Source organism: Rhinolophus sinicus, linkage group LG09, assembly GCF_036562045.2.
Source record: "Rhinolophus sinicus isolate RSC01 linkage group LG09, ASM3656204v1, whole genome shotgun sequence".
NCBI lineage: Eukaryota > Metazoa > Chordata > Mammalia > Chiroptera > Rhinolophidae > Rhinolophus > Rhinolophus sinicus.
In genome coordinates this window covers 108471283-108601766 of record NC_133758.1, presented here as the reverse complement: position 1 = coordinate 108601766, position 130484 = coordinate 108471283, and the positions used below count along the sequence as shown (strand labels likewise).

General features: G+C 40.8%; 1 protein-coding gene and 1 long non-coding RNA gene across 2 annotated transcripts; both read left to right on the top strand.

Annotated features, from left to right (window-relative positions):
* Positions 1 to 27447: 27447 nt before the first annotated feature.
* LOC141573098 (uncharacterized) lies at positions 27448 to 59125 on the top strand. Its single transcript, XR_012498660.1, has 3 exons — positions 27448 to 27509; positions 52637 to 52769; positions 58843 to 59125. It is a non-coding gene; the product is annotated as an uncharacterized LOC141573098 (long non-coding RNA).
* Positions 59126 to 70882: 11757 nt separating this feature from the next.
* Positions 70883 to 121781, top strand: TBX20 (T-box transcription factor 20). The gene is made up of 8 exons (XM_019726310.2): positions 70883 to 71503; positions 74778 to 75033; positions 75863 to 76027; positions 79917 to 80025; positions 83621 to 83779; positions 92219 to 92295; positions 118806 to 118918; positions 120138 to 121781. Exons 1-8 carry the CDS (start codon positions 71377 to 71379, stop codon positions 120476 to 120478), a joined length of 1347 nt encoding a protein of 448 aa, XP_019581869.1. The 5' UTR covers positions 70883 to 71376; the 3' UTR covers positions 120479 to 121781.
* The last annotated feature ends 8703 nt before the right edge of the window (positions 121782 to 130484 follow it).

Below are 130484 nucleotides of genomic sequence, written 5' to 3'. Positions count from 1 at the left end.
GGGATCAAGGTAGAGGTTTGACATTGAGCCGTTGGGCTGCTTTCTAATCCCCCTCAGCCCTGGCTGCCTGGAGGCGGCTGCCCTGTGCCTGGGAGTGTCCAGGCAGAGGCTGGAAAGTGAGAGGAGGGGAACAGTGACCACACGATCCCTTTTGACACCAGGATATTCAGAGTCCCATTCAGGTGGCCTGTTCATAATTTTAAAAAGACTAGACAGAACGTGCTGGGAAAGCTTTTCAGTGCCTTTTGTACTGTAACCTTGCTACCCATAGTATGATTCCTGGACCAGGAGCAGTGGCACCACCTGGGAGCTTGTTAGACGGGCAGCATCTCAAGCCCAAGCCGGGACCTAGCAAAGCAGAATCTGGCTTTTGACAAGATCCTAGATAACTCCTATGCACTTTGCAGTCTGAGAAGCACTGGTTTGTATAACAAAAATGTCGTTCATGCCCTCTGCCTGGACGGTCATTGTGGGGTCTCCACATCATACCTCTTTTCTCTCTCTCAACTTTCCTAAGTGTTCTCTGTAATTAGTCCCTACCCTTCATTTCTAGGTTTGCACCCCCATGCATGCCCTCTTATCCCACTCTGCTAGCCTGTTTCTTTGGCATCAGGGCGAGCCCTGCATTGCCACAGCCAAGTGGATGCCATCAGCCATGGCTTAGAGACGGGAAGACACTGCATCTACCCTGCTGTGTTATCCATGTCCAGGGGATTCCATCCCCTTTACATTCTCTCTGTAGGTTTTCTACAAGAAAGGAGATAAAGCGAAATCCATTCTATCATGGGAAAGTGAGAGGTGAGAGAGAGGGAGAGGGAAGCGTCATGAAGAACATGATGGGAGGGGACGGGCCAGGCAAGAGCCAGGAAAGCTACAGAGAGAAGGTGGGATTGACCTGGATCTTGATGAATAAGCAGCAGTTATAGTTGAACCATAGGATTACAGTTTTGCTCCCTCATTGTTTTTCTGTTTTCTACCATTCATTCTTTGAATCACTCATTCAGCAGATACTCATTGAGCTGCTAGTTCTGTGCCAGGTCCTGTTCCAGGTGCTGAGGATACTGAGGAAAGTGACCCATAGCTGAAGCATAAGTTGACTGGGGAAGACATTCACTGATAAGCAGCTGCAAGGGCCCCAGCCATACATCCACTGGTGTGGCAGGTATGCCATATGCTGTCTGGACTGGGCCTCCTTCCCCCCATTACTGTGGTATCTGAACTCTAAGGCAACCTAATGCATAAAAGCACTCTGTATGAGGCAGATAAAGTGACCAAAGAGTCCTCTGCTTTACCAGTTACTTTCCTTAGGGTTAATTTAATGAGGTGCTTGCATTCCTGGATGTTCCACATCCAATCTCCTTTAACCATCAAAACCTGGTGAAATTGGTAGCAGAATGAGGAGCAAACCGGGGCTTAGAGAACTGACATAGCATGTAAGCTGCTGAGCCAGCCTCTGACCTCAGATCTTTCAGGCCAAGCCTGTGTACCTGACCACTTAATGCACAGAGAACTAAAGAGTGGCTGATGGCTAGAGGGATACTGATTTCTGCTTTGAGTTATATTTTTGGAACTGGACTGAATTCCTTTGAAGTGAAAATATTGTGCTGGCCTCTAAAGACGGAAACCATGTGGACCCCCTTCCCTCAGTAGGCACTCCACAAACATTGGCTGAAATGAATGCTGAGCTTGGAGACGGCCAGGATGCTGAAGGGCTTGTCCAAGCCTGGGGGCCCCAAGAGCAGCCAACTCCGCACTTGAGACTATCAGGGAACACTCTGCTGGGGGCTTGGCTTTATTTGTCCCTCCCCCTCGGAGAAATCCTGGGGAATGTCAAATAAATGACAAGACTCATTTTACAAGTAGACCAGAAGTCTGCAGTGGCGAGTCTGAGCTGATTGCCTATCTTATCTGGAGGCATCGGTCTCTCATTCAGGCTTCCACAAACAACTCAGTCCTGCGCCCTGGGAGCAAGGGCCTGATGGGGTGGGCATTTCCCAGGGCTCTGTTCTTTCCTGAGCCACTGCTGAGGGGGACGTAGCTAAGCTGAGGCCGTGTGGCCGGAGCAGCGAGAAGATGCAAGACTTGAAGTTCTAGGGGTGGTCTCTAGGTTTTGAGAATGATGGTCACATGATCACAATGCCAATGATGATGATAGATAAGACACAATTTGGGCTAAATTCTGTGTCATACGCTATTCATGCATGACCTCATTTCACCTGGACAATTCTTTCTGGTAATAAAGAAACTGTGGTCCAGAGAACTGAATAACTTTCCCGAGGTCATATATCTGCTAAGTGGACAAGACGAGACTTGAACCTCAGTGTGTTGGATTCTAAAGTTTCTTTTTTAAAGATTTTTATTAACATAGATCTAACATACAATATTATATTAGTTTCAGGTGTACACAATAGTTATTCAACATTTATACACCTAAAGAAGTGATCACCACTAGTCCAGCGACCATCAGACACCGTACCACGCTGTCACAATATTACTGACTATATTCCCCATGCTGTATGTTACATCCCCATGACTTATTTATTTTATACCTAGAAATTAGAATCTCTTATTCACCTTAAACTTTTTCCTCCTCTTTTTAATTTTTCAATTATACTTGACAGTCAGTATTATTTTATATTAATTTCAAGTGTTTAGCATAGTGGTTAGGCATTTATATAGTTTAAGAAGTGATCCCCCTGACTAGCCTAGTACCCACCTGGCACTATATATAATTATTACCATATTATTGATTATATTCCCTATGCTTTACTTTATGTCACTGTGACTATGTTGTAACTACCAATTTGTACTTCTTAATCCCTTCCCCCTTTTCACCCACTTCCAACTCTCCTCCCATCTGGCAAGCATCAAAATGTTCTCTGTATCTATGAGTTTGTTTCTTTTTTTGTTTGTTAGTTTACTTTGTTTTATAGTTTCCACATACAAGCAAAATCACATTGCATCTGTCTTTTGCTGTCTGACATACTTGACTCAGTACAATACCCCTTCAGATCCATCTATGCTGCCACAGAAGGGGAGAACACATTCCTTTCCATGGCCCACCAATATTCTACTGTATACACATACCACCTCTTTATCCATTCTTTAATCAAGGGACACCCAGGCCTCCACATCTCGGCCATTGTAAACACTGCTATAATGAATGTATGGATACGCAGGTCCCCTTGAAGTAGCGTTTTGCGTTTCTTCAGATAAATACCCAGAATTAGGATTACTGGGTCCTTCCTTGTCTCTTGTTATAGCCTTTATTTTAAGGTCCATTTTGTCTGGTTTAAGTATTGCTACCATAGCTTTTCATTGTTTGTTTTTTTTTCTTTTTTCTTCATGAACTGTCTTTTCCCCATCCCTTTCAGTCTGTTTGTGTCTTTTGATCTGGTGAGTCTCTTGTAGATGGTATATATAAGGGTCTTCTTTTCTTATCCATTCAGCCACCCTATCTTTTGATTGGAGCATTTAATCTATTTACATTTAAATTGTTGATAGATATGTATTATTGCCGTTTTATTATTCATATTTTTAAAATCTTTTTTTTTGTCTTAAAGAAGTCCCTCTAACATTCCTTGTAATACTGATTCCGTGGTGAGGAACTCCTTTAGCTTTTTATTATCTGGGAAGCTCTTTATCTGTCCTTTGATTCTAAATGACAGCTTTGCTGGGTAGAGTACTCTTGGTTGTAGGTCCTCACTTTCCATCACTTTCAATGTTTTGTGCCAATCCCTTCTGGCCTGCAAAGTGTTTGTTGAGAAATCAGCTGACAATCTTTTATGGGAGCTCTCCTGTAGGTAACTAACTGCTTTTCTCTTACAGCTGCTAGCCAGAGGTCCAAAACATGCCTAAGCCACATGCTGCTTGTTTGGGTTTTGTGAACCTTTGAGAGATTTTAGGAATGTTTGCAGTGTGAGCCGAGGCAGGCCATTTATATGGAAAAGCCACTGGAAGAGGCTTGGGTGTGCCTAAAGTTGGGTGGGGCGTGGTCTGAGGGAGTCAGTAGGGCGCGGCAGACGAAAGGTCATAGCTGGTTTGATGGAGACTCAGATTTGATGCCTGTGTGCATCTCAACAAAGAAATAATGGCTTCCTCCCACGCCTCCGACCTGGAAAAAGCTCCCCCTCCAGCCGTCACCCTGAAGCTAGACAACTCAGTTCCTCCTCCTATGTTACTGGCACCTGTCAAGCTGCTGCCCCAGCACTGGAGCGCAGAGTGAGACCCAGTGAATCCGTCAACAAGTAAGTCCATGCGTCCATTTACGATCCCTTTAAGAGGAGCACCTGGGAGTGCAGGTGCCCTCCATCTCACTGAGCCACAATCTGTACTACTGGTTTTCACAGCCAGAAATTATGGGGACTTCTCTCCCCAGCACTGAAACTTTGGGCTGAGGAGGGGCTGGGACCCTTTGCTCCTCAGCGGGAGACCTTCACGCCCATGGTATCCCTCCCAATTTTTAATTGTCACACATGGTGTGGGGCCAGCCTGGTCTGTGTCTGTGCCCCTCCTACCAGTCTTGAGGTAGCTTGTTTTGTATGTCGATGGTTGTAGGGCTTTGATTCAGCTAGACTTCAGGTGATTCTCTGTAATGGTTGTTCTGTGGTTTGGTTATAATTGGTGTGGTTCTGAGAAGAGGTGAGCATAGCGTTTACCTACTCTATCGCCATCTTGACTAGAAATCCATGTTCTAGAGTATCTTACCCCATGGTCAGGACAGGAAATCACTTTTTTTTTACAAAACCAAACACAAAGCCTTCCAAGATTAGCTCCAGAAGCAGTCCCTGTGGGGGGACTTTATCTCTGGCTCATGTTTCCCTTGAGATCCTCTCACCTGTTTCTTTCTGCAACCTTATCCTGCTTAGCACCAAAGACACTGACTATAACTTTTTAAAAAGTAGATGATGGCAGAACAGAATGTAAGAAACATAGAATTGGCCAAATTGGTATAGAGCTGTACAGCTTTCTGACCTTAGCAGAACTAGTTCTTCTTTCCTAAGGAGCAAGGGAGTGTCAAGGGGCAGGTCTCCAGGATGCCACCCCACTTAAAGGAGGGACGTTTTACAGTACAACAAAGATCCCAGGTTCTGGGGCCAGACATTCCTGGGCTTCAAACCTGACTCCACGTCTTCCTGGTTCTCTGATCCTGAACAAAGAAGCTCAACCTTCCATGGTGTTCTCACATGTATAACAAGAACTGTGGTGATCCTTGCTTTGCTGGGTTATTGGAAGATTAACCGAGACAATGTGCATGAAGTGCTTTGTGGGGCGTCTGGCACAAATACGTGCTTGATGAATGGCATCTGTTATCTCTTTGTGCAACACATATTAGCATCTATTTTATATATTGGGCTTCAGCCGGAGATTTTATTTTAACCATCTTCTGTTAAGCTCCTCAGTAGGTGTTCTGGCTTTCTTCATAGACGTCTCACACGTTTCTTATAAAGTTTGTCACTAGCTTTTGAAGTTTTCTATTTTATCTTATTTAAAATAAGATATTATTTTAAATTGAAGATTTACTCTTATGTTGTGAGACATTTCAAATGTACTGAAAAACTTGAAAAGTCAGCAGTTTAGCCCAGACTAAATTGGTTAGCTCCAGCCCTTTCTCCGTGCAGAGTACATTTACTAGGCAAAAGGACCCCTCTGTCAAACCAAGGGAGCCTTCTCCCTGTGCATTTGATCGAGTGGCACCACCACTTCCTTGTCTGGGTGACATGGGCCCCCCTTCACAGTGCTGACCAGGGTTGTTGCGTTTGTCACCCTAAAGTTCCTCTTCCTCCAGGGCAGACCTATCCTCCACACACACAAACACAGGCATCTACCATTAGTACCCCAACTGGTCATGTATTGATTACTGCCTTGTATGCTTCCTTTTAATAAATAGAAATAAATGTATTGATAGAAATAAATATCAATACTGAATAGCTCTCCATTTTAGGGGCACGAATATTTATTTAGATAAAAATGCACTAACACTTTTAAGTTGTTTCTGATTTGTTTGCATTAAAAACTGCACGGTAATTATGAACATGCATGATTTGCATCTTCGAGTTATTTTCTGATTATTTTAAGAGATAGTCATATTGCAGGACCAAAGGTTTGCACAATTTAAAAGCTTTTTTTTTTTTTTAAGATTTTATTGGGGAAGGGGAACAGGACTTTTATTGGGGAACAGTGAGTCCTTCCAGGCCTTTTTTCCAAGTCAAGTTGTTGTCCTTTCAGTCTTAGCTGTGGAGGGCGCAGCTCAGCTCCAGATCCAGTTGCCATTGCTAGTTGCAGGGGGAGCAGCCCACCATCCCTTGTGGGACTCAGAGGAGTTGAACTGGCAACCTTGTGGTTGAGAGCCCACTGGCCCATGTGGGAATCGAACTGGCAGCCTTCAGAGTTAGGAGCACGGAGCTCCAACCACCTGAGCCACCGGGCCGGCCTAAAAGTTTTTAATACTAACAAATTGTCCTTGAAATAAGTCAAACCAATTTATGCTCTCACGCCTCCACCAACATTGATTAATATCTGATCTTTACGAAGTTGAGATTTTAAATCTTTTTGGTTTCTCATGATATGAGTTTGCATTTTTGTTTTCCTAGTGACAATGAATACTTTTTATTTCATATATTTGTTATTTGCTTTTCTTCTTGAAAAGCGCTATTGTGACTTTTCCCTTTTGTATAGAAGTACAGAGGGTGCCAAAAAACTGTATACACATTTTAAGAAAGAAAAAAACTGTATTAAAATTGTAATACTCAATATATACTGATAACAAAAAATGAATACAAGTCATGTGTATACATTTTGTTGGCACCCCGGTATTTACCTTTTTCTTGTTGTTCACATGGGCTCTTCATTAAAAAAAAAAAAAAAAGAATTAAACCCCCTCTGCTGTCATATTTCCCATATATTTTTTCTTAGTTTGTCAATTTTATTTTGTTTTAAAATTTTGTTTAAAAGTATTTTTTGGATGTGAATGAGTTTTTAATTTTACTTATTTCAATCCCTATTTATTTGAGATGCTACCAGTTCATCATTTTTCTGCTGTAGAGTTTTCCATAGTGTTAATACATTTTAATGTATTTATTCATTTTCTTACCAATGAGTATTGATGAATATTCAGTATTTCATTATTGCAATGTTTCATCCCTTTATATAATGTCTGGTGTACTTCTGTGAGAGTGTCTATAGAAATAGAATTGCTATGCTATGGCAATAAGGTGGATTAGTTTGCTAGGGCTGTCACGACTAAGTACCACAAACTGAGTGGCTTACACAACACATTTATTGTCACAGTTCTGGAAGCTAGAAGTCCAAAATCAAGGTTCTGGCAGGGCTGGTTCCTTCTGAGGGCTGTGAGGGAAGGATCTGTTCCAGTTCTTTCTCCTTAGCTTGTAGATGGCTATCTTCTCACTGTGTCTCTTCATGTTATTTTCCCTGTATTCATTACTTCGCTCATGCTCCCTTTTACTCTCCATCTATTGTCCTTCAAGGCTGTTAAAACCCCCAAGAAACCTTCCTTGACTGTCGCCGACCCTGGTGAGCCTGGATGTTTTTCTTGTGCTTTCCTCTGTAAGAGCATTAATCAGTTTGCATAGAAAGGTCCTGTTTCTCCCATTAAATTGAGTCCTCATCCAGGGCGAGGAAATCATATTCATCATTGGCTCTCCTGAGGCAAGCAGATGCCTTGCACATAACAAGCACTCAACAAATAGTTTTTTAAGAAGCTGTAAATAGAGCAGTGTGGCCTACATCAGGAAGAGTAAACTGAGACCAGCGGTGCTCCAGAATGTGCCATTCTCAAACCATAAAAGTACACCAGTTACCCACTTGGCTAGGCAATATTCCCTCTGCCTGTCTCTTGCCTCTTTGTGTATCAGGCTGGTGTTAGGGACATCGCAGAATGTCTCATGGCAACAAGTCCTTGGCTGGCACAGCTGCCACATCCTTCTTTTTACTCCAGTTCCTACACCACACACTCCCTTCCCGCTTCTCCTACCTACCTACACCCCTGCCAAGAGGCAGAGAATTCATGGAAACAGTGGAAAAGGCTGGGCTTTGGAGACAAAGAGTCCTTAGTGTAAGTATTGCTTTTATCCCTTCCAGGCCCTGGAATCTGAGGCAATGTGCTTCTCCTCTTTGCACCTCGGGTTTCCTTCTTTATAATCATCATACTCAGCTCCCAGATTTGTGAAATTCCTATCTTATAGTAAGTGCTCAACAAATTTACTATGCAAGCCCTTCTGATATTCTAAACTAAAAGTATGTCCTCTTCTGTTCCCCAACCCATCCCAAGATTTGGACATCTGAGTACCCAAGAAGCTGCATGCCCCCATTCCTGAGTCCCCTGGAATTGACAATACTGTATTTAGCAGTGGGATGTGGGTCTCTGTCATTCAGGCCTAATTATCCTTTCTGATCTTTGCATTGCTCTCCACAATCTTATCTGCTTTCCTCCCTCTCCCTTCCTTCCTTCCTTCCTCCCTTCCTTCCTTCCTTCCTTCCTTCCTTCCTTCCTTCCTTCTCTCTCTCTCTCTCTCTCTCTCTCTCTCTCTCTCTCTCTGGAGGAGGCCCCTGGTGAGAAACACCCCAGAAGCAATTTCATGGAACACTTAATCCTCTCCCTGTTTTCTAGTCCTTAGAGGACAGAAAGCCAGGTGCTCTCCTCGCTCTTCACAGGTAACTCAATTATAAGAATTAAAAGGCTTTGGTTACATTATTAATGTGGAAGCTGTGTGGCTCTCACCCAGTGAGAATCTGGGAGCGCCTCTGATGCAGATGGTCTGCAGACACTCTGCCTCCTGGACCATCACACATCAGATAATCCTTAGAACCCATCCCCCCATTTGTTTGATATGGTGCAGGACCTGAGAGGACATGCATGTGTCTTTCACAACAACCCTGGGAAACGGGAGGGGCAGGTTCCTTTTCTGTTTCAGGTGCTCTCCGATGGCACCAGGGTCTCAGAGGTTCAGAGAGGTAAGCAACTTGCCCCAGCCACAGCCAGGTAGTTCAGTGATGCAGCAGAAACCAGAACGCAGCTTGGGCTCCGCAGCTGGGGGTTCCCTCTCGGCTGGACAAAGATGGTGCCCATCTGCAATGAGATCACATAAGTCATACAACTAGGCCCGGAGCCCATTTCAGGATGCTTCCCATTGGGTGGCAGGCTCTGAGGTACACACTTTAATGAAATAAATATCTATGTTTTTATCCGTTTTCCTCCGGAATCAAACGTATTTGCTCACATCAGATTGTCACCCATTTTTCTCACAGACTGCTCTTGTTTTCCCTTCTTCGAGTACTTCATTATTATTTTTCATTGTCCAAGATTGGTGCCCTTAAAATGGCAGTGCTATCTATCACCTGAAGATAATGATAAATAATTGGTTACCAGATCAATCTTTGACTGGCAAATTATGTTTTACAACACACACACATACACATACACACACACACACACACACACACACACACACAGAGTTATGGCTTTAGCCAGCCTTATTCCATGGCAGCAGGTCTCAAATTGTTTTGTTAAACAGAAAATCCATGGATATTAATAAATGTTATACAAAGAGTCCCCGAACAATCAAATTTGGAAAACACTGGGTTAAGCAAAGTTAAATAAATGTACTTTAGGACTTTCCCAAGCCTTTAACATGCTAATGAATAAAAAGAATAGGATAGGATTCAGTGTTTCCAAAACTCTTTTGCCTGCAGAACCTTTTTTGCCATGGCGGAGCACTTGAAAGCACTAGTGTCTTGGAGAACAGTGTTTCTCAAACTTTAATGTGCACACAAATCAGCAGGGGGCCTTGTTCAAATGCAGATTCTGACTCAGGTCTGGGGTGGGGCCTGGGATTCTGCGTTTGTGACGAGCTCCCCGGGAACCCCTAAGTTACTGATTTGCAGACCAGACCTGGAGAAGTAAGACTCTGACGGGCTATCACCTGACATATAACTTGGGGGATGGGGGGCAATTCTCTTTATTAGGGAATTCAGCAGAAGAACGTGGCCTCAAATCAAACTGTGTTTTGGAGCAGCAGGACACACATTAACTGGCAGTCAGAATATCCAGTTCTAGGGGAAACAGGAGAGCGGGTCCCAGCTGGTTGAATTTGGAGATGACATTTCACATCTCAATCCTCTCATCTGTAAAAGTCATCTAGCTTGCACTATCCCCACAGAGTTGATATGAGGATGAAATTAAATTTTGTGCAAGAGCACTTTGTAAAAATCCGCTCGCTGTACCAACATTGGTCAGAAGGTGAAAGTCCTCCTGGGAATAAGAATGCAGAGGAAGCCAATCTTTAGATACAAGAGGATGAAGAAGACGAGGGAAATAAGAGAAGCAGGGAGACAAAAAGCACTGGCTCTAATTTCTTCTGAGCCCCAGCTCCCTGCTCTGGGTTCAGCTGGGGACCACTGTACCCTGATGATAAAACCCCTGTTCTTAAATCAGCACCTGGCTGTTTCTAATATAAGTAAAAGAATTCTAACCAGGGGATCCTGCCAATTCTTTCCTAGCAACGTGTCAAACCTGAGCGTTGATTTCCATCTGAATGCATCCCACCCAGAATATCTCCTCTCCACACTTAGATAATAGCAACAGTCGCCTAGCTGGTATTCATCCAGTTTGTCACTTTTATAAGATTGTTGTTTTTCTAAAGTAAATATAAAGAAAACAAACACAAGACTCTAATGTCATTCTCCTACTCAAAGAGAGTCCTCCTTCCCTACAGTTAAACTCTGAACTCCTTTACCACATATTCAGGCTCTTCAAGATTTTAAAAAATGATCAATACTCACTACTCGACGCACAAGTTTCAAGTGACATAAAACCCAATGTAAACGGGCTTCAAAGTAACAAAGGTAATATAGCGGATGCTGCCAGTTGGCTCACTTGCGACTCACTCCCACCCCTTCCTTGGATCTTCCAATACTGAAGAGGCTAGGAAGTCCCAGACAGAGTTCCCCGGTGCTCCCAGTGCTGGAAGAAAAGCATGGTCTTTCTGGAGGCCCCTTGTGCCTCTATCCTTCTCTCTACCTCATGATTCCCTCCCTCGCCCCCCCAACCCCCCATCACACATATCTACCTTGGGCATCATTGCTAAGGCCGCATGGCCAAAGCCATAAATCTGTGCCCTTGTTTAGTGTGGCATGTCCTCTACCTCTAATCCAATCTCCCCTCCGTGTGTTCTCGGGGCTCGCTCATTCCATTTGACAGCTATTTAATAAACCTATTTGCTTTCCTTTGACATGAGGCAGAAGTGGAGGGTGCTGAAGAGCCATGAGGCCCTCGTGGGCAATGAAACCCTTTCCCACTCAACACTCTTCCAGCTCAGGACAGATAAATTGTGGAGAACTTGAAATTAACCCAAGCTATCTTCTTTTCTTAAGGAAAAAAAAATCACTGGAGACCCAAGAAGCAGAGCAAGTATAGTAAGTGAAAGGGATGGCAGGAGAAATCACATTTCCTGGCTCCAAGGTCAGGGGTGAGCCCAGATCAGGGGCCTGTGAGCCTTCCCTCAATCTAGCTTTTATCACTTCAAAGCAGAAGATCTTAAAGGAATGCCCTTTATGACTGATTCTGTCTTCAGAAACATGAAAGAAAAAGCATATTTTCTTAAGCCCACTTGCTGGAAGCCAAGCGATTTCTCTAGGATGCTTAGGGCACAAGCCTCTGTAACCGGGATACAATTTGGTGTGACAGAAACAGCTCTGGTCCCGCGGTCATGAGACCGCGCTGGAATTTTGACTCCACCTCTCACAAGGTTTATGACTTTAGGCCATTTATTGCAGCTCTCTGAGCCTCAGTTTCTTTCTCTATGAAATGGACATGCTGTTCACCTCACAGGGTTGTCATTAGGGTCAAATGTGGCAGACGTGGACATACTTCGTGCATAGCAGTTACTCAACAAATTGTAGCTAATGTTATTTATTGTGAGTAGTACTCACAAGCAATTGTGCTATCCATTCCATCTTCAAATAACCGTAACCCCCTGTTTTTTATTGATGTATTACATAGGATGTGTTCATTTGGTTTTCACTTGTCTTGGTGAATGCATGTGGGCAGCAATAGCCACTCAACCCTACAACCCTCATGGTTACTACGTCCCTCGTCCACTCAGTGTGCTGCCCAACACATCCCCTTCCACTGATATCGCCACCGTGTCCACCACCAGGATAAGTTTTCATAATCTCTCCATGCAGCACGATGAGAATGCTTCATGCTCCGCTTACCTCTAGTAATAAAGAGGTTCTCGTTGTCAGCTGCTTGCCCATTTATTAGGCTCCCAAATCCCGTGTTAGAGTCCATTCCTAGGACTGTGTATGGCTCAGTTTGCTGGAATCCGATGCTGACATGGAACATTTGGTGCAGGAAGTTTACTGGTACATAAACTTGTAAAGAAGTGAGGAAGGCAGGGCTGGGCAGAGCGAGAGGCTGCCCCACATTGTTACAACGGAGGCCATGGCCATCCCATGGGGAGTTCCCCAAGTGAGGCAATGGGGTCAGTCATTTGAACCCCTGCATGGATAGTCATTAGTCACTGCCACCTCCTGCAAGGGAGATAACTGGACAAGGCAGTACCCTGCAGCCAAGGGCAATGCCCAGCAAGGAATGCAGATGGTGGGTTATCCTGGCTGATGTTCCCAGAAGCTGGGGCTAAAGAAGCACAGATCAGAGTCCCGAAGAAGGCGCCTGGGCAGAGCACCACAGCGGGCCCTACATCATGCCACCAATACCCCCTTTAAGAGAGAAAATATTTACATCACCCCAGAAAGTTCCTCGCACCTGTTCTAGTCAGCCTCTGCCCCTTCACTTCACCTCCCCCAACCAAGAGAAAAACATTGCTCTTGTATGTGTCACCCTAGATTATTTTTACGAGTTCTAAAAGAAAGTTCATATACATGGAATCATGAAGAAAATAGTCTGCAGTGTCTGGCATTCCTAACGGCTTTTAGATTCTTGAACAAGTCTTGGTGTGGACATACACTTCCATTTCTTTCAGATAAATACTTAGAAACGGACCCACCAGGGTCATGCGGTAGGTGTATTCGTAACGGTTACAGAAGAAGTGCTAAGCAGTTGCCCAGAGTGCTCTAACTATTTTGCCCTTCTATGCGGGAGTTCCATTTTTCCACATCCAGTCGCTGTACTTTTGGCATTGTCAGCTATGAGTGGTTGTGATTGATGACACCTTGTGGTTTCTAATTGGCGTGTTCTCATGAGTAATGACACTGAGCACTCGGCAAGTGTTTATACACCATTTATATATTTCGAAAGTTCAAGGCTTTAACTTATTTTTTATTGGGTTGTTTATCTTTTCATTACTGATTTGTAGGTGTGCTTTATATATTCTGGATGCAAGTAAGACATACATGTTGTGAATATTTCTTTCAGACTTTTGCTTTCTTCTATTTTCTTGATGGTGTATTTTGATGAGCAGAAATTTTTAATTTTGATGAAGTCTAATTTTTTTTTTTTTTTTATGGTTAGTGCTTTCAGAATCCTAAGACATCGCTTACCTATCCCTAGGTCTGAAGGTATGAGGGTTTTTCTTTATTTTCTTCCAGAAGCTTTATTGCATTACCTTTAAAGTAAAGTCACTTTTGATGCCACATTGTGCTACTGAAACCTAAGAAATCTTTTGTAAAAGCGAATAGTAGAGAATATGGGAAAGAGGTGGCCAGGCTGAAGCCAGCAGATGCAAAGTGGATGCCTCACCCAGACAATCAACGTCTCCCAGGTGCCAGCTAGGCCTCCTCTTCTCTGATTGTAATGTGGAGGCTGCTCTCCTCCACTAGAGCCAGGGAGGCCAGCTCTGCCTTTTAAAAAGGAGACCTGCAAATGGAATTCACACAGATTCACACAGAGCCACGACCCCTGATTCGCACCCACGTGCACAGCACAGATTCACAGCTGAGAGCTGGCCTCTCCCGCTCTGTGACACCCACCCCTTCCCACAGCCTGCTCCACCTGATAATGTTTTTGTTTATTTGTTTGTTTGTTTGTTTGTTTTTTAAAGATTTTATTGGGGAAGGGGAACAGGACTTTATTGGGGAACAGTGTGTACTTCCAGGACTTTTTCCAAGTCAAGTTGTTGTCTTTTCAGTCTTAGTTGTGGAGGGCGCAGCTCAGCTCCAGGTCCAGTTGCCATTGCTAGTTGCAGGGGGCACAGCCCACCATCCCTTGCGGGACTCAAGGAATCGAACTGGCAACCTTGTGGTTGAGAGCCCACTGGCCCATGTGGGAATCGAACTGGCAGCCTTCGGAGTTAGGAGCACAGAGCTCTAACTGCCTGAGCCACCGGGCCGGCCCCCTGATAATGTTTTAATATGTTGAGCTAAGACTCTGCAGCAGCAGCAGCAGCTCACTTTGGGTTCCTGAACACACTTATTTGGTGTTTTCAAGGTCAGTTTCAATTCTCCATGACTTTGGCTTCACCCCTTGTCACCCTTGAAGGCTGAAACTAGGAGCAGGCTGGTACTTATGGTACAGCTGTGGCCTTCCCAGTCCCTTGAATCTACACACTGGCCTTTTTTAATCTAAATCGCTTTCAGAGTCAGATGAGGGCAGCATATGCCCTAGAAACTGGGTCAGTGCCAGCCCTGCCCAAACCCACCTCACAGCGCATATGCCCAACCTCAGCCCTTTGCTACCTGGAACACATTTTGTGCCCTGTGATACCTGAGCCACCCCGATTGGATCAAGGTGAGTCACATGACCCAGACACATGACCTGGGAGCACCAATCAGAGGCTGGCCAGCATTGTTCCAGTGGCCCTATGAAAAGATAGGGTTTTCCTATGATCGGCTTCTTCCTCTTGAGAATTTGAACTGCATGCAACACATGGGAAGAATGTGCAAATATGCATTCAGCGGTGAAGCAAGATGTAGCAAGGAAAGGTTAGGGGGCTGAAAAGGGCCATGTGTAAGCTTCAGTGATGGAGAAGCAGAAACCCTGGGCAGAGAGGAGCATGGAGCAGGTGTGCAGACAGAAGGGAGGTCCCAGGTTAGGACAGGTGTCCTAGACGTGCCTCTGTTCCAGATGCCACAGACAGATTCCTGCCCAGGAACCGAGCACCGTGCCATCAACCCCGACAGCAGTGAGGTAGCTCGTAAGGGTCTGTGTTCAGCACCAAACACGTTTGACCAAAACAGTGGAAGGAAGAAAGGAGAGCTGTGGGAGCAAGGAAAAGCCAATGAGTCAAAATAAAGTAAGGACGGTGGTGACCGTTGCACCCTCCGGTATAAATACTTACCCTACACATTGTTTGGGGACATGTTTAACGTGACATCACTCCATTTCCAGCGACACCCTCCCATTCCGACTCTCCTGTGAAGGTCGGTGAGGAGATATCCGCTAGACCTGTGAGGAAGGTAAATGCATCTTCAATGAGCTGGAGAATCTGTGTCACTGAGCAGCAGCTCCCAGGTTATCAGTTGTGTGTGTGTGTGTTTAAGCCAAATCTTTTAAGTGCTTACTTCTAGAAGTGTGGTCTGGCAATAAGAACTCAGACGAACTGAGATGGGACTCTTGAAGAGGGTTATCCTGCTGGGACACTCATATGGCAAAATTCTGTAGTGTCAAACCTGGGAGTAAAGTGCTTTTTGTAAAAACCACTTATTAAAGGAGTGACATTCTGATAAAGGCGGCGGTCCTTTCATGCCCACAGAGCAATACCCACAGAGAATAGGTATTTTTCAGATTGTGCTAAGGGGACACAGATCACAGTTAGTCAGACTGTGGTTAGTAAGACTTCACACTCAGTTATGTGCACAAGCTGGCCACAGGAATGTGGTCAGTGAGGTTTACTCACACACACACACCACAGACACACACACCACAGACACACACACACCACACACACACCACATACACCACAGACACACACACACCACAGACACACACACAGGCTCAGCGACAGCTGGCTCACGGGAATTAGCTCTTCAGAAGAGAGTTCACAGCTCACTGGAAGTGCCTCAGTTGATGAATGAGAGAACTCCCAGCAGCAAGGAGCCAAGGAGTGTTTTATCATTTTCCCTCATATCGCAGAAAATCAAGACCTGTTGTGCCCTTGGCATAGGGCAAAATGAGGAGAAAGGCCTCAAGCTGGGAGTAGTTATTCAGTGATGGTGTTTGAAGGCAAAGGTACACACTGGGACCCCACGGAGTCTTCTTTACGTGCGTGTGGAATGCATCCCACACTCGGAGAAAGTTTGGGTTAGAAGAAACTTGAGTAACCCTTGCCCAAGTCCCTTGTCTCACAGGTGTGGAAGATGAAACCCGGAGACCTCCATGCCAAACTAATTATTGGTTCTATGTTTACTGAGCAGAGACCATGAATAATGACATTCTGTGTATAGCACTGAACATAGTAGGATAACTACTGTGATCAAAAACACATAATATAGGTAATACCGGAGCACGAGGAAGCCTAGGTAAAGACTGAATACTGGCCATTGGCTCCCCTCAGAGCGCAGTTACCATGCTTATTTACCTACTGCTATTTGAAAGTCAATATCCTAAACTAGTTTTGGTGGTTTCAAAGTGTTCCAGGCAGACAGAACCGTCTGTGTCACAAGAAGTGGCGTGGCAATCTCTAGCTCCAGTCTTACAGCTGTGTCCCCGCCTGCCCCATGACAGGGTCTCCAGGTGGTGTGTGTGTGCGCACGTGGTGACGGTGCAAAAGCACTGCTTCGACATGTCACTGGCATGGCTCTTGCTCAGGAAAAGGAAGTATGAGTTCTACAAGCTACATGCCGCAGGGAGGGAGATGCTGCTGCTGGCTTTAGGCTCTGACGTTTGTATCGGTTTCCTGGAGCTGCTGTAACAAATTACCACAAATGGAATGGCTTCAAGCAATAGGAGCTTATTCTCATATTCTCATAAACCATAGGAGCTTATTCTGGAGACCAGAAACCAAATCAAGGTGCCAGCAGCGCTGTACTCCCTCCAAAGGCTCTAGAGCAGGGGTGTCCAAACTTTTTTCAACGTTTTTTACCAAGGGCCATATGCGGTAAAATACACAAACAGCCAGGCCACTCACTCGAGGTGAAGTACGTATTGCCTCACCTGGTTTATTTAAGTAAACATATATATTTTTGGAATTTGCTGCAGGCCAATTAACAATGGATCGCGGGCCGCAGTTGGCCTGTGGGCCACAGTTTGGACACCCCTGCTCTAGAGAGAATTCTTCCTTGCTTCTTCTAGATTCTGGTGGCTCCAGCAGTTCCTTGGTTTGTAGCTCCATCCCTCCATTCTCTGTCTCTCTCTTCTCTGTGTCTCAAATCATCCTCTGCTTTCTCTTATGTGGACACTTGTCATTGGATTTATGGCCTATCTGGATGATCCAGGATGATCTTATCTCGAGATCCTTAATTATAGCTGCAAAGACCTTTTTCCAAATAAGGTGAAATTCACAGTTTTGGGTGAACATATGCTTGGGGGGCCACTGTTCACCTCACTAGCATTTTATGGGGTGGGAGTGGGGGTGCTCAGTGAGGGAAATAGTCTCCAAGATTTGAGAGCCTGTCACAAGGGAAGAGAAAGGGCTAGGTGCCAAATTACTGGAAATGACTTTCAGCTCTTAGGGTCCCACAATTTGCTATAAATCATTCAGCAAAGGTCCTCATGTGCTGTCACTATCAGAGAGAAGCAGAGAGAGAAGTGAGAGAGGCATACTTTTGCAGTCTCCCTGGGTCCTCACTGGAGGAACAGCACAGAGGACACTAAATTAATTCAGGTTATCCCGAAAGCCCTGGGCTCTGGCAATGAAATTAAGCCATCACTGGCATTAGAAGTCAGTCTAAAATCTATCTCTTTTCTGTCAGCAATACATTCCCCTCTTGCCCTCTCTTTCTAGTCCTCCCCCTCCCTCCCAGCCCTCCCTCCTGACAGTGGGTGCTCAGCCACTCCTGGCCAGCTCCAGCTCCAGCTCCAGCTCTGGAGCAGACCCTGCAGACCGCCCCCCTCTGTCTCCCTCCCTGTCCGGCCAAGGACCCGGCCTGTCAGGCTGTCCACACGCAGGTCTCCGTGCTAATTAGGAGCATTATCACTTTGCCAAGAAGGAACACGGACCCAGGAAAAGGCCTCTGTGAAGTGTCCTGCACATCAGGCATCCTGACAGCAGGCAGCTGAACTCTGGCATCTGCTTGACAGCAGTGAAAGCTACAAGCTGCCCCCATCCTGTGGCAAGAGCTATGTCCCCATTCTCCATTCAAAATCCTAGAACAGAGTCAGGGGGTACCACACACCCACACGACAGAGCTTCTAAAAATGGTGGGAACATGTACATAACATAAAACATACCAGTTTAACCATTTTCTTAAGTAGCAAGAAGCACATTCACGTTGTTTTGTAACCATCATCATCCTCCATCTCCAGAACGCTTTTCATTTTGTGAAACTGTAACTATGTCCCCATTAAACAACAAGTCTTCATCTCCCCAGGCCCTGGCAACCACCATTCTGCTTCCTGTCTCTATGAATCTGACTACTCTACCTCATATAAGTGGAATCCCATTGTCATATTTGTCTTTTTCTGTCCAGCGTTTTTCATTTAGCATAGTGTCCTCAAGTTTCATCCATGTTGTAGCATGTGTCAGACTCTCCTCCGCCAAACAATATTCCATTGTGTGTGAATACCACATTTTATTTATCCATTCATCCATCAATGACCTTTGGGGTTGCTTAGGGCACAGATTTTGAAAAAGTAAACATTTACTTTAAATTTGAAAGTCACTTCAGCAGGAGGAAGAAAAACACTAAATAGACTGAAACTGAATAGTGAACAAAATTAAGACCATATTTGTCACCCACTGAAAGCAACTCAGCACATTTGGAAAAGAAAAAACAAATTGCCTTCTTTTTTACGTATGCAAAAAACTCCCAACTTTTCCAGAATGAGAGAAAATGGGAGCGCTCTGGGAACCCAATAGCTCTGCCAATAGTTGGCTGAGTTATGCCGTTTGCACCGAAGAACTAAGTAATTCTGAAAGAGCCAAAGGGCAATAAAATTCTATTTCCCATACAAATGACACTGAATGATTTGGAAGGAGCTTTGAGAATTATCAATCAGGCCTCAAGATTTTGGTACAGGTGTGCAGATGTGGGTGGGGGCAGGCAGTGGTTTCCCAGAGTTTCTGAGATTCAGAGAAGGAGTGGGGAGGTCTCCCTGCAGGGGTGTCTGAAACCTGGTTATCCCAAAGCACATCCTTTGAGAGATACTGATTTTGGGTATTAAATGGAAAGTACACTATCCTAGTCTTGTATTCTCTGAAAATTGCTTTTAAACAATTTTTTCTAATGGAGGCATGTTTACTTTATTATTTGTCTTACTTTTATTAGAACAAGAGGTATGTTTTGAAAATCTTGAGTTACTAAATTTCTAGTTGATTAGATGATGGATAAAAGGGACTTCATTATAGAAAGGGAACAAGAGATGCTTTTCATTTAAAGAGAAAAATACCGGTTCCATGGTATTTATTTTTCTAATGGATAATTTCTGTCTCTCAATTTTACCAGTAAAAATATGTGAGAAGGAAGACTCATAAATGCTGGGACATGTAGTAACTCAAGTAATGGGAATTCTCTAGGGTGTGATTTGCTGCATTCTATCTTGGAAAGAGACCTCTGAGGTAATGTTGCACCATAAGCAAGAGAGGTGTGACGTCCATGTGGTCAGCATTAGTGGTCATGGGAGAATATTGAGTCATGGACTCTTGGGCCCTGAGAATACTAAAACCAGCTCTTTAGTGTCCCCATAACACATCCTACCCTGACTAGAATGCGGCCTCTGCTAGCACTCCATCATGACATGTTAAATACACTATTAGACAAACCCAGTCAGTGAGCTCTCCGGGATCCAGAATCTTCCAGCGTTTAGATTCCCAGAGTTCAGTGTAACTTTCTCTCTGTTTCTATTTCTTCACCTATAAAACAGACATACATGTGTTTACCACCCACCCTGTCTTGGGCTTGTTATTATTCCAGACGAATCCAGACTTGCCAAGGTCTTGGTACTTTCCCCAAACACCAAAGTTCCTAATATTTCTCTACACACTGTATTAAAGAGAAAAACCACTGATGTAGTGAAATCATTCCTGAGGCACCTTTAATAGCAGAGTCTGTCCCCGGAGTTCAAAGGGTAAGAGTGCATGGGGTCTTTAGGTGACATTATGACCATTTCAGCTGGATCCAAATTATTTGTTTAGAAGAGAGCTGCCTGGGACCGAGCAGCCCCCAAGGGCCCCCCTTGCTAACACACTTTCTCTTTCAAAATAAATCCCCCAAACCAAGTTCCCTCATGGAATTTTACCTAGAGGGTGAGTAGTTGGTGGTCTTTGCTGGTGGTTGCCTTAAGTATCAAGTTCCAGAGTAAAGGAAGCTAGGTAGGAAGGTCAGCATTAGGCCTGGGAGTCTCCTCTGCAGACTGCTAATTAGTTCTTTCTTCCAAAGGATCCGAAAAGGCATTTCCACTTACATCTTTCTCCCCAAAGCTCAGGTTCCTTGGGATAAATAGAAACCAGAAAGAAGAGAGTCCAAGCTTTCACCATGGAGGAATGGGACAGCTACCCTGAAGTTGCAGTCTTACAAAGTAGTCTCCTTTCTCTGTGACTCACTGGGAGCCTTCAACAAAGTCCCGTCATTGGCATTTTCCACTTTTTCTCTGTTTATGCATTTCTCTTTCTAGTAAAGGACCCCGCCCACAATCACACCATTGCTACTTGCTAGGAACAGGAATGACAATGATGATGATGACAGTTATGGCCACTACTTCCTGTCCATCACGTGCCCATCACTGTGCAGACGTCATCTCACCCAAAAACAGCAGGCTAGACCCAAACTGCCAGCTCCACACTGCAGTATCTGAGACACAATAGCGAGATTATGACGTGAGTCGACAGTGGGAAAAACGTAACAGTGTGTTTAAAAGCATTGATAATGGTCTGGTTGTTATCACTTGGGAAACTTGAATTAAGCAAGGAGACATCCTTTGGATGGCATGCTGTGAAATAGCTCTACTGCAGAGTGGCCAAGCAGACTTACTGCCACCCCTCTGCTACGCCCCCGCCGGCCAACACACACGGTGTTGTATTAATACGGGACCTCAGGCTTTACTCCCAAATTGACCCTTGGAGGCTATCTTCTGTCTGTATCTGCCCTTTAGGGGAATGCCCAAAACAAAACTAGCAGTTGAAAAAAACGAAAGCAGTGTGAAATGGAGCAGAGTGATGACTCGTTGGCATCCTACTCTGTGCCCACTACTTGTGTGACGCTGGGCATGTGGCTGAACTCCCTGCTCCTCAGTTCTTCGTTGGAAACAGGGATAAGAACAATTATGTGAGACAATGCAGTGGATAGGCACCAAACAAATGACTTGAAACATTACATTGTAAAACATGGACTGTACTTCGGCTCTTTGTAAAGCCTAGGACACATATTTACTTGTCCACACAAAACAAGATGGTGCATTTTCCAAACACAACTTGAAGCCCTCATTTAGCATGGAATGTAAATCAGCCATACACCTCTGTCACTCATTTCCATCTCTGAAAACTTCTCAAAGAGAAGACAGGTTTTCTGGGTCCCAGGAATACCAACTATCTTTTGCTAACCGGGCAAGCAGTGACCAGTCTCTTTGTGCTTTCCTCTGGCCTTGCCCAAACACTTGGCAAGGAGATTCTGCCAAGAGGTTGGTCTGCAGTAGATTTTATAAACACATTTCCTATAACTGACTGGTCTGACACTGGGCTTCACACTGGGCTTTTCTGTGGCAGCCCTGCTGCCCCTTGTCGCCACAGCCTCCCTGTCTGGCAGCTGCACACAGAACATTCTCCAGCATTAAGGCCCAGCCAGTTTCAACTCTTTTACCATGAGGCTCTGGGCCTACCCTGTCTGGTGGCTTTGGAGCCAGCTGCACAACGTTTGCGTGGCTGGCTAAGGAGGGGATTTTACAATTAAAAAGAAAAAAACAAAACAAAAATAAGTTGTCAAAGACCAAGTCTAGGGTCCTGAGGGATTCCCAAGGGTAGCTAATTGGAAAAACCATTTGCCCCCTTTAGTGTCCCTCCCCCCACGGCTGCCCCCAGCCTTATCCGAGAGCAGCCACCCTATCTGTAAATGGCGGCCATGGAAAATGTACCCTGGCGACTTTGTGGGAAAGATAGGCAAGGCTCCTAAAAAATCTTCTCGGAGGCTTATCACCTTCTTCTGGCTCCACAGCGGGCTCGGGCTCTGGGGCTGGAGGAAACGGCCTGTCTGTGGGCCTAGACAGGGTCTCATCAACAACTGATAAGGCCCTCTGCGAACAAGCAGGCGCTCTGGGGCTTACTCGCCTCTCAAATGCCAGAGACGTTTGTAGAAAACACACAGGGTCCAATGACCTCCCTGAAGGAGGCCGGGCAAGCCCGCAGTGTCAGTCGTGAAGCAGGGCAGCCCTACCCCCACCTGGGAAAGGAGAAAACTTAGAGGTCGCACCACAGGCCGGGGGACAAGTGTCTGATGGTCAGCTGGGACACGCCTGTGCTGGCAACGTGGTATGCCCGATGAATTAATCACAAAATGAGCTCCAATCTATTCCGATTCTAAACAACCCACAAGTTCTTGCAATCATAATTTCTGCAAACTGCACAAAGACAACGGATATTAAAATGATGGCCTCTCATATTGCAATATTTTGAGGTTCCTTCCAAATCGAGCCACTTAGTTCAATAAGGCATGACATTAGGAAGGAAGAAATTAGAGTTTAGATCCCAACTCTTTCGCTGTCCGTGTAACATTAGATAAATCTATTTCCCCAGGAAAATGCAAATATTTGCACAGACTGGCTCATGTTATGGGAAAGAGATGTATAAATAAATGATAGAACACCATATAAATAAAGCGTTATTCCATGAAAACATACACTGTTCAGACTATCTTCAGTGGCAAGTGCTCTTATACACTCTAATCCTTTGAAAATTGCTGATTCCTACTTAGCATGGTGAATTCAGCTGAGTACCTGCATACTGAGTCCCTTGTGTGGTGCAACATAAAGAAAAGACACAGCTCTCATACAAAGAACTGTGATGTCACACGTGCGCTGTAATAAAGATGCAACCGTACCATAATGGGGAAAACTGGCAGGAAGATTGATGAAAAAAGTCTTCCGAAGAAAGCTCATCTGAGGATGCTGTGTTGTCCAGAATCCTCTTGTCTCTGCTGTGCTGAGTGAGAGTGAGCCAAAAGAGGAACACAGACAACGTGTGGACGTGGAAGTGAAGTAACAGCCATGATTCTCTGAAGGTTGTCATAGTGAGCTGCAGTTCCAGGCAGGTACAGGATCACCCCGAGCCCCAAAGCCCACAGACACTTAGCAGTGGAGGCCAAGAGGTGGTAGCTCCTCAATGCTTTTCACAGACATCCCTGTGCTTCACTTTGGTGGCTGGACGTGCTCAGCCTCTCAGAGGGACTGGCTGGTGACTCTTTCTTTGATCCTTTAACTTCCCTTCTGAACTCTCACTTCCCCAGTCTTTCCACAGTTGTGTAAGGTCTAATTACTACCGTTAATCTCTTCCATAACTCAGTGGTTCTGCTTTCCTGATTGAATCCTGACTGATATACCATAAAAATAATCTTGACATGTTAGAACTAATAGGGATTTTACGGTAGGATTGCCAGACAGACTACAGGACACCCACTTATATTTGAATTTCAGAGAAATAACAGATAACTTTTTAGCTTAAGTATGTCCCAAATATCGAATGGGATATACTTCTATTAAAAAATTATTTGTGGCTTCTCTGAAATTCAAATTTAACTGGAATATTTACAGGTTCCCCCCTTAAATTTGTCACTCCAACCTTAGTTTACCTGGTTCAGCCTCCTGGATTTCACAGAGCACAAATTTTCAACCCAAGACTGGTGAAGGGACTTGACTAAGGTCACCCATCCTGGTAATGGCAGAAACTTGGGAAGAGCCCAAGAGGCCTGCCCTCCAGGTCAGGGTGTTTGTCTCCCTACTGCGTTGCTGAGAAAGCCAGAGTCAGGCCTAGAGATTTGCTGCCCTCATCACAATTGTCCAGGTAATAGTGAATTAATTTAGTGGATTGAATAGCATATTTGGAGGTGATTCTGAGATAGGCATCCTGTGTGGCAATCCAAAGTAACTTTCTTGGACAAAGATTTTGAAATTTGGGTAGTATATGTGTATCAATGATACTATGTGTAACAATATGTGTATCACTGATACTATGTGTAACAATAATTACATATTGTGTAACAATGTGTAACAATGATTTGCTAGGGACCACAATTGCCAGAATCTCTGATTAAGACTAGAAGTTTTGCCCCTACCTCCTTATCTTAGTAAGGGGTCACTGAAGGGAACAGTGACAGGGCAGACCAGCCTGCCTTTTGAAGGCTTCAGTATTTTTTTTTAATCAGTTTCAGGTGTACGAAACAATGTACTAGTTAGACATACGGCGCACTATATGATAACTCCCCTCCTCCAATCTATTACCCCTCTGACATCGTATGTAGCTGTTACAATTCCACTGACTCTATTCCTTATGCTGTGCTCCACATCCTGTATTTTGAATGGCACCCTGTGGTCTTGCGTTGCATTACTGCTAGCCCTGGTTACCTCCAGGGGAGCAAGCCTCCAGAAGGAAGGAAGGAAAGGGGCGGGGAAGGGAAAAATGGGTTACTAAATGGGACAAAAGATGAAGAGCTGAATTTACTAAGATGCAAATAACACATATAAGATTCTTTTTCTGAATCTTATAAGTGGGGGTTGAAGGAGTCAGGGAGTAGGGGCAACTAAAGCTAAGGGTTCTGGTGTCAAGACCTTCCTTGAAGTGTTTAGGCCGAGTAGGTCACTTTGCATGCTTCCCTCCTACACAGACACACACACATCCCTCCTTTACATAGTTGAAACTTTTAAAATAGTAAGTGTAATCATGAAGGGGAAGTATGCATCTTAAGCTGTATATGGACAGGAGGGTGTCTGTCTCATTCTCCACTTGGTGAAATACCAAGAATAATAACAGCAATAATTACTAATTATTAAAGATGCATCAGGAACTCTGATCTACATCAATCCAGATATGAAACATTACATTTGTTCCTTAATTTCTCCCAAATGACACTTACAATGGGACATTGTGTAAAGTATTTACTAACATTTTGGGGTTCCCAATGAGGAAAGATTACATGAAAGTAAAGTCTATCTTCAGCGTTCATGGATTCCATATTTGTGAGTTCATGTACTCACCCTAATTTATTTGTAACCCCCAATCCATACCTGCAGTGCTTTCTTTCATGGTTATTTATGGACATGTGCAGAGTAGCAAAATATTCAAGTCACCTGACATACACATTCCCAGCTAAGGCCAAGCAAAGCTGTCTTCTTGTTTCAGCTCTCATGCTGTAAACAAGAGTTCTTTTTGAAGTCTAGTTAGTGCCATGGTTTTTACATTGCTGTGCCATTTGTTGGTGGCTTCACTGATTACAATGGCTCCCAAGCATCGTTCTGACGTGCTGTCCAGTTCTCCTAAGTATAAGAAACTGTGCCATGCCTTGCAGAGCAAATACGTGCAGATAAGCTTTTTCGATCATGAGTTATAGAGCTGCTGGCCATAAGTTCAATGTTAATGAATCAACTGTATATTAAATAAGGTGTCTTTAACAGAAACACACATAAAACAAGGTAATATGTTGATTAGTTGATGAAAATGTTATGACCAAAGGCTCATGGGAACCTGATGCTGTACTTCTCCTAGGAGTGACGGTGCAGAATTCACTAATTCAGGGATCACAGCTTTATAGAATGTAACTAAGACCAATCAGGGGAATCGATGGTCTAACACAACAAAGAACTTAAGTGTAGACGTTAGACAACTCAGTTATTTAAAGGATCTACGTAATACCTACCATGGGGAACTTTGGGGGAACTGTCTTATCTCTTCAGCTTTCAACCTCCAGCTATTTTCCTGGGCTGTCTTTTTGCAGCTCTGTCATCCTAGCCCCCCTTTTCCTTATTCTGAGACTTGCTATCCTTCTGGAGATTGTTCTGGAAATGCAAGCCCGGATTTGTGAGGCAGAGCAGCTTATTTCCCTCTATGTCACTTGTACTTCAGGCCATGCTCTACAGGAGCTTTTTACAACAAAATCGTCCTTTAAGGCATTGCACAAAACAAAGATTTCCCCTGACGAATTCGGACAATTTTGAAATTAAGCATTTTATGCCCAACACACACGTACACACATATTTTCTGAGGCTTATTCGATGAGCCAATTGATGGTACTGTAGGCACAACTGGGTTTAGCTGGGAAATAAACTTTCAAGAAACACATTCGGCCAAGTTCATACTTCTGTCAGTGAGAAGAGGAAAGGCAGACCTGGTGGCAAGAACTAGAGAGTCCTAATTTTCACATCAACACCTATTTTTAAAGGAGGCAGATGGAGGTGGTTTAGACAAGGTGATTTGCCCTGGGCAAGCCAGGAAAAGAGCTGATTGGATATTTTTTTTGTTTTTGTTTTTCTGAACTAGTCTTGTCACCTACGAAAAAGTTGACAGTCCCCTATTAGGGCCCCTTTATGTCATCACCAAATCACTCCTGTCTCCGTAAGAAAACCTTAAGCAGGACTCCAATCTGCTGTACAGACATGACCTCACAGGGTCTCAGATACAGGGCTTCATTTTATGTTAAACGATATATGTTTTTTCTTTCTTGTCTTGCCACATGAGAAATGTGCTTTCAGAATGCATGGGAGAGGACTGTCTGCTACTTCTTATTAGTATAACTTCTAAGGGACCTGAGAAAACATGATTACAGCCATTGTTGAAACAAAGAAAAACATCGGATTTGAAAACAGTAAATGCAATGGTTTAGACCATGTGAACAGCTTTTTAAAAAAGTAAAAAGAGGGTGAAGAGAATTGATCAGTAAGATGGCAGCTAATTATTGTTAATAAAAAAACATATATATATATATATATATATAGCCTATGGCTTCCTCATTTTTTTTTTTTTTTTTCAATTGAGCATTTTTCTGCCTTTGGTTCTATAGCCAGTGGCTTGTCCCCAACTCTGCTTTTTCAATTATGAAGAGAAGCACTTTGGGATTGTTGAGGTCAGTGAGTAAAACAGGATTATAGTAGATGATGGATCAGAAGTGTATGAGTTTTTCTGACAGTTTTCAGTAATCTTTCTTGGGAGGAAAATACACATTTTTGTACCATTGTTTATCAGCTTTTATTTTGAAAATAAATTCTTTGACATTCAAGAATTGGAAAAAATTCCAAGGGGAGGAACCACAGACTAGAAATAGACTGTGCTGGACTCGGACCTCAGCCAGCCCCGTGAAAGATTGTGTAACAGGACACAGACGGCTTTGCTAGTTGGACTGGGAATTCATGAAGGGGAGGAGCTGATAACTCTGAAATGATTTGGGAGAGAGTAACATGTTAGCGTTAGAATAAAATGAAAACATGAGTCAGCATAGAAGGATGTTAGAGCTCATCAAATGTGAGTATCCTCAGGCAGGATGCTGTTTTTGGCATCAGCTGCTATTATTTTACTTTAATAAATATTTATAAATTGTTCCAAAATCATTTACCAACTGTAGTGAGGGCACAGGGTATGTAGTTTGGGCATATCCATGTATAAGAAGGTGTAGGATGAAGTATATATGACAAAAAAAACAGCAATGTGTCCTCATTCAAAATAAATGCCGTAGATTCTGGCTGGATTTTAAAATAAAATTCTAATACTTCAAAAATATACTAGAAATGGAATTCTAGCTCAAAATGGTGTTGGTCGGTAACTCTGTATTTAGCACTGTCTAGCTTTCATTTGAGCATTGAACATGAGGTCGGTAACCACCGTGAGAAACCGTTACAGATATGCACAGACATAGGAAGGAAGTTGATAGCCATGGGAATTCTGTTTGTTCATGCATTTCAATAAGTTGAGGGTACTAGACAGGTAGATACTAGACATAAGGAGAAATGTCATCTTAGTAGAAAAGAGACACATGAATTGAAAGTTTTGGAATTAGAAACTATGCACATCAATTAGCTTGCACCTGTAGATCTGGAAAGGGAATTAGGCCATCACATAAGCGGGGTAAAGCAGGGCCAAGGACAATTCACACACCCACTGTCTAGAAAGATTTCAAGTTCCTCACGATTCGTTCATTAAACAAATGTCCATTGAACCCCTATAGTATGCCAGGCCCTGTTCTAGGCAGTGACTGAGTCAAGAGAAGAAAACCAACATAAGGTTATTTTTTTTAAAAGCACTGTAAAACAAAGGGGAAAGAACAATGTAATAAAGACTCAGAGGAAAAGCATAACTCTAGGACACATCTACTGTAAGATTCAGAAGAAAATTTCAGAAAACTAATTGGCACATTCAGAAGAAGACAAGGGGAGATTACTTCAATAAATAGAAGCAAATTCTATTTCAAAAAAACCTAAAATCAAGAAAATAAGATGAGATTTTTAAAAAGTAATGAAATAAGGTATTACAGACTGCAGAGAAATAAAGAAAAAAAACAAAGAAAACCATTGAAAGTCAATAGATATTCAGAATAGTGAATGTCAAGCCCCCAACGCCCCTCCCATCTGGTAACTAGCAGTTTGTTCTCTGTAGCTATGAGTCTGTTTCTGTTTGTTGTTGTTGTTTATTTTGTTCTTTAGATTTCATATATAAGTGAAATCATATGGTATTTGTCTTTCTCTATTTGACTTATTTCACTTAGCATAATACCCCCTAGGTCCATCAATGTTGTTGCAAGTCCTATATCTCTTAAAGAAATTGAAAATTTAGTTTAAACCCTTCCCAAAAAGAAAGGTCCAGCCCACACGTTTTCATTGGTATATTCTAACAAAGATTGAAAGAAGTAATAGTAGAAATTCTGCACACTATCTTCCACAAGAAAAAGAGGAGAAAACACGTCCCAAGTCATTTCATACAGCCAGCATTACTCTTGATACCAAATAAGATTAAGATAGCCTGGGAAAAGAAAACTAAGGACATATGCCCCTTATGAATACAGACATAAAAATCCTTAAGAAAACATCAAATCAATTCCAGCACCATATAAAAGGACTAACAGGCCACAAGAAATGTGTTTTATTACAGAAATAGAAGGCTGGTTCAATAATCAGAAATCAATCATTATAATCTATCGTATTAACTGACTAAAGAATAAAAATCACACACTGTAGAAAAAGCATTTGACAAAATCCAACACAAAAAAGATTCCAGGACTAATAAGTGAGTTTAGCAAGATTACGGGCTACAAGGTCAGCAAGCAAAAATCAATTGTATGTCTATATTGGTAATCAACAACTGGAAACTGAAAATTTTAAATAGCATTTAAATAGCTTGAGAAAAAGAGAAACACTTAGGTATAAAACTAACAAAACATGTGTAGGATCTGTGTCTTATAAACTACAAAGTCCTGATGAAATACCAAGGAAGACATAAGATAAAGAATTTTATAGTACACATTTTATCTAACAGTCAACAAGAAACATTTCTTTCATAGTTAGATATAGGACACTAATGCTCATTATTACCATTATTAATGTTATATGCAAAATTATAGCCTCTCAAAGGTTGGGTTCTCTGAAAGCAGATGACAATATACAGATGCCAAGCCGTGGGGTACAGATGTTTATTAGGGGTCATTCTCTCTGTGCTGAGCAGCTTATCCTTCCCCGAAAGGGGCTCTGGATGGTGCATTTCCAAGTCTATAGCAGAGATCATCAAACTTTTTCAGTAAAGAGCCAGATAATAAATATTTTAGGTTTTGCCTGCTAAGAGGCAACATAGAGGATACTATGTAGGCGCTTGTATAACAACTATCTTGAAATGTAAAAAATATGTGGCAGCTGGATTAAGATTGTGAGCCATAGTTTGCCAATCCCTGTTCAACAACATGGCCAATGCAATAAGGGAAGAAAAATAAATAATCACAAAAATTGAAAGGAGGAAGAAAAATTATAATTATTTCTCATGATGTGATTGTCTTTCAGAAAACCCAAGGAGCTAATTATTCAACTTTCAGATTTCAGAAATATGGGTAATTATAATATAAAGTACTCACAAGTTACAAAATACCACTGAAATGGACCTAGATCCATTTTAAAGCCAGTGGATCTCAAATTTTAAAGTATACCTTCTCGGAGCATTTTAAAATGTAAATTCTGGTGCTCCCCCTCTCAGATTTCCTAATTTAAGAATTCTGGGTTGAGGTCTAAGGATCCATATTAACAACCACCCCCACCTCCCCTCACGCTGGATCCTAATATAAATGGTCTATATTCTGTTTTAAATCTTCATAGTAATCTCTTCTAATTTGATGTTTCTCAAACTTTCGGGGGTTTAAAATACCTGTGAGAATTTTATGAAAGTTGTGGACACCCCTACCTCCACCCCAATTCACCCACATACCAAGGGGTGAAAGAAAAGTCTCGTCTTGCAATGGAATTTTTGGAGGATAGATTTTAGCATGACTTCACTTGACTAGAGTACTTGGAGTAAACTACTGGGTTACCATTGCTCAAATTTTGAAAAACTATGAAGAGAAATTTTGGAGTACAGTGAAGTGTAAACATAGAGAAATAGCCCATAGTAGTAGAGTTGAAATCTTTTTGTGTAGACCAATTTGGGTCTTGAGGAGGCAGCTTTCTCTACCTTCTCTCCTCAGCACACAGTCCCCCCGCCCCCACCCACCAGTCACAACCACAGTATCTGTCCATCTTGTATCTTGCAGTTATCTTCTCAAGCTTTATGTACCTGAGGGCATGTGCAGCCTGTGAGTAGAAGGTCCAGGAGGAGGACGTGGCAAATACAACTGGAAATCTTCATTGGGGACCAAAAATCAGGGAAGAGGTTTTGAACTTTATCATAAAAATAAGGTGGGATACTTAATGATGGGGAGATTGAAGAAAGTAGAATGACAAAAGGTGGAGATTTCATGTCAATATAATATCTTTTTAAATGAGTAAAGGGAGATTTGCATACTTTTTATGATTATTACTTGGGACTTCTTCATGTAATCTCACAGCTGACTGAACACTCCCCTCTGACCTCTCCCTCCTCAGGGACCAACTCAGGTTTAATTGAGGCTTTTGTCTCTATCTCTGCCTTTGACAGCTGGGAGATTAGCGGGGACTTGGCTAATTAGTATTTAACTGTTCGCTAATGTTCCAGTGGGTTTGTCGATCACAATCTAGTTTAAAATGGATTCAAAAGTTTTCAGAGTCTTGAAAAAGGATGCTGTGTCAGAACTGATTCAATTTCTTTACAGGATTAAAGCAAGAATCAGATCTACTTTGTAATCTTTGCAGTCACATTCCCTAACAAAATGATATTTTGAACTGGAAATATGCCATAGTCCTCCTTAGATGTAGGGGCCGCAGAATGAGAGTAAAGAGTGAATTGAAAGGTCTCCATGGAGACATGAGATCTATGGTTCCCTGTTTAAAGTTGCTCTCTGATGACATGTCCATATACTTCCCAGGTGGCTTAGGAGACACTTAAAGACATAAGCCTCATTATGTAATATTTAGCCCCTGAAGTTCAGTACAAGGTACCATGCACTGTGATTGCCTGCTTTTATTCATTCAGGCAGTCATTCAATAAAAATTTCCTTTTATTTTTTTTTGTTTTTGTTTTTGTTTTGTTTTTGTGCCAGGCAGTGAACTAGTGCTGCAAATACAGTGGTAGACAGATCTGGCCCCTAAAGAAGCTGACAGTGAGTGTGTGACAGGCATGTAGACAATTCCCGTGCTCTGTGTGACACGGTGTCGTAACAAGGTACAGCACGAAGCAGTAGGAGCACAGAAGGAAGGCCTAGGACATGAAACAGCTGTTGAGGGAAGATCTCAAAGGAGGTAAGACCCTGGGTCTTAAAGGATGAGTAGTGGTTTCCTAGAGGAAAAGTAGGGGCAGAGAATTCCAGGCAAGGCCTTCAGAAAGAAGGTGAAAAAGGCAATAGTTAGATCATGGTTGTTTTATATGCCATGTTAAGAAATTTAGATTTTTATTCTATTAGTGCAACATGTCTAAAGTCAAGACATCCACTTAACTAGCCATGTGATCTTACGTTAATGATGTAAGCTTTCTGAAACCTGGGGTCTTCATCTGAAACAGCGGCAACCAGATGGCCAAGTGGCAGCAGTGTGTCACATATCTGAGGTGCTTGAATCGTGATGCATGTGAAAGTAGTTCAAAGAAAACCCGTTGATATCTCTTCCACGTAAGAGTCCAGAGGCAGGCATTCCAGAACTGATAGGACGGCATGGCAGCCTTCAGGGACCCAGGCTCCTGTACCCGAGAATATGGATCCTGTCTTCAGGATCTCCTCTTTTCTGAGGTGGTTATCAGGGCTCCATGCATGCTCTGAGCAGCAAGAGGAGCAAAAAGGAGGACCTCCCGGCACAATCCACTTTAAGCTAGAAGTAGTCTTCCTAGAAGCCCCACACCAGCCTTCATCCTACCTGCTGTTACATGCCCTTACCTCGCTGCAGGAAGCCCGGGGTATTGCGTCTGGTGGGGGGGACACGTCTTCCTACCAAATAACACCAGGGTTTTTCTATCAAGAAAGAAGGGGAGAATGGGCATCGGGTGGCCACTAACAGTCACTGCCTTAGTGCTCAATCAATGTTGCTTTTATTCCGTCTTTGGCAAGTCCACACAGTTTCAAAGGAAAAAGTCGGTTTTGAAGTCAAACACACTTGGGTTCACACTCCAGATTTGCTGCTCATGCACTTTATAAACGTGGGCACTTTCAGTGCTCTGAGCTTCCGGCTCATCATGTATAAAATGGAGGCAGTCATGCTGACCTTCCAGGTGGCAGGATACGTGACACATGGAGGCTACTCAATAGAAAAAGAGTCTCTCTTTCTCCATTCCTCTCTTACAAACCTGGCAGAAATGTAGCGTATCAGGCCTAAGTCCGGCTTGTCAGTCAGCGGTGACACATACCAATTCACCCACATACCAAGGGGTGAAAGAAAAGTCTCGTCTTGCAATGGAATCTTTGGAGGATAGATTTTAGCATGACTTCACTTGACTAGAGTACTTGGAGTAAACTACTGGGTTACAGTTGCTCAAATTTTGAAAAACTATGAGGAGAAATTTTGGAGTACAGTGAAGTGTAAACATAGAGGCCCCATCACCGCCCCCTCCATAATTACCACCACCACCACTTAGTTACTACCATTACTGCTGCCACTAGCACCACCTCCATCACTACCACCTCACTGTTTCACCCCACCCCACCACAATCACCACCACTGTCACCATTACTACCACCGCTACCACCACCTTCAATGTTATCATCACCACCATCACCACCACTATCTCTACCATCACGCCCACCACCATCACTGCTAACACTACCTGGAAAGACCTAGCCTGGGAAACGAGGATTCTACTGTGGGTAACCTACTCTCAGTGGGGAGAGGAGGTGAAAGGAGGGTTGGCACCTATGAATTTTCCAACTACATCAATGCCCCTGAGTCTCCGTAGTTATCTAGCCCTGAAAACTTATAGTCACCTTGTCCTCCCTACCCCCTCGGTCACTAAGTACGACCGATTCTTATTTCTAATTTGCCTACGTCCCTTCTTACTTTTCCATTCCTGCTGCCCTCACCCCTCATTTGACAAATGGATGATCATGGCTGTTTCCTAACTGGCCTGCTGCCTGCAGTCTATCTCCCTCCAAAGCATATTTTGTCCTGCCAAATGAATTTTTCTAAAATATTGATTTAATTGCTTTTCTACTTGTCCCAAAACAGCCCATTTTTTCCACCCAGAACTAAAAGCTCTAGATACAGATTACTTTTTGTGTCTTGTTTCCTGTGACTGTCTCCCTGGAGCGCTGGGACCCTGCTCAGTTGAGCTGCTCATTGTTTTCCATACAACATGGTCGTGCCATCTCCACACTACTGCTCAAATGCGTTCTTGGGTCTGTCTTCTACAACCCTCTGTCTTTACACAAAGTCTACTTATTTTTCAAAACGGTTTAAATCTAATACTTTCCATGGCATTTAAGGAATTCCTCTTAAGTACATTGAAAGATTCTGCTTCAAGATGACAGACTAAATCCCCATCTTCATCTCCTGAGCCCTCAGAAAAATGATGGCAAAGTAACAAAAAGGCATAAACCTGAACCAACCTTGACTAGCAGTATACTAACCAACAGGCCACAGATTTTAACACATTTCCAGGTGGCAGAAGTAAATGCAGTGGCTTTTGAAGCAGAGGGAATTCAAAAGCGGGGGAACCACAGAAATTCTGGCCTGAGAGTGGCACTAAGAAGCAGGGCTGAGAACCAGGGGGTGAGTTAAAGAGCTATAAGCAAAATAGTAAACACCTCCATCCTTGCACAAAACTCAGGCAGGCAAGCATTTCTCCCAAGCCAAAAAGACAAGGGTCTTCTTGTTTTTCAAAGAAAGAAAGAAGTTGCAGTGTGCTAAGGCAACTACTGATGGTGTTAGTGCTTAAAAGTAAAGCAGCCCCCATCCTGCATTTTGGAAGCTGTCAGCGTACTAATCAGTGAGCTCCCCAACTGCTCACCTTACCGAGCTGCCGGCCAATAACAAGCCCACCTCTTGTGTAGAGAATTCTGATTCACCTTCCTAACCACGCTCTTAAATATCAGCAAAGCCTCGAAGGTATTCAGACATTTTAGGAAAAACTGCAATTTGAAAGAGAATGTCCAAGAGAAACTGAATATGAACATAATGCAAATTCAGTGATTTTTAAATCTAATCAGTAGTTTCAGTGAGATTTGAGGAGTTATTTAATCCACAAATCAAGAACAGGAAACGATGCAAAGGAATGATCAGGGTACCAGAAAGTCATTTTGAAAATTTAAGATATGATTGATGAAATAAAATAGAAGCTTTGGGAGGAAAATCTAGAAAACATCTCAGAACATAAAAGTAAAAAAGCAAAGGGATGAAAAATGTGAGGAAGGTGACAGACAGACATGTAGCATCAAACCAGGAGGTCCATGTCCAACCAAGAGACGTGCAAAACGAAGTACAATAAATAAATGCAGAGGACACAGTTATCAAAGAAATAACCAAGGAAACTTTCCACAGCTAAAGAGAAGTAAATTTCAAATAAAAAAAGTCTATAAAATACAAAATGAAATGAATGAGAAAAACTCACACCTAACATATCATTGTCAAAATAGTTATTTTCATTTATAAAGCCGGACTACATAATTTTTGAAAAAATATATACATGTATAATAGTATTTATACTTATAAATAGCTTTAGTAAAAATGTAAAATACATATAATATATACTTTTAATAAAAAGGAAGTTGGGAAAAAATGGAGTCTTAATGTAATACTCATATTACTTATGATTACAAATAACTCAACACTTTTTTTAAATTTATTGGGGTGACAGTTATTAGTAAAGTTACATAAATTTCAGGTATACACTTCTGTATTACATCCTCTATAAATCACATTGTGTGTTCACCACCCAGAGTCAGTTCTCCTTCCATCACCATATATTTGATCCCCTTTGCCCTCCTCTACCATCCGCCTCCCCCCTTACCCTCTGGTAACCACTAAACTATTGTCTGTGTCTGTGAGTTTTTGTTTCTCATTTGCACTGTTTTGATATTTAGTAGAGTAAGTGCACCAGCTTTGTTATTCTTCAAGATTGTTTTTGCTATCTTTAGTTGTTTGCAGTTTTATGAACTTTAGAACTAGCTTACAATTTAAAAAAAAAAAATTTAAAAACCGGGATTTTGCTTGGGAATGCATTAAATCTATGGAGCAATTGGGTGGGTACTCAGATCTTCTAATAATATTTAGTTTTCCAATCCATTAACATAGTACAGTTTCATTTATTTAGGTCTTCTCTAATTTCTTTCAATATTTTATAGTTTTTTGGTTAATAGCCTTGAATACCTTCCGTTAGATATAATGTTAGCTATTTGATGTTATATTTTATCCTATTGTAAGTGATATATTTCATTTTCTTACAATCTAGTCAATTGATTTTTGTAATATTTTGTACTTTTGACATTGTATACCCCGCCACCTTTCTAAACTCACTGATTAATCCAAATCTATAGATTATTTTGCATTTTTCTATACACAGTAGTACAGCATCTGCTAATAATAGCAGTTTTAAATCATTTCACTTTTTATTTCCTTTTCTTGCTTATTACACTGGCTTGGACCCTTAGAACAATGATGAATAGATGTGAGAATAGTAGTATTTTTTTGTCTGCTTTCCATCTCAAGGGAAAAATTTTTCAACGTTTTACTATTTAAGTATGATTTTGCTGTAATTTTTGGTGCATGTCATTTATCATGTTAAGGTAGTTTATTTCTATTCTTAGATTGCTAAGAGATTTTGTGTGTGTGTGTTTTGTTGTTGCTTATCATGAAAGGGTAGTGAACTTATACAATGTTTTTTTCCCTGTACTTGTTGAAATAATCATATGGTTTCCCTCTTTTATTCTATAATATTAGTTGATTTTGGAGTGCTAAACTAACCTTGCATTCCTGGGGAAAATCCGATTTGGATGGAATGTATTATCCTTTTATTTACTGCCGGATGCAATTTGCTAATATTTAATTAGAATCTATTTCTAATTTTTGCATTCATGTTTTAGAGTGAGATTGACCTATACTTTTTTTTTTTTTTTTGGTCCAATTTTGGTATTGAGATAATGTTAACCTCATAAAATCATTGGGAACTTTGCATCATTCTGTCTTCACCAGAAATGTCTGGGTTGATAGGTCTTATTTCTTCCTTAAATGAATTCTTCAGTTTCATTTGTGGACTATTTTAAATTATAGATTCAATTTCTCTAATAGTTCCCACTCAGCAGCTACACTAGGACTTATCTTTAAAATTTTTAATCTTTAATTTCCTTGTATATATTAGCTTGTTTATCTTAGATATAAATTCTACATCTGATAATTCTATTATCCAGATAACCTGTAGATTTGTTTCTAGTATAGTTATTTCTCTTAGTTTTCACTAGCATTGTTCAGCTATGCCTGGTTGTTTCTTATGGCATGCTGGATGTTATATATGAAAAACTGTAGGGCAAATTTAAAGTCTAAAATGATGCCATCTTCCTCCAGAAAGGATTTTCTGTTTGCTTCCGGTACACAGCTATGCTAGGGAAATTCACACACACCCACCTCCATCACTTTCATCCAAGTACTGAGGCTGTTTGAACCTGAGCTTCAGTGTTCTACTGTCTGTGTGTTCCCTTAAGTTTCCATTTTAAAGCCTTTGTGGTAGATCCTAAACTCTGATTTTGTTTCCTAGCCCCATGACTTGGTCAAAAGTTCTACTGAACATGACAGCTCTAAGCTAGCTCTTCTGAAGCTGCAAAATACTCCTAGTGACTGGCCATCTCTCTGAGTTTCCTTCTTCCAGATCTGTAATTCTTCACTGAAGCCTTCAAATGATTTTTTAAAACATTCTGCCCAGTGACAAAACAGTTGCTCTGAATCTTGTCTGCCGTGAATGTAACCAAAGCACCTCTGTATTATCTCATTTTTACACTATATGCATGCATCTTTTGATTTAAATCAACAACCAACAAAATGAGGACTAGATTTACAGAATCGGAATCCCTGTGGACAAAGGCCTAGAAATTTACCTTTTTAAAACAAACATCCAAAGTGACCTTTGTATACAATAAAATTGAGAAGCACTATCATAAACCATCATTATCCGCCAATGGCTAAACCCTGTGTTTGTTTATCAGACAAATGAGCTGGGAGTAGAGTTTGGAAAGTAGCTCAGGGCACAACAGTTAGTTTGGGGGGGTGGTGGTGAGGGGCCCGAACTCTTCATCAGGGAAAATGGAGATGGGGTGGGGGAGGGATCCCAATGAAAAGCCCTAGTCCGGAGGAAAGATCTGAGTGTCTGGCAAGTGTATGGGTGTGTGTGTGTGTGTGTGTGTGTGTGTGTGTGTGTGTGTGTGTGGAGAGAGAGATGGGAAGAGCTGCGTTTGTGTGGAGATGCCCCAAAAGACCCAAGTCGTGGACTCATGTCCTGTTCCTAGTGAAAAGAAACCTGCTCCCTGCAACGCTCAGTACAAAAGGGTGTTAGCTTATGTTGCAGTCTACATTTATTTAGTCACTGCAATAAAATGCCCATGATGGGTGAACATAAAGTAGGTTCCAGTTAGTGACTGTAACTCACATGTCACAGATGAGACACTACAGCAGTGATGTCTGGGAAGAAGGAGTGGAAGTCACCCCAAAAACAAGACAAAAACAAAGAGTCTAAACCCAAAATAAGTGTTGGAGAAAACTTAGGCCTATGTCTGCAGTAGCAGAGCATAGAGGATAAAAGCAGGCACTTACAGCCCCAGGGAACTGTGGCCCCACTACTTACCAGCTATATGGTGTGGGGACAGATTAAGTGGCTTTATCTTCATAAAGAGCTTAGAACAGGGACCGGGATATATTCGAGTTTAACAAAATAAATTTTGCAATATCCATTTTTGTATTAACCTCGCTTGTTAGCTCTATTGTATGTCCTTATCTTTGTTTTATCTTTTTCCTTTGTCATCTAATTTAACCATTTCAATGGTTTATATGGCATTACAAATACACAGTGACTTTTTAAAATAATTTCTCTATTTTTGGATCTTTAAGTTGTTAGTAATGCTTTCCTATTACATATTGCATTGCAGTTGGTATCTTTGTGCATCATACCTTTATATTTCTGGTAATTTCTTTGGAATAGAATGTTCAGAATTGGGATTACTGATGCATACAAAGGGTAGGCGTATGTCGAAGGCTTTTAGTTGGTATTGCCAAAATGATTTTCAAAGAAGTTGGATCTGTTTAATATTCTCCTATCAGCAATAAATAAAAGTGCTGATTTCATCACATTCCCATCAACATCAAGAATTAGCTTTAAAAAAATATATAAAGTCAGAGTCTATTTTTTAAATGAGACTTTCTTCTAACGTGGTCAGCGTTGGTCCTCAACTTTGGAGATTCCAAGGATTCAAGGGGTTCAGGACCTCCTTTTGCTCATCTAAGCAGATATGTGTGATGCAAGAATTACCTCCAAAGAGATGGAAACTCAAAGACAATGCTATCAATTGACTATTTATATTAACTGTTTATATAATTTTTGTGTGCTGCTATTTTCTGATAACATTAGGATATTAGCATTTCCCAGATTATTATAAGCATTTTGAAGAAAAAAAATTGGTACTAATGGCATAATAGTCCACCTGGTAAATATACCATATTTTACTTAGTCATTCCCATGTTGTTAGTCAGTTTATCCAAATTTTTGCTATTATAAATAATGCTGCAATAGACATCTCTGTGCATAAAGCTCTCCCATAATCTAGATACTTTTCTTAGACTAGATTTCCAAAAATAAAATTATTGGGATAAAACATGAATATTTTCAGGCTCTTGATACATTGTCAAATTGCTCAAAAGTCATTTGAAAAGCATTTTTAGAAACATCCACTAATGTGGTTGGGGGAAGAGAAGGATGTGTTTCTATTTTCTGCAGAGGAAAATATTCCTACAGAGGCAAATCTGCATTGAGGCTGATGAAGCACGAGCTGCAGGCCCCTCACTTGCACAGTCTCCTTGCTAAGCCTTAGACGGTCACCGGTAATGAGCTCACAGGGTCATATGCTGTTTGTTTGTTTCCCAAGTTGCTAAAGAAGACATTTTAACCCAGTTGGCAAGACTGCTCTCTCTTTCCACTCCATCTTCTACTTCACCACACCTCCCATCAGGTTGGTGGTTTTGAAATGTCATGGACATTTTGGGGATATGGCAAAGAGCAAGTTGAGTACCTAATTTTGTTTTTAAAACACTATATAGTTTTTCTTCAAGACAGCCCCTAAAAATTTTACAGAGTTTCAAGTCTCACAAAACCTGCCTATGCTCCTGAATTTCTCCTTAACACAGGCAAGTTGAAAAATGCCAGTATCCATACGCCAAACTCTGGAGTTCATATTCCCAGCCAAGCAGAGTTGGTTTTGAGAAAAGTCAAGAGCTGTGCTGAGGGCCAGCTCTTGGATGCAAGAGCAGGATAAACGCTCTTAAAACTCTATTTGTTGAAAGCTGGCTTTCCTGGACGGATGGAAAAGAAGCCTGCCAGAGGCTGAGCCCTTGAGAGGAAGGGAAAGGCTCCGCCGGCATCTTCGCTCTGGCTTCCAGGAACAGGATCCAAGTTCCTTTCGTCTGGGTGGCTGTGCTCACAGCTCTCGATACCATTCCAATGATAGCCCTGAAGACAGGGCTGCCCAAGGCACCATGCCAGGGCCAGGCTTCAGCGGCAAACAGACACCAGAGAACTGTCCTCGAAGTGGCTGGGATGCTCACGACCCAGGATGTGTCTACTGTTACTCACTGACTCCATCCTTTTGGTCTTGTTAGGGAAAGAGAGTGAAGAAAAGACAAAATTTATATTCTCACACACAACTCTCTCCCCCATCCAAAGTCTTTCGTTTTCTCCTTGCTCTTATAGAAAAGTAGGTATAGAGATACAGACAGATGGAGGAAGAGAAATAAATGATGGAAGGGACCCAAGGCCCTTTAGAAATAGAAGACGGGAGAGAGGCGGTTCAAGCTGGCCAGAAGGCAGGCCTATGTCCCTGATTTGGGGGAACAGTCTGAATTCTTAATGTTCCTTCCTATTGTTTGGACTTGGGGTTCTCTCTCCTTCACAAAGCCCCATCTTTGTTATTGAAAAGAGGGGCCCTAAAAGAGAGAAGATAGGACCTGAGGTTGAGCGGAAAGAATAGTGAGGGGAAGCAAAGGCGACGGAGAGGTTGGGAAAGAGATTACAGTCTTCACAGAGGGCAGTCAGGACGCCACAACTTCTAATTCTTGAATTTTTATTCATACATTAAAGCAAAAAAGAGATGTCTAGTCATTTAAGGTAGAACTTTGCATGTACAATAATTGTCAACAAATAAACAAGCTAAAGCTCTCTGGGGGGTGATTTCAACACCCCATCTGAGAGCAGCCCCATCTCCTGCTCCGCCATGCCTTCAAGAGCTGGACACAACGCTCCAACGCCATGTCTAAGGGAGAATCTAACTCCAGGCTTAAAGGATGCTAGACTTCTCCTAGTCCTCGGATGTAATGGCCATTAAGGTTGAAAAACAAGGGCGATGAACAGTAGTGGCAGGTTTTTTCAAGTTTACATAAACACTGGCTGCAGGGAGATGGCTGGAACATTGAAATCAAAGCATCCTTGTCACATCAGTGCTTTAAATCTCTAAGCAACTCCTTGAAGATCATCTGGCCTCTGTGAACAGAGCAGTTGATAAAAGGCCCCTCTCAGCTCACTTCTTATCTGCTCTCACAACACAGACTGCCCTGCCACAGCATGTGGGGAGCCCAGCCTCTCACTGGCGCATGGGAAGTGCCTTCAAACTGCAGTGGGGCAGGATTCTGGGACAGTCCTGCAGTTGTCCCAGGCTCAGGAAGGACTCCAGACTGTGGCGTTCTCCCAGGGTAAATCACATTGTAATCCCCTCCTGGGCCACATTTGTTATATTGGTCCAATGCACTCCCAAGGCTATGAAAGGGCAGTAGACTGCCTGTGAAGAGTAAGGAGAAAGGGGGAATGGGTCTGTTTCTTGGTTTTAAAGGTCAGGCATCTGTGACGAAAAGAGCCAGACTGGGCCCGAGAGGTCTTCCCCAGGTGTTGCCCACCATGGACTTCTCTGAAGAGCTGTCATTTTTGAACAGTGAATATTGCTGTGAGCCCAGCATCCCCTATGGGTCTTGTTTGTTGGCTTAGCTCTCTGGCACTGTTCTTGAGTACGATGTTAAACCATGAAGACAAACATGAAAGGGTAGGTGGGGTTCCTTAGCCTCAAATCAACAAGCAACCCATGAGCAGTAGTCATGGAGATAGTTTAACTGAGTGATTTCAGCCAGCCGAACCAATTTTCCCTCCACTGGAGGCCTTTGCAGACAGAAACCACCAATGTAAATTGCCTAGGAGAGTGCCGAGCATATCATTGTCCATCAGTAAATGTTGGCTCCTCTTTAACACCTACCCTGCGTTTCTTTAGTGTGGATCACCTATGCTCAAAGGGAGACATGACATAGAGATAAGCTGGGTCAAGCCAAGGTGCAAAATCTTACTCCAGCTATCGAGATGTATCTTGTTAGATCAGTAACTGAAATAATCCTTGGAAAATTTTCTAAAATTGAGAAAAAGTAAAAATCAAAAGTCATCTGTTTACAATAGTATGATGTCTATTATTCCTAATGGGGAAAAAATGTGAAAATTTACTGATGACACTGGTAAGCAAAATACAGATAACATTAGACGTGAAGTAGCATGTCCACAGTGTTACAGATAGTAAGCGTTGGAGCTAGAATTTGAGCAACTTTCGGGAGACCCACCACCATCCTATAAACATTGCAAAAAAGAAATCACCTTGCAAAGTCCACTCCAGCCTTCCCACTCATTGAGTCTGATTTGTCTATAGATGATAAAACTCTGAGATCTCTTTAGACTATCCCACTTTACAAATAATAGAATCATTTGTGGCCCCAACTGGTTTGGCTGCTCAAGTCATTTTATTTGTATTAGTATTTTTCCTTGCCAGGAGGTCCACCTAACAATGATGATCCTTGGCTCCTTTAGTGATGGGACTCTGATAGATATTTAAGGATGCAACAGTCCCATCTGTGAAACATACAATGCCTGTCCCCTTTCTATAAGTGATTCATCACAAGTATTATTATCCCAACAAGCTCATGATCGATAGGAACATCTTCATTTGCGTGTAAATGACACCCGTCTTCTCAAGCCAGTGCTTTCTCTCACTCCTACACCTGCAGAGACTGAAAGAAATTAAGTGGGTCTTCTCAATACATCCCATGAAATATTGATTAAAGGTCTAGTTGCAATAAGTGTATTAATGTACACTTGAAGCACTCAAGTGAGTGAGAACACCCCAAGGGGAAACATTTCTACAGAGCAAGTGAGACAAAAATTGGATAGTTTGGAAATGGTGAGAATGTTTCTGGGTACACAAATCCTTTTTGCAATGTCACACACCAAAGTAGGACTTTTATCAGAGGATCCAGTGATAAAAGCCTGGCTCTTGGAGGGAGGGCTAAGGTGTGGGGCCGGGGAGGGGTGGTAAAAAGGAAATCAACAGGAGACAAGCAATGACATAATAAATTATTTCTCATCAAACTCACTTAAAACCATCAAACTTTTTTCTCTCCCTTTTTATTTGATCTCCTTCCCATTCCCACCCAATACAAGTGAAAATGAGCCACCGTTTTCTGAGAAAAAAAGTAAGAAGGGAAAAAGACTCTCACCTGTTCTGGCAGACCCAAAATGCCTACAATTCACTGCCTATGTTTAGTTTCTTTGAGGAAAATCATCTCAGACTTAGCTTTTTGCTGTGGTTTGGGGGCAAACTCAGTCTCTTTCTTTTAGAATCCAAGAAGGCCCATCATATTACTTTTACTTAGAAATTGTAGATTCAGTGAATGGAAGAGCTGAAAGAGATCTTATAGAACTTCCACTCCTTTTAATTTTCCAGATTAGGAAACAAAGATCTATATAAGTAAAAGACTTGGCCAGGACTCCCAGTATGGTAGCAGCAAAGCTCAGTCTAGATCCAGGATTTCTGGATATCTACCAGTGGCCCTCAATGGAGGACAGTATTATCCCACTAGGGAGCACGTAGAAGTATGTAGGGGCATATTTGATTGTTATACAATGACGGTTGCGGGAGGGAGGTCCTGAGAACTGGACATACTAAATGACCCGTATTATTCAGGACACTCCTCTCTAGAAGGGCTGTGCTCCTAAAGATGAGAACAGGGTTCCCATGGGAAAACACTGCCATTACTAACCTCCCTTCACTGCACCACGCTTATTCCTTGTGACCCTTTCCTCTGGGTACATCCATGGGCACTGCTGTTATCAATATCTTTATCAACCTGCTGCTTCTCTGTAATGCTTTCCTAATAGCTCAAGTGCCCAAGAGCAATTCCCGTTCCTCCTGCATCTCAAGAATGAACCCCCTTCCTTTAACGACCAGAGGAAGACTGACTCCAAAATAGTTCCTGTGGCTCAAATAGCCTCAGATCCATACCAGGCAAACAGGCCTTGGCTACATTCCTGAACTTTATCGAACATATGGTGGTTTCTGTCCTGCCTCCAGTGCCTTGCCTTAGAACGCATAAGGACAGTCCAGATTTATTTTTTTGCTTCAACCATGAAGATGTGACATTAGCATATATTGTACTGTAACTGAGTCCATAACCTCTACCAGCCTCCCATTAACCCAAACTTAGAATGAATCATTTTCTGTACCCAAAACCAGAGCACATCCCAAATGATCACCCATAATCTCATGATTCCCTCAGAGCCTTTAGTTAGAAAGAATTGCTTGTATCCATCAGTTCCCAGAGTCCTTTCCTTTTTCCAAGTGGTTGTCTTCATTCAGGCAGGCCTCAAGGGTTCTTTGATTGTCTGGGTTGACCGGGTACAAGTCTAACTTTAGAATTTAAATGGTTGGAAGGGATGTTGAGTTTCTTTTGTGTTCAAAGCATTGTCAGCCAACCAATATTTGGACAGCTTTCAGTGTTATTATAGATGATATAATCTTGCTTTAAAGTAGTTTACATTTTAAAAGATATTTAGTTCTTATCTGTCAGGAAGAACCAAGCCCCAAGGACTCAAAGTTCTTGGTAACACATTGTTCTGCTAAAATCTAACATATGGAAAGGGTTAGAGTCTAACAGAGACTAACCTGGCAACCGCCATATTGAGTAATTATGACCCCCAACTCCCCTCAGAAGGAACAAACTGGAGAGAATTTTTAATGAAAAATAAGGATTTGCATTATAAACTCAAGACAAAAAAAAGACATCACTTTGAACTTGAAGTTATAAATAATAATTAAGCATGTCTTACTTCTTAATAGCAATACATTTCACACAAAAAAAGACTTGTAAATAGGTGCAAAAGAATGTTTTTTTCTCACTTCACTGAGCTTCTCTAACTTTTCCGTACTTACCAATAAAATAGCTACTATGCAGATTATTTATTCAATTTTTATGTCCCCATCATTTAACAGAATCTTTACTATATGCCAGGATATAAGAGAGGTCAAGGATGAAAAAGAGAGAGGCTTATTTATGGTGCTCAGAGCCCACATGCAAGAGGCAGACACATTAGCAGGTACAGCTGGATAGAAATAGTATAGTCAGGACTGCACAGGGGGCTCTATCAGCCCTAAGTACCAACAGGCTACAAGGGTTACAAAACGAAACACTGGAGTCATACCATCAGATTTTCCAACTTGGGATAGAGGGGGGCAAATGTTGTCATCCTTAAGAAGGAAATTCTCCTTGGATAAACACCAAAAGTAGAACTGCTTCTCTCCCACAGCACAGCCCTATCTCTGTACGAAAGACTGAGAATCTGCATGTAGCCACTTTGCTCCCAGTCACTGGGGATCAGAGAAGGAACAAAACACCCCTCAGGGCATCCTGGATGTCAGGGCAATCTGGCTCTGACATTTGTCGTGTTTAAGGAGCCAGGGTAGGTGGGGCTGAGCTGGCTGACCAGGTGAGTCACCCCCATCTCCCACCACATGTGCTTTGTCAAATAACGTGACTCCCAGAAAAGAAAAAGTCGTGCCTCAGAAGACCCTGTCTGTCTTATGATTTGTTTGGGTATCATCCAGAAACACAAGGAAGGACTTTCCCAGCCAGTAGCTACAAACTAGTCTGTCAACAGCCTCAAAGTCAAAATGCTAAATTAAATCTAAGTTTTTTTCCCTGCAAATTTAGTCATATTACTACTCTATTATAATATCTCTCACTGGATAAATGGGTGAACTACTCCAATGAACAGACAAAGATTGTCAGACTGGGTTTTACAGGGGGAAAAAACTATGTATGGATTATAAGATGTACACCTGAAACATAAAGAACAAGAAAGGTAGGAAGTAGAAAAATAATTATATATATATATATATATATATATATATATATATATATATATATATATATATATGAAAGCAACAACCAAATGAAAGCTGGTGTAGCTATATTAATATTAATCTAGGTAGATTAGAAAGTTACTAGAAATTCAAAATATACAATGTAATGAAAAGTTTGTTTCACCAATGTGTATACACCTAAAAACAAAAATGGCCTCAAAATATATAAAGAGAAATTCTGTCAGAGCTAAAAGGAAAAATAAGAAAATCTATCATTTTTCTCAGAAACTGAGAGTCATGTTGTTGGAATCTTCTGTATCGTTACCAATAGACAAAGATCCAGAAGAACATAGAAAATATTAACAACACAATTATAGACTTTAACCAATTGACATATGTAGAATATTGACAAATAAATACATGCCTTTCAAGTGTAAATGTAATGTTCAAAAAAAGGGACATATACTAGACCATGAAGAAAGTTTCATCAGATTTCAAGTGATTGAAATAATACACAGAATGCACTCTGATCACAATGAAATAAATCTGAAAATTAGAAAATATCCACATGTTTGAAAATTAAGAAATACACTCTTCAATAATCTATGGGTGAAAGAAGAAATCATAATGGAATTAAGAATTAAGTCTGAATGTAATGCTAACCAAAAAAATCTACATTTAAAAACTTTTGGTCTATATAGCCAAAGGAGTTTTTAAGAGGGAAAATCATAGCCTTAAAATGAATATATATGAAAGTAAGAGAGTCCATTCTTGTTTTCCTTGATCAGTTTTGCCAGTTGATTTCTTGATCGATTTTAATAGTCTTTTCAAAGAATAAACTTTTAGTTTTGTTGATCTTCTCTATTGTGTCTGTGTTTTCTATTTTATTAATTTCTGTTCTCATCATTATCTCTTTCCTTCTACTTTATTTGAGTTTATTTTGTTGTTCTTTTTCTAACTTCTTCTAACTTCTTGTAACTTTTTCTGACTTCTAAAATAGATGTTGATTTAGGTCAAACTGCTTCCTAATCCTCCCTGAAAATAATGTGCTGATCTCCAGAGGAAGCCAATTACAATTCATCTATCCGGGAACTGAGAAATATGTCAGTTGGTTCAACTCAAGTTAAAAGTGTTTATCAAGAATTTTGTTCTTAAAAAAAAAAAAAAAAAAAAAAACTTTCTCCAAATAGTTCTATTTTTTTTCTAAGAAAATAGGGCAAAAATAAGTGATAGGAGAAGACTTAAAAAAAAAAAAGAAAGAAAGAAATCAGAAATGCATCTCAGAAAAAAATAACAAGGACAAAAAAAAATCCAACAGGAAACATCACTGAGAGGCTCAATATTCCCAACTAAGAATCAGAATTCACCCGTTTTGGCATAATGTGGTATACAATGAGTCTACCAGTGGCTTGAAGGAGCAAACATTCTTTCTACCTCCCCATGAATATGAAAATGAGATGATTTGGGGGTTCACTTGTCGGGTGGACCCACTGCTCATCCCAGGGCCACAGGTTCCCAAGAGCTGCCCAAGAGACACTGCAGTGCAGGTCTTGGGTTACCGCTCACCAGCAATCATTTCCTGGGCTGCCATGGGCCGTCTGCCAGCTGCAAACAGGCTTCCGCAGCCTGTGTGGAGCCATGTGTCAGGCTCCACACAGGGACAGCAATGCTTCCCATCCCTCTAGCTCCTGCCCTGAAGCCACACAACTCAGTCCTTCCCTGCTTGTCCCTAGGCCTCCCAAGCTGCTGCCCCTCCACCAGAGACCAGGTGAGTGTTTTCAAAAAAGTGAATCTATATGTGGGCTCTATAGGAGGGCATCTGGGTTTCCACCCTCCACCCCACCAGAATGAGCAAACAGAGTCCTTGCTGATCTTTACTGCCAGATACCATGGGAACTCCTCTTCCTGGCACATGACCTCTGGGCTGGTGAGAGCCCAGGTGGGCCTGGCCCCCTCCCTTTTACAGGGGGACCTCTGCCACTGAGATGTCCCTCCTGGCATTTAACCACCATCCGTGGACTTGGGGTCAGCCTGCTTTGTGTCTCCCCACCTCTACCAATCTCAATGCAGCCTCTTCTTCATATCCTTAGTTATAGGGGTTCGGTTAAGCTAGTCTTCAGATGATTCTTGAGGTTGATTTTTCTATAATGTATTTGTAATTTTGGTGTGATCCTGGGATGCAGTAGGCTTAGTGTTTACCTAATCTGCCATCTTGGACCTCTCTTCTTTTATTTCATAATTTGACTTGAAGAAAACAACTCTTCCTACTATATTTGTTGTTCCTACATCTAATGTACTCATATATAAATTTAGGTTTGCATGACAGGATATTCTTTAGAAGACCCTCTCTGTAGCTTGTGTATGTTTCATCACATTCTATGCATGCATTACTGAATATTACAGTAGATTAACCGTTGGCCGATATCACCTTGAACCAGAACTAGGCAGTTTGATTATGTAAGGAAACTATAACACCCTGGCATAGTTTGATGAAATCTTCAATAGCGCAAATCTGTTTTGTTTTAAGTATTTTTGTAATATATGCATCTAATTACAGTCAGCTAAAAGCCAATAATTATATTCAGCTGAAATTCTGAAATAAGGGAACATATCACACTATATCATGAGCAAGTTACCATTATCCTAAGAATGTAAGGTTAATTTTATCAACTAATACAGTTTATTAAATTACTAATTAAAAGCTAAAAGATAATATGATTATCCCCATAGGAGCCAAAAAGAATTTTGTTAAAAGTCAGCAGCCTTTCATGTTAGAAACCCTTAAAAAATGAGAAATAAAAAGGTATTTCCTTAACAAAGGGCAGCTTTCTCAGATCAACAGCCAACATTAAACTATGGTGAAATACTGTCACATTTCTGTTAAAGTCAAAAGGATTCCCACTGTCACCACTATATTTACCATCATCCAGTGGCTTTTTGCTGAAGAAATAGGACAAGAAAAAAAATAGGTTTACATATTAGAAAGAAGGAGAAAAATATCAAACAGGAGAACATAAACCTAACAAATGCCATCTCTTCTGTTTGTCCCTGGTTCAGTGGTTTGTTTAAGTCTCAGAACTAACCCTTAGTCTCTGAAGATTTTATACTTGGGATTTTTGTTTGTGTGTTTAAATCACTAAGAATTGGAGTTGAAAAATAAAGAGATAAGACACTTGGGCCTAAGTCACCCAAAGTGGATTTTTTGGGGCACTACTACTGAGTGTATTGTGGAAATGGAATTTTGTGGCTAAATAAGTTGGGTGAATTCTCCATAAAACAGATATTTTTCTTGCAGGACTTCTCAGAGCCTGCAGTATGCAGCTGTGTGTTATGAATCCCCAAGGAGAATTATAGTGTACAGTGCTCGCAAATGTATCTGACCACAGAGACCACCCCTACTTTCCTTTTTCCTGAGAGGTGTCTCCAGGGAGCAATGTTCCATGAAACATATTTTGGGAAACATTCTTCTAGGCTTATTCCCTCATTTCACAGATGAGAAAACTGATGTCCAGAGAGAGGCAGTGACTCACTGAAGGCTACTCAGTTACTCGATAGCCAGGCAGGAACTATCTTGTAACAGCTTTCATTCCCCACCCCACCCCCAGTATGGTTGGGTTCTGCATTAATCTGCTAGGGTGGCCATAGTAAATTGGTTTTCTCACAGTTCTGGAGGCTAGAAGTCTGAGATCAAGGTGTTGGCAGATTTGATGTCTTCTGAGACCGTTCTCCTTGGTTTGCAAATGGCCACTTTCTCGCTGTGTCCTCACGTGGTCTTTCATCTGTGTGTGCACGTGTCTGTGGCCAGTCTCCTCTTCTTATAAGAACACAAGTTGTATTGGATTAGGACCCAATCATATGAGCTTATTTACCTTAATTACCTCTTCGAAAGCCCTAACTGCAAATATAGTCACCTCAGAGATAGTGGTACTTAGGACTTTAACATACGACTTTTGGGAGGACACAAGTCAGCCCATGACAGGTGCCATTTCTTAGTGTTGAAGGTGCCCTGTGCTTCTGTCAGTCATAGCATGCGCGGCGCTGAGTATACACAAATATGATACGTGTCTTCCTTACCAATTTGTGGGCAATTTGAGCACAAGAACTGTTTGTATTACTGTCCAATAGTACAGCTCCTGGATACTGCAGATGCTCAATGAGTGTTTGTTGAGTTACATGAATTATGACGTCTGAGGACCTGACTCCAAGCCTGTGCTCGCTCTCATTTACTGGCTGTGCGATCACTGAGACAAATGGGCATAATCAGCGTCTCCCTTGGTTTTGGTGCAAATTCAATAAAATATGTCCCTGGCAAAGTGCCAGGGATAGAAGGAGCTCCATGAATGTTAATTGAATCTGAGGTTGTACCTCCTTCCAAGATGTCTATAAAAAACGAATTAATAAGAGTGATTATAAATGCTTAGTAATTAAATTGCTTTATGGAAACAATAATAATGAGGCAGGCTAATCCAGGCCACATATTACGTAAAGGATTTGCCATCAACAACAATAAGTTTGATCTCACAAGTTGAAGCCAATTTCAAATCTAGGTAATTAAAAACCTGTTAGCCAAGGTCTCTGTTTCCTCCTGGCATACCAGGGAGGACAGGGTGACACCTTCTTGGGAAAAATCATGAACAAATACATGTCCTCCAAGGGGTGGCATGTTGGGTCTGTTGCATTCTAAGTCTAGGTGCTGTAGTTGGCAAGGAACATTTGAAAACTTTGATGTTATTCAAGGAAAAGATTCCACTATAGTTTTAATCAAAGAGACATGTTTAGGGTGAAGACATGTCAAGCACAGGACACAACAGAAATCTCTGGAGGCACAGAAACTTGTTTGCCCATATGTATGAGTTATCTGTTGCCCCAATAATGCTGCGTAACAAACCAAACTGTGCCAATTCAGATCTCCTGCTGTGGGGAGTATAATTGATCAATGGCCCCCGCTGCTGCCCTTCTGGATCCATCCCTAAATCAGTGAGGCCACACTTACCATGACTGAGCATATTGGGGATACTCATGCAGGCCTACGTCTGTGATACGTGGGGCTCCTTTCTCAGTGACTTTGGCTCAGACTCCCCGTCGGGCTGGCCAGAGCTTCCTTAGCCCTGTGCTACAGCTTGAGACTCTCCCCTGTCAATCCTTCTTCCTTCTTTCTTCCCCAGGCGTCAGACCTACATCTCAGTCTGAAGGCTCTCCCTCTTTTTCTGTCTCCCTCCTCTTTGTTCTTCAACAGCGTTTCATCCAGTAAATCTCGTGGACATCTAATTTCATCTTGGTATCTGCTTCTCAGAGGACTTGAACTAACACACCCCAAAGTTGAATCACTTAAAATAATGAGCATTTCTTTTTGCTCATAAGTCCAGAGTGGTACTTCTAGCGAGTCAGACTAGGCTGACCTTGGCTGGGCCAGCTCATGCATCACAGTCAGGTGGCGGGTCAGCTGGGCACAGAATGATCTAGGATGGCGTCAACTGAGATGCCTCACCCTTGCTTCATGTGATCTCTCCTCCTTCCACTTGTTCACGTGGCATTCTCTCAAGAGACAGAGTATGCGTGCTCGGACCTCTTGCAATCTGGGCTTGGAACTGACATAAACTCACTTCCGCTGTATTGAATTAGTCAACAACAAGTCACAAGTCCAGCCCATGTTTAAGGGTGGGGAAACAGACCCCCCACCTCTTGATTGGAGGACCACTGCAAAGGGCATGGCTATAGGGAGGGGTGAAGCCATTCTTGTACTCAATTTCTTACACCCCATCTCCCAGCATTACCCCCGCTGGGAGTAACATTGCCATGTCGGTGCCAATAACTGCCTTGGCCTTTGGAGAACTATCCAAGCAGACTTGGCCAATAAGCCTTGCGGATCTCTTCACTTGGGCTTAGCTGCCCATCACAGAGGTTGCGCTGTCCTAGGCAGAACTCCCAGCTGGTGAGAGCCATAGTAATTGATCAACACAACCCTTAGAAGCTGCTCCTAGTGGTTCAGTCTCCCTAGTGGGGAACTTGAAAAGGTTTACTCTGCGTGCAATGAGGGGTCTCTTTCCCGTCTGTTCCCTGTCACCCCGCATCAGTTTCAGGTCAGGAATGCTAAAAGAAAACAGGGCACGTAAGCATTTGAACTCAACCTTACTTTTTGAAGGAGCAAACTGACAATTAGGACCAAGACCTGCATCAAAAAAGAGCAACCCAGCATGAAGTCCGTCTAATTAGTCATATGAACGGAGAGCTTCCCCTGTGCTTCCTCTAGAACATACGCTTGTCAGATCTTATAAGGGACACTTTGCCCCCTGACATGCTATTGTAAGGGGATTGGGTACAGGTAGCTTCACATTAATACCATCAGTGCCCCTCTCCAGGCCCCAAAATGTTCCTCTGAAAACCACTTGCCGGTTTCCCTTTGGCCGCTTGAGCTGCAAATGAAGTTGTGAAGTGAGGCTTTTAATTATGCTGCAAAGACAGACCCATAAAGAAAACAAAACCTGCAGTCTCTCGTTCAAAACCTGACCTTTTTAATACCTTGTCTCATGTTAATGGGAAACTGAACAAGATGAAGGATTCAAGGTGAAAGCTGGACATGGTCTGTTAATCCTGGGAACTGAGTTGTTTAAGTTTCTGCACTTTATAATTTTCTTCACTTATGCCACTGAAGGTCCCCAGGACTGTCACTGGAAAAGATTAGAGAAGACATCACCCAGCACCTTCATCCAGGCATTGGAGAAATGACTGTCCGACTTTGGGAGGGTTGTCCAGAGCCAGACCTTGAGGAAGACAATCTCTGCTGGGTATGATATCTTGTTACTGCCCGGATTCTCACAGGGGGCTGGCCTGGCTTTCCGCTGTGCATCTGCCCTTATTCATTTCAAGTGTTGGCTTTTGGGGAAAGCCACATCTCTCTCTGCAGGCAGCTCCTGGCCTGAGCACATTGTGAGCACATGACTATTAATGTGATTTGAGTCATTCATTTTTCTGTTTGGAATTCATGATCATCTGTATAAAATGACCTCTCGACTGTGTATGTGACCTCTCGACATACACACAAACATGCTTTTATTTTCTCATGAGATGGTTAAGCAAAGAGGTGTCTGGTGTGTCTAATAGCATGGAGAATGTGAGGTGGAACATAAGCACCGCTTCCTCTGGCCACCCTTCACTTTCCCAACTCTCTCTTCCCATCAGAGAAAAAACTCCCGTTTTATCAATTCTATCTGTCTTCGTGACTTAGCTCGTTGTAAACTTCTACTGACTCTTCAAGACCTTCTTTAGAAATCCTTCCCAGGCAACATCCCCACACCGCTCTCTCTATGCCTCTAGTACCTATTAGCTTACGGTGACCATTCCCTTTCATGCCTAACTCACCTGTGTGCCCCGGAGACCAACTGAGGCCACTGTTGAGCCAGCGGTGCATCCAGGACAACTAGCGGTGCTCACGACACCTTTGCACAAGGCAGGGAGAAAGGGAAACTGCTGCACATGGATGATACTAATTATTGCTACAAAGGAACAGAAATCACATACCCTGAAGCTTCTAGTAGCACTGCCCAATATTTAGCAAAAAGTGGGCTGCACGGACCTGCCCAAAGAAGGTGAGTTACCCAACTCCCAGAGGCTCTCATCATAAAGTAGCCCGGCTGCAGGGACCTCACGGGACAGCACTGAAATGCAGCTCCAGGCCGTCAGCATGGCTTTCTCCCTTCAAACCCTGAAGCCTCACCTGCCCTGGAGAATGATCCATGCTGAGGATGGAACTTCTCAAAGAGGCATTTTACACCCACTGCTCCCATTTGCTCGCCAGTCACTCAGGCTGTTCTCACAAACTCTACTCCCAAAGGTCACCAATTACCTCCCTAATCGCCAAATCCAATGACCCTTTTCTCTGACATGTTTGCTGCTGTCAGGGGCCCCCTTTCTGTCTTGAAATGCTCTCATCCCTCTAGTGCCCCTCTCCCTCAGAGGGGGCTGCTCGTGTGGCTTCAGCTTTTGTCTCTTTGGGACTGCCTCTGTGCTGTTATTTACTTTAAAATACTTCTGTATGTAATGTGTGTGATATGTATGTAATGTGTGTGTAAGAGTTAACTTTACACTCCAAGCACTAGTTAGCTAGTAGTAGAAAAGCCCTGGTCAGGAATCCATACCCCTGGGGCGTGTGTGAAGCATTTCTAACATTGTTATTTAAAATCTACATTCGAGTGTTATTTTGCACAAGGGCTGTTAAAAATCACTTTAAATCTGTGTAAGAGGGGCTTACAAGATATGTGGTTGGCTAGAGGGATGGATCTTCTGGGCCCCACTGCCCTTGCAGGAAGAGGTGCAGAGAGCTCTCTGACTGGCCCTCAGCTCACCACTCGGCCCACCCTGTACCCGCCTGCACAAGAAAGTTTATCATCCGCAGACCAGAACTACAAAAGATGCCAAAGCAAGTTCTTCAGACTAAAGGAAAGTAATGTCAGATGAAAGCATAGAACTTCGGGGGAGAAGGAAATGCACTGGGCAAGATAAATGCGTAGGTAAATTTTTAAAATAATAATTGTTTAAAACAGTAATAACAATCAGGTCTTGTGGAGTCTATAAAATATGCAAAGTGTAAAATATATGACAACAATGGCATAAAAGGGTAGAAGTGGGTAGTTAAATAGTTAGGGAATGTTTGCATTGTTCAGGAAGACCTCGCTCCTGGCAGGAAATGGAGCACTGACAATACGTGGCAAGCAGCGGCATCGAGATTGCTTCATATATTATGTGAGCTGCCCAGGATGAACTGCTGGTTGAAAGCGGGGCTTTGAGAAATCAAATGCCCACTGCCTCTGACCCTTATGGAACTGATAAATACAGCAAAGACTGGAATAGGCAGGATATTCTTTATAGTACTGGAGAACTAACAGAAATAAAATGATAAGCTCAGTGATTTAGCCCTCAGCTCTTCTCCTCAAGCTGAACAGTTGACTCAACTGTGTGCTATGATTTGTCAAGGGCGGCACCAACATCAAAACACACTTCATTAGATGAAGTTACTAGCTAATGACATTTTACTTCTCAAATCCTTATCTAAACTAAACTGATGAGTACTGCAATGTGTGTCCAACAGGCTTTCTTGGCCAAGTTCTCTCTAGTTAAAAGGATGACACCTCCCATTTTCTCTGTTAACATCTGTATAAGTTATCTATTACTGCAGAACAAATGACCTCAAACTTAGCATCTTAAAATAACAAACATTTATTATTTCACTCTGTGTCTGAGGATGGGGAATTAGGGAGCAGCTTTCCTGTATACTTCTAGCTCAGGATTTCTCATGAGGTTGTAGTCAACAGTTGGTCAAGATTGGAATCATCCAGAAGCTTGCCTTGGATGAGTCAATCTGATTCTAAGCTTTGCTCTTGGCAGGAGACTTCAATTCCTAGCCAAATGGGCTTCTGTAGAAGGCTGCTCAGAACGTGGCAACTTGCTTCTCCCAGAGAGAGACAGAGATCAGAAAGAGAGAGACAGAGACATGAAAGCTTCAGTATTTTATGACCTAACCTTGAAAGTGATGCACCGTGCCCTCTGTGGCATTCTGTGGGTTGCACAGGCAGACACTGGTGCAATGTAGGAGGGGACTACACAGGGTGTGACAGCAGGAGGTGGGTTCACTGCGGGACCATCTTGGAGGCTGGCGGCCACAGAATCTATGCTCAGCCATCAAGAAAGATCAGCTTCCTTCCCTTTTTGATATTTTATATATTATTTGAAACTCAAGAAAGCTGAGTCTGGTAAAATGGAACATGATTTGATGTTAAAATAGTCATGAAAAATCTTACCATTTCAATAAGCCTATTTAAACTTTCCAAAATATCTTTTCTTAGAATTTGTAATTTTCAAAGGGGAATTTTATATCCTCTATTTCATTTGTGCCTCTCAAAAGTACCACAATTAACTAAAAGAAAAAGAAAAAGTATCTTGAGGAATGCGGGGCAGACTTTTTTTTTTACCTTTCACAGATGAAAAAGTCTGAGGCTCACAGGCCTGCAGAGGTTACTCTGAAGAAGTCGGGAGAATTCAGTTTTCTGACGCCTAGCCTGGAAGGCTCTTTACTATACTTTGCTGCTTTATCTTTGAAATGTAAACAGATTCCAAATTCATTTGGTTTTTGTTTTAAAATAACACCTTGTGAAGGACCCAAGGTGGTTATTTTTGCCAGTGTAAAATCACTAATGTAAAATAGGACTCATAATTGGCCTCATGGATTCTCTTTCCAAGGCAATAGTTAAAGTGGTTATCTCCCTTTTAAGAGGGTCAGTCTGTGTACTTAGCAAATCCACATAATTTATTCTAAGAGGTCTAAGGGGATTTTCATTTTCAGGTTTCTTTTACTCTGGGGCCTTTTAAGCTAGAAGGCTAATCATTCTGCATTATGGTAAGCCTCTGGTCAAGAATAGAAGACTCTCTGTACCCACTGCCCCCAACCCTGACAAGTTAGTTTATTGGGGTGGTTCTTGTGGGTTTTTTATTTTTAAGGAGAATATTTCTTTTCTCTGTTCAAGGTAGCCCTTCTGAAAATCATCATTATTAACTTTCATCTGCGTGTTTCTCTTTTCCTAAGAAACCTTGCTAATTCAAATGAAAATAAAAATATCCATCAGGGTCCAATGTGAAGCAACTAAAACTTAAATTAATAATAGATTAGTTCTTCAAGATGCCCTGGGCGTCTCTGCAGCCTTTAAATGCAATGCTTGCTCCCACACACCTCTTCGTGCCCCAGCGCCCCATCCCTCTCCCAGAAGAAGCAGACAGTACCGGCAGGTCTGGCTTATGTGACCAAGTGCATAGATTGGATTATAAAGCTGGCTTTGAGTCATTAGCAAGCATAAAAAAGAAGAAAACAAGTAGTGCTTTCCCACTCACGTGACCGACAGTGTCTCGAATGCTGTGTCTGACGCATCGCACCTCACAACACAGACTCCCCACTCAATGAGAGGCAAGACTGTTCTGTTTCTATAGCTGTTGGAGCTTCGCCTTTCCTGGTTCTCCGGTTGGCTGCTCCTTGCTGTCCAGCACCTGGGTTTTGATTCACGTTCTGAAAACCCCAAATCCCATGTCTCTGTAAGGCTCTTTAGTCCTCTTTTCTTTCTTGGCTCTAATATTAAAGCGGCATGGTTTGGGACGGTTCATTCTTCAGAAGTTTAAAGTTGGGAAAAAAGATACAAAATTCAAGATGGAGGGCCATCAAGGAAAGGAAAGAATGGAGGGAAGGAGGAAAAAGGAAGTCAACAAAGAAAGGGTTTAATGGGGTTTTACAGGAAGTTTGCCTTGTGACTACATAGACACAAACCCAATCCTTGCTCTTTAAACCTGTCTGTACTTTACTAGAACTAGCAGGTCATAAATGCATAACTGAAATGAGGGAAAGGGAAGGTGGGTGCCAGTTCACTAGCCATCAATCAATATACCTAAATCACTGCCTTCAGGTGAAACAAAGATGCTAGAAAACAGGATTCACTCCCTGGAGATTAACCAACAAATAAACCATCTTTTCACTATAGTAGTTAGATAACTAACAGCATTTAAAAAAATATAGTATTCATACTTTGTTGAACAAAAATCCACCAAATCCCACCAGCTCTGAAGTCAATTGTTTGGCTAACACCCAGTCTTCAATGAATTTGTCAGTGAATCTTTGTTAAAGTGTCAACATCAAGGGTTCTCAAAAAGAATTACAGAGTAAGAATCTGCTTATATGATATGCACATTCCCCTCCCCCTGCAAAAATGATTCCACAAGTGAGGGTGGGGCAAGAGAGGAGTTCCTGAGGTTTTTGATAATGTCCAAAGAACAATGACTGAAAAATCCCCCATATGTGGCCTACCTCAGAAGTTACTGAAATGCAGATTCTCTGGACTGACTCAAGGTTACAGAATCAGAATCTGCATTTTAAAAAGATTCCCCAGTGCTCTGTATGCAAATTAAAGCTTGAGAAGTTCCATTCTAAAGTAAGGGCCAGCACACTTTTTCTGGAAAGGATCAGCTGGTAAGTATTTTTTAGGCCACATGGTCTCTGTCACAGCCACTCAGCTCTGCCTCTGTACTACAAAAGCAGCCAATGAAACTGGGGTTTGCAAAGTATGGCCCGTGGGCCAAATCTAGCCACTTACCTGTTTTTATATGGCTAGCCCGCTAGCCAAGAATGATCTTTACATTTTTAAATGGTTGAAAACAAATCAAAGAATAATATATTGTGACATGTGAAAATTATCTGAAATTCAAATTTCAGTGTCGATAAATAAAATTTGTTTATATGTTGCCCATGGCTGTTTTTATGTTACAATGGTAGACATGAATAATTTTGACAGAGATCATATGCTGTCTGGCCCTTTACAGAAAAAGTTTGCCAACCCCTACAATAAAACTTTATTTGTGGACACTAAAATTTGAATTTCATATAATTTTCACCTGCCACAGAATACTATTCTTTTGATTTCTTTTTCCAACCATTTGAAAATGTAAAAGCTATTCTTAGCTCTCAGAATGTACAAAAATATCAGAATGTACAACATTTGAGCAACCTGTGTTCTGCAAAGCTTCATTTGGGAAACACAATCCAGGTTTCCTGTAAAGAAAAAAAAAAATCTTCTATGCAAAATTTCCCAAGCTTGAGTGTGGCCACTAGTAATCTCATTTCTCCTTAATGAAGTCACCCCTTTCCTGGTCTCAGTCATATGGTTTGGGAGGACTTCCACTACCCCCAAAGTTCAGAGGGGGAGCCCTGGGTTGGTTAAGCCAATCCCTGTACCCCAATCCTTTGATCATGGTTTTAGTTCAAGGCACGTGATCCTAAACCAGAGCCTATGAGATATAAAGACGTTTCCTGGACTCCTTTCTCTGCAGGTGCTGAAGGAGAGAGACTATTTCCTAAGGGCACAAACAAGGAAGGATGAGGCAAGACCTGCTGACAGCCATCTTGTGACCCAGGGGCAAGCCTGCCTAAAAATCAGACCAACAAGAAGCCAGAGGTGAGAAATGGAGATTTCCTTTCCACCTTGGATCACACTTCATCTGAAACTATACCTACACTATTTAAGTAAATGGGCCAACAAATTCCTTTTATTGTTTAAACTAGATTGAAAAGAATTTTCCATTATTCACAGCATAAAATATTAATGGATGCACACATTATCTCAATCCTTCTTCCTTAAAATTTTGTTTCAAATACTTGCATTTTATCGGGTCATATGAAAATCCCCCTCCTCACCCCCGAAAAGAGCAAATTAATCCTGCAGGCCTGTCAACCTTCAGGTCCAGAGATGACTATTGTACAATCCAGATGATGAAGAACTCCTCTGGAAGTCAAATCCTTGATGCCAAGGTCAGGACTCCAAGTTTTCTTCCCTGCTCATGGCTAAATGAGGCCGTGCTGAAGAATACAGGTTGAGTCCTCACAGCAGTTGTGTAGCCTTCGTGATCACCCAAAAGGCCAATACCTGTGGGTCACAACTCAGACAGTGCAGTGGCATAAATCAGGACATCAATGATAGCTAAGGAAAGGCTTTCCTACTCCTAAGGGGAGCGCTTGTCAAAGGGGTCAGTATTAATTCAGTCAGACTAACTGGGTTCAAAAATATGACAGTGGCATGAATTTGGTTATGTCACTTCCGGACCCAGGCTTCAGTGTTCAATTTCCTCATCTACAGAGGGGGCCAAAAAATGTATACATATTTTAAGAAAGGAAAACTGTATTAAAATTGTAATGCTCAGTATATACCAATGGGGCATCCCGATGGCTCAGTTTGTTAGAATGCAAGCTCTGAACAACAGGGCTGCCAGTTCAATTCCCACATGGGCCGGTGAGCTGCACCCTCCACAACTAGATTGAAGGACAACAACTTGGAACTGATGCGCTCTGGAGAAACACACTGTTCCCCAATATTCCCCAATAAATCAGTGCTATATATATATATATATATATATATATATATATATATACACACACATATATATGTATATATATACACATATATATACAAACACATATATATGTATATGTATATATGTATACGTATATGTATGTGTGTGTGTGTGTGTATATATATATATATATACATATATATTGATAAGAAAAGATGAATGCAAGTCACGTTTGACTTCTGCAGTTACAAGAGGTGCTCAAAGTGGTCACCATCAGCGTCCAGACACTTCTGATTACGGTGAACTACTGCTTGAGCAACGTTGACCAAAGTGTCCACTTGTATACATTTTTTTGGCACCCCTGGTATAAGATGTGGAGGGAGGTGAATTTTAGTGACCCTGCTGGTCTTTTCAAACATTTTGAAATGTCTTGGTCCCTGTTGTAGTACTCCAAGCTAAGGACCTCACCTGCAAAAGTGCCCTCTACGTGATGTGTTTGTGTGAGGTGGGGGTGAGGGAGGTGGACTTCCTGGTGGCTTTTCTTGTCTCAGGTTGCACAAGGTCAGTCATGCTCTCCCAGTATCCACCCTTGAAAGAAACAACAGACATATCAGGACCAGAAGCCACCCTTTCCGGTTAAGGGTGCGGTGGGAAACTTTGGAAGTTATAGGTTTCGTTAGGGGACCTTTTGATTAATCTCAGATGGCTTCTCAGAAGAAGTGGGAAGTTCTTGTTTGTCTCCAGCTCTGATCAAATCCAAAGCTGAATGTGCCCAATAGGAAGATTGCGGTACCATAAGGACTAAGAGTTCAGGACTTGCTTGGTTCAAATGCATATGCTTCCCCACCAGCACCACCCAGTTAGGCACCAGGAGCTGAGTCCAGTCACTCTGGGTGGAGCCAAGAAACACACAAAATTCTTAGGTGCTGTGGATTCAGGTAGACTTTGAACCACATATTGAAAAATCACTGTCCAAAGAAATATATATATATTTCACAATGTTTAAATTAAACAATAGTCATTTCTAATAAAGTCTTATTTTTTTAATATTTCCAAATAATTTGGCTCATTGGATCATCACAAAAGCCCTGTGACGTAGGCAATATTTATTATAAAATACAATTTATGAAATGTATGTTACAGTGAAATGATGTACATGAAAGCACCGCCCACACCGGCTTTGACATGTATTAGGCCTCACTAAACGTTAGACATACAGTATAAGAAGCATGCAATCATTTTACAAAGAGTAAATTATGGCACAAAGGAGCAGTGACTGACAAAAAGTCATCCTGAGTTCTAAACGCCCTCAGACCCCTGCCAGGTACTATAGCCTCTATCCCTCGATGCCTCCTTAGAAGCAGAGAACTTTCTGAAGTTTTCTGTTTGTTTGTTTGTTTGTTTGTTTGTTTTCCTCTGGACTCATTGAGTGTATACTATCTGTTTCAAAGTGTTTTTGAGTTGCAGAAGAGTAGGGGCTAAAAGTGCTAAGAGATAGGGGCATAGGAGCCTTGGAGAAAGACAGACATGAACTGAAGCCTATCCTCCACCACCTGTGTGATTTAGCTGTGTGATTTAAAGTAAGTTGCATAACTTCTCTGTGCCTTATTTCCTCATCTGTAAAATGGTAAGGATCAAACAAGATAATACAGGTAAGGTACTTAGGCTATCAGCATGTAGATACAAACCCTGGAAATAAGTTAACCATTATTATGAGCCATGTGCTTGACATGTCAGAGCGAGAAAGTCAGTCTAAAAGCAGGACCAGGCTTTGGGGGAAGATGGAGAGCTGGGGCCAGTGCTGGCTGAAGTGGAAGGCAGTCCTTAAGGATTGGGCTGTGTGCCCAGCACATCCCACTTAAGGACCATTCACAAACATTCACTATTTAGAAGGTCACTTTAATAATTAGTCTTGCTTTGCTAATTACACTTGACTGATTAGAAACTCCCGCTGACAATACTGGGGTTGCTTCAAGCGCTAATCTCTTAGCAGCCCTCTGGAAACAATGGTGACTGATTTTGCTGTTGAGCTTGTATCTGTAAACGGACTGTGTCAATAGGGCATTGTGATGGACATGCAAAGAGGAAACTCTGGAAGCCAAAAGACACTGTTGAGTGATTCACACTCCCTTTTCCCAGCATTCCAGGCCTGACATACAGCTCTAAACCTGCGGCCCCACCCTATAAATATCCCTTTGGAGACAGTTGACTGCTTGTAGGGAGATTTAAAAAAAAAAATCTAAAGTCTGTGGTTTGTGAAAACATTTTGCTAATAATGAATACGATTAACCTGTGCTTAAGGAGAGTCTACTCTGTACTTAGCATTCTATATGCATCATCTCATTTAATGTACATAGCCAGATGAAGTGACATGCCTAAGGTCACACAGGTAGCAAGTGGCAGAGGTGAACTTGAACCCAGTTAGTTGCAAAGAAAACCAACAGGTCTGTAAGCAATCTTTGGACTTCTTTGAAACATTCAACCTTTGTCCCTCTCTTCACCCCTTTTTTAATTAAAAAGAAAAGCCTTTAAAAAGCAGATATAATGCTAATGTAATAATAATAGTAACACCATTTGTGTGTGTCAGGTCATCCGAATAACACTTAATGCACATTATTTTAGTTAATCTTCACGACAACCTTGAGTTAAGTATCTATTCAGACTCATTTCACAGATGAGAAACTGAGGCTCAGAGAAATTCAGAGAGCTAGTCAAGGCCCCAACGCCAGAGAGCTAGTAAAGGTCGAATTGGGAGCCAGGAAATAAAAGTCTAATACACTGTCAGCCTGAGAAAGGCTGTGTTGAAATAGCCCAAGCTGCCACCAAATCCCAGGCCTCTGCCTTTCTCAAAGTGCCCCAGAAGCGCCGCAGCTGCGGCCGGGACAGGCGGCGGTCTGGGGACCCAGCCCCCACCCTGCCCAGCGCTAATGGAGGTAAAGCTCGGACGGCGCCATCCTGCAAGCCGAGTCTGATAATAGCCCTGATTAAATGGCAGGGCAGCCAAGAGAAGGCCCCCGTCGCCGCCAGCGCCACGGTCACCGCGCCGACTAAGTAGAGACCGGCAGTGGCGGGGGCTCTAACTTGGACATCTGCGTCCCAGCCCCAGGGAAGGTAGCGATGGGAGCCAAGGGCAGTCTCTGGCCTCAGGTCCTGGGTGGGAGCCGCGTGTGTCCGAGGGGGGCCCGAGCGCTGGAGCGGAGAAGCGGGTTGGGGTCTGCCTCTCCAACAGTGCAGTCGTTTGCAGGGACCCCGACAGCGTCGCCTTCGGAGGAGTCTTTAGGAGTCAGAGTCTCCCCTCGAGTCACCACGCAGGGGGACTAAGTGCAGCCGAGACTATGGCGCCATTGTCCCCTTTACTCTGGGCTGCCGTGGCCTCGCCAAAGCGAAAGTCTGGGACCAGGACGGCCGCTAAGAATGGGGTGGGTTGATGGGGGAGAACCAGCGGATCCCAGACGGAAGAGGCGTGAGAGCGCCTTGCAATCCCCTGGGCTCGATGCTTCTGTGCCTCTCGGTCTTGGAAAGAATCCGCTTCCTGCCATGGCATTGCTCTAACTGAGGCCGGCGTCAGGCACTGATCGAGCCTCCTTCTTCACAGCCAGGGAAACTAAGGCTCAGAGCAGTCCCAACAGCTCAGGGTCACACGGCCAGCAAAGGACAAATCTGTCTTCGAACCTCGAATCCTTGGTAGTCTACCTCTAAAAGTTGGGGGTACGCGAGCGGTGAGCCATACAGACTCCCGCCAAGGGATGCATGATCCCCCCATCCCCGCCAGCCGGGTCTCCAACTTCCCCGCCTCCTCCGCTGCCTCCGCGGAACCTGCAGATTACTCCGTAATTACACCCAGAAAAGAAAAGAAAAAAATTGCAGAGGCCGCCAGAGGCCGTCCACGTGCGACACCGAAAAACTTTTACTTGGCCGTCCTTTCTGCTTTGTGCGCGGGGAGCGTGGGCAGTGGGCTTGCGAGTGACATCTGGCCACGTTGGAAGCAATAATGTTAACGGATCCCCGTGGGCAGACAACAAACTTGCGCACGTGTTTCTGGGCTCTGAGGCTATTTACAAACGGACCAAGAAAATTCAGCCCTTTCCTCCGAACTGCTGCTGCTTCTCACACAGGAAATCAACCAAGTCAGTGATAGAATTCGATATGGGTGGGGATTAAGATTGAGGAGCGAAAGGACTTGGGTTGCACCGCGCGGTCGCCTCCTGCATCGCCATGGAACTGCCCGTGTGCCTTTGAGCAAGTGAGTTTACTTAGCCTTCCGAGCCTCATTTTCTGCAACTTCAACACGCACATGTAACACTACCCAACTGATACTATTATCAACATTATGTATTTCTTGGAAAGCTTGCGTGCAGCGCCTGACACATACTAAGAGTGCAAGAGATGCTCTTTGTAATACATTGAAAAACTAGCATCCAGAACTTGAAATGTACTAAAAACGCCTTCAAACTGCAGGAGTTAACAGAAGAAAATGCAGCAGAGGCCGACGGTGGGCCTCCTGGAGGCCTTTCCAGCGAGGTGTTCACAGCAGGGACGTCGTGTCTGCGCATCTGCAGGGGCTTGGCCCCTGCCCCACAGCATGAGGGTTTCTCTTCCACCACAGATCCTCTCACAGACCCCGGAGAGAAAGATGTTCCTTACATTCCTTGAGTGCAGGGTGGAAATTGGGGCTCTTGGGCACACTTCTTCATCAGATCACATTTGTATCAGCCTTAAATCAAGGAGGAGGCTTTTCTTCCAAGTTCCGGAGTTGGCCATGAAGACCTTGCCCTCTCGTGGGCATTACTCCATTTAATCTTCAAAACGAACTCTTGATGTAGGTATTCTCATCGGTATCCATATTTTACAGATGTGGAAATGAAGACAGCACAGCTTGCTCCAAACCCGTGTTGATGCCAGACCCCAACCCCTTTTCTCTCTGCAAGGGTTTTATTAAAGTTGTTTGTTCTGCCTTATTTTTATTTATGTTTAACCTTAAGCTATTATAACCCTACATCCTAAGAGTTCTTGTAGCTCAGTATTGAGGAGAATGACATGTATACTTTTCACATCCCTGCTCTTTTACACATCTCGAGCCAGGCTTTGAATCTTTGATGGGCAGGGATTATATGCAAATTATCCAACCACATCCCACCCCAACAAGCCAGTTCCAGAATGAATGAATACCCACAAATACATAGGTTGAGTTTGCTATCTCTGCTCTTTGTTTTCTCAAATCTGTCACAGTTTCTACTTCTTGTGGTTTTTACACGCTTAGCAGTGTCTCTCACCACACTGTGAGTCGCAGGAGGCAGGAATTTTAGGTTTCTGATGGCTGGTCTATTCCTGGAACCTAGCACAGTACCCAGCCCAGAGTAAGTACTAGTGAATACTGGATGAATGAACCCATACTCTGCATTCTTTACCTTTTATTGGATACGTATATCTTTGTTTCCTTACATAATCCATGCTTCAAGTCGTCTGTCTGTCTCAGGCTGACATTTGGGAATAGGCACCCAAACCCTTACTGGGTATATTTTGCCCTTGGTAGGGAATAAGATGAGCTTCCATCGATGGCTTCCTGGGTGACTCACCATGGGAACTGGTGGCAGAGACCTTGGAGGACTACTTCCTGCCTCAGTCTTCCCCATCGTGACCCCCCCAAGCCCCCATACAGACTTGAATAGCTTGTAACCAAACAGCTCGCTCTGGCGCAGGCAGACGTGCCCCAGCCGTCACAGAGAGCACAGGGCGCAGCGGGTTGGTGGAAGACTGGATCATCTTCTGACATGAGGCAATCGCGTTGAATTAGGTGGCATCTCCACAACTGACGCTGCTTTGTGAGAGGAAGAGCACGGCCGACAAGTCAGCTGTGGTTGCTCTTCTACGGAAGTTGTCTCATTTAATTTTGAGTTTTTTAAACATGTAAGAAAATGCAGCTCCGGAAGTGTGCTCAGGCCTGTCTGGCCGCGGCATGCCCTCTCCACTCAGGCCCCACTGGTCCGCGCCTGCAGGCCAGGGCACCTGCCAGCAGGACATTCATCCCGAAGCAGGGGACCTTCCTCTGTCCTCTTTCTTCCTCCAAGTAGGAGTTCCGGCTTAATCAGTCCGGCGCGCGGTGATGGCAGGAGCTACACTTTCAAAGCCAGAGATTTACGTTGGAGTGCCCCCCCCCGCCCCCCACTGCTTATTATCAGCTTAATTTCGATCCAATTCTTAACCTTCTTGACCCGGCCTGGGGTAGGATGAGGACCGACATTTATGGGGGCGCCAAAAAACCTCAGTAATCAATACATATTTTAATGCACCAATTTAAAAAAATCAAAATCCATGCAAGACATTCACAATGGACAAAATATCTACGTTTTAAATAAAGATAGGATCCATCAGCAGCCCGGCAACTGGAAGGGGGAAGGCAGCGACGTCCCGAGAGGAGGGTTGAATCAGGAAGGCGGGAGCACGCGCGAAGGAGGAAGGAGGGCGGCGGGTGGGCGAGAGTGGTCTGGATTCCTCGATCACAGGGGTCGGAAGATATCTTTCTTTGCTGTTCTTGGGATCACGCTGCGAGTTTTGCACAGCTCTAGCGCAGGGGTTCTGCCCGAGACAGGAGGAGGCCCTGCAGGGCCGAGCTCCTGGGGGAAGACGAGGGAATCAAGTGGTCGTGAGGTGGAGCGGGAGGGTCGCAGCCCCGGGAGAGCATCCAGGGAGGAGGCTGCAAGGCCCGGCGCCTGACCTCTGCCCCAGACCGAGGATGTCGCGCGGTGAGAGCCGGAGGAGACCCCTCGCTGGGGAAGGTCCTAGTACCCCGGGCTCCGGCCTCAAATGACCTTTCCCTTCACCAACTAAGGACACCGGCCCTGGAAATGGGCTCACCCTGTCGTCGGCCCACACATCCCTTTTCCCTTTCCTGGGTCCCACAGCTGGGCGCCAGTGTGAGGTCCCGGACCGAAAGCGCGTACACGCACTACCGGGATCGTCAGATGACAACTTCGGGCCGCGTCCCTAGTGGAGCTGATCTTTGCCTTGCTCTTGCAGCCCGCACTGGGCAAAGGCGCCTGGCGGCCGGGCCCGGGGGCCTCCAGGGTGGGCCCGAGGCCTGGGTGTTCTGGGCCGACGCTTGCAGCCTGGGGTGGAGGGGGCGCATCTCAAGGACCACTTGGGGTCAAGAAAACAACCCCGGCCGGGTATGCATCTGAGCCCCGGCCTGGGCTCCCCACATGAAAGGCTGGGACTCGCCCTCTTGCCGCTAGGTGACATCCGAGGCCACGCCGCGCGCTCCCTACCCGGCGCGGGCACGCGCGCTGCTCCCCGCGCGCCGCGAGAAGGTACCGCAGCGGCCTCCCAGGGGCCGCGGCCTCGCTCCCCACGCTGCTTCGGGAGTCAGTCCAGTGCGGTAAACCGAATTTAGAAATCCAAAGGCACAAGGGCCCATTACTGTGCTTTTAAAGCATTTAGTAAAAAAGCGGAAGAGAGGATGGGGACGGGATCTTTGCGCATGTTCGGGAGTAGCTTCCCGCGTGCTGAGAAGCGGGTCTCCTTTCCCACCTTCTTTCCCGCGATCACCCTCGGGTGCCAGACGGCGCTCCTGGTCTATCACCGGGTCCCACCGCCGCGCGCAGAGCTCGCCCCCAGCGTCAGCGGGGTGTCGGCGACACGAGCCAGGGACCAGTCCTTGCCGCAGTCAGCGGAGGGTTCTGCTCTAGCATCAGTTAAGCGAAGGACCATTGGCCAAAGGCGGGAAACCGATTACTTCCTGGGCAGTTCTCCGGGTCAACCAACTTTTGAGTTCCCGAGGCTACAAAGTTGAATTTGAAAGGGTGGCGTGTGTAAGAAGACGTCTTCCAGCCCTCCATATAATCACAGTCCGTATAATAAAACTCAGATGTATAACCCAAATTTTCAATTCCTAGGCTCCAAAGTTCAACAGGATTTAAAATAATGGTCCATTACCACCCGGTGAGCCCAATCCTCCGCGTCCTTTCCAAAACTGTGTAAGCAGTTTACTGACCACGCACGAGATACGTCTCTGCGATCGCGAAATTGCAGTTCAAAACTTAATTAAATTTTGTACTTAGGTTTTACTTATATTGGGGTAACCATTAGGGTTACTTGTGGTTTAGGCGCTTTATGCACCTTACCTCAGTCATCCATAGAACCATGTTCCGGGTAGGAATAAATTATTGTCTGTGTTTTAATGTAGATGATGAAATTGAGCCTTTGAGAGGTTTCGGTAGCCCACACGTCTCAGAGCTAACGCGGGCTAAAGTCCAGATTTAAATCCTTCTGAGTCCAAGGCACTTTCCGGTATCCGAAAGCAGCCCCCGCCCGCCTGTGGGCAGCCTGAGACGAACCTGAAGGGACGTGTCAACGTGGTTGCTTTGTTTCAACTCTCTAGGCAGCGTTACCTGCTAACGGAACCGCCCTCACGCAGGGATTTTGAAGGGCCTTCAGAATTCGGCGCTCTCCGCTGAGGGACCGCGCTGAATCGCCCTTTGACAGGATCTCTTTGCCAAGCACCGGTTCCCGTTTTTATGGCACCATATTGATTTGCAAAGGCAATAAATCTAAGAGAAGGGACAGTGTGCCCCCGATAATTATGTTGTAGTACACATTTTACTGCCTCGGTTTCGACACCAACAAGATGCATAGCTTGGGAGGGATCCCCAAATGGCTCGCCCCTCGCGCCTGGATTTGTTTAAAGTGGTCTTTTCAATTCCTCTGGTTTGGTGCCTGCCTCCGCATGCCAGCTTAAGTTTTTATGCTTCCTATTTTACCTTTAATAGGATGAGTAGTCGGAGTTTCCGGCCCACAAGAGACCCAAAGCTGGGCTAAGGCCAAATGGGCAATTGGAAAAGGAAGGAAACTGATTGGGGGGTGGGTGGGTGGTAAGTCAACTTTCCCCTTGCTCCGCCAATTTTTCTACAAATGCCCCTGTCATGAAATCATTCAAATTCCAGTCTGAACCATTGAGACAATTAAGAAAAGATGTGGCTCTTCCTCTGTGTAGAAATGTAATGACAATATTTTTTTCTTTTTATTGAGGTATAATTCCACAGTAAGTTTTTGAAAACTAAAACCAGCAGACTTGTATTCGACACCCAGTTGAAGCATATATTAAGTTCTAGACTAACCATGACATCACTTCTCTCCCCACCCCCACCCCACCCCCCAAAAAAACCTCTTGACATAAATCTTCCTTCCTGGCCAAACCCTAGCATTTAAGACAGGAAAGGAACTAATGTGCGCCTTGCACTCAAACGAAGGCAATGTCACTGTTGTATTTAAGTGGGGTGGGGGGAGCTCAGAGCTTTAATAACCGAAGGGTCTTGGGTGGATCTGGGTTGTCCAAAAACAGCAAAGGACTAAAGACTCAAGAATGGAAACTGAGAAACTGATCTTTAGGCGCACTAGTGATTTAGCCTCTATTCTTACCGCGGTTTAATCGGAAAGCCTGCGCTAGCTCTGCTGTGGATCTCCCAGGAAGAGCCCAGGCACCGCTGCAGGGCGGCGGGAATCAGGACCGCGGCCTGGAGTGCGGGTCCCGTGCTCTGGTCTGCCTTTAACCAGCTGGGCGGACTGCAGGGGAGACGCGCCTTCCGCCACGCAAGACCCATTTTTTTCTCACGCAAAATCAAATAGAGATGGGCTACACGACCGCATAAACTCCCTCAAGTACAAAAGTCTATAGTTTTACGAATTTCCCCAAACATTTACACATATATACTTTGTACATAGAGGTTGATTACAGAAAACGTTTCTTAGTCACCTTCTTCATGCAGACCTAGTTAGAAACTAGGACAGTCTTAAATAAGGACTTTCCCAGATAACATCGTTTTACTTACATAAATGTTCTCAACTTTTGACTTTTAGTTTTCCCCCCATAAGTGTATTTCAGGAGGGGGGGGTGCAGTGAAGGGAGTAAAAGGCTGGTGGGAAAATGGGGGCTGTTTTCTTTTTTTTTTTTTTTCTCTTTAAGACCCACCAAGTGGCTCCTAATCACCAGACCGACTGGCTGAAAAGGAGCGCAAATATTTACATGTACAGCTTGAGTGTGTGTGTCAGCCTGAGTTTACACGGCTCCGAGTGAAGCGGATTACCCTGCGAATTCGGAGAATTTGAGTTATTCAAGCAGAACAAGGCCAACAGGACGACCCCCACAAGGCCGTGGGAAGTCCTGGTCGCCGCAGAATCTGCGAAGGCAGAAGGTTCGGTGTCCGCCAATCCCCGACTCTGTAAGGCTCGCCCTCTCCCACTGCGCGTTGCGTGTCCCTGCAGGTTGCCGCGCAGCCCGCACCGCGTCCGCCCCTTGCTTTCCCGTCGGTCGAGGCTCTATTTTCCAGAGCCACTCTCGGGAACAGGAGACCCGGGTGAGAGGCAGACCGGCGTGCAGCAGAAACCAGGGTTCCGAATGCAGCACACTTTCCCAAAAGCTCGCTGCACTCCTTTAGCGTACCTTCTGCAGGGGCAGCGCCTCTCAGCCCCACTGTCAAGCAGAATTTGGAGCCCCCCAGTACTGGGACCAAGCCCTGGGGACTAGGAGCCCCGCGCATGGGATCTGGCCCACGGGCACCAGCTCTGCGGCGCCGTTTTCCGCTCTACTTAGCGCTCCCCAACTTTCTTTTGGAACTTTGAATATCAGTTAAGAAAAAGAATGGAAGAAGCAAGAACTCTCGATGTCTTCCTCTCGGGAAGATGTCACCACTCTCGGGATCCCCAGTTTTAGGTCGCGACAAAATGCTCCCTCCCGACAGCGCGTACCACCCTCCCGCCCCGGGACTGCAAGACGACGAGGAGGACGTCCGCAGCGGCTGCGTCAGCCTTGTGATGGCACCCCTTTCCCCCAACCTGTGCCAAGTCCGTGGGCCGCTGCGGTGCGAGGCCACGCGGTGCTGCGCCCAGGGCGCGCCCTTCCAGCCCAGCCCAACGGCCCCGCCCCCGGCGGCGGAATCAGGAAGCGGTGACGTGGGGCGGCGCTGACTGGCTGCCGGCCGCCAGGATCGCCGCCGCCAGCAAATTAAGGCGCAGGGCTACAAGCTCCCAGGCGCAGTGTCTTCCGCGGCTTGCCGCGCTCGGGCTTCCTGGCGTCCGCCCCTTCTCAGTGTCGCTCCACCGGTCCCCAACATCCTGCAGCTTGGGCCGTCCCCAGCGGGGGAAGGGAGGAAGGACGCGGAGGGGGTGCTGCGGGACCTCTGGTCTTTGCGCAGCTGATGCGCGTCACCAGCTTCCAGCAGCGCAGACCGTGGTCCTGCGGGGCGTCCCGGTGCTTGCGCACCCGGTTGAGCCTGCGGTTGGTCTTCTCCCGCCCTCTCCGGCTAGTTCGAAGTCTCTGCGGCTCCAGGGCTTTGCGGTGGGGGAGAGAAAGGAGAGGCCAGTGTGGAGCTCTTAGGAGATTGGGGCTGACTCATCTGGAGTCCCCGGCTGCGCAGTGATTGCACTCGGAAACTTTGCGCTGTGTCTCGGTCTTTGTCTCCTTTGGGGAAGCTGGACAGCAGTTCGGCAGGCCCCGTCCCTAGCCAGGACCCCGTACTGGAGGCCATGGAGTTCACGGCGTCGCCCAAGCCCCAGCTCTCCTCCCGGGCCAACGCCTTCTCCATCGCCGCGCTCATGTCCAGCGGCGGTTCTAAGGAGAAGGAGGCCGCAGAGAATACCATCAAACCCCTGGGTAAGTCGGGCTACTGACTGTCCGCAGTGGGCAGAGGCGGGATGCAGCGCATCTGTCTGTCCCCTGGCTCTGGGAGGCTCATGAGGGTGGCCTTCTTTCCCTGCTCACGCGCGGCGCTTCTGACCCTCGGGCCATAGGCCACACGTCGGGGATGGGAGATTATTTAAGTCCCAAGTTTTCGCCGGGAGTGACACAGTCTGTTAAATACAACTGGTTTCGCATCTTGTATGTGCGCTCTCCTTATTTGTCTAGAATCCCCATGTCAACTTGGACATGTGGGGTGTGGGTGTGTAACTTTGTTGGGATAAAAACATTCAGAGATAAATAATAAAACCACTTTTAAGACCCAACAGGGTTTACAATGCGTGTAACACCTGCTTGTGCGTTTGAAATCAGACTAAGCGATTTCACAAGAAACTAGTTTAATTTTGTTTTCCCTCTGACTTTCTACGCTAAACAGGGTCAATTCCTTAAAATCGCGGTAGACTAAGCCAGCTCTTCCTGCAGGAACCGTTTTCTTCACAGAAGCTCTAGACTTATCAGTAAGACATCATTTTATAACTGTGGTCATTTTCAGTAGAGGTTGGCAAAACATGAGCCAGTAACCGTTTCCCAAATTCCTCAACTTTTAGCTATACTGTTTGTTCAACAACCTTTACCATTTATAGAAGACACCAGGCTGGGAGTGAAGGGAGAAAAGGGATTACGTTCCACTAATCACAAATGAATTGTGTGGGAAAGAAACTGCTGGAGATGGGTCTCAAAGTCCCTTTACAGTAGGGAGTGAGAGAAGTGTTCTCATCATCACCTATTGGGTTCCAGGGAAATAATTATTCCATACCCTGATCATCTGGAAGCCCTAAAGCAGGGAAAAACATCAAATCGCAAAGAGGATAATATTTCTTTTTAACTCTTCCTATTTTTTCCTTCCTCCTCCCTGTCTTTCCCAACACTTTAACATCTCATTTGAAAACAACAACAATATGAAAGGTGAAGCATTAGATAACAAAAACAAGAGGCCTGGGCCGAGAGAGAAGAGCGAATTAAAACCCCTGTAGCAGCTCAGATTGAAGGGGAAAGAAACCAGAAGGTCTCCAGAAAACAATGTCAGAAAGTCTCTCCTCCAAGGCTTTCACTGCCTTCCTCCACCCACCCTCCCATCTAAATCTAAACCTGCCAAAGAAATGGAAACAACTAATCAAACAAACCCAACTGTTTAGAAAAAAAAAGTAACCAATTTCAAAGTTAGGTTTGCTGGACTTCCCAACGTTATCCACTCCTGTTTAGGAGGCTCCCGAATTCTTTATGGATGGCCCCACCATAGTTTGGTAGCTAGCAGGAAAAGAGGATTTCAGGTTAAAATTCCTGACAGAAGTGCAGACAGCAGACTGGAAAACATACCAGCTTCAGCTTTACTGTCATTTCAGCGTTGCTTCCTTGTCTATTTTTCATAGGAGGGAAAAACCTTTTATCTAAATTCTAAACTATAAAGTCCTTCCCAGCTCACAAAATCACCCACCCCCTTACTTTACACACAGGGTCTGTAACACGACTGTCCCTCCCAAGGCTTCTGAAAGAACCAGAGGCATATTCTTGTCCCTTTCAGGGGCCAGTTCAACAGCGCAGTCAGTGACTATAATCCAAGGACTCCGGCAAGAAAAACACTTCAAGGTTCTGTAAAGAGAGAATGTAGTATCTTGAAACCCTAGTGAGATGTTGAAACAACTGTAGGGTGGGGGTCAAAAGCGTCTCCTGATTGCCCACTTAAACACATTAAGTCTGTTGAGAAAAACTGCTTCAGCTCACTAGAGCATTTCTTTCTTTTTTTAAATCAAGATATAATTGACATATAACTTGTGTTGGAGCATTTCTGTATCAGTTTCTTCTTCCTCCACTTCCCAGCCTGACCCACTGCTTAGCCTGGGGCTTAGGGGTTAGCATTTTTCAATGGTCAGAAAAATAAGAAAATGTCTAAGGCTACTTGTTAATTCCCTATTAAGACATTACGTGAATGTGCTTCTGAAAACATTAGTAGAAAATAAGATTTTTGCCATTGTATGGTTCTCATTCTTGGAATTTGAAAATACAAAGATAAGATAATTAATTTGATGATTCTTAATTTAAAATGTTACCCAGAGTTGGATTATTATTGTCCGAGAAGAAAAGATAAAGATTCTCTATTTCCTACTTGCCTGCCCCAAGTCAAGGAGAAATACGGGAAGCAAAACATTTTATATGATATATACATCATGTATGTGTACATACCTACATTTAGAACTTGTTTCAATTCCTTGAGGGCACTTAGAATAGTGTTTGGAGATCAGTTTCACATTGTACGTTCAAGTAGTTTCTTTTTTAAGGGATGCAAGATAATTGGGGTAATTACAAAAGTCCCCCTGTATTCCATCAAAGTGACTGGTGTAGTCCCAGGCCCTTATCAGCTGTGGAGGAGAATGTTTGGTTCATAGGCAGTGGTATTCCAGCCTGCCTGGCGAATGGCAAAGCCTTCTTTCTGCTTTAATACTCCTGCTAGCCTGGGTTTCCGTTTGTTTTCCTCACTTCTAGAACCTTTTTGTCCAGAAATGGCACAGGGAGTACACTCCTATGATTTAGTAAACTAAATGCTGGAGTCTTTCATAAGCTCTCAGGCTGGGAGGGATATTGTAAAAAATGCCCCAATGTAACATCTTAAAGCTCAGGAAACAGAGAGCCAGGCAAAGAAGTTAAGTGAATTAATTTTTTTTAACCACCTCCTCACTCCCATCCACTTTTCATTTTCTTTTATGGAGAGAGGGCTCCAGGAGGGAAGGGAAAGTTCCTCTCGATGTGGGGAGGGTGCTAATCTTGTCACTCCCTGGAGAAAAGCCTCTCCTGCTTGTCAAAGAGGCAGGCCTGGCACCAGGTCCCACAAGCTGCGACGTCTGGAACTTGGGAGGGATAACAATAGGGATACTTGCTTTTTAGCCTCCATGATTACCCCCACCCTGCCCTTTATCCGCTGCTTACATATTTATTCTCTAAAGTGGGTGTCAGTAAAGGTGGTACAAACCATGGTTGTAAAACTCACCCATTTGGTTCAGTAGGCAAGCAATGGACATGTCATTCCCCGGAAATATCACGCTTGATTGATACAGTGATGGGTTCTTGCTGCCTTCGTGGAGTTTCCGAGCTTAGCTTTTTCAAGGTCAAACCCACGTACCTATTTCACTTGTGCTGTTCCCCTCCCTGTGTCTTTGCTTGACAGCATTAGCTGTCATTCTCCACTCTCTTGCAGAACAATTTGTGGAGAAGTCATCCTGCACCCAGCCCCTGGGTGAGCTGACCAGCCTGGATGCTCCCGGGGAGTTCGGTGGCAGCGGAGGCGCCAGCAGCCCAGCCTCCTCCTCGCTGTGCACAGAGCCGCTGATCCCCACCACCCCCATCATTCCCAGCGAGGAAATGGCCAAAATCGCCTGCAGCCTGGAGACCAAGGAGCTCTGGGACAAATTCCACGAGCTGGGCACGGAGATGATCATCACGAAGTCTGGCAGGTAGTGGGGTCTTGGCCGGTGAGGAGCGGGGACAGGGGAATGGCACCCTGGGCGGCTGAAGGCGTTTCCAGGAGGTGGGCGAATCCCCGCTGGTCTTGAGCACAGAAGCAGCTTCGCTCAAGGAGGGCTTCTGTCCACGGGCGGGCCTTTGGAAAGAGCTCCTCAGAGATGTCTGGGCGTTAGCTTTCTCGAGATCTGGCCGTGGGAAGCCCCACCTCGGCCTTGATGACAAGGGCACAGGGTCCTGGGATCTTTGTCCCCTGCAGCCCGAGAGGGCTGGCGGGTGCTGGGTCGGCATCTGGAGGGCAGGGAAACTCCAGCCCAGGGTGTGGGGTTGGTGGCTGGTCTTCCAGGGAGGCAGGTGGCTTTTTTTTTTTTAATCGGCCTCAGTTTGTAGAAGCAGCCAGTTCCCATTAAAACTAAAACTAAAACCTGGACGGAAGCATGAAATTTGAAACGGTCACATTCTGAGTTAGGCTGGAGCTCTGGCGCAGGGGCCCTTTAGCGCCGCAGCTGGGCAGGCAGGAAGCCACGGGTGCCTGCGCTCCCGGGCCTGGGGCAAAGGCTCCGGAGGTCGCTGGCCCTCGGCGCCTGGTCGCTCCCACTCTCAGGACTCTGGGAAATAGCCCCAGAGTCCCCCGAAACCCACACCAAGAGCCCGGCGCTCGCTGTCGATGACAGGAGCCAGTTTTCTCCCAGCAATCCGAGGCAGTTGCGCGACTCGGTCTGCTCCGGAGACCCCGGGACAGGAGCCTAGCGGGCTTGGGAATCGGGTCAGCTCCGCAGGCAGCGTGAGCTCCTGCCCATTCTCTTTGTCTCCCTGTGTCAGGAGGATGTTTCCTACCATCCGAGTGTCATTTTCGGGTGTGGATCCGGAGGCCAAGTACATAGTCCTGATGGACATCGTCCCCGTGGACAACAAGAGGTACCGCTATGCCTACCACCGGTCCTCCTGGCTGGTGGCTGGCAAGGCGGACCCACCGCTGCCAGCCAGGTTTGTGCCTCCAGATTTTTCCCCTGAGCAAAATGCGTGTTAATTCTGCTGACAGAATGTGTCCTGCCCTGGTGCTTTGAATGTTAAGAAGGTCTGTGTTTCCTTAAAGCTGGGAGATCTCCTAGCAGAGCATTCCAAGCCGGGACGCTCACTCCAGGATTGACTATACAAAATATGAGCTAGTCTCTGAGAAAGGCAGAGTTTGTGCGTGCACAGGGCATCGTCTTTAATTTTATCTGTCCTCATATTTCATTTCAAAGTGTTTCTTACATTTCACCTGGAATATTCGTTAGAAATCTGGACCCGTTTCATGTGACGTCTATCATTTCTAGGAGGCTCCTTAACACCTGACTGAATAAACCTCCTGATGAAGTGGTTGCCTTAAAATCCTCTTTAGAAGAGTGCATTTTAGTAAGGTGATTGCTTGTAGTAAATATTTGTTAGCAATGGAGTTATATCTGCACGTAATACCATGTTTCCTCGAAAATAAGACCTAGCCGGACCATCAGCTCTAATGCGCCTTTTGGAGCAAAAATTAATATAAGACTCGGTCTTATATTATTATATAAGACCCGGTCTTATTTTAATATAAGGGTCTTATATTATGTTAAAATAAGACCGGGTCTTGTATTAATTTTTGCTCCAAAAGACGCATTAGAGCTGATGGTCTGGCTAGGTCTTATTTTCGGGGAAACACGGTACATATCAGTTTTGGTAAAACGTGGTTATTTTTGACCAGTAAAGGGCTCAGAGATTTTTAAGAAAAGCAAACTATTTTTTCCCCTCTGCATAAGTTTAGTGGCTGAACGTAATTCTACACCAGGTTAACATTCTTTACATGAAACATTACCCAAGTAGTATATTAGGGATCATATATGTTTATCTTTGGGCTATTCACTGGTAATAATGTTTTTCCCGAGAACCCTGTTTAAGTAGCAGATGTTAAACCTTTACTGTTGCTGCTTTGCCCAACTGAGCATTCTGGAAGAAAAAATAACATGTATTTGCCTATGTGCATAGTAATAGTTGAACTTATAGGAACCTAACTGCATACTTTAATACAAAAAAAAAAGGGGTATTAGCTGGCTTTACATTTAGGGTTCTAAAACCAAGCCTGGTCGCTTTTGTTCTATGACTACCTGGTATCTAATTTTTGGAATTGATTGAAAGTTCATATCAGAGCCAAGAATTTATTTAAATATACAGATTTAGGAACTTTGAATTTTGGTTCTTTGTGAGTATCTGGTCTGGAGTCTTAGTAAAGGCACAGAACAACACAGATGTTGACACATACAGTTCAGGTGGAATATTAAGCTTCCTTAGTGATTGGTCACATTATCCTGCTTACAGTGTGGTAGATACACTAGAGAAGAGATGAAAAGAAGTCTCTCCGGGTTTTCCATTCCCACAAGCGATTAGGAAGGACATCTTCCCAACCCTTCCGAATCAGTAAATTTAAAACATATTAAATAACAGTCAGGACTAAGAAAAAAGTTTTAATTGTGACTAATTTTTTTTAATTGAACAGGATTTACCAGTTTACAATAGATATTAAAATGAATATAATTAGTGTTCTCTACTGTTTACTATTAAATAGCCGATTCACTTTGGAGCTTTTGAGAGACAGAAAGGGGAGGGAAGGATGGAGGGAGAGACAGGAGATTTTCAGCAGATTCCTAACCATTTTTACAAACAAACCCTTTTTTTTTCTGTCTAAATCTTTGCTCTAAGAAGTTAATCACTATCTGAACGTATGGGGAACTGGTGCCGGCCAGCAGGACTCTCGGAATATGACATGCCTTGTTTATGTTACTGATACGTTCTGGTTGGAGAAAGAAAGCACGTCCCAATACGCTATCTTAACTGAAGCATGTTTAAGCTATTGCTGGAATTTTAAGTCCCAGGGGCCTTGAGGGAGGAGGGGCTTCCTCTATGCTTTTCCATTCATCCTAGTTCAGCTTATTTCTATTGATATTAGATAAAAATGTTTAGTGCATTACAGGATAAAAATATTCTAGATAATTTAAGCAACTATTCCTTATTATTATTAAGAAGAAATAGCGCTACATTTTCTAGCTCCATAAAAGGAAGGTGAGGAACTGGGTAGGTGATCATTTTTGTGCTGATGGTGGAAATTCCTTGTGGTGCTAGTTCTTTGAAGTGTTGTATTTCAGACTGAACTTCATCAGCCAGTTGTTCCTCATTAGAAGCAATAATGCTTGGCAATATCATTTGATCATAATAATGGGCAAGACATTATACGTGATCTAAAATATTGCTATGTGTTCATAGAGGACATTTCCTTTTCTTTAAAGTAATGGACATTTAAGTAAGTTAATCTTTATTAACGTGATTACATGTGGTGAATTGCTGCTTAAAGAGAGAACATTTCATTAGCTCCTAGGACTTTAAATATTTCTGAACCATTGTTTGGCAGGGTGGGTAGGACGTGGTGCTGATCCTTAAAACAACTGTACATATAAAGTCATAGCCTTGGAGGAGTGACGCTTGATAAACTCTTATGGTTGTGTCATCAAAAAATACTTCAATTGAAAGGCAATTTGGAGCACTCCTCCTTTAAAAAAAAAGAAAAAAAATCAACAAACAGGCAAACACCTAAAACCTTTTAAGGTTTTGCATGGGCCCAGTAAGACTCTTGAGTTTGTTGTGTTTTGCTTCTGGTGGGCTTTGATTCAGCATGTGCACCCAATTCTTCTAGTCTTAGTGTGACAGACCACGGCACAGACTTCTTGTTCTTTACATGAATATTGCAAGGAAAGGTTTTGTGATTATTTTTCCTTGCCTTTGCCCCAATCATGATATTTATGTTTAATTATAGTTATACGGATCCTATACAAAATTTAGATATAAGTAACCTATTGCATGGATATAGGAATTTGTCATTGAAATTGACAAATATTGTCAACTAATGAATCAAGGATATTTCTTGCCCCTCTTTTTGGTTCTGTAATCTCCCCTGACTTCAGTAAAGCTTGTGTCAAATGGATACGAGGATTGGGATTTATAAAGAATTGTGTTTAGTCTGATACTTGCAGGTAGAACAAATGGCCTGCATTTAACTATGAGTAAAAGATTGCCTTGCACATAACAGCTGATCAATAGATGATAGGTGCTCGATAAATACATATTTTCCCCATCAAAGCTTTTTTATTTTTGCTTAGGCAAAATAAAATTTTTATTTTATTTTTGTTTACAGATAAATACATTGAATAATTTGAAGCTTACCCAACTTGTTTTCACTCTCATTTAGTGAGCAATTATCTTGATGATGACAAAAGGAATAATGTTTAAGATACTGGGAAGATCAACGGATTATAATCTGGGTACTGTTAAAAGATCCCTGGTCGCTGTACTAAAATTACTCTGTCTTGTATTTATAAATACACAAACTTTAAACTCAGTCACCTTCAAGTTTAAATTAATGGATTTTTTAGAATTGTTTCCTCTTTTAAGTTCTCTGTCTTCATTGCTTTTTAGCAGTGCTTATCCTAGGAACTCATTATGCAATTAGTATAACTTAGTCTTCCTTTTGAAAATACATATAACAAGGTTTTATATTTGGCAGAAGTGGCCCAGTAGTCTATTGGATAGAAAACTATCCCACCTTTAAAAAATGGCTAGCTCAGCAGATAATAAAAAATTTGTTCAACATTACCCCTTTTAGGTCATTGGTACACGACAAACACATTTCCATGTTTTTGAAATTATTTTGGTATTGCCATATTATTAAATTTCACATTACATGGGGGACCTAAAGTTCACCATTTATATGAGGTTTTTGTGTTCCTTTAAAATCAGAATATTTTATAGCCCCCAGAGAACAGATTTTAAAACAATGTCTCAGTATAATCTGTCATAATTTTCTTAGGCTGTATGTGCATCCAGACTCTCCTTTCACTGGCGAGCAGCTACTCAAACAGATGGTGTCTTTTGAAAAGGTGAAACTCACCAACAATGAACTAGATCAACATGGCCATGTAAGTACAGTGCCTTGGGCTACCTCGAGTCCCTGAGGTGGAACTGAGAAGTCACACACAACTTCCTCTAAGCTTCTTCCTCCTCTCCCCTGCTCCCCCCTACCCTCTAATGGGTATCATTCTATGAGAACTTGCATGTATTCCACAGGGAACCTTGGCTGCTATGGTCAAGAGGCCATTTACCGAGATGCTGTGTGTCATTTCTGTGCAGGAGGGCTGGGGACCTTCAGTATCATGGATTTCCTAAGACTTCAGCAACTGCTTTCCCACCTGCCCTCACTAAACAAAGGGAATGTGCATTTTGGGGGCTACTACTGTACTCTATTTGGAGTTAAACACCTAAAGTCTGTCAGTGGTGTATCAGACATCACATCCGGGAATGGGGCTGAGACCTGCTGTGGGGTTTTTCCAAAGTGTGTTCTATGCAAAGTATGAGATGCAATGAATGTAAAATGAGGGGGTTTTATGTCCAGATAAATCTGGGGCAGTGCTGTTTACGCATTGCACATCCCCTTTGTAGAGGATCTTATGAATACTAAAGTACAGAGAGGTCTTGCAATTAAAAACAAAGCAATTTGATTTTGTGTCCATAAGGAGTTTATCAAAAAGTGGAAAAAAGAGAAACTGGAATTCTGAGCTCTTATCAAATAGTTACTGGAACAAATAGCCACTGCCGCAAGCCTTTGCACATTTGATAAGAGTGCTTTTTAAGGAACTATCTGTGATGTCATTCCATGCTCTTAAATAAAGATTTACATACAAATTCTGTTTTAGATTTTATGCTAAGAAAACCTTAGACAGACCTGCATACTTCTTTTTGATGAGGAGGATATTGTTGTTGTTTGTTTTTTTTTGGTTATTTTTTTTTTGGCTTTGGTTTGGTTTTCCAGAAAGCATGTTGGTCTTTTTATGGTTGCTTTCCTTGGCTTAGAAATTCTGATATAATTATTCTCTCTCATTCCCTTTATTAAGGCTCTGTTTTACGTAAGGTCTTCATTTTTATTATATCTATGCAATTTAGAAGAGTTTCAAAACTCCTTTCAGAAAAGATGTTTATAAGTAGATGATAAATTAGAGCGTTCTAGACATGGTTTCAAATGGTTGGATTGAACCCGAAACCAAATAAATCACTTCAGGCATTGCTGTCATCCATTTACCCACAGGCGACCTTGTTTATCACGACCAAGGCAGAGTAACCAGGTTAACTCATGACTCTGCTGGTGGCACCATTGAGATGTTCAAAGTAGGTTAACAGGTTTCTGTTATTTTATGTATTGGAAAAGATAACTGACCTTTACGTCTAAGGAGGTTGGCATAATTGTCCTTTAAAAAAAAAAAAAAAAAAAAGTTACCGTTGACAAATTTTTTTTCAGGTTAAAATTTATGAAGTGTCTGAGAGACGTTTTCTGTAGGTCAATGATCATTCTAAATGTCATTTATATTAACATTCTTGGGCTCTACTGAAATATTTGCAGGGAGAAATGAAGTTTTTTAATGATTCTGGTATTTTCCAAGTGTAAAGCTTTTAGAAGAATTGGCTCTTTCCAGAAAGAGTTGAGAGTTCATTCTGCCGTCAGCTGTCCAGAATTTGATATGTTTTCCTTTTAGCGCCAGCATCATGGGTAGGAATAGCACCAGGCTGTATTTCAGAAGCTCTTGGTTTCGAATCTGATTATGCGAAGATTAGACTTTGACAAATTGTTTAGTTTTAGATGTTTGTTAATATCCATTTTAGCTTTATTACTTAATATAACCCTTTGTCACCAGAAATAGTATGTTCTGAAAACTGTAAGGAAAGATTTTTAGATCCTATGTTATTTAGCCAAGTTCTCTGAATTAGTATGGAAGAAGCCCCTCTTACTGATGCAGTTTTAGTGTCGTAACAGGAAAAGTTCTTACTTCCAGGAATTTATTTCTTCGAAGAAGCAGAGTCCACATTTCCATTCGTCTTTCTTAGTGCCGTCATGGCTTGAGCAGAGAGTCAAGGAGCCCTGTGGTCTGATATTCAGTCTGGGGTCTGGGTCTGTCCTGTACCATTTCCCAAAGGAAATTGACGATGGGCGGTGTAAATAGGGGAGAAGGGACCTTATTTAAAGCTTAGGGCTTTTCCCATTTGTGTGTGTGTGAGCGATTTGAAAATTCTTTCTGTCTTCTTAGTAAAACATATAAATGAATGCTTAAATTGTTTCTTATATCAGTATTAGGAGGCAAATGTTTGCTTTTGTCACTTCAAGTTTATCCCGATTTTAAAATTGAGCATAGATATCTTGAATTCCTTAGAATACACACGTTATACAAAGAGATGACTTTTTAAAAAGCTTATTTCAATTCATTTGAAGCTCTCATTTGTTTATTATTCCTGTTCAGATTTGGGATCATAAAAAGATGGCATGTACAGAATTCAGTGCTGGTTAATGGTCTGTAACTTTAACTTGCTTACATCTCAGCACAGAGCGAGATCGATTCTATATCAATTATCACACAGTGACTAGTATTTGACGCTGCTAAACTCAACCAGCAGGAACACTCATCCACCTCACCCATGTTAGCCAAGGGAACCATTCGTTTTCAGTTCAACACTACGTGCACTTGAACTGGTCCTGCCACAGTGTTTATAAAACGCCTCCCCTGAGAGCCAGGCTCTCTGCTAGGCCCTTGGGGAGAAGTGCATACAATGGTAGCCCTATTCTCCCAGAAAAGACATACCCAATGATGCAGATTTAGGTAGCTGTCTGGGTGGCAACGGGGGAAGATGTGGAAAACACTTTATGTCTGAAAGTGAATTTAGTTCCTCAGATTTCCTAATGGCAAATTATTCTATTTTATTTAAAAGATACATGAAAAGGTACCCTTGGCAACCAGGGTATGCTTCACTGTCATACCAGGGTGGCTGTCACTGTCATTCATGTTTAGTTTCCAACTGGAAGTCAGGAGTCAGCGAAGCTGTCAAAGCAGCAACAAAAATAACGCAGCTCATATTTACCAAGCGCTTCCTATTTGCTGTGTGATTGGCAAGTGTTCCATCATCTAATCCTCACCACTACCCTTTGAGGTTAATACTGTGTTTGCATCACTCACCTCAAGATTAAAAGAGCTAGAAAGTAGCCGGTTCAGGATTCTTACTAAGCCTGCCTTTCTAAATTGTTTTAGCCTACCGTAAATAACAATCTGTCCCCCTAGAATATAGAATTGCTTACTTTAGAAAATTTAAACAGACATCCTTTGGTCTAACCAGACTAATAAACAAAAAATGTTTTAAAGACTTGTTTTTAACAAACAAACAAACAAACAAACAAACAAACCAACAAACAAACAAATAAACTTATCCTCCAGATGACTTTCCCCCAGCCCGTTAGAAAGGATGCTTGAAATAGCCGGTATGATTTGCAGGCGTTTTGGTAAAATGTGCTTCACGAGGATGACTCTGCAGTCTCTTGTGCAAATGATTTGCTTTAAGCATGAAAAGCTTAGATCCCAGTCTTGAAACTGAATTGGAAGCTGTAGATTTTGTGGTTCTTTCTTTGCTTCATTGTACTTTGGCCTGTTTAGCAATATAAATACTTAAAATTCAGTGCTCCCCATTTCGTTGTTGTAGATAATATTGAACTCGATGCATAAGTACCAGCCACGAGTGCATATCATTAAGAAGAAAGACCACACGGCCTCATTGCTCAATCTGAAGTCTGAAGAATTCAGAACGTTCATCTTCCCAGAGACAGTTTTTACGGCGGTCACTGCCTATCAGAATCAGCTGGTAAGTGTCCTGTTCACACTTTATTTCTGAAATCAGATAAGGATTTAGGAGGTTCTTTCATTTTCTTGGATAGAAGGACTGTCTCGGTACTTACAAGAAAAGTTCACTTTGGAGAGAGACCCAGGACCTGTACATGTGTTGAGTGACTATGGCTCAAGGTTATGAAGGTCTGTATTACACTATCTTTTCTAGAACCTTTATACCCCGGGTCAGGTTGTTCATAGCCCACTCTCCCACCGAAACCTGCCCCTATCTGGCTTCTCAAATTTTCTTCTCAAGAAAATGACCTGCTTCCTTTTCCTCTTCCTGTTAGAGCCTCATAATATACATAACCATACACTCATGGCTCCATAAAATTTAGTTCAGTTTTTCTGCAAAATTTGCACACAAATTCTAGCCAACTGCCCAAACTACTGACACCATAGATATTTTGTGAAGCATATTTAGCTGTAATTTAGGGTATGATTATTCTAGTAGAATGATTTTAAATGTCTAGTATGTGAACAGTGTGTATTTCATTAACATCAAGGTATCTAATTTATAATATTGAGTTATATATTTTCTACTTTCTGTTGTACATCATGTTTAAAATTTATGTATTTCTTCATCCGTAAGGTTTAGTTCACATCAATGTTTATCAAAGTTTTACGAAGGAGACTGTTAGGTACTTCCTCATGTATTTTCTTCTTTCATGGTCAGACTGGGGATAATAGTAACGTTCTATAGTGAGGAAGCTAAAGCTAAGAGAGGATAAGTACCTCTTCCACACTCAGGAAGGACCAGAAGTAGAATTCCTTTTGATATGTTTCAATAAAAGGAACTCCCATTGTCGGTTGACTTGACAAATTCAGACCCTCTCTAGGTCTTTGTATCTTGCGTTTATTTGATTAGTTATGAGTAGCCAGAAGTATTGCTGTGCTCTTGTCTTGATGTTGTATTTTGGGTTCTGAGTGAATAATTCTTAGGTGCTGCCTGATAGATGGGTCAGGGTCCAGAGTGAGATGGGCAACTGGAGGAGATTGGGTGTTGGGTCTCAGGAAAAGCGACAAGATGAAGCTGAAATCCCAGGTAGCCCTATACAAACAAAGAAGGTGGAGCCCCGAGAAGGGATGCAGGCAACTGGCCGGAGTGGCTGTGTGTCTGTAGGTGTAAGCACCTACAATTTCTATACGATTTGAGTAGATTTCACTTCACCACTGTGGCTGCCATTTTCCCTACCTGTAAACTGGGGCTAAGAACTGCCCAGACCATCTTAGGGAATTCCTGTGAGGCTCAAATGAGATGCCTTTGGAAACTGAAAGGTGCTCTATAAATAAGGTATGTGGTTATTATTGGGCTGTCTCTGGAATGCCCAAAGAGGATCTGTCACCATTGGGATTTTAAAATGTTAGTGACGTATTTTTTAATGAGATACATGAATGCAAAAATGCTATCCTACTAATCATCTTAAAGTATAAAAACAAAGTATTATAACGTTTGAATTATCTCCAAGATAACAACACAAGAGTGGAAACATTCAGAGAACGCCCACGCTAAAAAATCTGGGTATAGATCGAAGCCCACAAAGGCCTAAAACGCTAATGCTGTTTCTCTGAGAATCTGGAACATTCCTACCAAAAATCCCATTTTTAATTTACTTGAGGACACAGGAAATGCAGATATTGTAGATTCAGAAAAGATTCCTGACATTCAATTCATTTTACATGATTGAATTTGTAGCTCTTACATTATAAAACATTAGATTTATACTAATATAAGAAACCCTGTCTATGTTTAAGAATGAAATAAAAACTTGTCATGTGGAAACGTCATTGCTGTTATCAGAATTCTCTATAAAGAGAACCAAAGCAAGAATAGGCTAAATTGGTGTTTTTAGTGAAGAGTGCAGATAGAGCAACATTAAAAGAAGTTTCTAAGTATAATGCCTTCGATTTGGTTTAATAGGTGAAGGAACAATCCTGAATAAAGGTTGGCAGCACCTCCCATATCATGGTGCGCTGGAATAGGAGGTTATTATCTGTGTAATTGTAATAATAGCTAATATTTGGGTGCATACTGTGTTCAAGGCACCATGTAAAGTGCATTGCCTTATTTAATCTTCACAATGATATTGTATGATAGAAACAACAGTATTTTTATGTCACATTTCACAGCTGGGAAAATTAGAGTTAACTCGCTCATCCAAAGTGACCTTGCTGCTCCCATCAAGATTTGAATCTACATGGTTGGTTTCAAAAGTCAGTGTCCGTAACCTCTAAGCTTTAGGTACCTGGTTTCCTCTCAGCATGTGACCCCGATGGACTCTGAGACATCCTTTTTAGAGGATTTCAACAATTTATATTCATTTTTTTCTTCTCAACAAGTGCTCACTGCTCACCTGCTGTGTGCAAGGAGCTGTTCACACTGCAGGAAAACCAGTGCAATGAGGTGGCGCTCGACCTAAAGTGGCAGTCAGAGTATCTGTGAGCACTGGCTGCATCTAATAGGAACCATATGTTTTCATGACGTTATCTCAATTAAGTCTCTTTTCCCCACTCAACTTTTTATTTAGAAAATTTTCAAATATGTAAAAGTTAAACAAATGATAAAATGAATCCCATGTACTCTCCATCCAGATTCAGAAATTAACATTTTGACATATTTGCTTTACCTCCCCTACCCCATTTCTCTATCTTTGTGTGTATCCACACTTTCCCCCTTCCCTTAAACATTGGAAACTAAGTTGCGTGCACCTGTAAATACGTCTTCAAGTATATACTGACAATAAGAATATTATTTTTGTAACCACAATGTCTTTGTCATAGCTAAGAAAATGAATAAGAATTGTTCCTTAATATCACCTAAAATTGAGTTCATATTAAAATTTTCAGGATGGACCAACAAATATCTTTTATAACTATTTTCCCCGTCTGAACTAGACAGGGAAAAGTTCATAGCTTGGATTTATTACTTTTATTTTGGAAAAATCTCTCTACATTTTTTCTCAATATCTCATTTAATTCTGACACTAAACTCCTGAAGAAGGCCCCATAAGCCCCATTTTGCAGATGAAGAAACTGAGGTTCAGCGTAGTTAATACACTTGTCCAAAGTCACAAAACTGGTGAGTGGCAGAGTCATCTTCTGGGTCTTAATTTCTTCTTTTTGGTGGCATGATGCTAGATCACAGGGCCAAGGAATTTACCACTGACAGTGTCAAGTTTTGGGAACCGAATTAGAAAATGTTGCCATATTAAAATAGTTAGTTTATTTCTCTGGATCCATCTTTAAAACTGTAATCCCTAGCACAGTGCCAATGTTAAATTCAACTAATAGTCAATGATTTGATTTGGTATACAAATAAGCCAGTTTTGAAATGGTTTATAAACCTCATAAGACTAATCAAAACTCATGTTCAATAAACATGGAGGGTGACTAAATCCATTTGGGGGTTTAGTATTTTCATTAGTCTTACACAATTTTCTAAAGTTATCCTTGATTATTTCTCGGCCTCCCCACATCTACTGCTTTTTCATTATTATATCGTGTTTGTGTACTGACTTTCCTATAGCAAACATATAATAGAATAAATATATAGGAAATAATTAAGTATGTATTAAGTATAATATTAGAATTTTTCTGTGCACAAAGAACAGAGAGAAGAGGGGAAGAAAATCTAAAAGTCACATTCAGGATCACCTTCATATCTCTGAAACTTTAGATAGGACTGCTATTTTTGTATCTAGTAAAAGCCAAATCAAAGTTTCCAATAGGATTTGTGGAAAAGCTTCTCATTTATTGTGGCTGGTACTTCTATTTATAAGTAATGAAAATGGGACTTTTTTGCTATTTTTTCCCTCTGGTTTTGGCAAGGAAATGATCGCATTTGTCTACATTATTAGATAAAAGCTAAATACATTACACTTTCAACAAACTGTTTTATAATTTAAGATTTAAAGGTCATACATTGTTTTTGAGCAAGCAGTCCACTGATGTAGAGTTGAAGTGTAGGTCAGGTTTCATTTTTAAATGCCTTTGGACAGATATTTCCCTGATAATTGGAGAAATGGTCTCTGAGGGCCAATTTCACCTTGTGGCTGGGAACGCCAGCTACATTCAGAGACCAGTGATGTTAAAGTGGAATAAGAACCACTGGAAGGGTCCCCTTCTCTTTGGTGCAACTGGCAGTGTCAAAAATCTGCCCTCCGGTTATGCATACATTTATCTATAGATAAAGGAGATGTTGGAAGAATGAGTTTTTTGGTGAGGACATGCATTGTGTTCTATATTATTAAGACAACACATGAACAACTTGGTATATTTTGGCTGGAATTAGTCAGTCATTTGCATATATGTAGGTACACACTAAACTACAGAATTTCTTAAGTACATATTGCTGTCCTTACTTGTTAATGCTTTTTTTCTCATGAAATGAAAAACATTGCTGCTTTTAAAATTTGCTTTTGAACTATAAGCCATAGTGGTGGTTTGCCTTATACAACATTCTCTACGAATTGTTTGGTTGTTGACTATGTTTGGATTCTTCTTTTAGTATTACCTTGGATACAAGTGATATTGTTCAACAGTGTTACAAGCTGTAGGCAATCTATATTAGGGAACAAATGAAATGGTGGCCAACTGAAATCATTGTCTATAAGTCAGGTCCCGTCTCTCATAATTCTCAAATGTGCAACTTCTTCAGTTGTCCCAAATTTCATAAAAGGGTGTAAAATTGTATCTTCAGAAATGAATTTCTTTCTATACAACTACTGGTTTTTATTTAAATATCCGTGGAATAAAATCCATGCCTGACCTTTAAAAATTCATGATTACCTAGAATGTTAAAAGTTTTCTACGTAAAAAATTTTTTTTATCTTGAGATAGAAAACAAAATAAAATACTTGTATGTAAACTCAAGAAGTATTTGGTAAGATAATTGGTAAGAAAATGAAATCATATTTCTGACTACTTGCTCTTGAAGCAAAGTTCCACAAAGGTTTCTGGGTGCTTATTGTTGGCACCCCCAGGCGGTTCAGTGGCTGGTGATCTCCCAGGGAGCACAGTGGGCTGCTAATCAATACTTCTAATCAATACTTGAATAGGTTTTATTCAAGATGGTGGTGTTAATCCAGGGCCCCCATACCATTTTAGTAATAAGAGATCCATTCAGCTTTTTTTTCTCTAACTTCTAAAACAAGTTGTTTTCTCTGGAATTAGATAAAATGGTCCATAGAGAAAGTAAATACGTATGTAGCTATTGTATTGAGCTCCTTTTCTAATTCGTGCACTAAAGTTAAATCATTGCTGTAACCCATTGGTTGGTCTAGGTGTATGAGAGCATCTTGTACGATTCTCTAAATTGTCCTGTAGTTTGAAAATCTATCAACATGTAAAAGAAAAAAGTTACCATTGGTACTCCTGGGGCTTCTGAAAGAGAGATTTAAAAGATATGGGAAATAGAAAATTCTAAGAATGAAAGAAAATTCCAAAGAAATCTGAAAATCTGTGTTGAATTTAATTCATTTCCTCATGCAAAGTTATGGCAGTCATGTTAGATACGGTGACACATCAGTTGAACAACACACACACATGTGTTGAGAGTATTTATTCTCTATGACAACTCTACAGCATCAGATTCTGAGTCAACAGTCTTTACCTTTTGGAAATAAGAAGACCAACAAATACAATTTTCATAATCCTTTTTGGGGCCAAGTGGATCGAAAGTCCTTGGATCATTATAACACGTAGATAATACTTCCTATCCTTTTAGTTTATAAATGCTCAATGCTTACTATGGTTCACATTTCAGAAGGATGGCTGTAAAAGGATTTCTTTCAAAGTCCGTAGTTTTTCCAGCAGATATGTTATCTGCCATTGTCTCTAGAGAATTTATTTGTAGGCAAATCCATTTACTTTTTTTTAAAATTAAGGTTTATTGGGGTGACAATTGTCAGTAAAGTTACATAGATTTCAGGTGTACAATTCTGTATTACATCATCTGTATATCACATTGTGTGTTCACCGCCCAGAGTCAGTTCTCCTTCCGTTGCTATATATTTGACACCCTTTACTCTCATCTACCACCCCACTCCCCGCTTACCCTCTGGTAACCACTAAACTATTGTCTGCGTCTGTGAGTTTTTGTTTCTTTATTTGTTTGTCTGGTTCCTTTGCTGCTTTCAGCTTTATATCCCACATTTTAACTATAAACGGGCTTATGGGAACTGAGCTTAAAAGAAGCTCTAACTTTATTGAACTGCCTCACAGTTATGGTTTGAAATTTTCTTCTGGGTTTGGCTCACCCTGAATGCCACTAACACTGCAGTGGGTTTGGTGCCATCCTCTTTAGGGCACTTAAATCACTTCCAGTTCTGGTCAGCTGTGTACCCCCTCTGCCTGCCCCATGGAATCTTAAGCCCCATTAAGGCAGGGACCACATGTTGTTGATCTTTGTACCATCCAACAATTAGCATAGGGCATGATAAGTAATTAATCCTCATTAACTGTTTGTTGATGAATTATTGTGAAAGCAGTTTCATGAACTGTAAAGCACTTTAGAAATATAAAGTATTTTAGCTTATTCAGTAGACAGAGACACAGCTTCTGTCTTTGCGGATTGGAAATCTTGTTGGTGTTTTATAATCTTCAAACATACTGATTGCTTGGGTGTTAGAAGACTTTTACAGTTTATTTCAAAAAATAAAAATTTTCTCCTTCGTTCTGAAAACTGACCTTCAAAATCTAGTCCGAAAGAATAGCCGAAACAGACTTTCACTCTTTAGGGCATCGAAGCAGTGGCTGTGTGGAAGAGAGGGCTCTCTACAAACTCTTGATGACCACACTTCAGGGGCAACTTCAGGGATTCCTGTATATTTCTTTATATCCATTAAGAACAGATTTCTTACTTATCTAGCTTATTTACTTCCCTGTTTTACCATTTTCCGTTAGCTAAGTAGAAAAGGAAATTAGCAATTTTTTTTGATGCTCTAGAATGAATGTTCATGGCTAAAAATGAGCATTTCTCAGACATTGTCAAATGTTCTTAAAAATTAACAGGATCAAAGAATCAATCTCATAACTTGCCAGTGTTACTGATAGAGAGGTACGCTTTCTCTGGTCAGGATAGTGTGGGAAATTCTATGTTAAGCGAGGTAAAGAACGTCTGTGGCTTGTACATTGATTAGATGACTTGAAGAATGAAACGGGAAGCACGCCTTTCTTTTGTAATAATAAAAGTAATTTTTTGGTGTTAATAGCTTAAAATGGACAATAGATACACTCTGGTCAGAGGAAAAGTTGCTTTTTGACAAAACAGCATTTCAAATTATTTTGATTATGTGTACTTCTTCCTTTGAAAGAGGAGGGCATGCCTCAACCGATAACTCTTTTTTCCAGGTTGACTATTTAGTGTGTGTGTCTCTCTAAAGATTAACATGGGTTCTCACATTGATATGAATGAGCTATGACTCTCTGAAGATATCTGTGGTTCTTTTCCAGATATAACCAGCTGTCTCTTAGTCCTCCTAGGTTCCTTCCAGCTCTAACACTCAGGAATTTTACAAGTCAAGTATCTTTTAATCAGCGTTTCCTTTATTTACTTATTTTGGCTTCGTAACCTAATATATTTTTCTTTGGAGGCACAGTGCATATGAGTTAATGGACCTTTCTACATTAATATTAATACTGTGGGAATTATGATTAGCATAGCATAGACTCTTAATACTTCAGATCATGATTCTCATTAGGAGATGTTCTTTTCCATATAAGCATAGAGTCTATAAATAACATTGTATGGGCGGATAGCAAAAAGACCGATTCATTTGATCTAATTTAGTCAGATGGGAAGGGGAACGGATGGAAGGGGGATCATGACATAAATACATGATATGTGATATGTGGCTTACATCGTGTGTTTATGTCATGTATCTCAATCGAGTATTGAACATGAAGCTGTTATTGGCCATTTTATCCATTATGGTATATATATGTGTGCCCGTGGTCATAACAAATTATGTTGCCACGTCAGCATGAGACAGCATTCTAGTTTTTATTCACCATTACCCACCAATGCTGGCCTTCTAGACAGCTCCCCAACTCCCCCGTGGAGCCCTCCCCTTTCACTGCTCTCTGAAATGCTTCACCCTGCAGCCACGCTGTTCGCTGTTCGCTGTTCGTGAAAGGCCCCCATCCTTATCTGTCTCCGTCCATTGACCTCTAGCCTATTCTCTAGGACCAGCCTGTTTTAAATACCTCCCTCTCTCATAGGCCTTCCCCGACTCTCCCACCAAAATCATCCTGCCTGTGAACTTCTCTAGCAATTTCAACCTTTCTCACAATACTGCCAGACACTAGGTATTCCTGTGGTGTGCCATGATGGAAAATGAACTAACTCTTTAGTTCTGATTTTATTTCCTTGAGCTCAGAAATGATATTGTTTTGTTACCCCTTCTTCGCTTTCCAGATAACCAAGCTGAAAATAGATAGCAACCCTTTTGCCAAAGGATTTCGGGACTCCTCCAGGCTCACTGACATTGAGAGGTAATGAGAATTTTCTGTTTACTTTTTTGTCCAGATAAGATAAAGAGAAGAGTGAGTTTGTAAGAACACACTCCTTTCAACGCCAAAGAACCATAACCTTACTGTATATAGTCTCCAATTCTCTTGACCCCCCTTCCCTTCCAGTTGTAAACCCTGTAGATATGCAAGTGCTTAAGCTCTGACAGCTGCAGCAGCTGGCTGTATTCTCTGCTCAATTTCCCAGTGAAGTGGTTTCTTTGGTCAGGACATTTACTTAACTGTGAAATATAGGGCTGCTTTGTTACCAAAGACTCAGTCCTCTTGATGATAGTAAGCTGTGTGTCTCGCGTGGCAATCTACAGAAAAATGGAATCTTGATAGCCTTTGCCTTCTGAAGTAGATGTATTTGCTAACATGAAGGATATAATGGTAGTCGGGAATTTTGAAACAGGGAGATGTGATTTAATTCAGGGCACATGTTTTACCTATAGCTTAGACTGCTTATTTTTAATAGGAGAGATAGCCGATCTCAGGACCTTTAAAAAGACAAGTGACAATGACATGCCCATAACTTACCCACTTTTAACTTAAAATGGTCCACACAGTTGAGACCATCTATATGATGAGTAATGACTATATTGAGATCCACAGTTTGCCCAATAGGAATGTCAAAAAAATGTTTTTCAAAGAGAAGATTTTTCAGCGTGATTGTTTGTATCTCTTACATATACTATGTAACTTTCTGTACTTGCTCTTTTTTTGAGTGAGAACATTGAAGTTCTACTCTCGTTGCGAATTTCGATTATGCAATACAGTGTAATCAACTCTAATCACCATGTTATACATCAGATCCTCAGGCCCTCTTCATCTTCTGTGCTTTTTCTTTTCTGTGGCCTGAAGTCTTTATTGACAGGTGGGGTATCCTAGCACCAGCCCCCTGGTTTAACTTGTCTCCAAATCTTTGTGTGATTTCCCTACCAACTGCCATACTTCCCCATGTGGTCATACTCTTCTGACCATGGCACTTCTCCCCAACCTCTCCTCGCAACTCAAATTAAGGGATAATTACGTGTTTTAGCAACACCTGTCGGATCCTTCCTAAAGCCTTCCCAAATAGCAGAGCACGGGGTTGGTTTTAATTTTGGGGAGCAGATGTACAGGCTCGGAGGGGAGACAGAAAAGCCAGCAGGAGAGGCTGAAAGGCGGGCAGGAACTGTGGGATTTGAGTAGAAAAGAAAGACTCATTAGTTGGAGGGCTTGACAAGTGCTTGGGGGTGTTGAGATCAAGGAAAGAATCTTGAGCTTGTAGTTGAAGAGCTAATGGAAAAATAAAGAAAAGTCAGATGGGCAAATGGAACATAGGTCGGCAAATAGGCCTGGACACCCAAGTCAGTGAGATTGTGGCCACCAGCTGTGTGGGTAACAAATGAGTCCATCTATTAATCCAAAAGCTACACCCGTTAGGCAGGACCTTTTGTATCTATTTCTGGAGTGCCAGAGGCACTGATTCAGAGTGGATTTATGCAGGTGGATTAATATCAGTGAACTTTTTCTCAGCTTTGGCAGGTGTCAAGCAAGAATGAAGACAGTGGGTCAGTGGGGCAGTAATGATGTGGGTTTTTTTTTTTAATTAAATGTATTGGGTGAGAATTGTTAGTTAAGTTACATAGGTTTCAAGTATACAATTCTGTATTACATCATCTATATATCATGTTGTGTGTTCACTACCCAGAGTCAGTTCTCCTTCCATTACCAGATTTTTTTACTGTGTTTACCCTCATCTACCATCCTCCCTCTCCCCTTACCCGCTGGTAACCACTAAACTACTGTGTTTTTATAGTGTACGGCATACTGTCTCAGGTCAGGGGTGCACATGTTACATTGAGAGACACAAGTCATGGGTCAGAGTCCCAGCTCTGCGTTTTTTTTGGCTGAGTGATCCTGAAGAAATCACCTAACTTGAATCTGTTTCCTCACCTAGAAAATAACCCTACTCACTTCAGAGGTTTATTATGAGAACCGAGGCAGATGACATTTATGAAACCAGTTTATAAATCTAAAATAATCGTCAGCCTCTCATTTTATTAGACGAGCATAGTTTTTTGCCCCATCTACGTCTACTTCTAATAGTCTTAATAAACTACTCCCAGAGTAAAAATAGCCCGAGTCGTGCATGTGTTCATGAGATAAGAGTCCCCAGACTGACTGTCCTTTACAGTGACAGATTTGATAAAGCATGCAGCACATTTTCCACTTACTGAATAAGCGCCCTGATGTGGGGCGCTCTCGGTGTGCATGAAGCTAAGTCGCTTTCAATAGTCTGAGGGCCAAGGGAGCATCTTATGTGACCAGCTGAAAGTTTGCAAGATGACCTAAGTAGTGTGAAATTGGCCAAGGTTTTGGATTTCATTTCCAGATATTTAAGTCTGAATTTTTCCTAAACAGCCTTTAGGGATGGGACAAATCAGATCAATTGATCTTTAGAGACCTAAAGAAATTAAATTAGTCTGGAGTCAGTTACTGCACTAAACCATCTAGTAATTGAATTGCTCCTTGTAACTGATTGAAAACAGCCCTCTCTGTAACAATATGGGGAACTTTTCTTTATAAGGGATCTGAGAGAAAAACACATCTTTTTATGACATGATGACAGAAATTGCACTTTTCTAACCTAATTGAATATGATGTTATTGTGACTTCAATGATTTCAAGTTTCCTGTTCCAGATTTACACTTACTATGTGGGGCACCCAAACACAAATACCTTTAAGATTGGGTCTGGTTGCCTTATACCTCCAAACACATTGTGTTAATCCTACAATTGCAGAAGCTTCGGGGGTGCTCTACAAGGAGGCATTATGGTTTCCTCGCTCTGATTTCACCAGGTTGCGTTCAGATACTTGAATATCTCACATGCTTCATGTGTAGCCCTACTCTTCAGCGACAGCCTCTCCCTGGTTTGTAAAAGGAAACCCGTCACATTAGCCAAAGTAGAAAGTATTTACATTACATACTTAGCACCTATACTTACAATGGACAGCTAAGAAGCAACCCCAAAGCCCAAAGGGATGTTTTACTATAATCTAATTTATAGTTATTTAGTTCAGGAAAAGAATTATCTGCTGCTCTCATATAGGAAATAACCTACAGACAGTCTGTCAGTTGGCCTTTCCTTTTCCTTTTTTTTTTTGGGGGGTGCAGGGGGAAGGCACTTCATACAGTAAGAGAAGGCATAATGTTACTTATGAGAAAGGAAACATAACAATGAGGATTTTTTAATGTTAGTTGCAAAGTTAAGTTTCTTTTGTTAGTTTTTTTTTGTTTTTTTAACAAACAGACATTCATGCTCATTGCAGAAAAACACTGACAAGTAAGAAAACGAGCATAAAAAAGTAACAAAGTCCCATTCACTCAATCCCATAACCACTGGCAAAAACTTATATATTCTCCCATGTACTTTCCTATGCATGTACAAACATATACTTCCTTTAAAGTTAGCACCCATACTATTTTAAATCATTTCCCCTTTAGTATCAATATAGATATGTCTGGAGTACACTTTTTAATGGCTGCCTACTTTTCCATTGTGTACAATAATTTATTTGACCAATCCGATATATTATTTAGGTTTCCCACTTTTTGTTAATATAAGCAGTGCCAGGAGGAAAATGTATATCTTTACACATATTCTGCATTATTACCGTAGGATAAATACTAACAAACAAGAATGCTTATCAAAGTATATATATATTTTTTAATTATAATGTTATTTTTAATTGTTACAAATTTGGGAAAAACCTAAATGTTCAATAATAGGAGAACGGTTTAATAGATGTTTAGAGTCACGCAATGGAATTTTTTACAATTGTAAAATATGCATAATGTAAAATTTACCATTTTAGCCATTCTGAAATGTATGTACAATTTGGTGGCATTAAGTACATTCACAATATTGTGTGACCATCACCATTATCATTTCCACAATGTTTCCATCATCCCAAATAGAAAATCTGTCCCCAATAAACCCTAACTCCCCATTCCGCCTTCCCCCAGCCCCTAGTGATGTTTATCTCCTTTCTGTCCCCGAATTTGCATAGTACTTCATATAAATGGAAAGATATACATGTTTTTAAGGCTTTTCATCCATGTTGCCAAGTTTCCCTAAAGAAAGATTGTCCATGTCATGGTTGGGTACCCATTTATGTACATGCTTATCAAACGTGATCATCTTTTCATTTTTACCAGTTTGATAAGTGAAAATTTTTTTTCTTTTGGATTGCTCATCTTTTTTCTTATTGAGCTATAAAAGCTATATATGTGTTAGTATTTTAATTGTTCATATATATTGGAATCATTTTACCAGTTTGAAATTAGCTTTTAAATTTGTTTTTGATGAACAGAATATGTGACTACCAAATCTATTGTTCTCTTTATGATTTCTTAAATAGATGTTCCCTATTCCAAAATTATGTAAACATGTAAATATTCAACTATAGATTTTCTATTTAAATATTTAACTCATGCAGTATTTTATTTCAGTATAAGATGTAAAATAGATATGTCACTGTATATTTTTATAAGTTGTCCCAATACCATATATTTACTAACATATTCCTTTCCACATTATTTATAATTCCCACTTTATCAGATACTAAAATATTGCCTATAGTAACTTTTTAAGTCTTTTCATTGACCTGCCACTATTATATTATTATAATTTTTGTAAATTAATAGAATATGTAAATGTTTGAGGATACTTAGATGTCTGATATACCAAACTCCGAACCTTTTTACTTGTCATTTTCAAGTTTTCTTGATATTCTTTGACATTTATGCTTCCAATCTTTGATATCATTTTGTCAAGTCTTTCCAAAAAATTTCATTGGAGATTTAATTGGTCTTGTGTTGAATTAAAATAATAATTTTGGGGAGAAAATTGATAGCTTTATATATTGAGACTTCCTGCTAGAAATGTGCCACGAGTTTGTCCTTTTGAAATCTTTTCTTACGTTCTCTAGAAGTTTTGGTATTTTCAAGTTTGTAAGTCCTGAACTCTTAGGCACATAGCTAGGTTTACTAGAGCTACGCACTCCAGTTTAATAGCTTCTGGCCATAAATGGCTAGTAAGGACTCAAAATGTGGCTATTCCATATTGAGATGTGCTGTAAGTACACACACACAGACACACACACACAGACACACACACACAGACACACACCACACAGACACACACACACACACACACACTGATTTTGAAGGCTTAGTATGAGGAAAGAATGAAAATATCTCAATAATCGTTTTAAAATATTGATTAGATGTTGAAATACTATTTTGGACATGTATTAGGTTAAATAAAATATATTAAAATTAATTTCACTTTTTAAAAAAATGTGGAGACCAGACTATTTAAAATTACATATGGCTCCTACTACCTTTCTATTGGCTAACACTGTGCTAGAGGATTTTTTGGCAGTGGGGGCAGGGCATGCTTTTGAAAATAGAATTATTTTTATTAGAAATCTACCTGGTTTAGTCTGTGAAAAGGTATTGATTCCTATATACCCTTGGCATCCTGCCATTTTACTGAACTTAAGACCTCTCACTCTTCTGGTTTTCATTCTATTTCTTTGGCCATTCTTTCTCCATCCCCCGTGTTAGTTCTTCCTCTTGTCCTCCATCCATAAACAGTGATGTGTTCCAGGCCTTAGTCCCTGGACCAGTTCTTCTCTCAGTCTGCGTCTCCTCCCCCGGTGATTTGACCTAGTTTCATGCCTTTACATACCATTATATGCTGACTACTCTCAAATTTGCATCTCTGGTTCTGGACTGGCTTTTTCTTTTACTTTTCCCTAAGGCCCCCTCAGATTTAACGACATACCACAGGATGCCCAATCACATTCTTCCACACCTCTCTTCCCTCATGTTTCCGTCTCAGCTGCTGACGTCTCCATCCTTCCCATTGCTGTGGCCAAAAGACTGGGAGTCAGCCTTGACTCCTCTTTTTCTCTCACTGCTCACGTGCAAACAGTCAGCTAGTCCTTCAGACTGCAGCCAGTGGAGTCCAACTACTTGTTACCATCTCTGCTGCTACACCCTGAGCTAGGACACTCTCACCTCTTTCCTAGATTGTTACATTAATTTCCTAATTGATCCTTCTACCTCCACCCTTACGCCCTTAAGTCCATTTTCAGTGTACCGATCAGAATGCTCTTGTCAATGAAAGGAAGTCGGAACACATCACTCTTGCTCAGAGCTCTCCAACGAATCACCACCTTATTCCATCTTATTCACAATAAAATCCAAAGTCCAGACAAAGCCTAAAAGGTCCTACAGAATCGGAGCCCAGCTCTCCCAGTTAGCTCTCTGAACTCATTTACCTTTCTCTTGCTCACTTTGCTTTGAACATGCCCAGGCCCCTCTTGGCTTTAGGGCCTTGTACTTATTTACCTTCTGCCTGGAATGTACTGCCCCCAACATCTGAATGGTCCAAGGCTTGGTCTTTTGTTTCTTACTATGTTCCCAGAACCTAGACTAGTGCCTGGTACATGGGAAACACTCAAATATTTGTCGAGTACATAATGATGTGTCCTTTCTCTAATGTTCATTGTATTTCCTTTTAATAATTATATTTAAAAAATTTTTGAAGACATAATTGATATTTCTGTTATTACCAGGAATAGAACTCTACTTTCTTTTCTTGTAAAATAGGAGATAGTTAGTATATGATTCTTCCTTACACTACACCTCCATCAACTCATAGTTTTGGTATAAATAATCTGGTAGTTTAAATCCAGATTTTTATTCATATATCTTTATCTCTTCTATTTTTTTCTCCTTAATGTTAATATGAGATCACAATACACCAACCACAGTCATTTAAATGTAATTCTTGTGATACTCATTTCTGCTCTGTTTGCTGCTTATTTCTTCTATCCTCTCTCCAAATATTGGAATTGTATTCGGACTTTATTCTCAGTTGTTGATAAGCGTTGAGTAATCGGTTGAGAAACTATATGTGGGTCATCTTCTTTATGAGGTCTTGCGCATTTGAGAGGATATGTTGCCATGTTGTGTAAACCCAACTAGTGTCCCAGTCTTTTTCCTCAGAACTCTTTCATCCTTCCTTTGTCATCTAGCTTTTAAATATTGTGGAATAAAAGCTGATATTAAACTCATTGTCTTTCCTTTGTTGGAAACTTTTTTTTTATTTCCCCTCTCTGTCTGGATAAAATGCGTTTAGAAAGGTTTTTGTTTTTGTTTTTTTACAATTCAGACATTATACCAACATTTATTTAGTCACAGATTTTTTTCATTAGGATTTACAATATAATTGAGCCCTTCAAATTGAAAACTCAAATCATTATTGACTCAGGAAAATTTTCTTCTTGTTGTTGTTCGTTTCCTCCTTTTGCTTCTAATCGCTCTGCTCTATTTAGACCTTCGAAAACTCCTATTATACATATATTACATCTCCTAAATCTAGTCTCTATTTCTCTTATCTATCGTTTAATGATTTTCATCTCTAACTTTTTATTCAGATACTGGGGGAGTTTTTTATATGAATCTTCTAATTTGTTGATTTTATTTTCTGCAGTATCTAGTATTCTGTTTACTGCCTTTTCTGAATTTTTAAAAAATGTGGTAATCGTTTTTTTGTCATTTCCAACTCCACTTTTACATTTCTAGATTGTTTCCTCTTTATTCCTACTAGTTCTTGCTTTAACAACACAGGGTCTTCTTAAATCTCACTGAAAATTTAAAAATACAAGTTAGAGACTTACAATGTTTCTCCCTATTTATTGGAATAAGCCTATTTCAAAAGAAATCACTTGTTCTGCTTTTTAAAACTAGTTTTCTTCTTTTGAATTCCTGAGTGTTTTGTAATGTCCAGTCATTTTTCTCTAGCTCATCTATAGAATGGGGTGTCTGTATAGGGTTAGGAGCTGAGATTAATTTTTAATAAAAACGTGTGTATCTTTGTTAAATCTCTCAGGTGCAGACTGAAGATGAGGTAATAATTTAAATTTATTGTAATTTTGCCAATGTGGAAATATAATTACTCTGTTTGGGTTAGGGAGTTGTCATAGGTGGATAGAGATAGCCTTGAGAAGGGGGCTTTCACTTTGCATTGGTTGAGCTACCCCCTCTGACTGCCTCAGCAGCTAGAAATCAGTTGCTCCCTCCCCACACCCAGCAAAGCAACTTCACAGCCCTCCTCCAGGGCCAATCATGGTCATGGCTGACACCCTCCAGTGTACACAACATCCTGTGCTAGCTGAGCGTGCCACTGTGGGACTCCTTCCTCCTAGCCTTGGGCAGTGTGAGAATCTGCTCTGTATCAACTGCTCAGAGACCTGCCTTTATCATTAACCTCTGCTGCTACAAGGTAGGGTTTAGGTGAAGCTCTGAGAGAGGCCTTTTCATCTTTTCCTTCCCCAGGTAGCTTTCCTCCTTGTACATTGGTGAATGGCATGCTGGTTGATGCCTCCCTCACTCCTTTCCTGTTCGTGGCTAAAATATCCAAATAAGTAGTTGGCACACTCCTTAATCTCCTGAGTTCCCCTTGTGTTCTCAGTCATATTAGGGGGGCAGAGAATTAAATACATATGCTTATCTCACTATATTGGTTCAGGATTTGTACCGAGAGTCTCTCTAAAATATGTTTAAACACCCTAGCATTGAATAAAACTTTTACACGAATCAAATTTGGATACACGCCCGGTGAGAATCAGGCCTTTTTGCTCAGAGCTCAAAAACACTCTATTAGTTTACCCAAGGAGGCAAACTTCAGGAAAGAAAGTTGCAAATCTAATATTCTGGGACTCTGTAGAAGTTTTATCTACATCAAGCCATGGAGCGGCAAGCATCTTGGCAGATTTGCTAAAGAGGTTCAGAGTTCATGGATAATTTCTAGGTCTTTCATAATGATTTACGGTTCTGGGAAGAAAGCAGTATTTGCTTCTAACAAAGCTCTAAGCTGGCTTGTAGAGTTACTGAGGCAGTGAGGCTTTAGGAGAAGTGCAAGGTCAGTGGAGCCCATCTCTAAGTAGGTAAACGACTCAGATTAGGGTTTGGCAAACTACATGTGCCACCTGTTTGGTACAGCCCACAAGCTAAGAATGGTCTTTACATTTTTAAATGGTTGAAAAAATTATAAAAATAATATTTTGGGACATGCAAAGATAGGAAATCAAAGTTTATTGTCTATAAACAAAGTTTTATTAGAGCACAGTCATGTTTTTCCATTTCTATATTGTATGTGACTGCTTTCCTGCTACAAAGACAGAGCTGAGTATCTGACAGAGACCATAAGGCAGAAAAACTTTGCTGTTCTCTGGCTTAGAGCTTTAAGGGGCTGTGGAAATGTTGGCAGCAAGGGAAACTCCTACCCAGAAATTTCACCTCTTTAGGATGATGTTTTTCCTCTTTCTGGGTTAACATGGGCAGACTCAGTAATTCATGTTGAGGCCCATGTGGTGATTTTAGTTGATAAAGCTGGTGAGATCTGATCTCTACCCACACTTTATCCTTCATGTCTTTACACTGGTAGTTGAGACATGCACTTAGGGTCATTTTAGCACCTGTAGTTCCAGCCAGAAGAAAGATGACAGAGGAGGATGACAAAGGAACAACTTGGAGAGGCATGCTTTTTAAAGGTTCACTGTAGATTTTAATTTTCTATGTAATTTTTGTCCATCTTCTAATCTCATGCCTCCACTATTATGAATAATTGGAAACTAGGTTGAATTTTTTTTTTCTCTTTCAGAGTACTAGGAACTTGCAAGAACTTTAGAGAGCAATATAAAAGGCATTTGAGACAGACTCTGAAAACATCATCCCATTTATTGTTAAGGAATTAGAAAATACTTTTTCCAATATTTCCCAGATTTGCATTTTAAATTGGCAAAATAATATGATATTTGAAATGTGTAAGAAGCGAGTACTCAGATTTTGAGTAAGTATTTAATACAATGTGAGCCTCCCCCTCTGCATCCCCGCTCCTGCGACAGGCTCCTGTGACAGGCTCCTATGACAGTCTCGGCTCTTTGTTTGAAGGGCGTGTGCGCGCCCACGCATGCACACTTTAAGATAAAAAAATCCAATGAGTTCATACTGCTATTAATACTTTCTACTTAAATTCAGGATGATAAGGTTTTTACTAAACCTTTTTGACCTTACACCGAGATCTCTTTCCTCTCATGCTGAGAATCTAGTCTCAACACTGGAAATGATAGAATACCCTGTCCTTACTCATGTGCCTTGTCTCGCAGTATACTTACGCACCATAATCTCAGAATATGCTTATCAGCATACCTCCAAAAATGTGGCAACTCAAAATAGTCAAAAATCTTTTTTGTGGTTCTTTTTGTCTTCAATATAGCTTCTAGTAGAGACTCTCCAAGAGTATTTTAGGTTTTTTTCCCCCTTTATTTTCCTACCAGAGTGTTTTGAAGTCCCTTGGAATCATTCCTCTGTGTAGGTATGAACTAACCCAATGGTACACATTTAGGTTCATTCGTTTCATTGTGTTTCCTATATTTTGGAATTTGAAAGCATACAGTTTTCTTATCTGAGTATTTAATAAATGATTTACATAGTTTCAAGACAAAGCTACAGAACATGGTTTAGTCAAAGGCATCTAGATTCTATCTCCATTCCCTCCGCCCTGCTTCTTTCCTCTCCTATAGAGAACCATTATTAAGAAAAGTATTGTTTATCCTTTCACCGGGTTTTCTAATACAAGCAGATACATGTTATATATTCTTCTTCCCTTTTTTCTTAGGTAAATTTTAACATACTCTACATGGTTCATCTTGGGTTTTTTTTGCATAACAAGGTACATTAATATTATGCATATGAACATCTGTGCTATGTGAGTGTAATATGTGTCATATATATTAATGTGCTTGGGTTCAGTTGTGTCATATTGTTTTGTTATATTTAAATATACATATATTTTCTATAAATAATCTTTTACTATGTGGTCTATTTTATTAGCAACCTTTTTCTTTTTGGTACTATTTAATGACTAGCGAGGTTCTTACTCTTGTTTTAGTGTTTATCTTTAGCCCAATATCTTTTAAAAACTCCGACTCCCCCACTTTCTAATTTTCTATAGGTCCCCCACTATGAGCAATGTTGAAATTAGCTAGTAACTTCTTTTTTCTTCCCCCTACTTTCACTCTTTTTAAGCATCTGACTTGAAGTCGTATCCCTTTAATCTCAATTAATAAATGTAATCAATAACTTATTCTACTCATCACCTTCTCTCTCCCTTCTCCCCTAATTTTTGAGAATTGTACTTCATCTACTTGTCAGAATATATAGTCATTACATGCTGTATTCTTCCTCATAAGCACAGTTTAGTCTTAGTTCTATGAGTAAATACATATCTAATGCCCACTAACGTATCATATCAATGTCGTTTCAGTCGTTTTGGTTGTCTGAAGCTCATTCACTACTAGATTCCTCAAAAAGGCTTGTGGGACCAATATTGCTTGTCTTTTGCATGAACATGACAGTTTTTCTGTGGCCTTTATTTGCAGAAGTCATTTTGACTTGATATGCAGTCCTTGCCTCACATTTTCTTTCCTGCCGTATTTCAAATGTGTTGTTATTTCGTTGTCTCCTGGAATAAAGTGGCTGTCAAACTCTGATGACCATCTACTTTTCTTTCCCATGTAAGTGACTTAGTTGTTTTTTTTCTGGAATGACCAAAAGATTTCCTTCTTTTGCTCTTGTTCTTATTGTCCTTGATCAAAGGGCAGAGGGAGATCCCTACTTCCCAGAGGACGATTGTCTGGACTTCCTGCCTCCCTGTTTCTTTCACTCACTGATGATGTAACCGACAGAAGGTGACATCAGTCCTCTGCAACATTACGCATTTGCTCTTCTACCATGTGCTTCCTTATAATGAGCAGTTCTTGGAGGCCGCTACACTCACTCTTCCTACACTAAATCCTAGTGAGTTTCCTTGTGGGATTATTTGCAAATGGTCCAAAGTTCTGCTGATAACTTTAGAAGCAGAGAGGAGGAGATTCATGGGTGAAACGAAATGTGAGGATTATGTGGATTTCCCTTCTCTACTTCACGGGTGCCATCCAGACAGTGTGCACTTGCACCATTTCGGTGGACTGGGCAGGAGCGTGGAATGGATGTCGTGCTCAGTTCTCTCTCCAGATATCCGATAACAGAGGCATTTCTTTAAAAAATTTCTCCTCTACCTTTGAATTTTGGACGTGTTCCTCACTTTTTTTCTTAAGGTTTGGTCTAGAATGAGACTTTCTGCAGTATACTTTTGTGCACTTGGTTCGTCTTTCCTCTCTGATCTCACCTTCCCCTATTTAGTATATCTGCTGGTATCTAAGCATTCTGGCTAGCTTTGGAAAAAATGAAAAATCTGACATTCAGGGCTCCTGAAGAAGTCACGTATGTCGTGAACTGATTAGTCCAACCTAACAGTTGTTGCCCAATTAGCCAACAATGTAAGTTCTCATATCACTCTTATATTCCATCTTTAGAAGAAAACCAGTGGAATAGATTTAGGCAAAGGATATGTATATACACACATACACTATTGTGGCTGAGAAAATAGATTAAACTTCAGCCTAGTGAACAGTAAAATGGTTATAGCTCATAACTCAGTTTGCTAATTTCCTTAATCATTCAAAAATACAGCTATATTTGAGTGTTATGGAGACTCTTACAAAGTAGATTATGCAGTATTTGTAATAAAGTAAAAGTGAAGTATTATTTCAGTAAATCCACAAAAAACAAACAAAACCCAAAAGCAAAACACCCTGGATGTTAAAGGCAGTCACTATATGAGAGATGTGCTGCTTGAAAGTAACAGCACTAAAGACAGCAAATGGCAAAAGCTAATAACAACGGTCCCTGCCCTTTGGATCGGCCCCTGCTCCCAGGACCCACAGTGGTCCCCTGGGACCGCATTCTGTAACAAGAGCCACAGAGCAGGCCACAGCTTCTGAGATGGGGGAGGGCAGAGGGTATCTGCATCAGCTCTGCTTGGAGGCACTGCCTCAGGAATACGATGTGACTCAGAATGAAGAGACAGAAATCAAGGAGTTTAAAATTGAATTGGATTATTGAGCAACATATGCTATCCCAGCCTTGTATAGGTAAAAATAACTTGATTTTAAATTACTGGTATATAGTTTATTCTATCTGAAATACAGATGAAAACATACAAAGACTACTTTTAATTATATTATGCATACTAAAGTGTGCCCTGGCATTTTATGTGTAAACTCCCAAAAGAAATTTAAAATGAGCTTTTTAGGAAGTATTTATTTTGAGGCTGGAATGATTTGGGGAGCCATCCAGTTTATCTCTGTCATCATCCCAATGAGGCAGCGAGAGCCCAAAGAGTGCAAGTGATTTACGCAAGTCACACGGTTAGCAGACAATTTGGAGTTAGAACTCAGGGCTCTTTGCAATTAGTACTGAACTTTTCCAAAATAGCTATTTTTAATTTTTACTTTTGTTTATATATTTATAGATTCATAAATTGTTAGAGCCGTAATAAACATTAGATTAGAGATCATCTAATCCTGGCCACCAGTTCCCTACCACATGCTCATTCCATAGGAGAAAGCAAAGCCCAGGTGCACATACGGAATCTGAACGCACAGCTTCTTAGGAAAGAAACTAAGAAACTTGTTTTTTTAAATCATCTCTGAGGAAGATAGACTTAGTATAAGAGCCTGCATGCATAAAATGAAAGCAATTTTGTTTGGTAATCGGATTAATGTCTGCTTTTAAATAAAATCTATTAATTTAATAAATTAAAATAATCTGTTAACAACAACCACAAAAAGGGAGGGGTGGCTTTTAATAGAACTATTTTTTTTTCAAATTACAGAAGTAGTCACTACAAAATTCCTTTAACTAGCCAGCCGCATTTCTGCACTTAAAATGTTAGTCATTTACCGATAGCTCCTGAAAGGAAGCACTTATGTTACAAAACAATGTCAAACAAACCAGTGAGTCTGACAGTTAAGCTGGCAGAGGTAATCACAATTACCTTACAGTTGTAAATTACCCTCCTTTTTTCATTCTTGTGTTTGTTCTTCTGCGAAGGAAGGACATTTGTTCCCTGCTTCAAAATTTACTAAAGTTTGTTTAGAAACTGAGTAATCTGTACTGTGCATGCGACGTTCCTCCTAGTTGTCACAACCATAAGACTTAGGACACTAAACATGATGGCGTTTGTTTTATTCAGTGGGATAGTTACTTATTTAAGTTGCTAATGATAATATAAAACCAGAAATGTATATTACTACTAAGAAGAAAAATCAGTAAGACTTAAATAAATGAAAATAAACTAAAGTCTAAAAGCTCTTTAAAAGATTACAGTTATTTTGTTTTTTCCAAATTGGATTGCATAATAAATTTCAGTTCTCAAATTAAAATTAATGATTTATAATACCTTTCAAATTGTATTATCTAAAGTCTTCATTTATTAAGTACTTTGTGGAAGCTACAAATATTGATGTATTATCTTCCCGTAATTTATAACATTATCTGCATCAATCTTTAGAAAAATACTGTGACAAGGAGTTATTTACAAAGGCCCAGGAAGACATGATGTAAACACGAGCAACTAAATGAGCAAGAACAACTTTAAATATTTTGTTTCCTATAAATTAGATACGATTTTCATGGAGTTGACATTTTCTCCCTGAACAGTTTTTCTTTTTTCAGGTCTATATTTGGGAGAAAAGGTTAAAATGTCTATTGAAATAGCATTTATGTTTTATTTAATTTTCTTTCTGACATGTAGATTATAGAATGGTTTGAATGAAACCATTCTATAGGGACTGGAAGTCTCCATTTCATCTGAAATGATTATGATTATGTAACCAGCTTTAGGAACACATGATCTTGATACTGAATAATAACAATGATAATTTTAATTTTGTTATCTGTAAACATTTATTGAGCACGTATTATAGTCCAGGTACCAATATCAGCTCTCTATGTATATTAATTTATTCAATTTTAATAATAACCCTAAGAGCTAGGTCATATTAATATCCTTATGTTACAGATGAGAAAACTGAGGTGGGGGGAAGGGAAGGAATGTGCCCACAGGCTCACAACTAGCAAGTGGCAGAGCTAGGATTTGAGTTGAACAGGTTCCAGCAAACATGCTCCTCACTGCTAAGCTAGGCCAGCGGTTCTCTGAGCATGGCCTCCAGATCAGCAGCAGCAGCATTCCTGCACACACACTGGAAATCACATTTTCAGGCCACACCTCAGACTGACGGAATCAGAAACTCTAGGGTGGGGCCTGACGATCTGAGTTTTGACAAACCCTCCAGGTAATTCTGATGCACGCTGGCTTATAATAAAAATGCCATAGACTGAGTGGCTTAAAAAAACAGACATTTATTTCTCACAGTTCTGGAATCTGAGAAGTCCAAAATCAAGGTGCCCGCAGATTCAGTGTTTCTTGCGGACCTGCTTCCTGGTTCTCAGACAGCCATCTTTTCACTGTGTCCTCACATCACTGAAGAGCAAAAAGCCAAAGTAAACTCCTGTGTCTCTTCTTATAAGGACATTAATCCCATTTATGAGGGCTTCACTGTCCCAACCTAATTATCTACAAAAACCCCACCTCCTAATACTGTCACATTGGGGGTTAAGATTTCAACGTATGAGTTTTTACGGAAACAAGCATTCAGTCCGTAACACACACTAACGTTTGAGACCCAGTGCCTAGATAAAGCATGGTTCTCCCCCGTGTTCACAGCTCAACAGTATCGTAGTGGAGACAACCATGCAAGCATGTAATTTCCATCAGTCTAGTAAGCGCAGCAAACGAGGGGTCCATTAGGTAAGGTGGTGGTACAAAGAAGAATGTGAGGGAAGAGGAAGGCTTTGATTTTTTAGCGCTGAGAATTTTCACTGTGGTTTCAAAGACAGAGGAAGGGCAATCAACTCCAAAACCGAGAGAGTCTGTTGGTTTGCCTGTTTAGATTTTGAACAAATAGTTCAGATGATTTCAAATGGTTCCGAACGTTCTGGCAGGATCCATGTCATCATGGTCGCTTCCCTATGTCTTACCCACTTTCTGGCTATGATTGTGTCTCTCACATGTAATACATTGTTCTTGGAATTGATGGTTACAAAGTAGTCACAAGAAATTTTTAGAAATACCTCAGGTAATGATGTCTTCTTTTTGCCTAGAAAAATAGTTTAGTCTTAGATATTAGAAAGGCTGACCTTCAATAACAGTACCCATTTTATTTATCTATTAAATCGAAAGTAGTTCTACTAAAACTACCATCTCTATCTTTGGAATATAATAGCACTAAGCATTACAAGGCACGGTCATAGCGTGTATTACATAAATCACTTAACCCATTACGTGAGTCACCCCTTATTTTTTCAGGGTACAGTAGTTTAGAAATCCTCCCAATAGCCTTCCAGGCTAAACAAATTCTTTGCACTTTTCATTTTGCTGGAAACAGGGATTAGACATAAAGTAAACAGCATAGGCTGTCTACTCTGTAACATCTTTGAGGAGATGGCCCTGATGTGCACCACTGTTTTCAATCACTTAAAAGGCAATAATTCAATTATGCCATCCTTCATATAAGCACTGCCATTGCTTTCAGTTCACTCCCAGGCCTGACACAAGTAAATCACTTTGATAAAATCCCTTTTTTTCCCCTTCCGAGAGACGAGAATAAGTAATGATACCGGTGATCTACCAAGGACAAAATGAATATAATGTACTTTTTATAGAAAAGCAAAATATTTCACAAGGCAGTGATATATTGTGTTGTTTGGAACGTGATTGTTCTTGTGTGTGCATGTGAAAGATGTTTAAATTGTTTTATCTAAGGGCACTTTCAGAGCAAATACTACACTCTGCTTTTGAACCGAAATGCTTGACTTGAGCAGCGTACGTGCCTAGGATGGGAAGGGGAATATACCTGAGCAATACATCATTTGAGCCCATTGATGGACATTCCTTTATGAGTATACAAAGAAAAAATGTTTTCTAGGGTATTTGAAACAAGTTCCTGACTCTTATAAAAATAACCACCTAATTTCCTAAGTTCATCTTAAATATTAACAGTATGACACATGGCTCAGACTAAAAGGATAGCATCAGCTGGAATATATGCTATATTATTAAGGGTTGCTCAGCTCATTTGACTTTTCCTTAATGACCCAGGCTACCCAAAAAGATAGTCACTCTCTAATACTGTAGTGAATTAAGTCCTTGAGTAAGTGACATCAGCTGTTAAGGCTGTGAGGTTCCAACATTAGCAGAATGTGGGCATATAAAGATTAAAATTATATAGCAGTTGGCAAATTGATGAATTAGGGTCCATGTTGTGCCATATTATCCTTTCTATTAACCTTCTGCACTTAATATATTTACTGGTGCCCCTTGGTAAATGATAAAATATTTTCATTTCAACAAATCTAACTCAAGAGATTCAACAAGTCTGTTCAAAGGATTTTAAAAAATAGGTTACACTTTTAAACAAGTGTTACAGACTCACTAAAGCTTAACCTTTTATCTTTTATGATAGATATAATTTTATAATAGAACTGCGAGTAACATGCTATTCAAGTTCTCTGACTTTAGCATTCAATCACTGAGAAAAATCCTCGTTTGGGTCACATTATTCTGAATTAGGACTATTCAGGTGGGTAGAATAAATTGGGGAAAAATACAATCTAAGAGAATAAAAGAGTTTTACCTGCTATAAATATGCTTTTACAGGGCACTAATATTTACTGAGTATCTCCTACGTGCCAGACACTGTTTTGGGCAATTCAAATGCCTTATCTCATTTAATCCTCATAGTTCCCGTTATTGTCAGCATTCCCTGCTTTATTTTTATTTTTCCATAGTACTATCATGTCATCATCTAATCTGCTACATATTTTCTCTTATTGTCTCTCTCTTCCCTCTAGCCTCCTCCCTCATTAGTCACGGGTTATTATGTTTTATTTAATACTACCTCCACAATTCCTAGAATAGCACCTTTTTCATAATACATATATTTTTTTGAATGAATGGATGGTCCTACCAGGCAGTTGTTATGCTCCCCAATTTACAGATGAAGAGAAGTTAAGGAAGTAACAAAACTAGAAAAGGTGAAAATAGTTCTGGGTGGTCTACCTACTCATCTATCTATGCATCCGTTTGATAAATTACTTTAAAGCCAATAATAGCTTCATTATACCACACTGCCTACAATACATTTACTGCGTTACTATAAAAAATCAGCATGATGATGGCAATTTTTATCAATTCATTATAAGTTCCTCAAGTATCAGTGTTAGAATAGCAGTTCTTTTCTTTTTGTTCATTGGTAGGTTATCATTTCTTATATTTTATCATTTGTAATGAATTCTGAATAAATAGCACATATTTTCAAAGTTCAAATGGTACGGGGAGTATATGATGTGAAGTGGCCATTACACATCTTCTTCTCCATCCGTTCCTTAACTTGCCTGTCCACTGGAATCACCTGGGGAGTTTTATCAATTACTGAAGCCTGTGTCTCACCCCCAGAGATTGTGACAATCTTGCTTGGTCTGTGGGGATAGCCTGGGTTTTGGAATTTTTAGACAATCCCCAGGCTGACTTTGCTTCATATATTTGACTTTGCTTCATATATATTTTCATATATTGACACAAAATATATGAAACCATTTTGTTTTATGACTCTGGACACCGAGCAACCAAAGACAATAATCTCCAAGGGATGGGAAACAAATGAGGTGAGCCCTATGATGGCTCCAGTTTATAGTCTGAGAGGCTATGTAGGCTATGCCACAGGGAGAGAGAATGCAGTCAGAGCCTGGCAGACTCCCTGAGTTGAACAGTCAGAGCTGAGAGTTTAAAGAGACAAAAACAGTGAGAATCCACAGGACAGACTATTGGAGAAGAGAACTCTTGACGATCTGCAAGGGTCCCTCTTGAGTGTTCAGCTGAGACCTGATTAGCACGTGCATGTGAGGAAGCTACCAGAGTCCGGGGGAAAACGTGAAAAGATTAGAGGAAGAAGTGTGTACTGTTCAGACATGGAAGGGAATAGTGCCCATTCCAACAAGATGAACTGGAAATCTTTGTGACTTTCAGGGCATTGATGGAATACTGAGAAGGGTTTTGCTTTAGCCGTGAGGAAAAATGAGTCCTACCTAATATCTTGATAGCAAGACCCAAAAAGATCAAATTATTCCCAAGTAACTTAACTACATGTGCACTCTTATATCCTAGAACAAAGCTCAAGAATATTTATAGTAATACAAATATATACAGCCCACAGCAAGATGAAATCCACAATGCCTAGCATCCAATTAAAAATTACCAGAAATGCAAAGAAGTAGAAAAACAGGCAATAAATTAATTGAAAATAACTCCTGACACAAATATTATAATTAATAGATGAGGACATTTAAACAGTTATTATAGCTGTAATATATATATATTATATATAATTAAATAGAGACCTCAAAGATGTCCAAAAGATCCAAATCAAAATTCTCAAGGTGAAAAAACTACAATATATAGATGCTCCTCAACTTAAAATGTGATTATGTCCCGATAAACCAACTGTAAATTGAAAATATCATAAGTTGAAAATGCATTTAATACCCTAACCTACCAAACATTATAACTTAGTTTACCTTAAATGTGCTCAGGACACAATATCCAAAAGATGCTGGTTATACAGTCACTGTAGAGTATCGGTTGTTTACCCTTGTGATCACGTGCCTGACTGGGAGTGCAGCTTGCTGCCACTGCCCAGCATCATAAGAGTATCATATCACATATTGTTAGCCTGGGAAATGATCAAAACTTAAAATTTGAAATATGGTTTCTTTTGAATATATATCACTTTCACATCATCATAAAGTTGAAAAATCCTAAATTGAACCATTGTAAATTGGGGACCGACTGTATACAATGAAACATACACTAGATTGGATTAATAACAGATTAGATATTGCAGATGAAAAGATTAGTGAACTTGAAAATATAACAATAGAAACTATCCAAAATAAAATACAGAGAGCAAAGACATATATTTTAATGCAGAGTAACAGTGAGTAGTTCTGAGAAAACTTTAAGTCTAGTATATGTGTAATGGGAACCCATGAAAGGTAGATGGAGTGATGGGGGAAGAATTATATTTGAAGAAATAATGTCCAAAATGTTTCCAAATTTAATGACAATTAAAAACACACAAGCTTAGAGGCTCTATAACCTCAAGTTCAAGATGCATGAAGAAATAACACCAAGACACATGATAATCAAATTGCTCAAAAGCAGTGACGGAGAAAAAATATTGAAAGAAGCCAGGGAATTAAAGACATATTCCATAAGAGAAACAAAGATAAGGATGACAGCAGATTCCTTGTTAGAAACAAAGTAAACAAGGAGACAGTGGAGCAACATTTTTTAAGTACTGAGAGAATAAAATCAGTCAACCTAACAGCCTATGCCCACCAAAAATATCTTTAAATAACAAAAAGCAAATTACAGACTTTTTCAGACATACAAAAGCTGAAAGAATCTACCACTAGCAAACTTCACTATAGTTAGGTTAAAGAAAGTCCTTCTGGGAGAAGGTAAATTGTATCAGATGTCAATCTAGATCTACATAAAGGAATGAAGAGCAATGGGAATAGTACCTACATGGATAAGTAGATCAAATATTTTCATATTATTGAAACCTTTAAAAAAGATAATTAACTGTTTAAACAAAATAATGTAGTGTGGAGCTTATGTAAAATGTTTGAAAAGAATGGCACAAAGATTGAAAGGGATAAATGAAAGCATATTATGAGAGTCTTACACTATACTCGAAATGATATAATATCACTTGAAATTAGTTTTCAATAAGTTAGTGATATTTACTATAAATGCTAAGGAAACCACTAAAATATGAAAAGAAAGTTATATCTAGTAAACCAACAAAGGAGCTGAAATGGAATCATAAAAAATAATGAATGCAAAAGAAAGCAAAAAGGAGGAAAAGGGTAAAGAACTTGTGAGACAAATAGCAAGATAATTGACTTCAATCTAATCATAGCAGAAATCACATTAAATATAAATGCACTAAATACCTCAATTGCCAGGCAAAGATTGCCAGTTTGGATTAAAAAGCAAAACCCAAATATATGCTGCCTACAAGAAATGCACGTTATGTATAAAGACACAAGTTGGATGAAAAGCAATGGAAAAAATGTATACCATGTTAACACTAATTGAAAGAAAACTGGAGTTGCTATATTAAACTGCAGTAGATTTCAGAGCAAAGAATGTTATCAAGGATAAAGTAGATCATTTCATACTAATAAAGAATTTAATTCATCAGGAGAACATATAATCATACATGTTTAAGTGCCTAATAGTAGAACTCCAAAATACGTGAAGCGAGACTGACAGAACTGCAAAGAGAAACGACAAATAGATAATTATAATTAGAGATTTCAGTATCCCTCTCTCAAGTGATAGAGCAAGTAAACAGAAAATAAATGTATAGAAGATTTGAAAAACACTGTCAACCAGCTCAACTAGTTGACATTTATGAAACACTCCATCCAACATTAGCAGAATATACTTTATTTCAAGAGCACACAGAACACTTACTAAGCTAGACCATACTCTGTGCCACAAAACAAGTCCCAATAATTTAAAGACATTCAAGTCATACAAAGTATGTTATCTGTTCACAGTGGAATTATGTTAAATATCAATGACAGGAAAATAACTAGAAAATTCCCAAATATTTGGAAACTAAATAACATATGTCTAAATAACCCATGAGACAAGAAAATATCAAAAAGGAAATTAGAAAATATTTTTAACTGAATGAAAATACAACATATAGAAACTTGTAGGATGATGCTAAAACATTACTTAGGGGAAATTTGTAGTGCTATTTCCCTACTTTAGAAATGAAGAAAGGTCTCAAATCAATGACCTCGACTTCCATCTCAAGAAACTAGGAAAAGAAGAGCAAATGAAACCCAAACTAAGTAGGAGAATAGAAACAATAAATATCAGAGTGGAAATCAATGGAATACAAAACAATAGAGAAAATCAGTGGGATGAAAAGAAGAAAAGATTAATAAGAATGACAGTTCTCTAGCTAAACTGATCAGGAAAAAAGAAAAAGAAACACAAATTACCATTATCAGGAATGAGAGGAATAATATTACTATAGTGAATAATATCACTACACTTCTACACAGACTGAAAGGAAGGGTAATAAAGCAATATTATGAACACTTATGTTTATAATTTCAACAATTTAGATTAAATAGATAAATTCCTTACAAACTACCAAAGCCTATTCAAGAAGAAATAGATAGCTTTTAATGTGTAGTTAAAAGCCTTTCCATAAAGAAAACTCCAGGCCCAGATAGCTTCACTGGTGAATTGTACCAAACATTTAAGGAAGAAATAATAACAACTCTACCCAAAATCTTCTAGAAAATTAAAGAGAAGGGAATATTTCCCAACTAATTCTGTGAGATCAGCATTATCTTGATACTAAAACTAGAAAAAACATTAGTATAGAAAAGAGAAATATACACCAGTGTCCCTTATGACTATAGGTAGAAAAATTATAAACAAAAATTTTAAAAAATAAAATCCAAAAAAGGATACTATATCATGGCTAGGGTTTAGCTCAGGAATGCACGGTTGGTTTAACATTTGAAATTTAATCAATGTACTTGACCATATTAACAAACTAGAAAAGAAAAACAGTGTGATCACCTCAATAGACACAGCAAAAGCATTTAACAACATTCAACTTTAAAAACTCTTAGAAGACTAGGAATACAAGAGAACCTCTTCAGTCTGAAAAAGGGCATCTACAAAAAATCCTGGAGATAATATATCTAAGGGCGAGAGATTGAATGCTTTCTCTGAGATAAAGAACCAGTCATGGATGCCCACTCTTACCATGGCTAATTTGACACTGAACAAATAGTTTTAGCCATTGCAATTAAGTCAGGAAAAATAAATAAAAGTCATTATGATTGAAAAGAAAGAAGTAAAACCATCTCTGTTCACAGACATCTTGATTATCATGTAGAAAATGAAAAATCTACAGCCAAAATAAGTATGTTTATCAATGTCACAGAATACAAGATTAACGTACAAAAATAAATTTATTTCTGTGTACTAGCAATGAACAATCAGAAATTAAAACTAAAAAGCAATATTTACTATAACATGAAATATTTAGGGATAAATCTAGCAAAAGATATGTAAGACGTATACACTTAAAACTACAAAAACATTGCTGAGAGAAATTAAAGAAGACTTAAATAAGAGGAGGGAAATACTGGTTCATGGATTGAAAGACTTAATTTTATTAAGATGCCAATTCTCCACAAACTGATCTATAGATAGAATACAATTCGGATCAAAATTCTATTGGCTTTTTTGTAGAAATTCACAAAGTAATTTTAGATTTCCAATGGAAATGCAAAGGAGCTAGGATAGCCAAAAGAACTTTGAAAAATAAAAATAAAATGGAGTACTAATACTATCTAATTTCAAACTTTTTGTGCAGCTACAGTAATCAGGACAGTGTAATTTTGGTGTCAAGATCAACAAATAGATCAATGGAACAGAATATAGAATGTAGCTGTAGTCCCACACATATGGACAATTGATCTTGACAATAATGCAGTGATAATTCAGTGGAGAAGGGGTAATCTTCTCAACTAATAGTGCTGGAATAATTAGATATCTATAAGCAAAACAATGAACAGCAATCCATAACAGACACAAAATTAACTCAAGACAAATCATAGGCCTGAATGAAAAACCTAAAACTATAAAACTTCTCAAAAAATTTTAAGAGAAAACATTTGTGGTCCTGAGTTAGCAAAGATTTTTAGACATGACACCAAAAAACACAATCCATAAAATTACAAATGGACAAATTGGACTTCATCAAAATTAAAAACTTCTTTTTAAAAAACACTGTTAAGCGAATGAAAAGGAAAGCCACGGATCGGGAGAAAATACTTGTAAATCAGATATCCTACAAGAACCAGTGTCCCAAATATATAAAGAAATCTCAAAACTCAATAATAAAAAAAAACTTTTAAAAATGAACAAAATATCTGAACAGTTTACCAAAGTAGATATATAGAAGCAAATGAGCACATAAAAATATGCTCAACATCTTTGTCCTTAAGGAAATGCAAATTAAAACTATGATGAGATACCAGTACATATGTATTAGAATAGCTAAAATAAAAAGAGTGACTGTACTAAGTGTTGACAGGAATGTGGCGGAACTAGAACTCTTGTACGCTGCTGGTGGGAATGCTAAATGGTACAGATGCTTTGGAAAATAGTATAGCCATTTCTTAAAAAGTTAAACACACATTTACTGTACAGTCCCATCTCATTCCACTCCAAGGCATTTTCCCAAGAGAAGTGAAAGCATATTTCCATTTTTTAAAAAGTAAACAGGAATATATATAGTGACTCCATATGTAACAGTCAAAAACTAGAAACAAGACAAATGTCCATCAGCAAGTGAATAAACTGTGGTCTATCCATATAATAGTCTGCTAGCCTGAATAAGGAAGAGTAAAGTCTTTATATTTGTTCCAACATCATGACTTGCAAAGTAATTGTGCTGAATGAAAGAAGCAGGATAATAAAAAATAAATAAGTTATGATTTCATTTTTATAAAATTTTAGTAAATGCAAACTAATCTGTAGAGGCAGAAATCATTTCAGTGGTTTCTTTTAGAAAGTTTGTTGGGTTGGGGACCCGGTAGTATGAGGGGCATAGGAAATGTTTAGAGGTGTTAGATATGTTTGTTACTTTTCTTGTGGTGGTGGTATCACCAGTCACATAAGCCCAAACTGATCAAATTGTAAACTTTAAATATGTACCCCTTACTGTATGTCAATTATACCTCAAGATAGTTTTGTTTTTGTTTTTTTGGATCCCCAGGTGATTCAAGCACATAAACAGGTTTGGGAATCATTGTTCCAATCCCTCAGGTCCCTGGTTCTACCCTACAGAGGAAACCTATTTTAGGCAGTTTCTTGTTCTGGAAACTGGAACATTCTGGAAATACTAAGCATACACAGGCATATGTGAACACACATATTCCTTTTTCAAATTGACAAATGGTAGCATATTTTAAATGCTATTCTGTACTTTAGTTTTTCACTTACTATATCTTAGAAATCATTTCATATCCATAAATATGGAATGGTCTCATTTTTCAAAAACAGCAATATGCTCATCCATCGGATCTGGATTTTGCCTGATCCCAGTCATTTTGACTATATGAAGTTGTACTGTGTGCTGGTTTTTAAAAAACCTTTTGGGAACAAAGATGTAACTTGAATAGTTGCTTGAATTACTATTTCTTTTAGGCATACCCTTCCGTCCTCATTTGCTCGCTATCTAATATGACAAAATGCTTTCATGTATGTTGAGTGTACAAGCTTTCTAGAATACCAAATTCACTATGAATTAGTATTTTTCACAGGTAAAGTCTGTGTTACATTCTGAAAAGTTATTATGACCTTTTATTTGCTTTCTTTGTCCTTTCAATATGAAATCTGGTGTTTGACTTGTCCTTCATTCAACACCATTTTCTTTTGTTCCTTTCTTTGTCCTTTGGCATTGGTCAATTTGACACTGGTCTCTAGGCCACAGCTATTCCAGAGATGTACCGTGTAAACTAATCTGTTACCAATTTGCACTTTTGGCAAAGAAATTATTTGGCTAAACTCATGCCAGCATTTTTTCTTTTTTTAAATTAACATGCTCTTCAGGTTAGAGACTAGGTTGCAAGAGGAAGACCATCTTCAAAGACAATGGACTAATTTATTTGGGGACCTCAATTCACTAATGGCTGTCTAAGTGTCCTTTACAGCTTTTCTATAATTTTCAGTCTTAAAGCAACAAGGATCCCAGTGTCCATCATCTAAACACCCATATTGTCATAAACTTGATGGATTTACTAGTTTTGCTAGTTGAACACTGGGTCTTTTTTATAACTAACAATATTTTGAACTTTATGCCCATATTTTGTCAGATGTTGAATCAGCGCATTTCACGTCAGGTGAGTATTTGTTTTGTATTCATTAGCTGATGAAGTTGTGAGAAGATTCTTTGCAGTTCCTTGTACTAAATTCACTAACTCGCCTTTCACTTAATTAAACTCTGTATCCCTGTGGTCAGGTTTCAAGGCTCCTTGTTCACCTTTTTTGTTCCTCATTTTGTAGGATTTCAGGGGATTGTCCCTACCCTATCTAGTTATGTTTGCTTGTGTTTGTATGCCTGAGGTCATATTTCTGAGAAGTCTGCGATGGAATAAACGTACCTCTTTTGAATGTCGTCTTTCCCAGAAGTGGTGGTCTTTGGGCTGAGAAAATGTTTTTACTGACTAGCAAATTACCTTTAAGACCCCTCTCCATCTCGAGTCCTTAGCTTTTTTAGATTACTCAGGATGTACTGTTCTCTAACCTAGGGAAAGTGTGGAGAGCCTGATTCAAAAGCATTCCTATGCCCGCTCACCCATCCGAACCTACGGAGGAGAAGAAGACGTGCTGGGGGATGAGGTTCAGACAACACAAAATCGAGGTGAGACAGCTTCTGGGTATGCAGCTGCTGGGGGCATGAGCACACAAAGGACAATGGCAGCAGGTAGGAGATGACACGTCTGGTCCTCCGGTTACACATCTGCCCCCAAAGTATTTCCGGAGCCTCTTCAAGAAGGGACAGTTCCTCAGGCCGATTTTACTGGGTTCATAATTTTGCCTTTGAGTCTTACGTGATTTATGCTGCCTGAAGGTTTCCTGTGGTTTTGTTTTTTTACTGAAAGGACCTGAGCCTCTGATTCAGGGCTCAGGAGTTACTTGTCCGTGATCTACTAACCAAAGAGCTGTAGGACTTTGGGGGCAGTCCCTTAGTCTTTCTGAACCTCAATTCTGTAATCCGAAAATCGGGGAATATACCTGTTCCACATAGGTCAGGAATATCTATTTAGACAATGACTAAAACTGAAAACACTTTTAAAAAGTGAAGTGCATTACGTAGAGGCAGTGGCCCCAGTGGTAAGAAGTTCCTGTCACAAAAGCTCAGGAGGAACCCTCTGCACCTGGGAGAACAGAGACCAGAGGGCACAGGGATGATCGTATGGAGAGAGAGCCATCTGTCATAGTTTTATGTCCGTAACGTGGACTAGCCTATCCGCTAAGACATAGGACGTCTCTTATAACTAAATCCTAGTGAGCTACTCGTAATTATACAATTGGAATATTCAATGTCAACTCTTGTTTAAAGATCTGGATGCTGCGATGTAAGAAAAGTTACTTTGTAACTTGTCAGATATTTAATAAACAATTATGGAAGTGAAACAAACAAACAAACAAACAAACAAACAAAACAAAACCACTCTAGTAGGTTCTCCCAAAGGCTTTGGAAACCAAATAGCTTTGCTGCGGCTCATGTCCAGCCCTCCTTGTGGGGATGCTGCAGCAGTTAGCACAGATATCAGCTTCTTGGAGCTACTGTAAAGTGCATCAGTTAATAACCTTCACGTGGGGTCCTAGTGTTTTGGCCATTGTCTGGGGGTAAGCACGCCATCTTTTGCTATTTAGTAAATTCTCTCTTCCATCTGTGGTGTAAATGAGAGCTTCTCATCTGGAAAGGTAGACTTCCCTCATGGTTGGCATGTTTGTCTTTTTGAATTTCAGATCTATTGCCTATTTCTTGAAGTAAATCAATCATTCCAGATAATATAATTCTTGATTTGCACATTGAAGTCATTTCCAGTCTGATGAGTTGTTTCTCCTTTCAGGATCAGCGTTTACAACATCCGATAATTTGTCTCTCAGCTCCTGGGTATCGTCTTCATCCAGTTTTCCCGGCTTTCAGCACCCACAGTCCCTGACTGCCCTTGGTACCAGCACAGCGTCCATAGCGACCCCCATTCCTCACCCCATCCAGGGTTCTCTGCCACCATACAGCCGACTTGGGATGCCTCTGACCCCCTCAGCCATTGCCAGCTCCATGCAGGGGAGTGGCCCGACGTTCCCCTCCTTCCACATGCCCCGGTACCATCACTACTTTCAGCAGGGGCCCTACGCTGCTATCCAGGGACTGCGCCATTCCTCAGCTGTGATGACACCATTTGTATGACTCTCCTAAGAACAGGGGACTCCAGGTCCACCATGTGCAAATGGGTATGGAGTATTGGGCAGGGTTGGGTGGACGGGATGTGGGGTGTTGGAGCAGGGGCTCTCCAGGAGACATGGGACCTACTGAGAGGAGAGCTGGGCTCACCATAAAACTGACTGCTGAGGAAATGCACCATGGACCAGGATTCATCTGGGGTTGTAGGGTAGCCCTTGGGTTTGAGAAAGAATCAGTGTCAAGTTCTCAGCCAGCCTAAGTCCTGCAACTTAACAGGGTATGAACGTACCCAGAAAATTTAATAATACAAGGCAGATGAATCAAAGTGCATTATTCCTAGTGGTTCAGAACGCTGTGTCGATGCAGTAATGTATAAAATCAACGTGTATAGGTTTTCTTTCTGCTTTCCACAGGTTAGAAGAATCTTCAAAGAGGCAATACTATGTACCATACCAACCGTACTGCATAATGACTAACTGAAGTCCATTTCTCCCTGTAGAAAATGAGAGCCAATAGCGAAATAGTTGTACTGCTGTAGTTTAAGCATGCTTACTTTTCCTTTGTGTCAGTTTGCTGGGGAAGGAGCTGAGTGCTAGCGCATCCTGTTCTGTGGATGAATAGTGGTTATGACTTCACAACGTTCTTTTTGTAATACTGACTGGCCAGTACCTGACAAGCTTTTTTTCAGTCTAATCTCCTTTCTTCCTATTTCTCTTTCTTGCAATCACTAGCCATTGATGTAAGGAAAATCTTCTATTTACAATTTTGAAGCAAGAGACTCTCTGTGTTACATTGTAAACCTGAGGGTTTATTTTCCTGGGCTCCATTCTAAATACACTACTGACTTATTCACTGGGGAACACTCTAAAGCCTCTACATGATAACATGTGAAGCTTTCTTTCACTTACAGCTGCAATAAAAAGATGGCTGCCCTCTGCCCTCTTCTGAAAGGAATTTCTCTGCCATGGGTGCCAAGGGTCCCTTCATTTTTAATTCAGCTTTGGGAGACCTTATGGATGTTAAAAATGCACCAGGCCAAATTCTCATTTTTGATAAATCTGCTTTGTTGATAGATTAGCTGCTACTGCTAATTGACAAGACTTTGTGAATGGACTTTCTAAATGCCTGTATAGCCACTTAACCTATCCTCATGATGAGTATATTTCCATGTATCTGAATCATCCTTTTTTCTTACTGTTATATTCAGTGACTTCTTCGCCGTTTTCCTAGCCTGTTGTATGAAATTACATGTTAATTCAATGACTGAAACATTAACAGTGCTTATAAGTAAATCTAAAACATTTATCCACTTTATTTTCAGCTCTTGCTGTTTTTTGAAGCCATCCTTTAGTGTTGTATAGCAATTAATTATATTTTAGTTATATATATAATCTCTATATTATTTTGGGGCAGCATGTATCTAAACATTTATGGTCAGGGGTCGTACATTTGGTATTTTGCAATAGTTCATTTCCCTATAACAAATTTAATGAAGTTGGTACTTCTTCGACTTTAGATATAATGCATTCTAGCGAAGGATATAACCTGTCTTCTTCACAAAGCTTCCCCAAACTCTATTTTAATCTTAATTTTGTATGTAACATTCATTTTACTCTGACTGCAAAAGTATTGAATCTGTTCAAAGAGATGGGAAATACTGCTGCTGAGAGTAGAGATGTATTTGGGAGCAAATGCAATATACTTATCACATCAGACTCCCCTGCGGTTTTATTTGGTTGGTTTAATGTTAGGTTTTTCCATATCAAATGCCTTTCTTGGGCATTTCCAGCTCATGAAACAAGGTAAAATAGCATAGCCTGTCTATGTGACGCCACTGTTGGGCTCGGTAATTGTCTTTCTCCGCTGCATCCCTAAGTTTACGTATGGAGAAGCATGGGCTGTGTTAAGCAGGCATCTCAAAGTCCTATGGGAGACACTGTAGGCTAATTTATAGCTTCTGGCATGTTATGCTATTGTATACACAGGTAGTTTGTTTTCAAACACAGGACTGATGTGCATTTCCTTAGAAAACAAACAAACAGTTATGAGTAATGCTTAAGTAGCCACAGAGCTTAGGATAGGGATTTAATATTTACTAGTTGGCCTGTTGCCAGTGCTCCTTTTAATACAGAGCTCTGCTGCTTAAAGCAGGAACAACAAAAGTCAATGCTACTTTACATGATGCTACTCAATACCCTGGTAAATTACTGGTCTACTGAAGTAAATCGGACCTAAATTTTCTTTTCAATGAGAATGAATACATCATTTTAATACTATTTTGATATTTTTCCCAATCGGTATATGTCAGAGTAGGGTGGTATGTTTTGTTAAATCTGATTTTATACCTGTATCTCCTGACTTCATAACTTTGTTTTGTAATTAAGCGATCTAAGAATAAAATTAAGTAGAGTGCTTAGAGAAAAGAAAAGACTAAGATATGAAAACATGCTGTTGGGAAAATCACACCTGAAATTCCAAATTGGATACATTTTTTAAGTATTTGGTTTTATTTGAACAAGAAAGAAAAAGCACAAGTGAAATGGAGCTCAGTCTGATCAGAGTTACTCTAGCCATGAGATCCAGGGGTAGAAATGTATCTAAACTGGGTCTTTATGAGCTATTCTGGTTGTTGATTCTTACTTAACTTCTTGGGCCTCCAAGATTGAAAACTCCGAAGTCTATTTTTACCAAACGTAATAGCAAGAACTAGGTAATTAGAGGGAGAGCCAATGGAATAATAAAGAGCATGAGTTATAGTACATTTGGAATAAATACAAGGTTTGCCCTCCAGGTATAGTACACCGTTAAAAAGCATGGCTGCTGAATAGAGGCCCTGCCAGACCTTTACCTAACTCGAAGGAATTAATTCAAAACTTAGTAGGGTCTGCAGATGTGATTTGTTTTCATAACATTTATCAACAATTCTGAGTAGGCTCAATTATTTTTTTTACTTAGTAAATCTTCCCCCTTCCTCTCCCCACCTTTAGCAGTTTAGAGAAACATATCCAGCTTGCATTGCTGGTCCTTTTGAGTTTACAACAATGGCATGCTGTCTGGAAGGTTTCCCACCATTCCTAGTAGCTGGGCACAGAGCAGGGACGATTAAGCTTCCTGATGACCAGTCATTCTATAGCAAAACCCCTGTGTGGGGCTCTGATAGAGAATCACACTGCTCCCTGGGGCATTCCAAGATGTCTCCTCCCCCGCGCTTACCCAAGTCTCTGTCGCTGCGTGTCTTCAGCCACAGCATCCCACCCACCCAAAAAAGGAAAAGGAAACCCCCTAAAAGCCCAAGAAAGAAGTATTCTCATAGAGCGTCCTCCTCCCATATTGCCTACAACTTTTTCAGCAAGATGTTGGGATAGTTACCCCAACTCTGAATTTCACGTTAACTTTTCAGGCTGTCTTGCGTCTATTTAACCTGAATTATATTGGGGAAAATAAGCCTCAAATAAAGTGGATAAAGTGACTTTACCGGTCCATTAAATATGCAGTCAAGCTTAGCTATGACTCAAGAACGGAAGTTCAAAAATTCAGGTGTGTAATGTACAGGGTCACATATTGTAAGAAAAACAGGATTTTTACTCAATCTGTAAATTGACTATGTAAACAAAACTGTTTTCATTATTAAACATGTATGGACTTGATAATTATTACAAGTTAAACAATTATCCCCTAAATCTAGACTGCAGAGACAGAAATAAAGCATCAGACAGAAAAGATTTTCAGCTGGCCCCTTTAGAGAGCCGCAGTTGGGTGGAGGATGGATTTTATACATTTTTACATTTCAGAATGCAAGGATTGTATGCAAACAAGCAAAGGGAAGGTTACAAATTCTTAAAACGTTAGGAAACCCAACATCCTTTCTTCACTGCTATTCATTCCATGCCAATTATAAAATATTCCAATACTTATATTTCTTCAGCATGCTTAAATATGCAAAGGTTCACTTATAAATGTTTGACAGGCAAATAATCCATAACGATTTTCCTGGCTGTTCTTTCTCTGTCCATCCCTTAAATAATTCCAATCCCCTCCCTTGATAATAAGAAAATAAAAACATTTTGATGAAATAGTACATCTGGACAAAAAATACACTTTGTTGTATTTTACTTCTGGTACATTAAAATACTACATTTAGTTGTTTTTTCCTTAGTTTCAGAAACCTAAAAGAAGGTCTTGGATTTCCTAGGGGAAAAATTGGATTAGCCTCTTTAGTAGACTCTATCACAGTTCTATTGTTTGCTGTGTTCATTTGCTTAATGAATTGTGTGAGAACAGTCACTGTAATGAAGTGTGTGTGTTGGGGGCTGGGGGCAGGGCATGGGAAATGTTTTATGAAAAAAGAAGTTATAAACCTAATACTATGAAGTAACATCTAACGAAGTTCTTTTTAAGTGCAATATATTTATTTCTGCTAGAAATGTATTATCAACATTATGTAATATTTGAAGCATTACATGTTATTTGTAAACAGCTTAAAATTATATATTACCCAAAATTGTACAGAAGTACAAATGTGTGGATATTCATTTCTTTCATTAAATATGGTGTGGTTTTGATATATATATATATGTATGTATATATATATATATATCCATACACACACACACACACACATTTACACCTTTCATTGTCTGACACACTTTGCTTCGTGACTTTTGGTACCTGTTTCCTCACCTGAAAAGAATAAAAGAGGATCAGGTAAGATCAGGGGTCCCAACTGGCCACCTCCAGACTAGACACTGCCCACTGGATTACAACAGAGAGTTCTGGTTTCGTCTTTAATTACATTTGAAAGCCTGTGGAGAAGACATTGCTCTCAAGTCTCCATTAGTCCCCATTTTCCTGCTCCCAGTTGCCTTCACTCGTTTATTCTACCTGATGAACCCTAGAATGATGGGACTTCTCTGGACTGATACTAAAGTCTCCATAAAGCTGAAAACTCCTGCCTCTCGTTCCCCTCATGAGCTCTTGGATGTGCTGTAACGACATTACACAGAGCAGGCTGACACAAAATAAGATTAGCCAAATTCAAAGTCTAATCCTTCTTCCACATGACAGTCCTTCAGAATATTTGACGTTATCATACCTTCTGCCTTCAGAAGTCTGCTTTATTACCCTTAATTTTTTGTGCATGCCAAACGCCAACCTTTTAAAAACCTTTTATTTGGAATGATTTTCAGCTTACAGAAAAATTGCAAGAATAGTATAAAGAAACCTTGTATGCCCTTTATCCAGATTCCCCAACTGTTAACTTTTGGACCCATTTGATTTATCATTTGCATTCACACTGAGTAGTGCATGCACACACGTTATACACATTGTTTTTCTGAACCATTTGAGAGTTAGTTTCATATATCATGCCCTATTACCCCTAAGTGATTCAAAGTGCATTTCCTGAAACCAAGAAGATTCTCTGAAATAGTCACAGCAGAGTTAGCAACTTCAGGAAATTTAACAACAGTACAATACTGTGATCTACCATCTGTACTCCAATTTTGTCAAATGATTCAAGTGATGTCCTTTGTAGCATATTTTTTCCATCAGTACAGATCCCATTGCGGATAACATACTGCATTTAGTCATAATGTTTCCTTAGTCTCCTTTAATCTGATACAGTCCCTCAGCCTTTCTTTGTCTTTCATGGCAAAAGAATTCCTATGTTTCATTGGTTTATAATTACTATCCTTAGTAATCTTGATGAGCAAATCATCCCAGATTTGGTCATTGTGAGTTCCTTCAGCTGGCTCCTGTGTGCTTTTGAGATGCTCCGATTTATGTTTTAGCAGTTCTTCAATTTCTCGCGTAACACATTGTTCCAGGCTCCTTTTGCATCTTTCCTACCCCAGCCCTGGAACCAACCATTTCTACAAGGGGCCCAGATTCCTTTTAGTTGGGAAACTGTATTAGAAACCAAGATCTGTGTGTCAGTTATGTTGGTTGGGATATGTTTGCTTCTAGGCTCTTTCAGCGGACAGGAATACGTGTATACAAGCACATGCATTCAAATATGTGTGTGTGTGTAAAATGTACTAGAAACTATGAGTGTACTCTGTTAGCTCCAGTTCTAATACCCCCTTAGGGTCCTTTATTCCTTGCTTTGCCGAATTCCATATCTGTGTCTGTCTTCTTCCTCAGTGAGAATCCTCGCTCCCAACAACATCACGTTATTTACTCATTTCTACCACACACCCCAACTAATCTCATATTGCTTCACTCACAACTGCAATAAACACACCCTCTACGAAGAGTTCAGGATTTGTTTGCAGTTGTCCACCCCCCACCACCAACTAAAGGTACATCGTTAAAGGACACGTTTTGCAGTTAGCTCCTTTTTGTTCTGCGTGGTTATGTTATTCATTTGCAATACAGCTGGGCTCATTTGTTCAGTTTGCATAGACTTTTAAAGTTCTTTTTTCCTTCTCATTCTTCTTCTTTTTTTTTAATAGAACATTCTTGCAACAGCAACAACAACAAAATACTTATATAAATCAGCAATGAACAATTGGAACTTATAATTAAAAATATAACACCATTTACATCAGCACCAAAAAAAAAAAAAAAAGGAAAAGAAATACTCAGGTATAAATAAAATACGTACAAGATCTATATGAGGAAAACGATAAAACTCTAATGAAAGAAATTAAAAAGCTCTAAATAAATGGAGAGGTATTCCATTTTTCTGGAAAGGTAAATTCCATATTGTCAAGATGTCAGTTCTTCTCTACCTAACCTAGAGATTCAACACAATCCCAGTCAAAACCCCAGTGAGTTTTGTGGCTATTAACAAACTGATTCTAAAGTTTACGTGGAAAGACAAAAGACCCAGCATAGCCAACAACGCTGAAGAAGAATAAAGTTGGAGGATTTACTATAAAGCTACAGTAATGCAGACAGTATGATATTGGTGAAAGAATAGACAAATACATCAACGAAACGGAATAGAGAGCCCAGAAAATAAACCCACATGAATAGAGCCAACTGGTCTCTGATGAAGAAGCCAAAGAGCTATCTGAACAGACACCTCACCAAAGAAGAAAAACAGATGGCAAATAAACATGATGCTCAACATCATATTGATTTGGGAAATGCAAATTAAAACAATGAGACACCACTCACCACACACCTATTGGAATGTGGAAGTAGATAACGGTGATGGTTGCACAACTTTGTGAATATCCTAAAGTCACTGAATCCAATACGTAAAAGAATGCATGTTATGATATGTGAATTATATCTCCCTGGAGCTGTTATTTTAAAATGTGAAAGGAAACAAAACAATCCAGCAAATCTTTTATTTCCATTCTTTAGGGCCCAACTTGTCAACTTTGAGGACTTCCAGGGGAAGGGGAGTAAATCTTGTGCAATTGTGAGTTAAAAGTAAGGAGTCTAGAATCTTCTCCCTGCCTCATTTTTTTTATCTGCAAAAAGAAGATAATACTGCCTGTTTGATAGCATTGTGCGGCTTTCTGCTCTCAAGTTATATTGGTTTATTTTTATCCTCCTTTTTTCCCCCCAGGAAGAATTGTGGCTGGTTCTTTGGACTCCCTGGGAAAGAAAAAGACAATACAAATAATCCTCCATCTTGAGCCTGGGCATAGTAATTATTGCTACCTTTCATCAAAATGTACTTTATATACATTATTTCTCTTAATCTTTGTAACAACTCTACGAGGTAGGAGCTATTATTATTCCCATGTGAAGAATGAGAAAACTGAGGCTTGAGAGAGTAAGTGACCTACAGCAAGTGAGAAAACCAGGATTCAAATCCTGTCTGTACTCATAACTAAACCCTGCACTAACCCTTCAAACACATATTTCTAAATTCTCAGAATTAAAAACACAAAAGTCTATTTTGCCTTTTCTGAACCCAGGTATGTGGCTTTAATTAAGAAACATAAAAGCTACATAATTCAACAATTTTTCACCCAATGGATTATAAATTGTCACTGGTAAGTATCTCAAGAAGAGTTTCAACAGACTGTAGACAAGAAAAGAATTGTAAAGCTCCACATTTATCTTTTGGGGATGGGTCAATATCCACGTGGAAGCAGGACACAGCTGCCTAAGCAAAAGTCTGGTGGTCTTAATGTAAACACTGATTATTTAGGAAATTCTTCCCCTCCCCCTTGGACTTTAGTTGCCATTGGGGCAGCTAGAGGATAAAAGTAATTAGAAAATAGGAACAATGAAACCCACTGTACTTAGAGTCTGCACAAGTAGAGTCAAGGAGGAACCAGAGAAGAGCGTCCAGGGACCCAGGGGAAGCCAGGTTGGGGCTGTGATATAAAACAGAGCACACAGATGCCTTAACGTATCACTGCTGTTTTTGTTATGTTTTGCACTTAATCTGCCCATATGTGTTCGGTAATTCATTCTTTAATATATTCTAAGACTTCTGCTTATTAGTATTGAATGTAGTAATTCTTCTTAGCTACTTTAATGGTAAATAAAAGTAATCTCAATATGTTGGAGTTTGTACATGGAACTATCATCATTGGGTTCATGGAAAAGTGGATTTCGGGGGTGTGGTATATGTATATATATCACACATGTGGTTTTGTATATATTGGTGAAGTCATTTAATGATTACTGAGTACCCTTCTGCTGCAGCAGTAGTTTTATATAATATACACATGCAAAGACATTTCTTTTAGTGGAGGTAACTTGCTGAAGAGGAATTTGAAAGGATCTTTTAAGATATAAAAACAGACCAATTAGAAAATAAATAGCTACCAAGAAGTACATACCTGTGGTTATCCTATTTTTTTGGAGACAAAAATAGAGATATGTGAATAAACAAAAAACTTTTTTTTCATCTCTGTGAATTTTTAGGAAGTCTTGCAACAGTATAACAAATGAATCCCATTTGGTTTGTCTTTTTAAAATTTCTTAATTGAAATGAAAAGAAAATTACTAAATAAAATTGCTCTAAAAGAATATTGGATATGTGGTTCAATTTTAACTAACAAAATTATAAGACTGAAAATTTTGTTACCAACTTTGGGATTAACTAATGATGATAGACTAGAGATAAACACTTTGATGGCAATTCCAACACCACAACAGGGCAAAAATGACTTTAATGTGTAAGAAACTATGAAACAACACAAATCAAAACCTCTTTTCATGCAGGAGAGTATAAATTAAAGTGAAATTAGTATTTTAAATTATCAAATTATAGGTGGGAAATTTTAAATTTTCAAAATGATATTCACTGCACTACCTCTGTCTTTCCCAGTCCATATAGCAAGCTAGACATAGATGTCACAGAGCTATCCACTAAAATTTATATCTATGTATTTGTGCAAAGTAAAACATTTAAATTTGATTAAAAAGTTATCTGAATCAATTAAAAAAAGTCATTACTGTATTAAATGGAAAACCAAACATTGGCCATAATGAATATCTTAATCATTTTGATATATGAAATATGCAATGTAATTATTTTTATGTCGGGTTACATTTGGAATTTCCTTAAATTTCTTATTCAGTAAACTGATTTATTATAGAACAGTGATTTTTTTTTCTTTTTAAAAAGTGAATTTTGAAACTACCTAAAATTTTATATTCTGATTTACAAGTCATTATTGCCATCTGCTGGTTATATAATTTCATTGCATTTTTTAAAAAAATTACCAGTTGCTTTACTAAAAGACAACACGAGAAAACAGGTGAGTTTTAGATACAGATGACTGCATTCAAAATCTCTGAGAAATAATTTGCTAAATCATGAGTCATCTTCATTTCAAAGAGTGTAAGATACTGTGAGAATATATATTATTTCTAAGTTTAACTGATATAACTGATAGTACAATGAACATTCTTATAAATTATTTTTTAAATGGTAAAAATGACCAGGTTTTTACTTTCAAGGGTTAGACCAAAGGTAAGAATATACTTTAATTCTGTTAGGACATTTAGTGATCCAAAAAGCAATGGGAAACTCCAGGAAACAAACAAAGAAATTGACCAAAAAGGGAAACAGGAAATAAGCAAAACAGATGGA

Coding starts and splice junctions, on each gene's coding strand:
- TBX20 (XM_019726310.2), top strand. CDS start 71,377: ATGGAGTTCACGGCGTCGCCCAAGCCCCAGCTCTCCTCCCGGGCCAAC. Junction 83,780..92,218: donor CTGCCTATCAGAATCAGCTG/GTAAGTGTCCTG, acceptor TTCGCTTTCCAG/ATAACCAAGCTGAAAATAGA. Junction 92,296..118,805: donor AGGCTCACTGACATTGAGAG/GTAATGAGAATT, acceptor TCTCTAACCTAG/GGAAAGTGTGGAGAGCCTGA.